General features: G+C 38.4%; 2 protein-coding genes and 1 long non-coding RNA gene across 3 annotated transcripts; 1 reads left to right on the top strand and 2 right to left on the bottom strand.

Annotated features, from left to right (window-relative positions):
* Positions 1 to 8,821: 8,821 nt before the first annotated feature.
* LOC307179982 (melanoma-associated antigen B4-like) lies at positions 8,822 to 12,051 on the bottom strand. The gene is made up of 2 exons (XM_079909883.1): positions 12,013 to 12,051; positions 8,822 to 10,512 (listed from the first exon to the last, which is right to left on the bottom strand). The coding sequence occupies exon 2, from the start codon at positions 10,449 to 10,451 to the stop codon at positions 9,300 to 9,302; it is 1,152 nt and encodes a 383-aa protein (XP_079766009.1). The 5' UTR covers positions 10,452 to 10,512; positions 12,013 to 12,051; the 3' UTR covers positions 8,822 to 9,299.
* Positions 12,052 to 49,697: 37,646 nt separating this feature from the next.
* LOC307179986 lies at positions 49,698 to 109,955 on the top strand. The gene is made up of 3 exons (XR_013825632.1): positions 49,698 to 50,094; positions 100,632 to 100,899; positions 109,842 to 109,955. It is a non-coding gene; the product is annotated as an uncharacterized lncRNA (long non-coding RNA).
* Positions 109,956 to 142,385: 32,430 nt separating this feature from the next.
* Positions 142,386 to 143,983, bottom strand: LOC307180126 (lysosomal dipeptide transporter MFSD1-like). Its single transcript, XM_079910261.1, is given in 2 exon segments — positions 142,386 to 142,828; positions 142,830 to 143,983. Coding segments are annotated over 2 exon segments (1,389 nt in total). The 5' UTR covers positions 143,918 to 143,983; the 3' UTR covers positions 142,386 to 142,527.
* Between the last annotated feature and the right edge of the window lie 196 nt (positions 143,984 to 144,179).

Below are 144,179 nucleotides of genomic sequence, written 5' to 3'. Positions count from 1 at the left end.
AAAGAATTAGTAGAAGTAGAAAGAAAGAAAGGAAGAAAGAAAGAAGGAAAGAAAGAAAGAAATAAGGGAGGGAGGGAGGAAGGAGGGAAGGAAGGAAAGAAAGAAAGAGAAGATAAAGTAAAATAAAATAAAGTAAGATAAAATATAATAAAGTTATTAAAATAAAAAAATTATTAAAAAAATAAAAAAAAGACGGATTGATAGAACCCTAGGACAAATGGTGGAAGCAAAGCTGTACAAACTCTCACACAGAAGCATACACATACACACACACAAATAGAGGAAAAGGCGAAAAAAATCATAAATCTTGCTCTCAAAATCCACCTCCTCAATTTGGGATGATTAGTTGTCTAAAGGAGGGAAGGAAGGAAAGAAAGAAAAAAGATAAAGTAAAATAAAATAAAGTTTTTAAAATAAATTATAATTATTAAGAAAAAAATTTAAAAAAATAATAAAAATCAAACAAAAAAAACCGGACGGATAGAACCCTAGGACAAATGGTGGAAGCAAAGCTATACAGACAAAATCTCACACAGAAGCGTACACATACACACTCACAAAAAGAGGAAAAGGGGAAAAAAATCATAAATCTTGCTCTCAAATTCCACCTCCTTAATTTGGGATGATTTGTTGTCTATTCTTGTATTCCACAGATGCAGGGTACATCAAGTTGATTGTGGAGCTTTAATCCGCTGCTTCTGAGGCTGCTGGGAGAGATTTCCCTTTCTCTTCTTTGTTCTCACAGCTCCCAGGGGCTCAGCTTTGGATTTGGCCCCGCCTCTGCGTGTAGGTCGCCAGTGGGCATCTGTTCTTCGCTCACACAGGACGGGGTTAAAGGAGCTGCTGATTCGGGAGCTCTGGCTCACTCAGGCTGGGGGGAGGGAGGGGCATGGAGGGCGGGGCGAGCCTGCGGCGGCAGAGGCCGGCGTGACGTTGCACCAGCCTGAGGCGCGCCGTGCGTTCCCCCCGGGGAAGTTGTCCCTGGATCCCGGGCCTCTGGCAGTGGCAGGCTGCACAGGCTCCCAGGAGGGGGGTGTGGTAGTGACCTGTGCTCGCACACAGGCTTCTTGGTGGCGGCAGCAGCAGCCTTAGCGTCTCATGCCCGTTTCTGGGGTCCGCGCTTTTAGCCGCGGCTCGTGCCCGTTTCTGGAACTCTTTTAAGCAGCGCTCTTAATCCCCTCTCCTCGCGCACCAGGAAACAAAGAAGGAAGAAAAAATCTCTTGCCTCTTTGGCAGGTCCAGACTTTTCCCCGGACTCCCTCCCGGCTAGCCGTGGTGCGCTAACCCCATGCAGGCTGTGTTCACGCCGCCAACCCCAGTCGTCTCCCTGCACTCCGACCAAAGCCCGAGCCTCTGCTCCCAGCCCCGCCCATCCCGGAGGGTGAGCAGACAAGCTTCTCGGGCTGGTGAGTGCCGGTCGGCACCGAGCCTCTGTGCTAGAATCTCACCGCTTTGCCCTCCGCACCCCTGTTGCTGTGCTCTCCTCCGCGGCTCCGAAGCTTCCCCCCTCCGCCACCTGCAGTCTCCGCCCGCGAAGGGGCTTCCTAGTGTGTGGAAACCTTTACTCCTTCACAGCTCCCTCCCACTGGTGCAGGTCCCGTCCATATCCTTTTGTCTCTGTTTATTCTTTTTTCTTTTGCCCTTCCCAGGTACATGGGGAGTTTCTTGCCTTTTGGAGGTCTGAGGTCTTCTGCCAGCATTCAGTAGGTGTTCTGTAGGAGTTGTTCCATGTGTAGATGTATTTCTGGTGTATCTGTGGGGAGGAAGGTGATCTCCGCATCTTACTCTTCCCCCATCTTCCCAATTCCTTCTCTCTGCTTACAAAACCTCTTACTCTTCAAAAAGTTACTTCTCATTCATACCTCTCCCTAGCCCTGGGCAACCATCAATCTGCTTTCTGTCTCTGTGAATTTGCTTATCCTGGACAATTCATGTAAATGGTGTCATATAATATGTGACCTTTTGTTTCTGACTCCTTTCGTTTATCATTTATCATAATGTCTGCAAGGTTCATCCATGGTCTCTCAGTTATCCGTACTTCATTCCTGTTTATGACTGAATAATATTCCATTGTAAGAATATACCACATTTTGTTTGTCCGTTCATTCAGTGATCGGAATTTTGGGTTGTTTGCATTTTTTGGCTTTTGTGAATAATGCTTCTTTGAATATTTGGGTACAGAGATTTGTTTGAATACAGTTTTTAAGTTATTTTGGTTATATACCTAGGAATGGAATTGCTGGGTCATACGGTAATTCTTGGTTTAAATTTGAGGACCTACCAAACTGTTTTCCAAAGAGGCTGAACCATTTGACATTCTTACCAGCAATGTATGAGGGATCCAATTTCTTCATATCCTCGCAAACACTTGTTATTTTCCATTTTTATAACCAACCTAGTGAAATGGTATCCCACTGTGTGTTTTTTGTATACATTTCCCTAGTGACTAATGATATTGAGCATCTTTTCATGTACTGTTTGGCCACTGGTATATCCTCTTTGTAGAAATGTCTATTCAGGTCCTCATCTCCAACTTATGAGGGAGGCTTTGGATATTGACCTCCTAGGTAAGCTCACTCATTGGTGTATTTATTCAGAGGCCAGTCTCAACACACCATTAACAGATTCCAGAGTTGGACTTGAGGGCACACTGGGGAAGTCTCAGGAGAAAGGAGCTCTAACGTGGGAAAGTGCTGGAGCTGAACACACGTGCTGGGACCAGGGCAGTGAGCTTTCAGGGAACCCTGGCGCGAGGAGCAGGAGGACTCTAGATAAATGAAGCCCACAGACAATCCCCAAATTACGGTTTATTCTTGTATTAACCTTCCTTCATCAGGACTGTTTATAGTCCTTTGGCTACAGGGTTTTTTGTTTGCTTGCTTGCTTTTTATTTTTTAAATTGCCTGAAATACAGTTTGAAGTAGTGAGGAGACAAGTGAATTAAAGGATACTAGGTCTGCCTCAGGCCGGGAAGAGTGGAGCAGTGTGGCCTCTAGACGAATTCAGACCAAGGGTCTATTCCCAGCTCTGTCACAAGTCTTGTGAACTTGAGAAAATTGCAAGTTCATCATCTGCAAAGTGAGTCTGATAAGCCCTATCTTGTAGAGCTGTTGTAATATACGTGATGTTTGTAAAGCACTTGCAACAATGGTCTTTCAAGAATGGCATTTATTACTACGATAACTATGACCCCAGACCATAATACCAACTCTTTGGGATTTTTTTCTTTAATCTCATGAGATGTCAGAAAATACGATACGCAGCACCTTTGGAACGAACAAAACTGCTTAGACCGTGAAACTATGTAAAACTTCCCCATTTGTAAATATGTCATTTGAGTGTAGAGGGACCTCTCCCAGCTGGATGCTACTCAGAGGTTCTAGAATTTGTGCCAAGGACCAACAACTTCCCTCCCAGGTGCCTTTTCATCCAAACCACCCCTATTTTCATTATAATTTCACCACCACCAAAAATTGTAGCCTTCCTTTGGAGTTCCCCAGATTACACTTAAGGTAAGTAGTAGAACATCCCTTTAAGGGAGTGGCCTCTGGCCCTTTGACCCCAGTGCAAAGAGTGCTATCACAGTGGCTTCTTGACATCTCACTTCAAGGAAGTGTCATCCTTGTTTCTCAGAAACTCCCTGGAGGCGATGGGATTAAAACACCTAGTTTGTGCACTGTGTTCACCTGCACTGGGACAGGAACACGGAAGCCATTTTATTCCTGCCCCGGGTGGAGATTCTCTCTGTCTGACCCACAGTCGCAAAGTAAAAATTCAGGGTAAGCTTCCATTCCAGTCTTGAGTCTGTCAACTCTGAGGCCCACCATCTAAGGGTCCCACCCTCCCCCACCACAATTCACTCAGCCTCATTTAGCCCACCATCCCGCCTAACTTAAAGTCACCTCCTCAAGGGAACTGCAGTGTCCCAAAGCTCCAGACTTCCTTGCTTCAGAGCATTTACACTTGACTGCTCTCGTCTGGAACCTCCTCTCTTTCTCACCCCTTGTTGTAACTTGCCATTTATTTAGGTCTCAGAGTGTGTCTCACCATCTTGACGTGGCAGCAGCTCCTAGGCTCCGAAGGTCTATGGACAGTGGCTCAGTCTTCTTTTTCTTCCCATCCCCAGTTGTGCCACGGAGCCTTCCAAAGAGTAGCTGCTCAATTAATGGTTGGGAATAAGAGTGGCAACGATAAGGATGTCTACTGTATTATTGTTTAATTTCTCTCACAATCTTGAATAATCTAAGAAAACATCTTTCAGGTTTACAAAAAGAAGCACTAAAAGAATAAAACAAACCAAAAATGTACCACCATGTACGCTTTTTCTTTCCTTTTTTTACTTGACCCGCATGATTTTACTGCCGAGTCTATTCACAGTTCCGTGGAAATCCCTCTTCCATTGCTGTGTTTTCTTGTTCTAGGTCATAAAAAAAAAATGGAAGGTTTCTAAATTTGTTTTATGAAATATGAAAACTTTAACTTGTACCTGATAAAAGTAATGAATATGCGATCCATACTGTCACCGGCAGAATGGCGATTTCCTGGGCTCTTGCCCTCCCAAAGAGGAAGAGTTCAGTCGAGAGGCGTAGAGCAGTTTTAAGCAGCAAGAGTTCAGTTAAGCAGAGCAAAGGTACGCTCCCGAGAAAGCAGGAGAGCGGGCTGTCTGGAAACCAGAAGCAGCCCCGCGATGGGGTAGGGCTGTGTTTTGTAGAGTGGTGGTCCCTCCCTGTGTCCTGTGTTATTTGACTGACAAATCGATCGACAGCTTTAGGCTATATAACTTTCCTGCTAGTATGCAGGCACTTACCCATAAGCACCCAAGCAGAACCCATGGGGTGGGGCGGGGAAGCAAAAGCCGCGATGCTAAGTTATTACAAGTGAGGCGTAATGAACCCTGGGGTACCTTGAGTCACCTTGTAGGTCTTGGTGCGCCTGCGTCAACCTGTGCTGGCAGCTTTGTCTTGCTTGGTCCTGGTACGGCTGGAAACCTAGCAGTGGTCCTTGACCACGAGAGGGAGGATCTCTGGGCATGCTGCAACCACCAGTGTCCAGGTAGGGGAGGGAAAGGCGAACCGTCCAGGATGGGGCAGGCCCGCACATCTGTGACTCGCTATCCTCATCTTGGCTCTGGGCACCCTCTTCAGATCCTGGGCATGAAACCCCTGCATCACGAGAGCTCGTGGCTGGGGCTCCCGGAGGCTCCTGGCGAGTGCCAGCAGCAGGGGAGCTCGGGGGCGGTACCCCGAGAAACAGAAGCGGGGGAGAAGGGCGACTCTTCTATCTCTTCTGCCGCCACCACCGCCTCAGTGGCCTGGGCACTCTTGAGACTCTGAGTCTCCCCCCGGGCCTGGTGGCGTTTCTCGCGGGCACGGCGCTTGCTCTTCCGGCCCCGAGGCATGATGACACAGGTCAGGGCCAGCAGGCGGGAGTGTGCGCAGGAAGGCAGGCAACGAGGGCACCTGGGGGAGGGACAAGGAGATGCTGTGAGCACCTTCAGCGGGGAGATTCCTCCCTGGCTTTAACCAAGGCCGCCTCTGCAGGGTCCTGGAGGGCACTGCCCGAGGACCCACAGGGCTCCTGTTCTGCTCAGCCTGTCCCCTGAGACCCCTGTGGCGGACGGTAGAGTGAGCCTTGGGCTACAGGCTGCCAGCCTACCTGAGTGTCACTGGGGTGACAGAAGGGGCTGCCAGTGGGACCTTCCGTGCTCTAGGGCGGGGAGTCTGCTCAGTTCATCTTCAGGATCTTTAGGTGGACGGCAGCCAGGGCCTGGGCTTCCTCCCCTCCGTTGCTCTGCAGTTGACACCTCAGTGGTCCCGGGGACCCATGAGGAGGAAGTGAGTGGTGGCCCAGCTCACCGGCCTGACAGGGGGAGCACAGTGCTGACAGCTCTGTGGAGTCCTTTCTATCCTGGGATCACTGGGTCCTCAGTCCCTATTCAGTGCTCTCAGCTGGCTTCACGTAGGGCCTGGGACCCACCCTTCTGCCCTCTGATGGCTTTACCTTCAGGCTAAGGGTCTCACCTCCCTTAGACCTGATGTAAAGGAGCCTCGGCCCGACTGCCCTGTCCTGAGCCTTCAAGTGCTGAAAGCAGGGGCAAGGCTAGACTCTTTGTCGTCCCCACAGCTCGGCGGGTGGGGCATGTTCCCCTTAGTCGTCACTCAGGGTTCTCAGTTTGACTCCTGGGAAGGCCTGTGGCTCCTGTCTCTTTACCTGAGGACATGTGCTCATAGAAAGGCCCACCGCTCTCTGAGAGCCAACAGAAGAAAGTGAGGGTAGCCTGATGTCTCACGTCTACCTGTGGTCTCTGAAGGCAGGAAGCCGGGGCCGGCAGATCCAGGCCTTATTATGCTTGGCCGCGCTGGTCCTCACTCAGGCCCTTCCTCAGTTTGACTCCTGGGAAGACCTGTAATTTCTCCCTCTCTTCACCTATTACTGTCCTCACTTCTCTGTCACCCTGGGAGGAGTTAAGGGTTGCCTCTGCTCGGCCTGACATCTCTCGAGGCGTCTCCCAGGACTGACAGCAGGGGAGAGATGATGTGCTGCCCCCATTGTTATGGTTTTCATGCTCCACTCCAGCCTTAGGTCCTCACGCCAACTCCTAGCACAACCTGGAAATTTCCCCTGTGCTGAGTCACCAGCCTCGGAGCAAAGTCCTCACCACCCTGAGTCCCCAGAAGCAGAAGTCAGAGTAGGCCACGTGCAGCCACAGCTATTTCTGAGGGGCTTCTGAGGACTAACACAGAGGGCAAGATTCCCCGGGCTCCGCTCTTCTGGGGTTTGTGACCTCAATAGTCCTCACTCTGTCAGGATCTGGGACTCTCCCCTCTACCGACCTGAGTCCTCCAGAGCCGGAGGCAAGTGGGTGACACATGGAACTACCCCTGCCTGGGGCTTCCCTGGGCCGAAAGGGTGGTGGGGCTATGCGTTTGTTCCTGTCTCTTTTCGGTTGTGTTCCCCTTGGTCCTCACTCGGAGTCCTTACGCTGGCTCTTCCCGTGACCTAGAGAGGCCTGTGCTCTCATACTACAGCCTTTACTTCCCCGAGACCACCTAGGAGGATGTGAGGGTTGCCTCATGTGGGCATGACTGCCTGTGGTCACTCATGGCCGACAGTAAGGGAGGGATTCTGTGGCGTCCCCGCTTTTATGACTTGGGTGGTTCCCTCAGTCCTCATGGTCCTCTGCTCGACTCTTGGCATGACCTGGAATTCCTCCCTGTGCTCCCCTGAGGCTGGCCCCTGGGACCAAGTGCCTCATCTACCTGAGACGCTCTAAAAGGAAAGGCGTGGGGCGCACCATGCCAACATTCCTGGATTTGCCAAGGGGAGGTATCCAGTGGCAGGGCTCTGCTCTAGGTGGAGTCCCTTTATCCTCATTTAGAGTCACTAGATTTCCAGTCTCTACTGAGTGAGGCTGTTCCCCATAGACCAAGGCCCTCGCCTCCCCGAGACCACCCCCAGTGGAAAGAGGGGGCAGGTCAGCCAGAAAGCTTTGTCCTGGGCCTCCTGGGGCTGACCTCAGGGGCGGGACTCTGCATTCTCCTCTGTTCTGGAGTGAGTGGTCCTCTTGCTCCTCATTCAGGGTCCTCATCGTGATGCCTGACCAGACCCAGGACTCCAGCCTCCACTCCCCTGAAGCTGTGCTCCTCAGCACAAAGGCATTACCTTCTTGGGAATTCTGAATTGGAAGTCAGGATGAACCAGATCTGTCCAAAGCTGTTGGGGTCTTCTGAGGAGCAGGACTTTACAAGGCCCCACTCTTCTGGAGTCAGTGGCCCCTCAGTCCTAACTCAGGTTTCTTACCTTGACTTCAGGTAGCATATGGGACTCTACCCTCCCTACTGTCTGTCTGCCAGCCTCAGGCCAAGGCTTTCACCTTCCTGAGACACCAGAAGGGGAGATAAGAGACCTATTCCCTGGCTACCCCTGCCGGGGGCCTCTGTGTGGTCCCCTTTGTTTTGGGGAGTCCACTCATCGGCACCCAGTGTCCTCACCCTGAAGCAAATTAAGGCCTGTTAGGATCTCCTACTTGGGCAGAATTGGAGATGCTGCCACAAGACCAAGGAACTCACCTCCCTGAGAACCTCTCCACCCTTGCCCCGGAGGAAAAGAAGGGGTACCTTCAGACAGGCAGCTCTGCGCATGGCCACACAAGGGAGAAAGGGTAGACTTTGTGGGGCCCCCTTCTGTTCTAAGGTCCTCACCTTGAGTAACTATCAGAGGCTGGGACTCCTCCCTCCACTGACCTGAGGACACAGCTCTTAAACCAAGGCTTTTATGTCCCTGAGAAACTTGAAGAGTGAATGAGGAGATGCTGATCTTTTCAGGGTATCTGACATTGCATATGTAGAAGACCCCATTGTCACCGAAAATTTTTCTTTTTATTCATACCATTCACTTATTCAGCGTTACTGTATTCCAAAACAGTGCTTTGGGAACAGGGCCCCTTTTATCCCATGAGATACATTTTGGAGTGGTGAGAAGAAAAATGAATTAAAAGATGTAAGGTCTGGCTTAGGCTGGGAGGAGTGGAAGAGTGTAGGCTCTAGACTATTCCAGACCAGGGGACTAGACCCAGCAAGGTCACTTAATCAGTCTTGTGAACTTGAGACACCTGCAAGTTACTCACCTGTAAAGGGAGTCTGCTAAATCCTCTCCTGCGTGAATGTTGGAATGTTATGTACTACATGTAAAGCAGTGGCATACTCATTAAGCAATATTGGGTTTTTGATGAATGGCAGTTATGATATGATTATTATGAACCCCAAAGTACCACCCTCCCATCAGAGTTTATTTTTAATCCAGTAGGTAGCAGAGAATATGCAGTGCACCAGGGCAAAAGAAACAAATACTCACAAATGAGCTAAATCAGTCAAAGTATCTTTTATTTCTACCAAATGAAAGTTTAAACGAAGTAAGGCAAACCACGAGTTAAATGGCTTTTACTCTCTGTTTTCTCCATTTTTTGTTTCTAAATATTTTCTGTGGTTGCCTTTCACATTTCCATGAAAATCTCTATTGCAGTGCCCTGTTTTCTACTTCTGGATCATACAGAAAATATAGATGGTTCGTGAATTCCTTTTACATGTACCAAAACTGTAACTTTAGAACTCTTTAAACAGCAATAAATATGCAAGCAATGTCATTCACGAATTCATATTCTTAAGAAAACACACTATTACAAGAAAAAAACATTAGAAAAAATATAAATAAATCTATCAATAATATATAGAAGTTACTAGTTTAAAACAGGAAGATAAATAAGATCTATACTTTGTTCCCTCCACCCTTACTACTCTGCACTATTTAGGAGCCTGACTGCTCTCTTCCAAAACAAAGTGAGCAAACTGCCCGCGGCCTCCCCCGCTACATGTGGGAGGAGCTGCGGGCCTTGGCCCTGGAAGGGGTCTGCCCGCAGCAACAGCTGCAGCCCTGGCCGCGGCTCTCACTCCTGCTCTCTCTTCCTCATCTTTCAGAACCTCCTCATAGAGATCTGGGAAGGCACTGGGGACTGTATCACTGATCTTGGCCACAAACTCCAGCACTTTCATCTTGCTGGTTTCAGCGTGGGCTCTCGGGCCCCACAGGAACTCATAGCATGGAGGATCCCTGTTGGGCACCTGGTGGTACGTCAGGTACTTCTGCTGCACGAAATCTTTGCTGATGAGCCTCGTAGGCTCCCCAAAGATGGAGTGCCTTATCCGAGCATACAAACCCAACTCATTGAGGAATTCCCAGATCTCCTCCTCGGTGGCACGGTTGCCCTTCGTGAAGATCTCGCCCAGGAGAATCATCAGGAGACCAGACGTGGGCAGTCCCGACTCATCACTTGGACTTCCCTCGCTGGGGAGGGCCAGCTTGCTGATGAAGGCATAGGAGTGACTGCTGGGGTCGACTTCCTTCAGCTCGAGGCCAAAGACCACCTCCATGATCTCAGAGGCTCTGCTGAGGATCTCAGGGAAGTGCTTCTCGTACTTGCTTTTGACAGCCTTCAGCAGTGCTGCCTGCGGGATGGGCTCGTTCGCCTTGTACTTCTCCAGCAGGAACAGCACCAACGTCCCGGCCTTCCTGTTCAGAGGATCTCTGCATATGCTGTGAGTGCAAGGTGCTGCCTGGGAGGGACTTTCACTTTTCTCATCTTGGCTCTGGGCACCCTCTTCAGATCCTGGGCATGAAACCCCTGCATCACGAGAGCTAGTGGCCGGGGTTCCCTGAGGCTCCTGGCGAGTGCCAGCAGCAGGGGAGATCGGGGGAGTACCCCAAGAAACAGAAGTTGGGGAGGTGGGCGACTCTTGTATCTCTTCTGCCGGCGCCGCTGCTGGCGCCGCCGCCGCCGCCGCCTCCTCCTCCTCCGCCGCCTCAGTGGCCTGGGCACCCTTGAGACTCTGAGTCTCCCCCCGGGCCTGGTGGCGTTTCTCGCGGGCACGGCGCTTGCTCTTCCGGCCCCGAGGCATGATGACACAGGTCAGGGCCAGCAGGCGGGAGTGTGCGCAGGAAGGCAGGCAACGAGGGCACCTGGGGGAGGGACAAGGAGATGCTGTGAGCACCTTCAGCGGGGAGATTCCTCCCTGGCTTTAACCAAGGCCGCCTCTGCAGGGTCCTGGAGGGCACTGCCCGAGGACCCACAGGGCTCCTGTTCTCCTGCTCAGCCTGTCCCCTGAGACCCCTGTGGCGGACGGTAGAGTGAGCCTTGGGCCACAGCCAGCCAGCCCTGCCTGGGCGGTACGGGGGTGACAGTGGGGGCTGGCAGGGGAGGTAGGTCCCCACGGTTCCCATTCAGAGTCAGGATGACAGTTGTTGCCAAGACCCCCACCCCCAACCCCTCCCCTCTGCTGCTCTGAAGTTGACACCACCATCTTCCACGACACCCAGGAGGAGGAAAGGCGGGAGCGTTCAGCCCACCACCGAAGGGTCCTGGGACCCTCCGTTCTGCTGCCTGGTGGCTGCCCCTTCAGAACAACGCTCTAACCTCCCTCGGAACTGGCAGAGGAAATTACGGGCGGTCTCAGCCTGAACCTGGCAGAGGAAAGTACGGGCAGTCTCAGCCTGACAGTCCTTTCTTGGGAGTCTAAGGGTTGACAGGAGGGGACGGGCCATATTCTCTCTTGTCCCTTCTCTTCGGGGTGGGTGACTCCCTCAGTCCTCACTCGGGGTCCTCCCTGGACGGCCGGTGCAGCCTGGAGCTCCTCTCTTGCCCCGAGGGCCATCTGCTCGCACCAGTGCCGGCACCTCCTTGAGTCTCATTCGGAGGCAGTGAGGGTGACCACGTGGCCACACGTGGCAGAGTTTTACCAGGCCTGCAGCGTGCGGCAGACAGGTCGAGGCCCTGCGGCTGGCGGCCCCACTGGCCCTCACTCAAGGGCTTGGGCTGACTCTTGGGAGTGCTTAGGGACGCGCCTTCTGCTGGCCTGCACCTCCCCTCTCAGACAGCAGCCCTCCCTCCTCCGTGTGTGGCCAGAAGGAAGCGGCTGACAACAGGGGAGGGGTTCTGAGGTGCCCTTGCGACGGGGAGGACGGTCCTCGCCCTGACTCCTCCCGTGCCCTGGAAATCCTCCCTCTGCTGACCTGCGGCCAGCCCCTCAGGACAAGCCCCCTCCTCCCTGGGCCTCCCGCGTCTGTCCGTCCGTCCGCGTTTGCACTGAGGGAGCCCCTCAGTCTTTAGACCTGCCCGGAGGCTCCCAGGCCGACGTCAGGGGCGGGGTCCGCGTGGCCGCCATTCTGGGGTGTGGAGCCCCTCGGTCCCCACGAGGGTCCCGTCCTTCACTCCACAGGGCCTGGGGCGCTCCCTCTACTGAGCTGAGCCAGGGTCCACCAGCCTCAGAGCGAGGCCTTCCTTGCCCGAGACCCCGCTGGGGAAGCGGATGGACTTTGGGCCTAACAGCCAGGCCCGAGCCTCTGGGGCCGAGAGCAGGGGCGGGGTGGGCGGGGCCTGTGTGGCCGCCTCTTTTCGGAGGGAATGGGGATTGGGGGTGTCCGGGGCGTGTCCCCGCACTTCTAACTGGGGTCATCTCACACCTTGACACCTGACAAGGTGTGACACTCCTCCCGCGGCTCACCCTCGGTGAACGGCAGCTCTCAAAAATGGCGCGGCCCCTGCGCGGTTAGGAGGACGTCACATCCGGTCCTGCGCATCTGGGGTCCAGGAGGACAGCAGGGGCAGGGGCGGGGCCGGGGCAGGGCGGGACGGAGGCGGGGAGGGGGGTGTTTCTGGGGGAGCTTCCCGCAGGCCTGGCACGAGGGCCTTTCATTGACTCTTGGCAGGTCCTGGGACTTTTCCCTCTGCTGAGCTGAGTCAGCAGGCGTCACACCTTGGCTCTCATTTCTGTGGGCGCCCCCAGCCGGAAGTATCTGGGGCCCTGAGCCTCACAGCCATGCCTGGGTCCCCCGAGACTGACAGTGAGGGCTCTTTGGGGCGCCCTCTTCTGTGGTGGATGCTGCTCTCAGTCCTCTCTCAGTGTCTTCTCTTGACTCCCTGTAGGTGCTGGGCTACCTCCCGTCTGCTGATCTGAGGCCAAGGCCTCACATCAAAGACATCAGCTCCCTGAGACTGCTGGTGTGAAGTGCAGGCACATCTCATCTGGACTCTTCTGCCTGGAGCCTCCCAGAGATGGCTGCTGCAGGTAAGATGAGCTGAGGGGAAAGGAGGCGAGACTCTCTTCTGTGGTTTGGAGCCCGTCAGGTCTCGCTCAAGGTCCTCACATTGACTGCTGGCGGGGCCTGCGATTCCTTCCTTCTCTGGTATGAATCCATCCCTGTCCCCAGCCATGCCCCACAGAATCCCAGAGGAGTTAGTGAAGGGGCGCCTTAGCCTGACAGTTCCCACTGTGGTCTCTCTTTGTTGACATCAGGGGCATTGCCCAAAAGTTCAGAAATGAATTTCTGTCCTTTTGTACAACTACTGTGTTACTTGCTTTTCTCTTTTAGTCCGTGTGCGATGGTCTATTAAGATGATCACTTAAAAAGGCCAGTTGTCATGCACTAAGAAAGTTTCAGATGGTTATTTCACAGCCTGTGGACCATACTGCCACATCCAGCCCAATCTTTGGTGTCCCATGCTCCTGGCATGCGGGCTCTGAAATGCTGCCTCAGATTCCTTCAGTGAAGCAGTAGAGATTCATGGTCCCAGAGCACAGTGGAAGAATCAAGGGCTCAACATTATAGGCTTTCCTCCAGTCAACCCTGTCATCTGCCTCTCTTGCAGGCTACAGACCTGTCTCGAATTCAGGGCATCCCCCTACCTGCCCACACTCAGGTTCTAGTTCAGTGGAGACTTATTGTCCCTCAGGGATTATTTAGTTTTGTGTTTTTGCTTTTGTTAATGTTTTTTCTTTGTTCTTTCTGTAATGTTTCCATGGTTGATTTTGGGTACAGGAAACAGTAGCCCATGTTTGACTGTAATCAGCTGCTGTGGATAAGGTACTAAGTGTGTAAATGAATTAAGGAAAGTAGATATTCTTACAGTATCTGTGTCTCACGAATACACATAACATACTATTCTGGTTGAGACATCTTTTTCTAAGTCAATCAGGAAATTCTTATTGTTGCCTCCATGTAGATTATATACATTTTTGTATGGTTTCTTTCTAGGTATATTTTTTATATGGTTGCTTTTGTCTATGGTGTATTTTCTTTTTTTTTTTGATTTTTTTTAACATCTTTTTTGGAGTATAATTGCTTTACAGTGGTGTGTTAGTTTCTGCTTTATAACAAAGTGAATCAGGTATACATATACATATGTCCCCATATCTCTTCCCTCTTGCATCTCCCTCCCTTCCTCCCTCGCTATCCCACCACTCTAGGTGGTCACAAAGCACCAAGCTGATCTCCCTGTGCTTTGCGGCTGCTTCCCACTAGCTATCGATATTACATTTGGTAGTGTATATATGTCCATGTATATGTCCACTTTGTCCCAGCTTACCCTTGCTCCTCCCCATATCCTCAAGTCTATTCTCTAGTAGGTCTGCATTTTTATTCCCGAGTTGCCCCTAGTTTTTTCATGACCATTTTTTTTTTTAGATTCCTTATATATGTGTTAGCGTATGGTATTTGTTTTTCTCTTTCTGACTTACTTCACTCTGTATGACAGTCTCTAGGTCCATCCACCTTGTTTCAGATACCTCAGTTGCGTTCCTTTATATGGCTGAGTAATATTCCATTGTATATATGTGCCACATCTTCTTTATCCATTCATCTGTTGATGGACACTTAGGTTGCTTCCATGTCCTGGCTATTGTAAACAGAGCTGCAATGAACATTTTGCTACATGCCTCTTTTTGAATTATGGCTTTCTCAGGGTATATGCCCAGTAGTGGGATTGCTGGCTCTTATGGTAGTTCTATTTTCAGTATTTTAAGGAACGTCCATCCTGTTCTCCATAGTGGCTGTATCAATTTACATTCCCACCAACAGCGCACCCACACCCTCTCCAGCATTTACTGTTTGTAGACTTTTTGATGATGGCCATTCTGACCAGTGTGAGATGATACCGCATTGTAGTTTTGATTTGCATTTCTCTAATGATTAATGATGTTGAGCATTCTTTCATGTGTCTGTTGGCAATCTGTATTAGTTCTTTGGAGAAATGTCTATTTAGGTCTTCTGCCCATTTTTGGATAGCGTTGTTTGTTTTTTTCATATTGAGCTGCATGAGTTGCTTGTATGTTCTGGAGATTAATCCTTTGTCAGTTGCTTCATTTGCAAATAATTCCTCCCATTCTCAGGGTTGTCTTTTCGTCTTGTTTATCATTTCCTTTGCTGTGCAAAAGCTTTTAAGTTTCATTAGGTCCCATTTGTTTATTTCTGTGTTTACATCCATTTCTCTAGGAGGTGGGTGAAAAAGGATCTTGCTGTGATTTATGTTATAGAGTGTTCTGCCTGTGTTTTCCTCTAAGAGTTTGATGGTGTCTGGCCTTACATTTAGGTCTTTAATCCATTTTGAGTTTATTTTTGTGTATGGTGTTAGGGAGTGTTCTGATTTCATTCTTTTACATGTAGCTGTCCAGTTTTCCCAGCACCACTTATTGAAGAGGCTGTCTTTTCTCCACTGTATATTCTTGCCTCCTTTATCAAAGATAAGGTGACCATATGTGTGTGTGTTTATCTCTGGATTTTCTATCCTGTTTCATTGATCTATATTTGTGCTTGTGTGCCAGTACCATACTGTTTTGATCACTCTAGCTTTGTTGTATAGTCTAAATCAGGGAGCCTGACTCCTCCAGCTCCAGTTTTCTTTCTCAAGACTACTTTGGCTATTCGGGGTCTTTTGTGTTTCCATAGAACTTGTGAAATTTTTTGTTCTAGTTCTGTGAAAAATGCCAGTGGTAGTTTGATAGGGATTGCATTGAATCTGTAGATTGCTTTGGGTAGTAGCATCATTTTCACAATGTTGATTCTTCTTATCCAAGGACATGGTATATCTCTCCATCTATTTGTATCATCTTTAATTTCTTTCATCAGTGTCTTATAATTTTCTGCATACAGGTCTTATGTCTCCATAGGTAGGTTTATTCCAAGATATTTTATTCTTTTTGTTGCAATGGTGAGTGGGAGTGTTTTCTTAACTTCACTTTCAGATTTTTCATCATTAGTGTATAGGAATGCAAGAGATTTCTGTGCATTAATTTTGTATCCTGCTACTTTATCAAATTCATTTATTAGCTCTAGTAGTTTTCTCGTAGCATCTTTAGGATTCTCTATGTAGAGCATCATGTCATATCCAAACAGTGACAGTTTTACTTCTTCTTCTCTAATTTGGAGTCCTTTTATTTCTTCTCTGACTACTGTGGCTAAAACTTCTAAGACTATGTTGAATAATAGTGGTGAGAGTAGGCAACTTTGTCTTGTTCCTGATCTTAGTGGAAATGGTTCCATTTTTTCACAATTGAGGTTGATGTTGGCTGTGGGTTTGTCATATATGGCCTTTATTATGTTGAGGTAAGTTCCCTCTATGCCTACTTTCTGGAGGGTTTTTATCATAAATGGGTTGAATTTTGTCAGAAGCTTTTCTGCATCTATTGAGATGATCATATGGTTTTTATCCTTCAATTTGTTAATATGGTTTTTTACATTGATTTGCATATATTGAAGAATCCTTGCATTCCTGGGGTAAACCCCACTTGATCATGGTGTGTGATCCTTTTAATGTGCTGTTGGATTCTGTTTGCTAGTATTTTGTTGAGGATTTTTGCATCTATGTTCATCAGTGATATTGGCCTATAATTTTCTTTTTTTGTGACATGTTGCTCTGGTTTTGTATCTGGGTGATGGTGGCCTTTTAGAATAAGTTTGGGAAATTTCTTCCCCCTGCTCTATTTTGGAAGAGTTTGAGAAGGATGGGTGTTAGCTCTTCTCTAAATGTTTCATAGAGTTCACCTGTGAAGGCATCTGGTCCTGGGCTCTTGTTTGTTGGAAGATTTTTAATCACAGTTTCAATTTCAGTGTTTGCGGTTGGTCTTATATTTTCTATTTCTTCCTGGTTCAGTCTGGAAGGTTGTGCTTTTCTAAGAATTTCTCCATTTCTTCCAGGTTGTCCATTTTATTGGCATATAGTTGCTTCTAGTAATGTCACATGATACTTTGTATTTCTGCCGTGTCAGTTGGTATTTCTCCTTTCTCATTTCTAATTCTGCTGATTTGAGTCTTTTCCCTTTTTTTCTTGATAAGTCTGGCTAATGGTTTATCAATTTTGTTTATCTTCTCAAAGAACCAGCTTTTGGTTTCATCTATCTTTTCTATTGTTTTCTTCATCTCATTTCATTTATTTCTGCTCTGATCTTTATGAATTCTTTCCTCCTACTAACTTTGAGTTTTGTTTGTTTTTCTTTCTCTAGTTGCTTTAGGTGTAAGGTTAGGTTGTTTGAGATTTTTCTTTGTTTCCTGAGGTAAGATCGATTGCTATAATCTTTCCTCTTAGAACTAGTTTTCCTGCATCCCATAGGTTTTGGATCATCGTCCTTTCATTTTCATTTGTCTCTAGGTATTGTTTGATTTCTTCAGTGATGATCCATTGGCTGTTTAGTAGCATATTGTTTATCCTCCAGGTGTTTGTGTTTTTTACCATTTTTTTCTTGTAGTTACTTTCAAATCTCATAGCATTGTGATCAGAAAAGATGCTTGATGTGATTTCAATTTTCTTAAATTTACCAAGGCTCGCTTGTGGCTCAGCATGTGATCAGTCCTGGAGAATGTTCCGTGTGCACTTGAGAAAATGTGTGTTCTGCTGCTTTTGGATGGAATGCTCTATAAATATCAATTAAATCCATCTGGTCTAATGTGTCATTTAAGGCCTGTGTGTCCTTACTGATTTTCTTTATGGATGATCTGCCCATTGATGAAACTGAGGTGTTAAAGTCCCCCACTATTATTGTATTACTGTTGTTTTCTCCTTTTTTTGGCTGTTAGTATTTGCCTTATATATTGAGGTGCTCCTATGTTGGCTGCATATATAATTGCAATTGTTATAGTTTCTTCTTGGATTGATACCTTGATCATTATGTAGTGTCCTTCTTTGTCTTTTGTAATATTCTTTTTATTTTAAAGTTTATTTTGTCTGATATGAGTGTTGCTCCTTCAGCTTTCCTTTGATTTCCATTTGCATGGAATACCTTTTTCCATCCCCTCACTTTCAGTCTGTATGTGTCTCTAGATCTGAAGTGGGTCTCTTGTAGACAGCATATATACAGGTCATATTTATGTATCCATTCAGCCAGTCTATGTCTTTTGGTTGGAGCATTTAATCTGTTTACGTTTAAGGTAATTATGGATATGTATGTCCTTATTGCCATTTTGTTTATTGTTTTGGATTTGTTTTTGCAGGTGTTTTTTCTTCCCTTCCTCTTTTGTTCTCTTCTGCTGTGATTTGATGACTAACTTTAGTGTTGTGTTTGGATTCCTTTTTCTTTTTTGTGTGTGTATGTATTGTAAATTTTCTGTTTGCAGTTACCATGAGGTTTTGATATAGCAGACTGTATATAAACAAGATTGTTTTAAGTTGCTGGTCTTTGAATTTCAAATGCATTTCCAATATCCTACATTTGTGCTCTTCTCTTCTCACATTTGCTAGTTTTGATATCATATTGTATGCAGATGATTTCCTATCTTTACTGTATGCTTGCCTTTACTGGTGAGCTTCCTCATTCATAATTTTCTTATTTCTAGTTGTGGCCTTTTCTTGTCTGCTAAAGAGAAGTTCCTTTAGCATTTGTTGCAAAGCTGGTGGACTCCTAGAGGGCTCATGCAAATGCGTACTCCCCAGAACTACCACCACCAGTGTCCTTGTCCCCACAGTGAGCCACACCCACGCCCCCGCCTCCACAGGAGACCCTCCAATACTAGCAGGTAAGTCTGGCCCAGACTCTTATGAGGTCATCGCTTTTTTCCCTGGGTCCTGGTCTGCATGAGGCCCTATGTGCACCCTCCAAGAGTGGAGTTTCTGTTTCCCCGTCCTGTGGAATTCCTTCGATCAAACTCCGCTGGGCTTCAAAGCCAGATTCTCTGGGAGCTTCTCCTCCTGTTGCCAGACTCCCAGGCTGGGGAGCCTGACATGGGGCTCAGAACTTTGGCCCCATGTGGGAGGACTTCTTTGGTATAATTATTTTCCAGTTTGTGGGTCGCCTAGCAGCGTGTATGGGATCTGATTTTATCGTGCTTGTGCCCCTCCTCCCATCTTGTTGTGGCTTCTTCTCTTTGGATGTAGGGTATCTTTTTTGGTAGGTTCCAGAATTTTTTTTCGATGGTTGTTCAGCAGTTAGTTGTTATTTTCATGTTTCTGTAAGAAGAGGTAAGCTCACATCCTTCTACTCTGCCATCTTATCTCTGGACCAGAACTAATGGAACTTGAATTAACTGCTGATAGGAATGTAAGATAGTACAACCACTTTGGAAAATGGTTTGGAAGTTTTTTAGAAAGTTAAAAATACACATACCATAGGATCCAGCCATTCCACTTCTAGAAGAGAAATTGAATATGCATATAAAGACTTACACATGAATGTTCACAACAGCTTTATTTGTATCACTCTCAGACTGGAAATAATCCAAATTTCCATTAACAGGTGAATGAATAAACAAATTGTGGTATACCAGTCAATAGAATACTACTCAGCAATAAAAAGCAATAAACATTCAGAAACACTGATGACTCTCAAAATAATTACGATGAGTTAGAAAAAGTAGACAAGAAGAATGTGTACTCTGTTTCCATTTATAGAAAAATTCTAGAAAAGGCAAACTAATCTACAGTGACAGAAAGCAGGTCAGTACTTGCCTGGGAATGAGGGCATAGAAAGTGAGGGGCAGAAGAAAGGAAGTACAAAGGAACATTAAGTAACTTTTAGAGGTGATGTTCATTATCTTATTTATGGTGATGGTTTTATAGGTATATACTTATATCAGAACTCATTCAAACTTTATCATTTAAATATGTAATGTTTATTGTATGTTAAGCATACCACAGTAAAGTTATTAAAACTGCAGATTTAGTCATCAAAGCCACTGGTGAGATAGGTGGTTTCGAAAGCCAACAACAAATGAATTTACTTCATACATTTGATTACAGAAACATAAGAATGTGTACATCTGACAATACGCCAGCAAAAGAGCTGAAGGTTATTGGCAGTGTGATCAAAAGTATTTGCCATATTTATGTCACACAATGTGTTAATGTCTTTAATGTATGAAAAGAGTTTAAAGTATGAACATGAAGTAGAAAATTAATTAAAAGGCATAAATGTGCCAAATCAGCAGAAATAAAACAGAAATCATCACTAAGCATATTTTAGAAACTGTACCTCAATAGTTGTAGAAATTCATATTTTAAAATAAACCATTTCTCATATTGTCAAATACGTAAAAAAAAAAATAAATAATGTTAATACTGAGTCTTGTCTCCACAAAGAATATTTGGTTGTTCCCACATACTGTGGGGAAATTAGTACAAACTCCTAGAGTTTCAACTGTCAGTATATTCAAAATCCTTAAAACAGGCCCTGATCAGCAACTCCACTTCCATAAAATTACTCCAAAAAAATCATTATGGATATGTCCATGTACAAAGATTTACTAACAAATACATGCTGTTAATATTAGGAAAGAACTTAAGGACCCAAAAGTAAAAGATTGATTGAGAAAACTGTGCTGCGCCCTTAAGACGGAATACATTGCTGCCTCGCGTTTCTTGATATTCAAATAACATAGCAAAATGTTTGGAGTGCAGGTTTTGAATACAGACAACCTGTGACACCACTAACTGCTTTCACACCTTCCTTATGAGGCATAAGTTGTTTAGGGTACCCAAGTCTCAGTTGCTCGTTGTTTAAAGATGGTGATAATTATAGCCATCTACAGGCTATAGCCTTATCTACAGGCTTCTACTGAATATTATACAAGGTAATGGGTGGAACATTTGTAGTCCAGTGCCTGGCCCTGGTAGGGTTCATGAATGTCAGCTATTATCATTAAATGAAAATGTTTAAAACAGTATTTTTTATTTTTGTAAAAAAGTATACACATATGTTAATAGTAGTTAACTCTGAGTCTTGGACTTATACATAATTTTTAGATTCTTCTTTCGTCTGTTACTTAATTTTACAATAAACAAGTGTATGTCATTTAAAAATTAATGAAGACAGATTTTTATAAAATTACTAAAATAATTTCAAGGAAGATTAATAATGTTTAATTTGGAGTATTTGGGACTATGAGTCATTTTTAACATCTTTATATTTTCAAATTTGCTACATTTATAAATAGAAAAAGACAGTAAATAGATTTCTTGATACTTTAAACATTTAACTTGAAAATGTACTTAATTGAAAAAATTATGCTTTTATTTTATTAAAGAGGTGCATTTGTTAAGTGTAGTAAAATAAAAAGCTATATTTATTAAGTTCTCCAAGAGAGTAAGGCACCTTCTTAAAATTGTGAATTTTCATTCAATATAGTATTGTGAATTGACTTTAATATATAGTGATCAAACTGTATTTCCTCTGAACTTGTATAGTTTCCTGAGATAATTTGGAAAGATCAAGGTCCACTTGCCAATGACCTTGTTTCCTTGTTTGTGAAATAGGGAAAATGAATCATCTTAACTGCTGCCACAGGATTGTTGTGACTCTCATATAATAGAATATGGAGAAGGGTCCTGATAAAAGAAATATCTTGTGGAAATACAAAATATTTTTATTATGAAAATCATCAAGTATTTGTTGCATATTCTTTTAATAAGTTGAAAGCATACTAAAAATTATTAATCAAGAACAAATATAACCCTATCTGGTAAATATTAGCTTCAATAACAAAGATAAAAACATACAATGACTAAAAATGGATGGAAGTATATTTCTTTCTCATGCAAGTTCGACATCCAGACTGGAGGTGTGGCTTAATGACAACAAGATATTCAGTGGTAACAGTGCTGTCCATGTTGGTGCTTCGCTATCCCCTAGCATACGGCCTTCCTCTGCAGGGTCATAGTTGTCCCCTGCCTTGTTTGGCTTCTAGCTTGTGTGAAGAGGAAATAGAGAAATCCAGATCAAGCAAAAATTGCTTGTGCTCATATTTTATTAGCAAGAATTTAGTTGAGTGACCATACGTAGCTACAAAGGAGGCTGGGCACTGTGGTCTCAGTTGGGTTGCGCTGTATAACCAGGAAGAAAGGTACAACAGATTTAGAGGGCACAAGTAACAGTCAAATGTATCACCCTACACAGCACATCTGGCCACTTGAAACCAATGAATCTAGCAATAATACTTGAAGTAATTTCCTGGAATTCATGATTAAATTTGCTTTACGCCTAAGTCATGCTGTTTATCTTCTTCTGTGTGTGGATGTTCTTTATTCTGCAAGCTATATTTTAGTATAAGACAAAAAGAACAATTTTGACAAGTCTTCTGCATTTTACAGGGATTTCACCTCTTCTAGTCGCAAAAGAACTCTGCCCCATCATCACATTTCTTGCTTGTCAATAGCTCCCTGTGTGAAACTGCACAAGAGCTAAAAAAGAAATTAATGTTCTAAGTTGGGTAACTTTGATGGCGTGTGTAAGGAATAGAGAAAAAAAAAAAGCGAGAGAGAAGAGAGTGTTTGAGCTATTTCAGAGAAAAACACATTTTATACAAAAAGCCTGTAATGCAGCTTAAAGATTTGGCAAAATGCCCACAAGGTAGCTTAACATGCTTTAGTATTGGGAGGTTGCTTTAATACTGCTCATGAGGAAGCAATTCCTTTGTTAAAGGGCTTTCCAAGTGAATGAGTCTGCCCTGTGCTTACCTTAGGAGGCCTTCCATTCCTAGGAACTCATGTTAATTGCTTAATGCATGCCTGGAGACAGACCTAACCTTGATTTCTCAAGGAAAGAAAAAAAAAATTTAACCTTTGATTTGAAAAATGAACTTAATAGATCAACCCATTAAGCCTTTCGTTATTCTTAGGTATTATTGCCAGGATTAGGAATAACCTCACACTATTTAAAATTCCGGCCGTTTCAAGAAGCATGTGGTTTGGGACAGAAGGTCTCCAATCTATCAAAATTTCCATGGCTGCTGTAAGGCTGCTGTAAATTACTTTGGGCAGAAAGGTGGTAGCCGACAAAGTTCCTGTGAAATACATCATTTTAAATGTCATGGAGAGAATCAGTAATCCAGGTTTGTGACGTAAAGTTTCTTTTAGCAGATAGAAGAATGAAAAGAGGCTCTATAAATTCCCTAAGGTCTCCTGTCTGATCCCCACAAAAGGATTAAAAGTAAGTGAACTGGATGAGGGACCTGAAAAGATTACAATAATTCCTTCATGATTTGAAGCATGAAAAATAATGGGAAGTTATAAGAATGTGTCAGGGTCATTAAGCAACTGTTTCAGAAATTGTCAAAAATAAGGGTGACAGGAAGTCATCATATTGAGAGATCAGATGTGCTTTCTAAAAGTGAATGTTTTGCAAAAATATAACACTCAAAAAACAAAAAAGACACAAGAAAACTCTGGGAGGTGTTGGATAGGTCTATTATCTTGATTGTGCTGATGGTATCACAAGTGTTTGCCTATGTCCAAATTTACCAAATTATAAACATTAAGTATGTGCAGTTTGTATATCAATTATACTTCAATACGCTATCGAAAATGTAACATGCAGAAAAGTACACAAACCTTAATGGTACAGCATGGTACGATTGCACTAAGTAAACACCTCCATATAACACCACTCAGATCAAAAAGTACAACATTACCAACACCTTTGAGGCCCCACTCATGCCCGCTTCTACTAAGTGCCATTATGAAAGTAAACATCCTGATTTCTAGCACCTTAGTGTCGCCTTGTCTTGACCTCTACATAATTACAATTATATGGTGTACACTCTTTGCCCAGCTTCTTTTGCTAAATATTATGTTGATGCTCATGCATGTTATGGAACATGGCAGTAATTTAATTCTTCTCACTGCCATATAGAGTTCAGTTGTGAATATTCCTCAATTTGTTTATTCTTTCTAGAGTTGATGTGCATTTAGATTGCTTCCAATTTAGAGATCATATGAATAATACTGCTCTGAACACCTTTGTATACATACATACATTCCTTTGGGTTATGTACTTAGGAGTTGAATTCCTGTGTCATAGAGTATACATGTGTTCAGATCTAGAAGATAGTGCCAAGGAGATCTGCAAAGCAATTGTACCAATATAAACTCCGAGCCGCAGGATATGAATGCTCCGGTTACTCTACAGCCTCAACAGTCGTTGAAATTGTCAGGCATCTTAGTTTTCTGCATTCTGATTGGCATATGGTTATAACTCTTTTTTGCCTTTGAAGTTGCATTTAAAGATATAGTAAAAGATACTATATTTATAAATATATATATTTAAATTTGCATTTAAACATTTAAGGACATAAGAATAGGTTAATCTATATATGAGTTAGGGGCAGTAAATTAATTATATAAAATAATCAGTCATTGTAAATCGCATGCATTCATATATATAGAGAGAGAGAGAGAGAAAGAGTGAGAGAGAGATCTATATATACACATATATTTTTCCCCCTCTCTTTTGATATATATGAAGAGATTGATTTTAGTTGGTGGCTTACTTACATGCTTTATCATAATAGCAATTTATTCATTTTAGTAACTGTTTTATGACCTTCATTATCCTTTTTTTTTTTTTTTTTTTATGGTACGTGGGCCTCTCACTGTTGTGGCCTCTCCCATTGCGGAGTACAGGCTCCGGACGCGCAGGCTCAGCGGCCATGGCTCACGGGCCCAGCCGCTCTGCGGCATGTGGGATCTTCCCGGACCGGGGCACGAACCCGTGTCCCCTGCATTGGCAGGCGGACTCCCAACCACTGCGCCACCAGGGAAGCCCCCCTGCATTATTTTTAATTATTAAATATTATGGTTGATTTCCTTCAATGCTGATCTATGCAACAAGGGTTTAATTTTAAATAGATGTAAATCATTAAAGCACAAGGAAAATTCAGCTTATTCCTAAAAATTGTTCAGAAATTAAAGTCTGTAATTTAAGACTCGTAGATATACTGCTAAAGAAGTAGTTGATATAAAAATTAAAATATCCTTGCATTTCACTATATTGAGAGAAGGGAGGTAGACATTAATTATCACTGTTAGCATATGTCTAGAAAAGAATCTTAGAAATAATAACAAGGGCTTCTTGAATTGTTTTTATCCTATGTTATAATGTAGTCTGATAATAAGGTGGACTAGTATATGCAGCCCTCAAATGATCTAAGGTTAGAATATCACTGAATATGGAAAATGGACCCACAGATTAGTACTCAATAGTATTCGTTTATCCTTTGAACAAATGGAGCAATTAGCCAGCAGTGCAATATTTTATCTGCTTTGTTAAGAACTAACCTCCAAACCTCTTGGTGTAGACTTAAGTTTGGTCACAATGCTTTTCTCCTTGTATCATCTTTTCCCCTGTGACTCTGCAATTCCTGCCACTAGAGACAGAGTTTACTTTCTCTCTCTCTGACTTTGGGCTCAACCACGTGACTTGTTTTGGTCAGTATGTTTTAGAAGTGATGTAAACAGAGGCATGTAATCTATACTTCTTTGGTAGGGCTTACCTTCCTGCAATTCTGCCATCATAATGAGAAGAGACTGGATCTCAGAATAAACATACATTGAGTAAAATGGAGCAAGGAACCATATCCAGCAGAATTTGCAATTTGAAGCAGTCAGGAGAGAGCATCCAATTAGCAATCAACCTTTGTACCCATGAGTATGAAAATAAATGCCTGTGGTTGCATGCCACCAAGTTGGTTATGAAGCATTGTTGCAGCAACAGATAATTGATATAGTTCCTAAAGGCAGATACCATGTTGAATTCAAGTCTGTCCATAGCACCTATCCAAGTACATGTAGTAAGTAGTCTACAAATGATTATGAAATGAATATATGAAAAGATCTATTTTCAAAGCCTAAGCTTTGAGTACTTTTCTTCTCAGTATTTTATTATGAAAAGTTAAAGACAGGTAAATTGAAAGAACTGTATGGGGAACATCCATATACCCATGACCTGAATTTGCAAGCTGAACATGAACTTTCAGATGCCATTTATAATAACTAAATGAAACTAGCTAAACTAAAGAATCTAGCAGTACATTCATGTACTTTCCCCCCATAAATTATGGTTATCATATTGTCTCATCATTTCTTTGTTATATTTCTTAAGTAACTCAGAAAAGAAACAGATCAAGGCTAATGTGCTAAAGGCTGGCTGCTCCATGTATTAATTGAAATGCCTAAGACAAACTACACACGTATATCTCACGTACATGATACAACTAAGTGTACAGATTGGTAAGGATAGTTTCTGTTGTTCACTATCTGTCCCTAGCATAGTTCTCCTAAGAAATGCCCAAATTAATAATTTTAATGCAAGGAAGAGGGGATTCTCTTCAATGGAGTGTAATCGGGCTAGTTCAGCCATTTCTGGGCTTCCCACTAGATTTCGGGTCTCTTTCAGACCTGCACTAGAATTTAGGGGTGTTATGATGAAGGGAAAGAAGAAATTTACATTTCAGAGCTTACCACTGCATCCAAACGATGAAGTAAATACTTGTTTAGTAGTATATACCTTCATGTGTATAAAGCAAATTAAATGGATTATGAAGTTGAGGCAGTACAATTGGTCTGGATGAATCCCTCAGCACGCTGTGCATCTATTCCATGCTATGTGTATTTGTCCTTATGCTGTTGGAGCACAACAAACATGCATTTAAATCGTACTAATTCAAGTATGTACACTCAGGACAACTGAGAGGAATTGAGGGATGAGAGAGAGAGAAAGATAGTGCCAGTGATTCTTTTAGTAATTCTATTCATCCAAATGTGCCACAGAATAAAGGTGTAGTAGGAGTTATAAATCTGCTCTTCCTTTAATCCACCTCACCCCATCTCTGAATTCCTTTACTTGTGTAAACTTCTGTTATGAGAGTGATTCCAGTGTTTAAAAATACATATTTTTCATACAGTATGACTTTTAAATATAAGGCAACTGCTTAATCCGTTGCCGAACTGAGGAAAGAGAGATCTTCTAAAACTGGATGAAAAACTGTCAATGAGATGGAGTGTTTAGACAAAACCAACCCTTACAATCTTGAGATTGATCACAGGTAATTTTGACTTCAAATGATATCATGTTCACAGACTTTAAAATCTAACCCTCATGTTAGATTGATTTTAGTCCGCTGAGATGAGAATAAAACCTCTATCTCCCAAATGAATTACGGAATCTCCAATCTGTCATGGAAATAAGATTTTCTAAATTTTAGAATAAATTAATATTTATCAAGTACTGCTATTAATACACATATCATAGCTTTACTGTTTATCATCTGTAAAATAATTTCAGTAGTTATTTGCCTAATATTCTTATCTCTTCTACTAGATAGTAAGATTCTGGACATTTTTCTCTCTTTTCATCCCTCTTAGTATTAGCACATTTCAGTGCATGATCTTATAAATGAATGAATATATTCATTCAAACACCATCCACGACTACTTCCCTACTGGATCATATTGACATCCAAAAGGACACTACATGTAAACAGATACCTAACATTTGTCAATATGAATACTTTTACGTTATTCCAAATAAATGTAAAGTCAAAGTAACTATCCTGCCTTAAAAACAAAACAGGGAAAGTAATGTGATATAACAACCATGACACAGAGGAGATCTAATCTGATGAGAAATAAATCTTTTCCTACTTAATCCACTGAATTTTAAAGATTGACTTGGAAAAATGTAGAACCACAAGAAAATGCCACAGTACTATATAATGCTAACATGTATTGACTACTTAAAATAAGCCTATGAGGCAGGTACTATTGTTTTCCTGATCTTACAGATGAGAAAAATGTCATGAGAAAATAACTTTTCTAATGTGCTAGAATTTGAACCCAAGCAGGCTAGCTCCAGAGACTCTATATATAATCTATCATAGCACCTAGTGCCAGGTTTATGACACTGACAGGCTATATCTACACAAATGATTTTCCTTTTTTGCCCTGCTGGGAGTAAAAATTCTTACATGCACAAATAAGATTCTGAATATCAACTATCCTTTTGTGAAATATATTCCCAAAGCAATGTAACTGAACATGAAATAATAATGGAAAAAAAGAAAAACCTTTAAAAGCATTTTTTAATCTAACACTACATGAGAAAATAATGCACCAATCAGCAAAATATGTCCCCTGGATCGATTGTAGGCTGTAGAAGTAGCTTACCAAGAAAAGGAATAATTCCTTGGTACTAACAATTCATCAGTAAAGGTCTTATGAGTAAAAAAAGAAATACCCTTTATAGTATTGTACCCGTTTCATTGAAGTCCAGATAAAAATCTAAAAGTATAGATAGTCTTTCTAATCATGAATATTTCAAGCAGGCAATTGCTTCTTGAACCCATCTTCTAACTACAGTTTATCTGGAGGCATCACTGTCTCTTATGGTTTAGTATCCTTTGGACTGACAAAGACAGGCACCCCTGAAAATAATGAATACAGGGTGTATCTTGCCGATTACTTAGGAAAGGCCCAATCATTGTGTTTTCCTTAAATCTGGATGTGGTTCTACATTTTTCTGTGTGTTTTATTAAATTCATAGTACCCAGGGCTCATTCTAATGCAAAGACAGGGCTGGCTCTTCCCCATTTTCTCCCTTTCTCAGGTCTGTTTTTTAACTTTGCTCTGATGTCACCCCCTTACTATGTGAGCACCTATAGCTACTCAATAAATATTTATTGAATAATGAATAGTATCACAAAGAAACCCCCCCGCCCAGATCCCAAACTACTTTACATGCTGATTTTTTAGCTTTTGCACACTATCCATGATCACTTTCTGATGGGTCAAACTGACATCCAGAAGGACAATTTCAATACAGTTTATCTTCTGATTTTATTTGAGGCAATTTTAATGCAACCCAGAACTTTCCGTGGACTACACAGGTCCTTTACTACTACTACTTATAACTTAAAAACTATCACATGTAGCTGAAATCTGATTCAGGTTAACGTAGGTGATAAAGTTCTGTGGTAAACAAGTAGGGTGTGGTTTATTCCCCCATAAACTTACGTTGAATAAAGAATGTATTTTTTATTTTACTCCTAGCCCTTCTGTTGAGACCCCTGGTATTTGGGTTTTCATTTTTATAAACTTTAAAAAGTTTTTTTTTTAATTAAAAATAATGAAATGTTTGTTTTACCTTAATTACAATATACAGTTAGAATTCATAAATACAATTCAAATATTAGGTAAAGGTACCATTTTAAAATGTTGAATGTTATTTCCACCACTTGCTTTTCAAATCATCAGTGCCTGAAATAACCAATCACCTGTATCAGCAAAGATACGCTTACACTGTAAAAAAGTTTCCACCATTAAAATACTCGAGCTTCGAAACTTCCAGATGGATGGTTTCCAGTTAGAAAGAGGGAGTACACATTACTTTCACAGGTAGTAAGAAAAGTGCCTAAAAAAGGATTTTAGCTAAGCCTATGTGGGTAGAAATTTCAGTCAAGAGAAAAGAAATCTAGTAAGAAAGATATTAAAGAGAAAAGAACAAACTTTGTTAATGCTGCAGGAGGTAGAAATAGAGTAGTTTTCCAAAACTTGGCATAAACAAATGTGTGTCACCAGATTATAGGGTGAACAGGCCTATCAAAAAGTCAATAAGAAAACACTTTTTTAACAGCTCCCATTGATGTGACCTAAGTTAGTAAAATTCAGGCCTAAAGATAAGATGACATTGGTTTTTCAGATGTGAGAAAAACTTTGCAACAACATGAGATCATTACCATAAAAGAGATTAAAGGTGATCTGGGGCAAATATGCCAGCAAAGCATATTGGCTGAGGGTATAGAATCTTGTGTTGGACTATCTGGATGTGATCCTGATTTTTCTACACTTTGCCTTCATATCCATGAGTAAATGGTGCAGCCTTTCAGGCCTCATACCAAATTAATAGAATTTTCCAAAAGGAATAAAGAAGTTGTACGTAAAGCTCGTGGGACAGTGTCTGTGCTACAGGACAACTGGAGTTACAGGTTTGAGATGGCAACAAGACTTACAAGACAAAATAGGCTTCAAGCTGATGCTACATTTACTTAGCTTGTTAGACATTACCTGTTATTGTTCCAGTTAGCAAACAGGTAATATACTATGTGAATGAGTGCGTATCCTCACCACAAAGGAAGGTACTGTTGATAATACATGAAAGTGAAGACTGCCAAAAGGATTTAAATTGTCCATTGAGTACTGAGACAGTAACTATATGTTGAGACTACTAAGAATGCTGTTTTTGCCTGGTAAGTTATCCATTTCCCCCTTCTTCTAGTAAAAGTACTGTCCTACCCCTAGGTTCTTCAGAACCACTTTTGTTGCTGTTCTTTAGATTCCATATATATGTGTTAGCATATGGCATTTGTTTTTCTCTTTCTGACTTACTTCACTCCGTATGACAGACTCTAGGTCCATCCACCTCACTACAAATAACTCAATTTTGTTTCTTTTTATGACTAATATTACATTGTATATATGTGACACATCTTCTTTATCCATGCATCTGTCAATGGACACTTAGGTTGCTTCCATGTCCTGGCTATTGTAAATAGAGCTGCAGTGAGCACTGTGGTACATTACCCTTTTTGAATTATGGTTTTCTCATGGTATATGCCCAGTAGTGAGTTTGCTGGGTCATACGGTAGTTCTTTTGTTAATTTTTTTTTTTTGGCGGTACGTGGGCCTCCCACCGCCACAGCCCCTCCTGCCGCGGAGCACAGGCTCTGGACGCGCAGGCCCAGCGGCCACGGCCCACGGGCCCAGCCGCTCCGTGGCACGTGGGACCCTCCCGGACCGGGGCACGAACCCGCGTCCCCTGCATCGGCAGGCAGACCCTCAACCACTGCGCCACCAGGGAAGCCCTCTTTTGTTAATTTTTAAAGGAACCTCCATACTGTTCTCCATAGGGGCTGTATCAATTTACATTCCCACCAACAGTGCAGGAGGGTTCCCTTTTCCCCAGTCCCTCTCCAGCATTTATTGTTTGCAGACTTTTTGATGATGGGCATTGTGACCACTGTGAGGTGATACCCCATTGTAGTTTTGATTTGCATGTCTCTAATGATTAGTGATGTTGAGTATTCTTTCATGTGTTTGTTGACAATCTGTATATATTCTTTGGAGAAATGTTTATTTAGGTCTTCTGCCCATTTTTGGATTGGATTGTTTGTTTTGATCATACTGAGCTGCATGAATTGTTTGTATATTTGGGAGATTAATGCTTTGTCAGTTGCTTCGTTTGCAAATATTTTCTCCCATTCTGAGGGCTGTCTTTTCATCTTGTTTATGGTTTCCTTTGCTGTGCAAAAGCTTTTAAGTTTCATTAGGTTCCATTTGTTTATTTTTGGTTTTACTTCCATTTCTCGAGGAGGTGGGTCAAAAAGGAACTTGCTGTGATGTATGTCATAGAGTGTTCTGCCTATGTTTTCCTTTAAGAGTTTAATAGTGTCTGGCCTTACACTTAGGTCTTTAAGCCATTTTGAGTTTATTTTTGTGTATGGTGTTAGGGAGTGTTCTAACTTCATTCTTTTACATGTAGCTGTCCAGCTTTCCCAGCACCACTTATTGAAGAGGCTGTCTTTTCTCCATTGTATATTCTTGCCTCATTTATCAAATATAAGGTGACTATATGTGCGTGGGTTTATCTCTGGACTGTCTATCTTGTTCCATTGATTTATATTTCTGTTTTTGTGCCAGTACCATACTGTCTTAATTACTGTAGCTTGGTAGTATAGTCTGAAGTCAGGGAGCCTGATTCCTCCAGCTCCGTTTTGCTTTCTCATTATTGCTTTGGCTATTCGGAGTCTTTCGTGTTTCCATACAAATTGTGGAATTTTTTGTTCTACTTCTGTGAAAAATGCCATTGGTAGTTTGATACGAATTGCATTGAATCTGTAGATTGCTTTGGGTAGTACAGTCATTTTCACAATGTTGATTCTTCCAATCCAAGAACATGGTATAACTCTCCATGTGTTTGTATCATCTTTAATTTCTTTCATCAGTGTCTTATATTTTTCTGCATAGAGGTCTTTTGCCTCTGTAGATAGGTTTATTCCTAGGTATTTTATTCTTTTTGTTGCAGTGGTAAATGGGAGTGTTTCCTTAATTTCTCTTTCAGATTTTTCATCATTAGTGTATAGGAATGCCAGAGATTTCTGTGCATTAATTTTGTATCCTGCTACTTTACCAAATTCATTGATTACCTCTAGTAGTTTTCTGGTAGCACCTTTAGGATTCTCTATGTATAGTATCGTGTCATCTGCAAACAGTGACAGTTTTACTTCTTCTTTTCCAATTTAGATTCCTTTTATTTCTTTTTCTTCTCTGCTGTGGCTAAAACTTCTGAAACTATGTTGAATAATAGTGGTGAGAGTGGGCAACCTTGTCTTGTTCCTGATCTTAGTGGAAATAGTTTCAGTTTTTCACCATTGAGGACAATGTTGGCTGTGGGTTTGTCATATATGGCCTTTATTATGTTGAGGTAAGTTCCCTCTATGCCTACTTTCTGGAGGGTTGTTGTCATAAATGGGTGTTGAATTTTGTTGAAAGCTTTTTCTGCATCTATTTAGATGATCATATGGTTTTTATCCTTCAGTTTGTTAATATGGTTTATCACATGGATTGATTAGTGTATACTGAAGAATCCTTGCATTCCAACCCCACTTGACCATGGTGTGTGATCCTTTTAATGTGCTGTTGGATTCTCTTTGCTAGTATTTTGTTGAGGATATTTGCATCTATGTTCATCAGTGATATTGGCCTATAGTTTTCTTTTTTTGTGACATCTTTTCTGGTTTTGGTATCTGGGTGATGGCAGCCTCATAGAATGGGTTTGGGAGTGTTCCTCCCTCTGCTATATTTTGGAGGAGTTTGAGAAGGGTACGTGTTAGGTCTTCTCTAAATGTTTGACAGAATTCGCCTATGAAGCCATCTGACCCTGGGCTTTTGTTTGTTGGAAGATTTTTAATCACAGTTTCAATTTCAGTGCTTGTGATTGGTCTGTTTATATTTTCTATTTCTTTCTGGTTCAGTCTTGGAAGGTTGTGCTTTTCTAAGAATTTGTCCATTTCTTCTGGGTTGTCCATTTTAGTGGCATATAGTTGCTTGTAGTTTCTCATGATCCTTTGTATTTCTGCAGTGTCAGTTGTTACTTCTCCTGTTTCATTTCTAATTCTATTGATTTGAGTCTTCTCCCTTTTTTTCTTGATGAATCTGGCTAATGGTTTATCCATTTTGTTTATCTTCTCAAAGAACCAGCTTTTAGTTTTCTTGATCTTTGCTATCGTTTCCTTCATTTCTTTTTCATTTATTTCTGATCTGATCTGTATGATTTCTTTCCTTCTGCTGACTTCAGGGTTTTTTTTTGTTCTTCTTTCTCTAATTGCTTTAGGTGTAAGGTTAGGTTGTTTGAGATTTCTCTTGTTTCTTGAGGTAGGATTCTATTGCTGTAAATTTCCCTCTTAGAACTGCTTTTGCCTCTTCCCATAGGTTTTGGGTCATTGTGTTTCATTGTCATTTGTGTCTAGGTATTTTTTGATTTCCTCTTTGATCTCCTCAGTGATCTGTTAGCTATTTAGTAATGTATTGTTTAGCCTCCATGCGTTTTTATTTTTTACATTTTTTTTCCTGTAATTGATATCTAGTCTTACAGTGTTCTGGTTGGAAAAGATACTTGATATGATTTCAATTTTCTTAAATTTCCCAAGGCTTGATTTGTGACCCAAGATATGATCTATCCTGGAGAATGTTCCATGAGCACTTGAGAAGAAAGTGTATTCTGTTTTTTTTGGATGGAATGTCCTATAAATATCAATTAAGTCCATCTTGTTTAATGTGTCATTTAAAGCTTGTGTTTCCTTATTTATTTTCACTTTGGATGATCTGCCATTTGGTGAAAGTGGGGTGGTAAATTCCCCTACTATGATTGTGTTACTGTCAATTTCCCTTTTTATGGCTGTTAGCATTTGCCTTATGTATTGAGGTGCTCCTGTGTTGGGTGCATAAATATTTACAGTTGCTATAGCTTCTTCTTGGATTGATCCCTTGATCATTATATAGTGTTCTTCTTTGTGTCTTGTAATAGTGTTTAAAGACTATTTTGTCTGATATGTGAATTGCTATTCCAGCTTTCTTTTGATTTCCATTTGCATGGAATATCTTTTTCCATCCCCTCACTTTCAGTCTGTATGTGTCCCTAGGTCTGTAGTGGGTCTCTTATAGACAGCATATATATGCATCTTGTTTCTGTATCCATTCAGCCAGTTTATGTCTTTTGGCTGGAGCATTTAATCCATATACAATTAAGGTAATTATTGATATGTATGTTCCTATTATCATTTTCTTAATTGTTTTGGGTTTGTTATTATAGGTCTTTTCCTTCTCTTGTGTTTCCTGCCTAGAGACGTTCCTTTAGCATTTGTTGTAAAGCTCATTTGGTGGTGCTGAAATCTCCTAGCTTTTGCTCGTCTGTAAAGGTTTTAATTTCTCTGTCGAATCTGAATGAGATCCTTGCTGGGTAGAGTGAGCTTGGTTGTAGGTTTTTCCCTTTCATCACTTTAATATGGCCTGCCACACCCTTCTGGCTTGCAGAGTTTCTGCTGAAAGATCAGCTGTTAACCTTATGGGGATTCCCTTATGTGTTATTTGTTGCTTTTACCTTGCTGCTTTTAATATTTTTTCTTTGTATTTAATTTTTGATAGTTTTATTAATATGTGTCTTGGCCTGTTTCTCCTTGGATTTATCCTGTATGGGACTCTCTGTGCTTCCTGGACTTTATTGACTATTTCCTTTACCATATTGGGGAAGTCTTCAACTATAATCTCTTGAAATATTTTCTCAGTCCCTTTCTTTTTCTCTTCTTCTTCTGGGACCCCTATAATTCAAATGTTGGTGCGTTTAATGTTGTCCCAGAGGTCTGTGAGACTGTTGTCAATTCTTTTCATTCTTTTTTCTTTATTCTGCTCTGTGGTAGTTATTTCCACTATTTTATCTTCCAGGTCACTTGTCAATTTTTCTGCCTCAGTTATTCTGCTATTGATTCCTTCTAGAGGATTTTTAATTTCATGTATTGTGTTGTTCTTCATTCTTTGTTTGCTCTTTAGTTCTTCTAGGTCCCTGTTAAACGTTTCTTGTGTTTTCTCCATTCTATTTCCAAGATTTTGGATCATCTTTACTATCAGTATTCTGAATTCTTTTCAGGTAGACTGCTTATTTCCTCTTCATTTGTTTGGTCTGGTGGGTTTTTACCTTGCTCCTTCATCTGCTGTGTATTTCTCTGTCTTCTCATTTTGCTTAACTTACTGTGTTTGGGGTCTCCTTTTCACAGGCTGCAGGTTCATAGTTCCCATTGCTTTTGGTGTCTGCCCCCAGTGGGTAAGGTTGGTTCAGTGGGTTGTGTCAGCTTCCTGGTGGAGGAGACTGGTGCCTATGTTCTGGTGGATGAGGTTGGATCTTGTCTTTCTGATGGTCACGACTGCGTGCATCTGGTGGTGTGTTTGGGATGTCTGTGTCCTTATTATGATTTTAGGCAGCCTTTCTGCTAATGGGTGGGGTTGTGTTCTTGTCTTGCTTGTTGTTTGGCATGGGGTGTCCAGCACTGGTGCTTGCTGGTCATTGAGTGGAGCTGAGACTTAGCGTTGAGTCGGAGATCTCTGGGAGAGCTTTTGTCATTTGATATTATGAGGGGCCCGGAGATCTCTGGTGGACCAGTGTTCTGAACTTGGCTCTCCCAACTCAGAGGCTCAGACCTGACACCCAACCAGAGCATCTAGACCCTGTCTGCCACACGGCTCAGAAGAAAAGGGAGAAAAGAAAAAAAGAACGAAAGAAAGAAAAAATAATAAAGTTATTAAAATAAGAAATTATTAAAATAAAACATAAAAAAGTAATTTAAAAATAAAAACTGAGCAACCAAACCAATAAACATATCTACCAATGATAATAAGCTCTCAATACTAAACTAAGATAAATATAAAACTAGAAACAAATCAGATGCAGAAAGCAAACCCCAAGTCTACAGTTGCTCCCAAAGTCCACCACCTCAGTTTTGGGATGATTCGTTGTCTATTCAGGTATTCCACAGATGCAGGGCACATCAAGTTGATTGTGGACATTTAATCTGCTGCTCCTGAGGCTGCTGGAAGAGATTTCCCTTTCTCTTCTTTGTTCGCACAGCTCCTGGGGTTCAGCTTTGGATTTGGCCCCACCTCTGCATGTCGGTTGCCCTCTGGCATCTCTTCTTCACCCAGACAGGAGGGAGTTAAAGGAGCGGCTGACTCGGGGGCTCTGGCTCATCCAGGCCGGGGGTAGGGAGGGGTACGGAATGCGGGGCGAGCCTGTGGTGGCAGAGGCCGGCGTGACATTGCCCCAGCCTGAGGCGCGCTGTGCATTCTCCCGGGTAAGTTGTCCCCGGATCACAGGACCCTGGCCATGGCGGGCTGCACAGATTCCTGGGAGGGGAGCTGTGGATAGTGACCTGTGATTGCACACAGGATTCTTGGTAGCTGTAGCAGCTGCCGTAGCGTTTCATTCCTGTCTCTGGTGTCCTCACTGATAGCTGCGGCTCGTGCCCATCTCTGGAGCTTATTTAGGCAGTATTCTTAATCCCCACGCCTCGTGCACCCCAAAACAATGGTCTCTTGCCTCTTAGGCAGTTCCAGACTTTTTCCAGGACTCCCTCCTGCCTAGCTGTGGTGCACTAGCCTCCTTCAGGCTAGTGTTCACGCAGCCAACCCCAGTCCTCTCCCTGGGGTCTGACCTCCGAAGCCTGAGCCTCAGCTCCCAGCCCCCACCCACCCCAGCAGGTGAGCAGACAAGCCTCTCAGGCTGGTGAGTGCTGGTCAGCACCGATCCTCTGTGTGGGAATCTCTCTGCTTTGCCCTCTGCACCCTTGTTGCTGTGCTCTTCTCCATGGCTTCAAAGCTTCCCCCCTGCCAACACCCCATTTCCAGCAGTGAAGGGGCTTCCTAGTGTGTGGAAACTTTTCCTCTTTCACAGCTCCCTACCAGAGGTGCAGGTCCCGTCCGTATTCTTTTGCCTCTGTTTTTTCTTTTTTCTTTTGCCCTACCCAGGTACGTGGGGAGTTTCTTGCCTTTTGGGAGGTCTGAGGTCTTCTGCCAGTGTTCAGTAGGTGTTCTGTAGGAGTTGTTCCACATGCAGATGTGTTACTGATGTATTTGTGGGGAGGTAGGTGATCTCCACGTCTTACTCCTCTGCCATCTTGAAGGTCGGGCAGTTGAGGTCATTCAGTTTAGCTATTTCTACTCTAAATATATTAAACTAAAAATTCTTAGTTTACGATGCTGTTAGACTGTGGTGGCCCTAATGCCTTGGTAGTCTGTGTAAGCTAACCTAAACCTAAGTGAGAGCCAACGCACTCTAAAATGCGTTGAAATGAAACTGCAGAACAACCGATCACAAATAGCCACTAGGCTTTTTGAAATAAGGAAGCCACTTAAGCTATACCCAGTCAAGTAATTGCTTTGCTTTGCTTTGTTTCCTCCTCTTCCTTATAAAATTCTTGCCCTAGCTCCTGTATGTGGAGTGCTCTTAACCACTTCTGTTTTGGTGCTGCCTGATTGAAATTGATGTTTGCTCAAGTAAACACTTGAAAGTTTAATATACCTTAGTTTATTTTCTGAAACTTGTAACCAATTTGGCAGTTGTTGTCAGGCCCTGCCTGGTACCACAGGCTTATATTCCGCTCTTCCAACATATGACAATTTGCCTCCTATCTTATGCTTCAAATTTTAGGACATAGTTTATGTGGTCAGAGTTCCTCAAGGAATGGTCCTTGACCAGCTGTATTAAAATCACGTAGGCTTCTTTCCCCCAAAATGCTACTCCTTGGCCTATCAGAGACCTATAGAAACAGAATATTTGGTGTGTAGAACCTATGAATCTGCATTTGTATAGGCTATCCAAACACCATAGTTTGAAATCTACTCCTCTGGTGACTTTTAAACCTGGTGCTTCCTAAAATCAAGAAGTTGGATGCTGAGCAAGAGCTGTAAACTGCCAGCCCGATTACAGATTGGATACCAATGTCCTCAAGTCTATCTGCATGGCTCCAGGTATCACATCCTCACTGGACACAAGTTTCCCCTGATCCTGCTGACCACTTTTTGGTCCCTTCCCAGTATCACGGTCACGATCTCAGACTCCCATGTGCTTTGGCTGTCAGTAATCCCTCTGCTTAATCCTGATCCCAAATCTCAGTGATTCCTATAGTCTCTACTAGCTCATTATGAACTTCTGTACATTCTTCCTTTGTGGTCTGGGGTAGTAAAATGATGAAATATTTCTAGGTTTGTGTGTGTGTGTGTGTGTGTGTGTGTGTGTGTGTGTGTGTGTGTGATTGAACTCTCAGCTTTATGGTCTGACAGTAGTGAGACAGAGAAGATTAAGAAGAGCCAGCATCTAAAACTAGACATACCCATTCCAACAGGGATATTCTAGAGGATATTCTAATCTCAAGTGTTAGCTTAGATAGCAAATCCAAGCCCAGGGGAAAAAGGGGAACCAAAATGGAAATGCAGGGATGGTACTCCCTAGGAGAATTCTTTATTGAGGGATCCAACATCAAACTGTGCCGATTTCCTAGTGAATGGCAATCTTAATGGAGGAAACAACAGTCAATACTGGGAAATCAGGATTGACAGATTTGGGTATCATGAAATCTTATAAGTAGATAACAGTGCTCCAAGTATTAGTCTTTGGTTTAAGGGCAGAATTTCACCCAGCTGGAATAAACGTGGTATTTTTCTTTTTCTTTTTCTTTTTCTTTTTTAGCAAAGTTACCAAATCAGGAACTCACAAACAGGGAACCTCACCTTGGCTTATGATGTGGGGGCATATGTTAGAACCTACTGGAAGAAAGGATGACTTGATGGGCTGGAGCCTCCTAAATCCCTCCTGCTTCTAGTTAAGCCGGGTCTCACTGAGGCTGCCTGTCAGAATTATCTTCGGAGTATCTCTGTTGTTGTTATAGATCCAAGAACTATCTAATGAGAATCCCGTGTTTTGGCCTGGACAACTATGCATTTTAAAACTGCACAAGCAATTCATATGAACCACCAGGGTAAAAGCTACAGTCCTAGGAATCAGAGTTAGGCTGAACCTGAAAGGGGGTGGGGCAGCAGGTAGTGGGGGACAAAAGTGGCAAGTGGATGGAGGTACTGGTCCAATCAAAACAGGCTTCTGGTGTCCATACGTTTGTTCTCTACATCTGTGTCTCTGTTTCTGCCTTGCAAACCAGTTCATCTGTACCATTTTTCTAGATTCCACATATATGCGTTAGTATACGATATTTGTTTTTCTGACTTCACAAGGAACTCTACTTCACTTTGCTGTACAGTAGAAACTAACACCACACTGTCAAACAACTATACCCCAATTAAAAAAAGAAAAAACAGGCTTCTGGCAAAGTGCTGTGTGGAAAGTTAACCCTTAGAAAGCATGAGCATTTCCTCTTTTCTAGTCCACGTACGTCTTAGGATTATAAAGTATGAATCAAAAGAGCTCTGCATTACATTCCAAAATTATGGGAACCACTGCTATCCCAGGAAGGGGGAGCCTTTTCTGCACCTTTGCCTTTTTCCTTCTCCACCAAATACAGATTACCTTGACATGCAGAAGATTTTATTTATAACATATGGACCACTAGGCATTTAGGTCCAGTATTCAAAAGAATTTCCTACTATGAGAAATCCCTGAAACATCTAAAGAAAGTAATTTTGGCACTTTTCTATCATTCAAAAATTGTTAAGTGATTTGCTTCTCACCTCTCAGGTATATTACTTTAGATAAAGGAATTTCAATGGCAGCAATTCTTTCATAGCTGTCCAGAAAACCCATTATAAACAACCACAGGAAGGCAACCGTTATCTCTCTAAAAGTGAGAGTAAACACGAGGCTTAATTAGTTCATGCGCAGTAAACAGTTTAGTTTTGAAGGCAGAATCTAAAGTGAAGATTTGATTTCTCTCTGGTCATTTTGATCTCCCTGGTTGAAAGATATTACTGAGATAAGGAAGCATCAAAACGTACTGCCAGGTAATCAGAGTTGAAGGGATATAACTTTGTTGGGGAATTATTGTCTTAAATCTTCTCTGGCTCAAGATAGTAAAGCTGGGACCCCTTACAGGCTTTCTTCTGAGGAGGCTTAAACTAAGAATCAAGCCTGTAGGGACTTAGGAGCCAAATGGTCAAAAGCAAAGATTCAGTTGGTAATTAGGTGCTTGGGATTCAGATCTGTCCACCAAGTGAGGATAAGAAGGCAGAATTTGTTATACTGCTTCTAAGTTTCAAAGGTTATGTCACTTTGTGATGATGTTTGTGACATACCCAAGATCATTATCATGGTAGAAAAAGACAACCAGTTCTGAAACAGGTTTGAGCAGCAGAAGCACCCACCACGGATTTGGGACTAGAGAGGACATTACATCCCTGATGCCAGGGTAGCTTAGGGTGAGAGCTTAGAAGCGCTAATTGGCTCACTGTTTACTGAGAGATGTGCCCCTTGTTGGAATCTACACTGGGACTAGTAGAGCACTTGAAGGCACAGCCTTTTTGTTTTGTTCAATGTAAGTAATTCTGAGAAAGATGATTTCAGGACAGGTGTAAATATCTAAAGCTGCAGTTTTTTCCTAACACCAAGGAATCCATACTGCTTTGGGATTAAGTTGAAAGTCAGCTGTCTTGTACCAGTACCTTATTCAGTTATCTCTTTAAATAACCAAGACAGACATCATTTTTCTTCACTCACCCTTTTCCAAACCTGAATAGACAGCCTCCATAAGAAATGATACCTCCCTAGAAAATATTAACCTCAAGGTGCAATATTTTGTCCTTGGAAACAGTAAAAATATACACAAGGAAGGAACAGGCCTATAACAAGAGAGCTAACTATCATTTCAAATCTGCAGACTAACGCTTTCACCTCTTCTCCTTATTCCAGACAACTGCTGCATACAGGCAAGTATAGGAAGTGAAAAAAGTAAAATTTCCACAGAAACTTTGTTTCTAGTGAACCTGGAAGGGGAAGATGATCAGCCCTGGGTACACTACTGACCCAGCTTGGCTCAATCAGGGTCTCTTCCTTGGGAGTTTGGAAGTCAGGCTGAGAAAAGGAATGGATTCACTTGCTAAACCACAAAGTCAGGAACTATGAGTTGTTTACAGCAAATCATCCACCACGTTTCTTTTTCTCTAGGAAAAAAAAGGGAAAGCCTATCTCAGAGGGAAAAACAAAACAAAACAAGCAGACAAGCAAAGAGTAACAAACAAGATGTGCAGAAGGAATCAGGAATCCCAGGAGAATTTGTTTATAATTCATTCCTGAGTCCTGAAAAAACCCTTGCCTTTAAAGTTCACTGAGATACCTCCGAATCCTGCCATTAAATATGACTTCCACCTTTTGTAGGTGTAGACTAACTGGAGTAAGTTTCCCTGACTAGCAATAGGAACCTTTACTAATATAACAAGTTAGAAAAAAGAAACTGCTAATAACCAAAAATACAAAATTCCTGGTAATAATAAACTTAATGAAATATTTTAAATGATATGGGATTTTATATCTAAAAATATAAATAATTACTAAAAGATAAGAGATACGACACTTCCCTGGTGGTGCAGTGGTTAAGAATCCGCCTGCCAATGCAGGGGGCATGGATTCGAGCCCTGGTCTGAGAAGATCCCACATGCCGCGGAGCAACTAAGCCCATGCGCCACAACTACTGAGCCTGTGCTCCAGAGCCTGTGAGCCACAACTACTGAGCCTGCATGCCACAACTAATGAAACCCTTGCACCTAGAGCCCATGCTCTGCAACAAGAGAAGGCACCGCAATGAGAAGCCCATGAACTGCAATGAAGAGTAGCCCCCACTTGCCACAACTAGAGAAAGCCCGTGCACAGCAACGAAGACCCAACACAGCCAATAATAAATTAAATAATAATAAAAAAGATTGAACTCTAGGGAAAATAAACTATTTAAAAAAATTATAAACAAAAGAGATACGTGAGTGGAAAGAGAATCTCTTCCTAGATGTAAAAGAATCACATAAAGACATAAATTCTCCTTTGCTTAAATTATAAATGTATTTTGGATCCATTAGGATTTTTTTTTTAACTTGACAGGATGATTCCAAAGTTTTTTTTTGAAGAATGAACAAAAAAATTAAAAGGAAAGAATAAGGTACTTTCCAGTGCCTAGTATTGGAATGCATTTTAAAAATGACAATTTTTATAATACTGTGTATATGTGCAGGAATACAGACATCCTTAAAAAACTTAGACAATCCAAAAACAGACCAAGCTTTATCTAAGCACTTACTATTTGATCAAGAATGGTCATTTAATAAGTAAGTCTTGGATAAATTATTCTTTTTGGAAATATAAAATTAGTATATAGGTTCACCTGTACAACAGTATCAATCCCAAGTAGATTAAATACAGAAATGCAGTTGAAAACCACACACACTAAATAATTATAATAACGTGTGGGTAAATATTAATTTGATCCCTGGTCAATGAAGGCCCTTATAAATATATTTTTTAACTAGTATACGTGACTATGTAAAGACTTAAAATGTCTTTATCTTAAAAATAAACATGAGCAAAAATAGATACATTGGGAAAAATACTCTCCAATTATACAGCAAAGTAGGTCATAATATTGTTATATAAAAACACTTAAAACTAATAAAAGGACGTGAACTAGGAACTTTATAATGAAAAATAAATAAGAAACATTAATAAACATGCAAATTCACAAAGTGTCCAAGAAAAGTAAATTAAAGCAACAATGAAACGCCACTGACCAAAATTTTTTGTTCATTTATTTGTACTGTAATGACAGTGTGTTTGCACTTGTATATACCACCAAGAAAGAGTAAAGTACAACCTTTCCATCAAACTGCTTTCCAAAACATATCAAAACTGCTCAGAGCCTAACTCAGCTATTTAACTTTGGGAAGTTATCCTATGGAAATCATCAGAAATATTCTAAGGACGCCCCTGGTGGCACAGTGGTTAAGAATCCACCTGCCAAGGCAGGGGACATGTGCTCGATCCCTGGTGTAGGAAGATCCCACATGCCGCAGAGCAACTAAGCCCATGCACCACAACTACTGAGCCTGTGCTCTAGAGCCCACGAGCCACAACTACTGAGCCCGCATGCCACAACTACTGAAGCCCATGTGCTGTAGGGCCCGTGTGCCACAACTACTGAAGCCCATGCGCCTAGAGCCCTGCTGTGCCACAAGACAAGCCACCGCAATGAGAAGCCCACGCACGGCAAGGAAGAGTAGCCCCCACTCGCCGCAACTAGAGAAAGCCCACATGCAGCAATGAAGACCCAATGCAGCCAAAAAAAAAAAAAAAAGAAATGTTCTAAGATGTAACCGTAAGGATGATCATTGCAGAAAGTTTTACTACATGAGGTCAGTAAAATATACAATAATGGTAGGAAATTGATCAATTAAATTGTTAATTATAATTGCAATGAATACTGAGCAACAATTAGATTATCAAAGCATAATAGGAAAATCTTACAATATTATTAGAAGTGGTGAAATATAACATTCACAGTAATTTATAATGGTTTAAATTATGATGTTGTTTAATATAAATAACTAGAATTATATAGACCAAAATAAAAAGTTCTAGATATATTAGGTTGGTGAGATTTTTATTTTATTCTTTATAATTATCAAATTTTCCAGAAAGAAAAAAAACTGGAAAAAGTACAATCCATGCTAATAGGAAAAAAAGTAAAAAACAAAGTGATAATAATATCAACAATATAAAACAAAAATTAAAGAAGATAAAAGAAGGCAGAGAAAGTCATTCTAGACAGAAGACCCATGTGCAAAAGCACTAGAGTGGAAAAGAGTTTGAGATGTTCTTGGAACTCCCAAGTAATTCCGTGTGGCTAAGTCACAGGCTATATAAGGGCTCAATTCTTTTTTTTAAACTTTTTATTTTATATTGGAATATAGTTAACAATTTGTGTTAGTTTCAGATGTACAGCAAAGTGATTCAGTTATACATATACATGTATCTATTCTTTTTCAAGTTCTTTTCCCATTTAGGTTATTACAGAATATTGAGCAGAGTTCCCTGTGCTATACAGTAGGTCCTTGTTGGTTATCTATTTTAAATACAGCAGTGTGTACATGTCAATCCCAAACTCTCAATCTATCCCTCCCCCCACCCTTCCCCTCTGGTAACCATAAGTTCGTTCTCTAAGTCTGTGAGTCTGTTTCTGTTTTGTAAATAGTTCATTTGTATCAATTGTTTTTAGATTACGTATGTAGGCAATATCATAGGATATTTGTCTTTCTCTGTCTGACTTACTTCACTCAGTATGACAATCTCTAGGTCCATCCATGTTGCTGCAAATGGCATTATTTCATTCTTTTTAATGGCTGGGTAATATTCCGTTGTATATATGTACCACATCTTCTTTATTCCTGTTGATGGACATTTAGGTTGCTTCCATGTCTTGGCTATTGTAAACAGTGCTGAAATGAACTTTGGGGTGCATGTATCCTTTTGGACCATGTTTTTCTCTGGATATATGCCCGTGAGTGGGAGTACAGGATCATATGGTAGCTCTATTTTTAGTTTTATAAGGAGCCTCCATAGTGTTCTCCACAGTGGCTCTACCAATTTACATTCCCACCAACAGCGTAGGAGGGTTCCCTTTTCTGTACACCCTCTCCAGCATTTATTGTTTGTAGAGTTTTTGATGATGGCCACTCTGACTGGTGTGAGGGGATATATCATTGTAGTTTTGACTTGCATTTCTCTAATAATTTAGTGATGTTGAGCATCTTTTCATGTGCCTCTTGGCCATCTGTATATCTTCTTTGGAGACATGTCTATTTAGGTCGTCTTCCGATTTTTTGATTGGGTTGTTTGTTATGATATTAAGCTGCATGATGTAAATTTTGGAGACTAATCCCACGTTGCTCGCATCATTTGCAATATTTTCTCCCATTCTGCAGGTTGTCATTTCATTTTGTTAATGGTTTCCTTTGCTATGCAAAAAGGCTTTTGAGTTTAATTAGGTCCCATTTGTTTATTTTTGTTTTCCATTACTCTGGGAGAGGGGTCAAAAAATATTGGTGCGATTTATGTCAGTGTGTTCCGCCTATCTTTTCCTCTAACAGTTTTATAGTGTACGGTCTTAATTTAGGTCTTTAATCCATTTTGAGTCTATTTTTGTGTATGCTGTTAAAGAATGTTCTAATTTCATTTTTTTACATGTAGCTGTCCAGTTTTCCCAGCACCATTTATTGAAGAGACTGACTTTCCTCCACTGTATAGTCTTGCCTCCTTTGTCATAGATGAATTGACCATAGGTGTGTGGGTTGTTTTTTTTTTTAATTTTTTTGGCTGCACCTCATGGCATGTGGGATCTTAGTTCCCCGACCAGTGTTCGAACCCGCACCCTTTGCAGTGGAAGTGCGGAGTCTTAACCACCAGACCACCAGGGAAGTCCCCGTGGGTTTATTTCTGGGCTTTCTATCCTGTTCCATTGATCTGTATTTCCGTTTTTGTGCCAGTACTATACTGTCTTGATGACTATAGCTTTGTAGTATAGTCCGAAGTCAGGGAGCCTAATTTCTCCAGCTCCATTTTTCTCTCTCAATATTGCTTTGGCTATTCAGGGTCTTTTGTGTTTACTTAAAATTTTAAGATTTTTGTTCTAGTTCTGTGAAAAATGCAATTCTAAGGGATGTGGTTTGAAAAGGACCTTGTGAACAATGTGTTAGTTTCCTACTGCTGCTGTAACAAATTGCCACACTCTCAGGTGCTTGAAACAACAAATTTGTTATTTTACAGTTTTGGTGGTCAAAAGTCTGAAATGGATCTCATTAGCTAAAATCAAGGTAGGCAGGACTGTGCTCCTTTCTAGAGGTTCTAAGGGAGAATCCATTTTCTTGCCTTTTCCAGCTTCTAGTGGCAAGTCACATTCCTTGGCTTGTGGCTCCCTTACATCTTCAAAGCCAACAATGGCAAATCAAGACTTGCTCACAATGCCATCTCTCTGGTTCTGACTCTTCTGCCTCTTTCATCCCCATTTATAATGACACTTGTGGCTACCTGAGACCCACTCAGATGATCCTGAATGATCTCTTTATTTGAAGGACAGCCAATTAGCAACCTTAATTCCCCCTTGCCATGTAGTATAATAATTCATAGGTTGTGGGATTAAGATGTGAACATCTTTGGGGGGAAGGCCATTATTCTGTGTACTAAACCCTGTTTCCTCTGGAGATAGGTTGATGGTGGGGAGACCAGTTAAAGGCTACTTTATCAACATAATGACAAATATTTAACTGGCTGGGAGAAAATGTTGTCTTACTGAGACTTGCAGAGTATGAAAGAATGGGTGGGGGGGGGTGGGGGGTGGTAGACTAACCAGAGGTACTGTCGCCTCACTCCTGTTCACAGGTTCAAATTGTGTGTTTAGGGCAATGCTTTGCATGTAGTAGAGGCTCAAGAGATACTTGCTGAATCATTGATTGACCTAAGGAATAATTCATTCTTCTACTTCTCTTCTAAAGTTCAGTGATTTCTGCTCAAATTTCCTGGGTATCTACTGCCTGAACCCTTTACTTTAGCACTTGATCAAGCCTTAACATTATTTATTTATTTGTTTGTATTCTTCATTTCACCAAGAAAGTTGAAATATTATTCATTTATTGAGAACTAACTACAGTATTGCCCATGATCTAGTTTATTTGAGTGGTACTCTATGAACTACACTTTCAAAACCTGGTTTCATGAGCAAACTTTTACATGTAATGTGGATACTCCACGTTTACATAGCTGATTATTTTCTGCCATGTAAATAAGACTAAAATCTTTGTTCCCTTTTCTATTTTTATTGCCTCCAGGCCAATTCCCACATGATCATAAAGGCATTCATTGGGTGGGTTCTGAGTTTACTAGAATAAGAAAGGAAAGCATTCTCTGTATATTTCACATGAGTTGATCACCCCCTCCAATATCCTGTTATATTATTGGATTTTTTAAATAGTACAGTTTCTGCTCTGATAATTGCTACTGGATAGTTCCCTGCTATTTTCAGTAGAGGTGAACTCAACAAAGTATAAAAAGAGCAGAGCTCAGACTCTAAATCTTAGACACAGTATGTGAATATTAAAAATAAGTGGGCTATATGCCATTTGTTATCTTGGAAACTTTTGAATTTTTCCTTTAGTATCTTCTCATTGAGTACATATAATTTAATAATCAAACACATATAATCTTTTTTTAATTCATTTTTACGGGAGTATATTTGCTTTAGAATGTTGTGTTAGTATCTGCTGCTGTACGGCAAAGTGAATCAGCTATATGTATACATATACCCCCTTTTTTGGATTTCCTTCCCATTTAGGTCACCACAGAACACTGAGTAGAGTTCCCCGTGCTATACAGCAGGTTCTCATTAGTTATCTATTTTATACATAGTAGTGTATATATGTCAATCCCAATCTCCCAATTCATCCCACCCCACCCTTTCCCCCTTGGTATCCTTACCTTTGTTCTCTACATATGTGACTCTATTTCTCCTTTGCAAATAAGTTCGTCTGTACCATTTTTCTAGATTCCACATATAAGTGATATTATACGATACATGTTTTTCTCTTTCTGACTTCAGTCTTTATGACACTCTCTAGGTCCATCCACGTCTCTGCTAATGGCACAATTTCGCTCCTTTTTATGGCTGAGTAATATTCAATTGTATATATGTACCACATCTTCTTTATCCATTCCTCCATTGATGGACATTTAGGTTGTTTCCATGTCCTGGCAATCGTAAATAGTGCTGCTATGAACATAGGGGTGCACGTATCTTCTTGAATAATGGTTTTCTCCAGCTATATGCCCAGGAGTGGGATTGCTGGATCATATGATAACTCTATTTTTAGTTTTTTAATGAACCTCCATACTGTTCTCCATAGTGGCTGCACCAATTTACATTCCCACAACAATGTAGGAGGGTTCCCTTTTCTCCACACTCTCTCCAGCATTTATTATTTGTAGATTTTTTGATGATAGCCATTCTGACCACTGGGAGGTGATACCTCATTGTAGTTTTGATTTGCGTTTCTCCAAAAATTAGTGATGTTGAGCATCTTTTCATGAAACAAGAGTAATCTTAATGGATTGTACACTAAAGCTGTATCAGGATTAGATATATCCATGACAAAGAAACAGCAGAGTCAAATTTATGATATAGCATAGATCTGAGGGTATGCCAAAAGCCAAACATGGTGTATGTGATTTTCCCTGTCTATAAAATAAACAGCAACAATGGAAGAAGTTCTGACTACTAGTCAGGAATAAATGTGGGTCCATTTCTGATTCTGCCAAATATAGAAAGAGGGACTGAACTAGATCTTTATGTTTTATTTTTTATTGAAGTATAGTTGATTCATAATCTTAGTTTTAAGTGTCCAATATAGTGATTCAGTATTTTTATAGATTTAAAGTTATGACAAAATAATGGCTGTATTTCATCGTTTATACATGATAGTTTGTGTCTCTTAATTCCATACCCCTATTTTGCCCCTCGCCCCTACCCTCACCCCACTGGTAACCACTAGTTTGTTATCTATATCTGATCCAGTTTCTGTTATATACATTCATTTGTTTTATGTTTGAGTCCACATATAAGTCATAACATACAGTATTTGTCTTTCTCTGTCTGACTTATTTCACTAAGCACAATACTCTCTAGGTCCATTCATGTAGTGGCAGTTTTCAGAATTTCATTCTTTTTTTATGGCTGAGTAATTTCCTTTGTGTATATATGTGTGTGTGAGTGTGCATGCTTACATACATACACATACCACACCATCTTTATCCATTCTTCTGTTGGTGGTGATTTAGGCTGCTTACATATTCTGGCTATTGTAAATAATGCCGCTATGAATATTGGGGTGCATGTATCTTTTTGAATTCGTGTTTTTGTTTTCTTCAGCTATATAACCAGAGGTGAAATTGCTGGATCACATGATAGCTTTTTTAGTTTTTTGAGGAAACTCCATACTGTTTTCCATAGTGGCCACACCAATTTACAGTTCCACGAATAGTGTACTAGGGTTGCTTTTTCTCCACATCCTCAGCAATATTTGTTATTTATGTTCCTTTTGATGATAGCCATTCTGACAGATGTGAGGTGGTATCTCATTGTGGTTTTGATTTGCATTTCTCTGATGATTAGTGATGTTGAGAATTTTTTCATGTGCCTGACGAACATCTGTATATCTTCTGTTCATGTCTTCTGCCCAGTTTTTAATCGGGTTGTTTGTTTTTTTGATATTGGATTGTATGAGCTGTTTATATATTTTGGATGTTAACCTCTTATCAGTCATATCATTTGAAAATATTTTATCCTATTCAGTAGGCTGTCTTTTCATTTCGTCGGTGGTTTCCTTTGATGTGTAAAAGCTTTTAAGTTTAATTACATCCCATTTATTTATATTTGCTTTTCTTTCTTTTGCCTTAGGAGACAGATCCAAAAAAAATATTGCTATGATTTATGTCACAGAGTGTCATGTTCTCTTCTAGGAGTTTCATGGTTTCAGGTCTTACATTTAAGTCTTTAATCCATTTTGAGTTTATTTTGTATATTGTATATAGTGTGAGTAAATGTTTCTAATCATGTAGATGTCCAGTTTTCCCAGCACCACTTATTCAAGAGACTGTCTTTTCTCCATTGTATATTCTTGCCTTCTTTGTTGTACATTAATTGACCCTAAGTGCATGGGTTTATTTCTGGGCTCTCTATTCTGTTCCACGATCTATTTGTCTGTTTTTGTGCCAGTACCATGCTGTTATGATCACTGTGGCTTTGTAGTATAGTCTGAAGTCAGGGAGCTAGATACCTCCAGCTTTGTTCTTTTTTCTGGGCATTGGTTTGGCAATTCGGCATCTTTTGTGGTTCCATATAAATTTTAACATATTTTCTAGAACTGTGCAAAATGTCATGGGTATTTTGATAGTGGTTACATTAACCATGTAGAGTGCTTTTTAAGAGTATTAATTCTTCCAATCCAAGAGCATGAGATAGCTTTCCACTTCTTTGTATCATTTTCAGATTTCTTAATCAATGTTTTATAGTTTTCAGAGTATAGGTCTTTCACCTTCTTGGTTAAGTTTATTCCTAGGTATTTTATTCTTTTTGATGTGGTTTTAAACAGTATTGATTTTTTGCTTTCTTTTCTGTTACCTCATTGTTGAGTTTTGTCAAAAGCTTTTCCTGTGTGTATCAAGATGATCATGTGATTTTTTTTTTTTTTTTTTTTTTTTGCAGCACGCAGGCCTCTCACTGTGGTGGCCTCTCCCGTTGCGGAGCACAGGCTCCGGACGTGCAGGCCCAGTAGCCATGGCCCACAGGCCCAGCCACTCTGTGGCACATGGGATCCTCCTGGACCAGGGCACGAACCTGTGTCCCCTGCATTGGCAGGCGGACTCTCAACCACTGCGCCACCAGGTAAGCCCGATCATGTGATTTTTATACTTCCTTTTGTTAATGTAGTGCTTCACATTGACTGATTTGCGATACTGGATAATTCCACTTGATCATGGTGTGTGATCGTTTATATATATTATTGAGTTCCATTTACTAATATTTTGTTGAGGATTTTTGCATCTGTATTCATTAGAAATACAGGCCTGCAATTTTTTTGTAGTGTCTTTGTCTGGTTTTGATGTCAAGGTAATAATGGCCTCATAATATGAATTTGGGAGTGTTCCATCCTCTTTAATTTTTCAGAATAGTTTGAGAAGGACATGTATTAGCTATTATTTTGTCTGTTCTTTCCTAATTTAGTCTTGGCAGGTTGTATGTTTCTAGAAATTTGTCCATTTCTTCCAGGTTTTTGGCATATAACTGGTCATAGTATTCTCTTAGGATTTTTCGACTCTCTGTGGTATTGGTTGTTATTTCTCCTCTTTCATTTCTTATCTTGTCTATTTGGGTCCTCTCTCTTTTCGTCTTGATGAGCCTGCCTAAAGGCTTATCCATTTTGTTTATCTTTTCGAAAAACCAGGTCTTGGTTGCACTGATCTTTTTTGTGTTGTTGTTTTTGGGTTTTTTTTTGCTCTCTATTTTATTTATTGCCTCTCTGATCTTTATTATTTCCTTCCTTCTGCTGACTTTGGGCTTTATTTGTTCTTTTCCTAATTCCTTTACATGGTAGATTAGCTTCATTATTTGAGATTTTTCTTGTTTCTTATGTAGGCCTATATTGCTGTAAACTCCCTCGTAGAACTGTTTTGCTGCACCCCATAAATTTTGGAAAGTTGTGTTTTCATGTTCATTTGTCTCTAGGTATTTTCCAATTTCCTCTTTGATTTCTTCACTGAACCATTGGTTTTATTATAAGCATATTGTTTAGTCTCCATGTGTTTGTGCTTTTCCTGTTTTTCTTCCTGTAATTGATTTTAGTTTCATACTGTTGTAGTCAGAAAAGGATGCTTAATATAATTGCTATCATCTTAAATTTATTGGGACTGGTTTTGTGGCCTAGCATATGATCTATCCTGGAAAACATTCCATGTGCACTTGAAAAGAATGTGTATTCTGCTGTTGTTGGATGGAATGTCCTGTAGATATCTGTTATGTCCAACTGGTCTGTCGTGTCATTTATGGCCACTGTTTACTTATTGATTTTCTGCCTGTATCTGTCCATTGATGTAAGTGGGGTATTAAAGTCCCCCACTATTACTGTGTTACTGTTGATTTGACCTGTTATGGCTGTTGGCGTTTGCCTTCTATATTGAGGTGCTCCTATGGTGGATGTATATATATTTACAATTGTTATATCTTCTTATTGGGTGATCATCATGTACTGTCTTTCTTTGTCTCTTGTAACAGTCTTTATTTTAAAGTCTATTTTGTCTGATACAAGTATTGCTACCCCAGCTTTCTTATTGTTTCCATATGCTTGAAATATCTTTTTCCATCCCCTCACTTTCAGTCTGTGTGTGTCTTTAGCACTGAAGTGAGTCTCTTGTAACCAGCATATATAGGTCTTGTTTTCTAATCCAATCAGCCAACCTGTGTCTTTTGATTGGAGCATTTAGTCCCTTGACATTTAAAGTAATTATTTATAGATATGTACTTATTGCTGTTTTATTACTTATTTTCTGGTTGTTTTTGTAGTTCTTCCCTGTTTTTTTCTTCTTTTAGTTTCCTCCCTAGTGATCTTTTTTTTCTCCCTAGTGATTTAATGATTTTCTTTAGTGATGTGTTTGTGTTCCTTTCTGTCTTGTTTCTGTGTATCTATTGTAGGTTTTTGATTTGTGGTTACCATGGAATTCATCATATATGTTGGCCTATACCTATTTGTTTTAAACAGGTGGTCCTTTAAGTTCAAATACATTCTAAAAGATCTATGTTTTTACTTCCTTCCTCCACATTTTGTGGGGTTTTTTTTGAATTTTATTTTTTTATACAGCAGGTTCTTATTAGTTATCCATTTTATACATATTAGTGTATGTATGTTTTTGATGTCATATTTTACATCTTTATGTTTATCTCTTTACTGATTACTTTAGTTATACTTGATTTTACAATTTTTTTTCTCTTTTAATCTTCATGCTAGCTTATTTAAGTGGTGGATCCTCAGCCTTTATTGCATATTTGCCTTTAACAGTAGGATTTTTCCTTTCCTAGAGATATTTACTTCTTGTTATAGCCTTTTCTTTTCCACTTAGAGAAGACATTTTAACTTTTCTTTTAGGTCAGTTTTGTGAGAGATGTATTTGAAGTGAACAGAAGTCATGTCTTTCCTAAGGGTGTGCTAGCAGCTGTCACCTTGTTAGGAGGTGGGGCAGGAGATGGAGGGGCTAGGACGTCCCCTCTGCTCAGTGGCTGTCACTGCCCTATCAGGGGTGGGGTCTGGCCCCACATTGCTTGAGCAGAAGCCCTGATGTTCAGGTCCAAGCTCGCTCAGTTCCCTTTATGCATGTGCTTTCCCCCTCCCAACATTGGCAGCCTCGCCCCAGAGGGGTTTAGTGCTGGAACAAGAGGAGTGGGTGTTAATGTTTGATGAGGGTCAGGTCTTGGGTTGTGGCAGTCTAGCTAACGTCAGGAATCTGGACTGCCTCTGATGGGCCACCTGTACAATTGCCAGTAGTGGCTGCCCTCTCCCTGCTCAGATGCAGCTTAGGGTTTAAGCTCACCTCAGCATCTCACAGCTGAGTTTTTTTCTCAGTTGTGGCAGCCCTGGCTCCAGTGTGGAGCAGCAACATGAGGCAAGTGTTGCTAAAGCGTTTGGTCAGTTCAGGCTGGGCTCCATGATGATATGGTTGTGGAAAACCAGTCAGCCAGCTGAATGGCTTCAGTCTACCTTTTCTGCCCTGCTTTGGGAGCAACTAAGTATTCATGTTCTCCTCACAAGTGGAGACCAGACTTCCTATAGCCCTCCTGGCAGCCCCACCAGCCCTCCGTCCAGCCAAGGGGGCTTGTCTTCCCTTTGTAGGACCCCAGGGTTGGAGTGCCTAATATGTGGCTCAAACCACTCACTACCCAGGGAGGGTTTCTGCCCATGTAACTCCCTTTTTCCTCTGAGTTTCCCTCCCAGGGGACAGGTCCCAACCTGATTACTTCTCTTCCTTTCCTACCCAATTCTGTGTGTATCTTTCTTACAGCCTTGGTTGTACAGGGGTCTTTCTGCTAATCTTCACTTAGTTCTCAGTGAGAATTGTGTGACATGTAGATGTATTTCTGATGTGTTCTTGGGCGGAGGCGAGTTCTGCATCCTCCTTCTCTGCTATCTTGATTCGAGTCTTTGAACTGGGTCTTTAGACTAAGAAATGAATGAGTTCCTCAAAGGAGGAGTGATACATTTTACAGAATAGAAGAGGGCATCTGCCGAAGTCAGGATTGAAATGGAGAAAAGAAAAACATGAAAAAGTCAGAAAATGTTGAGAGTACTAAGATGATTGATATAAAAAATAATTGCAAAATATGTTTCAGATGATCGTAAAATATTTCATTCTTCTCTGTTTTCTCTTTCCCTCTCTCCCTTTCTTCTTTGCTTATCGAGAGACTGAGTTCAGGCCAGCCCTTATGCTAATTGCTGAAGACATAAAGATTGGATCTTTGTGGCAATGTCATGATTGAATAAGTAAAAACAGGTCTTTTATTTTGAAGTACAAATTAAGTCTTCGAGTAACAATTTATGCATAATAGAAGTTTACCAGTGAAGTACTATAAAATCTACATTGATATAACATATCCTGGAGATGCCTTTTTTTAAAGCCATGTAAAATCGTCCTTGCCCTATATGGACTCATATTCTAATAAAGGACCCAGGCATAAAATCATTTACTGTATACTTTAACAATTTTTAAAGAAAGATCAAGAGATAAGCAAGTAGAGAAAGAGAGAAGTAGGGAGGAAAAGCGTTCCTGGTAGAGATTATTTCCTGGAACTATTTTTGTAAGAAATAAAATTATAAATGTATCAAAAGCCATGATTCATGGAAGGCCTTGTATCTATGGTCAAAGTTATAACTTCTCCTAGAATAGCAGAAACCTTCTATTAAAGTTTTGTTTGTTTGTTTTTTGTTTTTTTTAAGCAGGATAATGGCCTGCATGTTGGTACAGGGATGGCAAAATAAAACTGAAGCATTAACAAAGGCAAGATCTTGTTAAGAGCCACATCTTTAAACTTTTCATTTATTTATGTATCAATTCAACACATATTATTACGCACCCATTAGGTGCATAAGTTTATGTTAGGTTTTGAGGATGCAGCTCTGAGCAAATGAGAAACAATCCTGCCAAAATAGACCTTAGGATCTAGCAGGAAAACAATCATTGAATCGATACATCCATCATTTATTTGGTACGTCAAGCATTGTTGTGTGTGCTAAAAAATATACTGAAGAAGACATAAAAAGTCTTTACTTATGGTGGGGGAGGCAGAGTAAAAAATGAAATTGAAATTTCAGGCATGGATAAGTGTTAGGAAGAAAACAGTATTGTGATAGAGATCACTGGGTTAGCTAGGAACCCAGTGATCTGGGTTCTTCTTTCATAAACCATAATTGGCTTAGATAAGAATTCAAAACGAGAATGAATCAGCCATGGAATTTTCAGGAAATAGAAACTATAGAGGTTGTGCTGAGACATCAGAAGGTTAGCATGCTAGAGGAATGGAAACAAGGTGTGGCTGGAATGTGGGAAGCATTGGGGGAGTATGAAGAAATAATTTTAGAGAGATAGACAAGGACTGAATAATATAGAGCCTTATATGACTGGGCAAAGATTTTGGAATATATTCTAATTATATTGGGAAACACAGAGAATTTGATTCTGTGGTGTAACATAATGTTATTTGTATTTGCAAGAGGATTGATTTGGGTGCTATGTAGTTAATGGAAATTACCAGAGGCAAGAGTGAAACAATCAAGAGACTATCAATCATTCTATTCCAGGCTAGAGATGATAGTATATTTGAACTGAAAAGAAGATGGAGAAAACTGAAAAAATTGGGGATATATTTTGGAGGTGGAATGAATAAAACTTTCTAATGTGAGGGAATGAGAAGCACGAATAATTTCTAGATGTTGTCACTTGAGCAACTGGGTGGATGGTTGTACCTCTGGCTGAGTGATAAGGGGAGGGATTGTGCAGACAGCAGGTTGATCTTAGGGTATGCTCCAGTAATCAAGAATATGTTACAGTTAAGAGTTTTTGAAAATCAAAAAGAAAACCTTAAAAGTAGTAAACGGTAAATAGACAGTTTGATATACAAATGTTTTGTCCAGGGACAAGTCAGGGTTGTAGGCATGTATTTGGGGAAATGGTATTTAAAGTCTTGGGACTGAGTTAAATAATCTAAGAAGGGAGAGTAGGTAAGAATGAGAAGGGAGGTCAAGACCAAGTCATGGAGCAACCAAACCAACATTTGAAGATTCAGTAGCAGAATCAAAGAACCTGCCTGTTAGTGGGGAGGAAAGGCTCTTAGAAGCCAAAAGGAGAAAGTATTTCAGAAATGGAAGAGTTAATATTTTGGTGAAATGTCGCTTAGTGAGGACTAGGAACATGGAGATTGTTGTTGACCTTGATAACAACAGTTTCAGTGAAGTAGAAGAGACAGAAAAGCCTTGATGGAATGGATTTGGGGAAGAACAGAAGGTGAGGAGGTTGAGACAGCAACTATAGATAACTTTTGGTAAAGTTTTCTATACCTATATATTAGGGAAGAAATAACTGATGACACAGGAGAAAGAGTGTCTTCTTTCAAGAAGAAGATTGTTTAGAAAGCCAAGTGCGAATGGGTAAAGAGATCATGTGTAGGGTGTAGCATTTTGCCAAGCAAGTGCAGTAGAAGTACTGAGGAGCAAGTGAATTAGTGACGGTAAGGAATTTGTTATAATGAAGGACTCTGGAAACTATGCTGGATAAGAGGGGAAGTGCACTTACTTGAGGGATGAGTATGAGGGGTGTGATGGTGGGTACAGAAATATATAATATAAATAGAGTAGAGGTTTAGATGTAGTTAAGGAGTGATAGTGAGGGTACAGAGTGAGCTGGAAGGATTGGTGGTGGTGGTAGTCAGGGTTGTAATTACAGGATTATCACTGCACTGAGTGTTAAGAGGCATAAATAGAGGATATTGTAGGAGCATAAAGCCAGACAGACCTAGCCAGATTTGCAATGTCAGGAAGTCTTCCTAACATAAATATTGAAGCTGAGGCCATTAAGATGTGAAAGCGACAGTTACACGGAGTAAAGTGGAAAGTGTTCATTTAAAAAGAAGGCCCTGCCCTATTAAACTGATGGAGAACTGGAACAGTTAATTAATCGATGAATTTGTTCACACAACACACATTTGAGTACCTTCTATGTTCTAGGCACTATTTTGGGGGTGGGGGGAGATATTACAATTGATGATATAGTCCCTGCCTGTGTGGAGCTTGCATTCTAGTGGAAGGAGTTAAAAAGTAGTTCTGAAAGAGGAGTAAAACACAGGGGCAGAAAGTGGTACAGCCAAGGATGCAGAGATTGGGGTAGCAGCATCATGGTGGACCTTGGATAAGGAGTAAGGCCTTTATCTTATGGGCAAAGAAAATGCACTGAAGGGATTTGGACAACGAGGGAACAGATTTGCATTTTTCAGTTATAAAAACTCTACATGATCATTATAACAGAAATCAAAGCAAAGAAGGTTAAACTAAAAACAAAAAAAAGATCCCCTCCTTTTCTGGTCTTCAACCACAAAAATACTACTGTTGGTAATTCTTTTGTTTCTTTACAAGTAGACACATAGACATACACATATATGTGCATTAGTTTCCAAACCATGCATTATACACACACACACACACGTATACTTGATACATTTTGAGTATTTTGTCATATCAACACATATAGATCTACCTCAGTCTTAAAAGAATTTATTTACTTCCAGTATTGTATCTTAATTTAACTTGCCATCTACTATCAGACATCTAGGTTGCTCCTTTTATTAAACCAGGTGTTAAATAGATCTGCAAAATTGTAAATCAAATTGTAAAACACTCTTCTCACTAATTTTGTTTCAGAAAAGTTATTTTTCATAAAGTGAGTTATTTATGTTAACATGAATGGGTTGGAAGATATTTACCTATGGGTTTGTCATGTTTCTGCACTTTCTTGTGAGTGGAGGCACTCACTCCCTTTGCTCTGGACTACTTTTTCAAGGATGTTTATGTGGTAAACAGCCGGGGAGACAGAGAGAATGTCTTCCTCAATTGCAAAGAGCAGTTATGCTTACTGTCCATTATTAAAAAAACCCGGGCTCCTAAACTCAAGGTTCCTCTCCTGTAACATGACTCACATTGCATGTGCTCATGTCATCTGGCACTCTTCATGTTGCCCTGTGGGAAGTGGCGCTCAGAATTGGTAAAAGAAAATTACAGTACTCTGACCACTATTAATGTGAGTTATTTCCTTTCTCATTTCTCTTTTGCCAGCATCCACAAAACTGTGGCAGGCTAACTTGTAAAAGCTCAGAGGCATCACAGCTCTAAACAGTTTATTAAACTATATCTCAGTTTCAGTTTTAATACTGTACATATTGATAGATATAACACACATATAGGCTTTTTATTCTCTCAACAAGTGTAAGGCCTGATACTCTAATTTTTAAAAAAAATTATTTTATATTGGAGTATAGTTGATTAACAATGTTGTGTTAGTTTCAGGTATACAGCAAAGTGATTCAGTTATACATATACCTGTATCTATTCTTTTTCAAGTTCTTTTTCCATTTAGGTTATTGAGCAGAGTTCCCTGTGTTATACAGTAGGTCCTTGTTGATTATCTAATTTAAATATAGCAGTGTGTACATGTCAATCCCAAACTCCCAATTTGTCCCTCCCCCTTAACATTCCCTGCCAATAACCATAAGTTCATTACATAAGTCTGTGAGTCTGTTTCTGTTTTGTAAATAAGTGCATTTGTATCATTTTTTTAAGATTCTGCATATAAGCTATCTCATATGGTATTTGTCTTTCCTCTGTCTGACTTACTTCACTCAGCATGATAATCTCCAGGTCCATCTGTGTTGTTGCAAATGGCACTATTTCATTCTTTTTTACGGCTGAGTAATATTCCATTGTATATGTGTACCACATCTTCTTTATCCATTCTTCTGTTGATGGCCATGTAGGTTGCTTCCATGTCCTGGCTATTGTAAACAGCACTGCAGTGAACATTGGGGTGCTTGTATCCTTTCAAACCATGTTTTTCTCTGTATATATGCCCAGGAGTGGGATTGCTGGATCATATGGTAGCTCTATTTTTACTGTTTTAAGGAACCTCCATACTGTTCTCCATAGTGGCTGTACCAATTTACATTCCCACCAACAGTGTAGGAGGGGTCTGTTTCCTGCACACCCTCTCCAGCATTTATCGTTTGTAGACTTTTTGATGATGGCCATTCTGACCAGTGTGATGTGCTACCTCATTGTAGTTTTGATTTGCATTTCTTCAATAATTAGCCATGTTGAGCATCTGTATGTCTTCTTTGAAGAAATGTCTATTTAGCTCTTCTGCCCATTTTTTGATTGGGTTGTTTGTTCTTTTGGTATTGAGCTGCATGAGCTGTTTGTTTGTATATTTTGGAGCTTAATCCCTTGTCAGTTGTATCATTTGCAAATATTTTCTTCCATTCTGTGGGTTGTCTTTTCGTTTTGTCTGTGGTTTCCTTTGCTGTGCAAAAGCTTTTGAGTTTAATTAGGTCCCACTTGTTTATTTTTGTTTTTATTTCCATTACTCTAGGAGACAGATTGAGAAAGATATTGCTGCAGTTTATGTCAAAGAGTGTTCTGCCTATGCTTTCCTCTAAGAGTTTTATAGTGTCCAGTCTTACATTTAGATCTTTAATCCATTTTGAGTTTATTTTTGTGTACGGTGGTAAAGAATGTTCTAATTTCATATTTTTACATGTAGCTGTCCAGTTTTCCAAGAACCACTTATTGAAGAGACTGTCTTTTCTCCATGTATATTCTTGCCTCCTCTGTCATAGATTAGGTGACCATAGGTGCGTGGGTTTATCTCTGGGCTTTCTATCCTGTTGCATTGATCTATATTTCTGGTTTTATGCCAGTACCATGCTGCTTTAATGACTGTAGCTTTGTAGCATAGTCTGAAGTCAGTCAGGGAGCTGATTCTTCCAGCTCCATTTTTCTTTCTCAAGATTGCTTTTGCTATTCAGGACCTTTTGTGTCTACATACAAATTTTAAGATTTTTGTTCTAGTTCTGTGAAAGATGCCATTGGAATAAAGGCTTTTTAATATCATCAACCGTTTGTTAGAGTGCATGGGTTTCCTGATGTCAAAAAAGTATATCAACCACGGCTAAATAATACTTCATTATATTATTAATTTATTTACCCATTTTACTGATGGACATTGGATTGTTTCTTATTTTGGCAATTTTGAATAAACCTGCTATAAATATCCTAGTATGTTTTTCTGTTCACCTTTATTTTGAGAAGATATGTGGGGTTTATGCTATTATAAATGGTAATATTTTTTAACATTTCATGTTCCAGGTTTGCTGGTACATAGAAATATAATTGATTTTTATATGTTGACCTTACATATTATGATCTTGCTGATACCCTTCTAGTCTCTGTTGATTATTTTACATTTTCTAAATAGATGATGATGTCATAGGAGAATTAGTTTTATTTCTTCCTTTAAAAATCTATATACTTTTATTCATTTTTATTGCATGTTTGCACTGTTGGGAACTCACATTCAATGATGAATAGAAGTGATTATAGAATACATCTTTTTTATTTTTATCAATATTTTTTATTGAAGTATAGCTGATTTACAATGTTAATTTCTGCTGTACAGCAAAGTGACTCATTTACACACATATATACATTCTTTTTCATATTCTTTTCCATTATGGTTTATCACAGGATATTGAATATAGTTCCCTATGCTATACAGTATGACTGTGTTGTTTATCCATTGTACATATAAAATAGTTTACATGTGCTAACCCCGACCTCCCCCTCTATCCCTCCACCAACCCCTCCCCCTCAGCAACCACTAGTCTGTTCTCTGTGTCCTATGTCTGTGATTCTGTGTCTGTTTGTTTCACAGATAGGTTCATTTGTGTCATATTTTAGATTCCACATATAAGTGATCTCATATGGTATTTGTCTTTCTCTGTCTGACTTAGTGTGATAATCTCTAGGCCCATCCATGTTGCTGCAAATGGCATTATTTCATTCTTTTTCATGGCTGAGTAGTATTCCATTGTATATGTGTACCACATCTTCTTTATCCATTCATCTGTCAATGGACATTTAGGTTGTTTCCATGTCTTGGCTATTGTAAATAGTGCTGCTATGAACATAGGGTGCATGTATTTTTTTGAGTTATAGTTTTGTCTGGATATATGCCCGGGAGTGGGATTGCTGGATCATATAATTCTAATTTTAGTTTTCTGAGTAACCTTTGTACTTTTTTCCACCCTGGCTGCACCAACTCACATTCCCACCAACAGTGTAGAAGGGTTCCCTTTTCTTCACACTCTCTCCAGCATTTGTAGACTTTTTAGTGATGGCCATTCTGACCAGTGTGACCTGCTACCTCATTGTAGTTTTGATTTGCATTTCTTCAATAATTAGCCATGTTGAGCATCTTTTCATGTGCCTATTGGCCATCTGCAGAATACATCTTTCTATTTCTTATCATGGAAGGAAAGTTTTCAGCATTTTGCTGTTAAGTACAGTGTCTCTGATAGTTTTGTTTTGCTTTTGTAGAAAATCTTTATCATCAGATTAAGAAGGCTGTGCCAATTCCTAGTTTTCTAAGAGTTTTTTTTTTTTTTGGTAAGTCATATTTGGACATTGTATTTCATCAAATGCTTTTCCTACATCTACTGATATGATCATGTGATTTTATATTTCATTTGTTTGTTAGTGTGCAAAATGGCATTAATCGATTTTCAAACATGAATCCAATCCTTATCAAGCTACTTAACCATGATACATTTTATTGTATGTATTGCTGGATTTAATATGCTAATTTTTCATTTAGGATTTTTGTACCTATGTTTATGAGATTTGCCTGTAATTTTCCTTTTTCATAATATCTTCAAGTCTTCCAAGTTCAAGTTATGCTAAAGTCATAAAAAAGTTGGGAAGTCATTCCTCGTTTTTTTTTTGTTGTTGTTGTTCTCTGGTGGAATTTATATAAGCTTGATGTCTTTTTTCCTTAAATGTTTAGAAGAATTTATCTGTGAAGTAATGTATATCTGGAGTTTTCTTTGAGAGAAGCCTTTAGTCATTTAACTTAATCTTCCCAATAGATTATTCAAAGGACTATCTTTTGCCTTCATGTTCTCTATAATTTTCTGTTTTACTAATTTCTAGTATCTTTATAATTCCTTTTTATTTTACTTTATTTGTGCATAATAAATATGCTGTTCTTTTTCAAATGTCTTGACAAAGTTGTTTCCTCAGGCAGGATCCAGTCAGGAAAATAGCAATCACATTAAGCATTTAAAACAGATGGAATTTAACACAAAGAAAGAATTGTTTACATCCCATCCTCAGCCTCAGAAAACCACTGATGCTTTACAACTCTGTAATTTAGATTTGTCATTTCTAGAATTTCATATAAATAGAATCAATCATACAATACATTATCTCTTGTGCCTGGCCTTGTTCATTCAATTAAATGTCTTCAGATTCATCCATGTTATTACATGTTATCAGTAGTTCTTTCTTACTGCTAAGTAGTATTCCATTGTATAGACATACCACAATTTATGTATTCCACTGTTGATGGACATTTGGATTGTTTCCAGGTTTTCACTATTAAGTATAAAGAGTCTATGAACAGCTGAATAGACATATATTTTCTTTTCTCTCAGGTAAGTAACTAGATGTGGCTTTCTGGGTCATATGGAAATGATACTGAAATTTTAAAGAATTCTTAAGAATGTTTACTTAAGAATGTTTACTTAAGAATGTTTACTTAGTTGTAACTGCTCTTACATTGTTAATACATTAGTGCTTAACACTACTTTTCAGTACTAGGCACTTTTTTTTTCACTGTAACTTCATAGATATGTTTGTGGGCTATTAGGGAGATGCTGCATCTAAAACCCAGGCCTAATTAGTAAGTGCTAATATAGTTGAAGCAATATCATATGTATTTAATTAATAGTTTTTCATAGCAGTCTAAAAGAGTCTGCATATTATTCTCATTTTTCAGATGAGGTGTAAACTGAGGCAAAATTAGTGTCTTTGGGTAAGTTAATTAACATAAAGTTGCAGAGCTAGGATTTGAACCAAGTAAAGTTAGCTTCCCAACTCTGTTCGTAAATCTATCCCTTAAATATAGAATAAAACAGGAAATATATACTTGATAGTTGAAACAAGGAAGAAAAAAAGATACATGTGCTCTCAGCATAAACAGCAGTATCCATTTAAATGAAGTAGATTTCCAATGTGTGATTTTGGTCAATATATGCAAAATAGAGATTGATTAAAGTATACAAACAAAATGTAGAAAACAAGAAGGTTTAGATGTACTTTAAAACTAATTAGTTTTGAATATCATGTTAGAATCAGATAGTTCCCAAATTTAGTAAGCCTATTTATCCCATAACTCTACCTACCTACCTAGATATATACGCACCATATATTGCTAATGCATCCATGTGTTATTTTTGGTATTAATTATAATATCCTTAGCATACACTAACAGTATATAATTGATTAAAAGATGCATACCATATTGTTGGGTTTTCTGCTACTTTTTGCAGTTGAAGTTTGAGCTTCAGGTTGTACAGAATAAATGTCTGAACAGCTGTAACATCTTCACCTTATCTCTCAGCTACTGGCACCAAGGAAGGAATCAATGGAAAATCTATAATGTGTTACTGTACTAATCATGATGAGAGGACAAGTTCGATTATGTTTCTCAGAGAAAAAATAATGGTTAACATCAATTTTGCGATGACATGAATCTGTTTTTTTAAGGAAATTATTAGCAAGTTTTAAAATAAGACACCTTCAAGAGGCATATAAAAATAATATTTTTGGGCTTCCCTGGTGGCGCAGTGGTTGAGAGTCCGCCTGCCGATGCAGGGGACACGGGTTCGTGCCCCGGTCCGGGAAGATCCCACATGCCGCGGAGCGGCTGGGCCCGTGAGCCGTGGCCCCTGAGCCTGCGCTCCGCAACGGGAATGGCCACAACAGTGAGAAGCCCGCGTACCGCAAAAGAAATAATAATAATAAAAAATAATATTTTATATTCTAAAATACAGTAACTGCATTATAACCTCTATTTAAACGGAAAGTATGTTACTTACGGTGCTTGACAATTTAACTATCACGGCTCCTGTTGATATAGAAGACTGCCACTGAGAGCATTAAAATAGCATCTTTATTAGACAAGTCAATAACAGTTGGATTAATTACAGAGACCTACCATACAAACATTTCAGAGAAGAAACATCCCACTCTCATGTACTACCTTAAAGAGGCTGCTTATAGAAAGCAGAGGAGGGATGTGCTTTGTAAAATAGGAATATGAACTACTTAATCAACAATCAAAAATCAAATCTCTGTCCACATATTTTAGCGACTCAGTACTTAGAATAATAAAAAAAATTTACATACTTTTCTTTATCCAAGGACAGAATTCCCTCATATTGGTCATCTTTGATTTTATAAACCATACTAGAGAAAAAACATGAAAACGATAGCTAACGTGGTTAAAAAAAAAAGACACATACTAGGTTTTAGCACTGATATTTACTTATTACAAACTGCACAAATTCTCAGAAATATTAACTGCCTTAAAAATACTCTTCTTTCAGACCAATTATAAAAAGGTACATTAGTTGCACATTTACAACTCACAGAAACCCTGATTTCAGGTTGAAAGAAACCCAGGCAAAAGCTATATGGGATGCCATTTACAGACTGTAATAAAAGTGAAATGTAGCTAATGAGCCCTTCCCAATGGTTTGTATCATACTAATTTCTGACTCTGCCTTTATGGCAGCTACTGTTCAGAAAAAGTCCATCCATTCCATATAAATCTGGCCGCTCCCTGCTCCAGTACCAGTGTTAGAAAACTCAATTTAAATCAAACCTAATCACTTCTGCTGGCCACAATGCACTTCCAAACACTCCTCACCCTCCCATACATTCTCGTGTGACTTTGTTTCTTGCATCTTTCAGTCAACCACACTCTAATTGGCTGGCGGGGGATTCCACTGTCACTCAAGCTAAACCCCAGGCTCACTGAGGACACTGGAAGCTGAGTTTGCATTTTGAGTTTGGTTCCAAGGATACATATTTCCTGGCCTATTTTTTTTAACCCCCTATAAGTAGCCAGGTAGAAGGTAAGACAGTGCATGAAACCGTACCTTAAAATACAGCAGATCATTTTTCTGACACGTTTAAATTATTTACTTCCATGCCTGTGGTCAAGAATGGAACTGAAGGCTTGTCTCCACATTTTACCCCAAGTAAGTGAGCCATGCATCATCTGGAAGCCCCTTTCAACAACCAGTGGGTTACCACTTTTTAAATGACTTCATGTGACCTAAAGGGTTTTTGGTTTCTGGAGGAAATTTAGCAAAGTTTTCTATGGGTACCAATCCAGACAATTCAAGATGGTTTTCTGCTTCTAGATGTGGGGTGTTAACATCAAATTATTGACGTTTTTTAAAATTCACAAAATACAAAATATTTCTGGATTGTTACTAATGTACCTGATGCTAGATAACAGAAGAGAAAAATTTCCAGCTTGTGATGTACAAATAAAAGGGAGATGATATTAGCTCTGTGTCACCAAGTATGGATTTCACTGAGAGTAAACAAAGGACCAGCTTGTGGGATCTCTGGCTGTGTGATGAGTGTGGGAGGGTTACAAAATAACTGACACAAAGTCCTTGCCTTCAAGTAGTTTCCATCTTATGAAGGAGACATTTACATAGAAAATGCATAATGTTTTTCTAAAGTAAGTACCAAATTTGTAACACAGACAACAACTGGTAAAGAATTTTAGAGGTGGGGAGAGATGACTGAGACAGGTATTTGTCCCAGTTATAGTTTCACTAGCCATCATCCTCTTCTCTGCCTCTCCGGTCAAAGGTAGGGTGGAAAAGGAAGCAAAAACCCCAATAATTGCTTAGCTTCAACTGTCAAATAACTTGGAGTGGCTTTGTTCTCATTCATCATAAACACACAGGATGGAGAGGAGATGAAGATGGTGGAGCAACAGGACATGGAACTCACCTCCCCCCATGAACAAATCAAAAATACATCTACATGTGGAATAGTTCTCACTACAAACTAACTGAAAACTGGCAGAAAGATTCCTATACAACCAAGGCTGAAAGAAAGATCCACATGGAATCAGACAGAAAGGGAAGAGAAGCGATCAGGTTGGGACCTGTGCCCCAGAGAGTGGACTCAGAGGAAAGGGGAGATTACACAGGTGGACACCCTCCCTGGGGAGTGAGTGCTTCAAGTCACATATTGGGCACCCCCGCCCTGGGATACAACACAGGGAAGACGAGCCACCTTGGCCGCTTGGAGGGCCAGTGGGACTAACAGGAGGGCTCTGGGAAGTCTGGACTCTGCTCAGGAACAAGCACATGTGTGCATGCGATAGAGAGGGCAGATTGAAACCACGGGGGCAGCTGACTTGTCACCCACAACTGCACCAGTGCACACCAAAGCATAAGCCAAGCGAACACTCTGGCCCCATGAACTTCATGTCACAGCTCCATGCTGGAGTGAGCACTGCCGTGAATGAGGAAAGAACTCGGTTACGAAACACAGCAGTGACTCAGACCTGAAACACCATCTGAGAAGAGTGGCGGCAGCCATTACTGCTGAAAGAGGAGAAACAACCACCAATACCACAGAGAATCGAAAAATCCTAAGAGAATACTATGACCAGTTATATACGCCAACAACCTGGAAGAAATGGACAAATTTCTAGAAACGTACAACCTGCCAAGACTGAATTAGGAAAGAACAGACAATCTGAACGACAGATCACTAGTAGTGAAACTGAATTTGTAATTTAAAAAAACAAAAATTACTGCCAGCAAACAAAAGTTCAGGATTGGATGGCTTCACAGGGGAATTCTACCAAACATATAAAGAAGAGCTAATACGTGTCCTTCACAAACTATTCTAGAAAATTAAAGAGAAAGGAACACTCCCAAATTCATATTATGAGGCCACCATTACCTTGACGTCAAAACCAAAGACACTACAAAAAAAGAAAACTGCAGGCCTGTATTTGTGATGAATATAGATGCAAAAATCCTCAACAAAATATTAGTAAATTGAATTCAATAATATATATAAAGGATCATACACCATGATCAAGTGGGATTTACTTCAGGGATGCGAGGACCATTCAATATTGCAAATCAATCAGTGTGAAACACTACATTAACAAAAATATCACAAGGTCATGTTGATACACACAGAAAAAGCATGTGACAAAATTCAAGATCCATTCATGATAAAAACTCTCATCAAAGTTGGCATTGATGGGGCTTCCCTGGTGGCGCAGCGGTTGAGAATCCGCCTGCCGGTGCAGGGGACACGGGTTCGTGCCCCGGTCCGGGAGGATCCCACATGCCACGGAGCGGCTGGGCCCGTGAGCCACGGCTGCTGAGCCCACGTGTCTGGAGCCTGTGTTTCACAACGGGAGGGGCCACATCAGTGAGAGGCCCACGTACCACAAAAAAAAAAAAAAAAAGTTGGCATTGATGGAACATATAAACGTAATGAAAAGCCCATTTATGATAAATCCACAGGTAACATCCTATTCAACAGTGAAAAGCTGAAAGCTTTTCCTCTAAAATCAGGAAAAAGACAGGATGCCCACTCTCGCTGCTTCTATTTAACATAGTGTTGGAAGTCCTAGCCATAGCAGTCAGACAAGGAAAAGAAATAAAAGCATCCAAAGTGGAAGGAAAGAAGTAAAACTGTCACTATTTGCAGATGACATTATACTATATACATATAACCCTAAATTCTCCATCAGAAATTACTGGAATAAATGAATTCAATAAAGTTTCAGGATACAAGATTTATACAGAAATCTGTTGCTTTTCTAAGACTAAAAATGAACTATCAGAAAGAAAAAGCAAAAAAATACAAAACCAAAAACCCAATCCGGTTTAAAATTGCATCAAAAAGAATAAAATACCTAGGAATAAACTTAACCAAGGAGGTGGAAGACCTATACTCTGAGAACTATTAAACAATGATGAAGGAATTTGAAAATGATAAAAAAGAAAAAGGAAAGCTGTCTCGTGCTCTTGGATTAGAAGAATTAGTATTGTTAAAAAGCACTCTACATAGTTAATGCAATCTCTATCTCTAAAATACCTCTAAAATACCCACGACATTTTTCACAGTTCTAGAAAAAAAAATCCTAAAATTTATATGGAACCACGAAAGACCCCGAATTGCCAAAGCAATGCTCAGAACATTGAACAAAGCTGGAGGTATCTAGCTCCCTGACTTCAGACTATACTACAAAGCCACAGTAATCATTAACAGCATGGTACTGGCACAAAAACAGACACATAGATCAATGGAACAGAATAGAGAGCCCAGAAATAAATTAATGTACAACAAAGGAGGCAAGAATATACAATGGAGAAAAGATAGTCTCTTCAATAAGTGGTGCTGGGAAAACTGGACATCTACATGTAAAAGAATGACATTAGAACATTCTGTAACACCATATACAAAAATAAACCCAAAATGGATTAAAGACTTAGATGTAAGACTTGAAACCATACAACTCCTAGAAGAGAACATAGGCAGAACACTCTATGACATAAATCATAGGAATATTTTTTTGGATCTAAGGCAAAAGAAATATAAACAAATGGAACCTAATTAAACTTAAAAGCATTTGTACATCAAAGGAAACCAATGACGAAATGAAAAGACAGCCTACTGAATGGGAGAAAATGTTTGCAAATGATATGACCGATAAGGGGTTAATATCCAAAATATATAAACAGCTCATACATCTCAATATCAAAAAAACAAACAACCCAGTTAAAAACTGGGCAGAAGACCTGAATAGACATTTTTCCAAAGAAGATACACAGATGTTCATCAGGCACATGAAAAAATGCTCAACATTACTAATCATCAGAGAAATGCAAATCAAAACCACAATGAAATATCACCTCACATCTGTCAGAATGGCTGTCATCAAAAAGAATACAAATAACAAATATTGCCGAGGTTGTGGAGAAAAAGCAACCCTAGTACACTGTTGGTGGGATTGTAAATTGGTGTGGACGCTGTGGAAAACAGTGTGGAGTTTCCTCAGAAAACTAAGAAAAGAACTTTCATGTGATCCAGCAATTTCAATGCTGGGTATATATCTGAAGAAAATGAAAATACTCATTTGAAAAGATTGATGCACCCCAATGTTCACAGCAGTATTATTTACAATAGCCACAATACAGAAGCAACCTAAATCCCCATTAACAGATGAATGGATAAAGATGACATGGTGCATATATGCATACAATGGAATGTTACTCAGCCATTAAAAAGAATAAAATTCTGCCACTTACAACAGTGTGGATGGACCTGAACTGTATTATGCTTAGTGAAGTAAGTCAGACAGAGAAAGACAAACACTGTATGTTATCACTTTTATGTGGAATCTAAAAAGTAAAACAAAGGAATGTATATAACAAAACAGAAACAGACTCACAGATATGGAGAACAACAATCTAGTGGCTGCCAGTGGGGAGAGGAAAGGGGGAAGCATCAAGAAAGAGGTATGCAATTAAGAGATGCAATCTACGATGTATAAAGTAGATAAGCAGCAAGGATATATTGTACAGCACAGGGAAATATAGCAAATGTTTTGTATTAAGTGGAGTATAATGTATAAAAATTTTGTATCACAATGTTGTTACACCTGAAAGTAATATAATATTGTAAATCAACTCTACTTCAATTTAAAAAAAGTTTTTAAATAAACACACAGTATGTCCATTTCCATAACCCATTTCCATAATGAGTGAAATGCAAGCCTGGCTTATCCTAAAACCACAAGCTTGCCAAACTGATTTAAACAATGAAAAGAAAGCCACTGTCCATGGCATATTTATTATTTGTGTCTAAATGTGGTTGAAGTACAGATAAAATAACTTTTACCCCGAATTTAAATTTACCTTAACCAGAACCAGACTAGAGTTTTTTCCTGGGGAACTGAAGTGGGTTTTTTCTGTCTTATTTTTATTTTTCTTTCTTTATTGTTTGTTTGTTTCTGCATTTACTTTCCTCCATTAAAGAGTAAAGATGCTAAGTGTATGCATACATATGTGTCTTTCTTTTTGGTCATTCAAATATTCTTTAACTAAGCAGTACCTGCTATCTATTTTAAATGCCTTTCTTTAAGTTTCCTATCACATATTCTCCCTATGCTCACTTTTTATTTCCAGTCTTGGTCAATTTTTTATTATATATTTTCTAACTGTTGCCTAGCTTTCCCCTTTTCAAAATTACCATATTTAACTTTATCATATTCTTGACCTGTTTTGATTCTAGTAGACCAAATTCAGGCAACCTTTCTTAATAAAAGAGTGTTGTTGCTCAGAGAAGAATACTTAAACGACCATGAACCTTATCTAGTATGTTCTCACTTCTGAGGAGCTGTCACTGAATTAGCTTTTATTCACACTACAAATACAAATTAGTTATCCCTTTAAAATGGATATCCATCCAAACAGTGGTACAAGGTACCTACCCTACTCCTAGGTTCATATAAACCTAGTAATTGGAATAGGCACTCATAAGGACACAAGAGTGGGTCTCATTCTCTCATCTCCCATTACAGAAAATCATATTCTATCCTTTTACATTTTTTTCATTTTAGAAAAAAATTCCTAAGAATCTTTGTCTGAAACAAGACATCTTATGAAATACCCTAAAAAATTTTCCTATACTTTCATTCCTAAATGATAATAATGATGATGATAATGTTGGATTTGGGGGCCATCTAGTCCCCAATAATACGTCTAAGCATGTTACAGGATAGAGGTCTATATAAGATTTGAATATCGTTTTCAGGTTTGTCCCAATCTCAGAAAGCTGCTCTCTTCCCTTACAGTTATCTTTCTGAATGATAGTCACTAAAACACTATAGCATAGATGGAAAAAAAAAATCAGTTCTTGAGGAATGCAAATTTAATTAACTAGTAATTGTTGGCAGGCTTCTTAAATTCCATAAACCTCAATTTACTCATCTCTAAAGTGAAAAAGTTGAACCACATATTTTTAAAGATATATATACTGGGAATATCATGGAAAGAGCTGCCATTACTTAGAAGCAAACGTTTTCTTCTTTTTCTTTGATGATTAAGGTCACATATAACCCAGGCCATTAATTTACTTCATTCCCCCAAGTCTCTTCCTCTTGTCCTTATGAATCCCCATCAGATTGGACCATCCAGTGGTCTCATTCCCTCCACTTTATTCCATCATATTTCCTTGTGTCTTCTCAGATCCCTTCCATCCTCACAAGCCCAGCTTCCTTTTCTTGTTAAACTCTTGGTTCAATCTCATTGCCCAACTGGGGTAAGGGGTTTCAGAATGTGAATGAGGAGGCAGGGATGAATAAAATGGTATAATGAAAAAAATCACAAATATTTTTCTTGGTAAAACTGATAATTTAATAATATAACACCAATATGTTTCTATTCTAGTAGTGTCTGCCTCTTTTTCCCATCTTACCAGTTTACTATTGTCCTATCTTCGTTTTGATCAGGACCTAAGAAGGGCTACAGCAACATATGTTAATATCCCATTTCAGGAAATAGGTTAGAAGGTAAATAACATGCCCTACCACATATGATCCTGTGGCAGTCTCTGCATTATTTGTCATTCCATTCAAATCCATAAGCATTGATACCAGCATGTCCTGGGAAAATCTGTGTTCCATATCTTTCTTGCTATTCTCAGTGACTAGCAAACCCTACAGTAGTAGGATATTCAAGCTTTTATTTACTGGGGGAGCAGCACTTTATGAAATTGTTTTTTACTGATTTCCAGCCCTAATCAAAAGGATGTTTGTCCTCTGCCTTGACTATTCAGGTCTCTATAGAGATAATGACTAATTTTTTTTTAGATAATATGCTAAAGATTATTCATTACTATGCTGTCCATACTAGTAACAATTTAATTTTAAACAGTCTTCAATGACTATACTAAAAGAATACAAGTACACAACCATGTAAAAAAATCATAGATTCACCTGAAGGACTGGGAGGGAGGAAATATTTGGGGCTTAAGGAAATTTTCAGGATCCCTCCATTCACATTTCAGAATCCCTCCATTCACATCAATAAGGGGCATGCTTATGAATAAGATTAGCTTCAAGAGTGTTCTTCCCAGAATTAGGACAAAAAATTTTACGATTTGTATGGAAACACAAAAGACCCTGAATAGCCAAAGCAATCCTGAGAAAGAAAAACAAAGCTGGAGGAATCAGGCTCCCTGACTTTGGACTATACAACAAAGCTACAGTGATCAAGACAGTATGGTACTGGCACAGAAACACAAATATAGATCAATGAAACAGGATAGAAAGTCCAGAGAGAAACCCACACACATACGGTCACCTTATCTTTGATAAAGGAGGCAAGAATATACAGTGGAGAAAAGACAGCCTCTTCAATAAGTGGTGCTGGGAAAACTGGACAGCTACATGTAAAAGAGTGAAATCAGAACACTCCCTAACACCATACACAAAAATAAACTCAAAATGGATTAAAGACCTAAACGTAAGGCCAGACACTATAAAACTCTTAGAGGAAAACATAGGCAGAACACACTCCCTGACGTAAATTGCAGCAAGATCTTTTTTGAACCATCTCCTAGAGTAATGAAAATAAAAACAAAAATAAACAAATCGGACCTAAGAAAACTCAAAAGATTTTTCGCACAGCAAAGGAAACGATAAACAAGACGAAAAGACAACCCACAGAATGGAAGAAAATTTTGCAAATGAAGTGACCGACAGGGAATTAATCTCCAAAATATACAAAAAGCTCCTGCAATTCTATCAAAAAAACAAAACCCAATCAAAAAATGGGCGGAAGATCTAAATAGACACTTCTCCAAAGAAGACATACAGATGGCCAAGAGGCACATGTAAAGATGCTCAACAACACTAATTATCAGAGAAATACAAATCAAAACTACAATGAGGTATCACCTCACACCAGTCAGAATGGCCGTCATCAAAAAATCTACAAACAATAAATGCTGGAGAGGGTGTGAAGAAAAGGGATGCCTCCTACACTGTTGGTGGGAATGTAAATTGGTACAGCCACTATGGAGAAGAGTATGGAGGTTCCTTAAAAACCTAAAAATAGAGCTACCATATCATCCAGCAATCCCACTCCTGGGCATATATCCAGAGAAAACCATAATTCAAAAAGATACATGTACCCCTATGTTCATAGCAGCACTATATACAATAGCCAGGACATGGAAACAACCTAAATGTCCATCAACAGAGGAATAGGATAAAGAAGATGTGGTACGTATATACAGTGCAATATAATTCAGTCATAAAACAATGAATACCATTTGCAGAGATATGGATGGACCTAGAGATTGTCATACTGAGTGAAGTAAGTCAGATAGAGGCAGATAAATATCATATGATATCACTCATATGTGGAATCTAATTTTTAAAAATGATACAGATGAAAGTGATTGAGATAATGTTATCAAATAGACAAAAGTTAGAAATTAGAGTTGATTTATAGAGGATATTAATATATCAAATATATGATATCACTTATATGTGGAATCTAAAAAAATGTTACAAATGAACCTATTTACAAAACAGAGAGTCACAGATGTAGAAAACAAACTTATGGTTATCAAGGGGGGGGCGAGGGATAAACTGGGGGATTGGGATTGACATATACACACTACTATATATAAAATAGATAACTAAGAAGAACCTACTGTATAGCACAGGGAACTCTACTCAATACTCTGTAATGACCTATATGGGAATAGAATCTAAAAAAGAGTAGATATATGTATATGTATAACTGATTCACTTTGCTGTACAGCAGAAACTAACATAACATTGAAAATCAACTATACTCCAATAAAAATTTTTAAAAAGTTTTACTCCAACAGAATGATCAATTAAGTGTTTACTAAGGATGTAGACAGAGAAGATTTAATGACTACATACATAGAATTTCTTCAATATGAATGTGTGTGTACATACCAATTCAAATAGAACGTTCACCTGTACCCTATGCCTCTAAAAGTTTTCATCTACTTTGCAAAGTTTTGTTTTTCTATTCTTCAGTAAACAAAACGAATGCCAGTGTAACAAGATACCATAAGGCCAGATTTGCTCTTTGAAGAATTTTACTATCACAGAATCCCTAGTTTATTTCCCCCCTCCTTTACTGGTACCTCTTTCACATTTAGAGTACTTAATCAGTGGTTGAAACTAAACATTAAGTAGGTCTTGCTTCAGTTCTCTACCTTGGAATAAGTTATGTAAATTGACATCCAAAGTGCTTGAAGACTTTGTGAAGAAAAGATCAGGACACACTGAAGACAAACCATATGAGATATAAAGGAAGAGTAGCTATAACTAAGAGAGATACTTGAAATTCTTGACATTTAATGAATAAGTAATGTTTATGTAGATGTACACAATTTTTTCATTGAATCAGTAACTCTGGTACTCTGAATCTGATACCATTAGCACTTAGTTTAAACAGAAATATTTTGAGTTATTCAATAACAATTCAGCTACTTGAATATGTTATGCAGGAAGCAGAGGAGTTGGTATAATATACCAATATCCATAAGTTAACAATACACATCTGAATTTCTTAAGCAGATTATGATGATGTGGTAGTTCCAGCAATACAAAACAATTGAAATACAAGATATTTGAACTGGATACTTCCCTCCATTATTGTTTTCTGATATTATTTAAATGATATTTCATTGTTCTTATTCCAGCCCGATTAATGCTCCCCCTTCAACTTTGGTGTATAAAGGCATCACAGCCATCAAAAGAGCAAAATATAATTGTTGATTCTTGCTGCTCCCACCCATAATAATAAAGCCTACTCCACATCAAATCATACTTAGTTTGACCAACCCTCCCAATTTGCCTAGGACTGAGGAGCCTCCCAGGACACAGAACTTTCAGTGTTAAAACCGAGAAAGTGCCAGGCATACCAGGCACCTTAAACCGTCATCCATGTAATTGTTGAAATTACTACCTAGGAGTCAACCTTGAGTCTTCCTTACCCTTAATTCTCCAACTCTAAATTATCAGTACATCTTGAAGCCTCTACCATGAACACATCTCCTGGACTCACCACTTTTTAGCTCTTACCTGTAGCCATAACAAGCCAAGCCAGCATGGCCCCTCACCTAGGTTACTGTAATGGCTACTGAAGTGTTCCCTTTCCACCACTGCTCATTTACAAAACTCCCTAGCTCTGAATAAAGGCCTATAAAGGCCATGTGTGATCTCGTTTCCACCTACTTCTCCAATCTCATCTCCTGCTTCTCTTGAACCTTCCACTATGATTCAGCCACACTGGCTTTTCTCCTTTTCCTTAAACATGCCAAGCTTAGTTCTGTCAGGAGGTCTGTGCACTGATGTTTCCATTGCTTCCAGTGATTTTTCCTTGCTCTTTATGCAACTGATTATAGTACCTGCCATATATTCTGAGGTTTCATATCACCTCCCCAAAGAGCCTTCCTTGACCACCCCATCTAAAATTCCATTCAGATAAGTCAGACAGAGAAAGATAAATACTGTGTGATATCACTTATATGTGGAATCTTAAAAATACAACAAACTAGTGAATGTAACAAAAAGCAGCAGACCCACAGATATAGAGAACAAACTAGTGGTTACCAGTGGGGGTGGGGGGGTGGCTATGTAGGGGAGTGGGAGGTGCAAACTGTGGGGTGTAAGATAGACTCAAAGATGTATTGTACACCATGGGGAATATAGCCAATGATTTTGTAGTAAGTGTAAATGCAAAGTAACCTTTAAAAATTGTATAAAAATTAAAAATAAACCTCAAAATAAAATTCCATTCAGTGACTTTCAGTCATATCACCATGATCTAATTTTCTACATAAACAGTACTATCTGATATTTTCTTGTTTGTACTTATTTTATATTTTAAAGTTAAATTTTAAAAATTATTCAAAATTATGTATACACAATAAGCACAAAACTATTTAAAATATATGCAAAAATATGCAAAGAAATATTTGAAACTAATACTAATATGTGGCTTTAGGTGGTAAAATCATGGGTTATTTATATTTTCTTATGTTTTCTGCATCTTCCAGATTCGATTATATACTGTGCTTTCATAATTTTGGAATCAAACAAAATCAAAATCATATTTATCATGAAAGAGTTCTAGCCTAGGGCCTGGCCTCTGCCTGGACGCCTCGCTACCTCACCTGTCATGGTTCTGGAGGGCATATACCCCCAGCTCCCTTTGTTTTCCTTGTGAGCTTCTATCATGGCACTTCTTGGATCATTTACAAGTTCTTCTTTTTCTGTTGGTCTCTCCCTCTCGATTTTGAACTCCACTGAGGAATAGAAAGCAAGGTCTGCGTCTTTGAGGTTGTATTCCTGATACCTACAGCACATATAAATAAACACGCTCTGCCTTTAAACATTTCCATTCATACCTATGCTGTGCTACTCTCTAACCATAATGAAAAAAGGTTTCACCTGTCCACTTCCTATCTACACGTTTGGTTGCACTGTTTTTCTCAGAAAAAGAATATGAATGTATGTCAATAAATTGTCTACACAAGTCATTTGTAACTGCTGAACCTACGGATTCATTCCTCTCTTAAATTAGAAAAATCATACACAGCAAACTGCCTGGGAAGGTTTGGTTTTCCTATATTCTGTTGCATTATCCACATAAAGAGATCCTGAGTGGATTGATTATGTGTTTCCAAATCTGCCTTCTTTAAATTTTGAGGGTGTCCTATTTAACCACTAAATTGAATGACTTCAAATGACATTCACAAATTATCTCTGACAAGTGCATTAACAGAGAAAAGAATGTTATCCAGGTATCAGACTTCAGAATAGCTTTTGATGATGCGCTAGAGTCTTTTGGGTTTAGAGAAGTAATTGGAATTACAAGGGTCTTATAGACCTTAAAAGTTATGCATAACTCTCCTAAGAGTTAAAAGTGCAAGAGAAAGGAAGCTCCTTAGGGAACAATTTCAAATTGTAAAGCACTCAGATACAAAATAGGTAATAAATGGAGAGGTTGGTCAGCATCATTCTTAGGATGGGTTCTGGTTGCTTGTGGAAAAATCAAAATGAGATAAAAGACGCCATATATGTTTACAAGGAATTTGATCTATAGAAGAGTAAAAATAGAATCTGATAGTTTCAAGGAGTCTATTAACAGAGACAACAAAAACCCACTTGCTTTCTGACACCCAAAATTCTTCTAAAAGGATCAAAGCCTTTAATTACATATTAAGAGGTAAAGCTCTCTGCTCCTAAAGATTGTTACAAGTTGATATAAATTCACACTAACATCCAAATAACTGATATTATAGTCTTTCTTGTGAGCAGTTTATTTTTTAAAAATCCACTGGCTTCCTGCTAAGATTTTTTTAAAAATGACGTCCATAGAAGAAAATTTAGAAAAAAAAGGAAAGAAAATGATTTCTAATCCTATCACACAAGATTAAAACTTTGAAATCTTGGTATTAATACTTCTGAAATTAATATGTCTTTCTGTCTCTTAATTTGTCTTTCTCTTCACTGAGCATGCACAGGAAACAACACAAAAACTTATGAATATCTAGTGATGTGGACAGATATAAATCTATCACAAGACAATATTGCAAATCCTGTGACTGCTATGTAAATCATTTGCCACTGACTACCATATAGGAAATGCTAAAAATATTAGCAATTCTATCTAGTGCCATGAATGTAAAAGAGAGGTGGATAACTAAACTTTTCTTGGAAAATAAGGCAAGGTGATGTATCGTTGGGGCATACAAATGAGTAGGAGGTTCCTGAGTAAAGAGTGGGATAAAGGCAATTCAAAAGAAGCAACAGGATTATGAAATGTAGAAACTTGGGGCGAAGTTAAAACATAGCGTTTTTAGGGGAAAATGATAGTAGAGAGGGTTGCAGATAGAGATAGGAGAGAATTACACTGCAAAGAAATGTGTTTCTGTATGGAACTGGAGGAGTGTATGTTTATTCACCAGGAAACTGACAGCAATTTGAAGATAAGAAGTTTTTAGATAATTAATCTGGTAGAAAACTAGAAGATGAACTTAAATAAAGGGACTTAATGTTAAGAAGACCAGATAAGTATCTTAAAATATAACTATAAAAATTAGTGCTTCTGAGATAGCTTTGAATTCTTTTTCTTTAACATAATTTATATTTATGAAGCCTTTTATTATCAGACCATTTCTTTCTCATTTCATTTTGCATTTGTTTTTCCTTATACAAAATCATGAAATCAATATTTTTTCCAATCAAGCATGCATATAAGGAATTAACTAAAAATCATCTTTTAAGACAATACAAAATATCCATTTAGTAGGAAAGAATACTGAGGAAAATACTAATATTAAAAAAAGACTGATAGCAAATAAAAAGCCCTCTAAATTTATCCATGCTATGCAATTTTGATTACCATACTAAAATGGCTCTAATTTAACGTTTGTGTAAGCTAGTTTCAAATGGTGTTTTTTTCACAATAGTAATTTTAATTTCCACTGACATAAGAAGGATGAATATTTTGAGAACTCACTCAAGATCTGATATTACCCCTTAACTTGCTATATTATTCTTTAGAACTTTGAGTGAAAGTAAATATGAGACATAAATACCATTTCCTTTATCTCTATATGAGGTTTTTAATCTTACTTGCAAAATAGGAAGTATGCTTATCCCTGAGGGTAATTAACTGTATTATTTTAGAACAACTATAATAAACATAGGGAAGGAAACACATCTCTAGGTCTCTGCTTGAAGACATCAGAGAAATACCAAGGCAGTGAGGACCTCAAGGGTTAAGACACCAGAGAGAAGGAAATCCAGAGTAGGAAGCCTCAAATCCCATGCTGCATTTCCTAACTGAGAAGCCAAGCAGGAAGCAGTGACTGAGAGGCTGGGAAGGTGAGCAGAGCTTCTAGTGGTTTTATATAGCTAACAGGGCAAAAACTGAGGTTGCGGCCCACAAAGGATGAGGGTCCCTGACAATAACTCCAGACATACAGCTGTGATGGCCAAAGAACTAAGAGTGACATAGAAATAGAGTAGCCTGTACAAATACTAAAGATCTGTTATGAATCAGCAGGATTTAAGATTGTTCGTTTACTTGCCCCAAACATCACATGTGCTGGAACCTAAAGCAAGTTCTCTCAGGAGGAAATCATTCACTGATTCAAATTATTTCTACTGCATTTTCTATATAATGTCCTGCAATCCATAAAAATAAACAGGCATATGAAAATTAGGCCAAATGAACAAAAAAGCAAGAGGACAAATGAAGCAGAACCCAGGAGATCCAGATATTGAGGTTGTAAGAGGTTTACTTTAAAATGACTGTAATTAATATGTTCAAGAAAATAGTTGACAGAGAGTTTCAGCAAAGAACAGCACACTATGAAAAAAATCTCTAGAACTAGAAAAGGCAAAAAATGAAATCAAGAACTCCATGAACATGTTTAACAGCACATTAGATACAGTTGATAAAAAAGGTTTGGCAAACAGGAAGATAGATCAGTGGGAAAAAATGCATGCAGAAGAATGGAGAGAGACGAGGGGTAGGAAATACAGATGAAATCATAAGAATCATAAAGGACACGGGGGAAACGGTCTAACATATGAGTAACAGAAATCTCAGAAAGAGACAGAAAGGGACAAGAGCAATATATGAATAAATAATGACTAAGCATTTCCCCAAATTCATGGACATCAAGCCACAGATTCAAGAAACACCCCAAACACCAAGAAGGAAAAATACAAAGAAAATCACTCCAAGTTTTATCATAGTAAAAATTCCAAAAAATAGTAAAATCATAAAAGCAACAAGAGGGTCAAAGACACAGTGCCTTTAAAGGGGCAAAACTAGGACTAACAGCTAACATCTCAACATTAACAGTCAAAGCCAGAAGACAGTGCAATGAGTCTTCAAAATGTGAAAGAAAAAACTGCAAGCAGAGAACTTTATACCCAGAAAAAACTGTCCTTCAAATAGTAAGGTAAGATAAAGACATTCTCAGAGATACAAAAAGTGAGTGGAATCATCTCTACAGGATATGCAACAATAAAAATATTAAGGGAAATACTTAAGCAGATCAAAATGAACTCATATGGAAGCAGGAAGAAATAAAGTGTTACCAAAAAATTAAATCAATAGTGGCCATTTAAAAAATAAAATTTAAATACTGTGGTGTGTGGTCTAAAATATATATAAATTATAAAATTACATAAAAATGGTAACAAAATATGAGAGGATAGTGAAAGGAGTTAAAGTATTCTATGGTCTTTGTGTCGTTCTGGAAGTGATTAAAGTACTAATTTGTGATAGACTCCAATGAATCAGTGATCGATATTGTAATCGCTAAAATTAATACTCAGCGAAGTTTAAAATATGTATAAGCTGATACAGGGGAAACGGGCTATGTTTAAAAAACCAAAAGGAGGAGAAAGGAATGAAGAAAAGGTGGGGGAAATTAGAAAGTAGATGGTTTGATAGTTGATTCAAACCCAAATATATCAGTAATTACATTAAGTACAGTGAGTGGTTAAATGTGGATTGGGTTTGAACCAAGTTTGGAAGCAAGGAGCAACTGTGGTGATATATATAGAAAGAGATAGAATACCACAATGTCAGAAAATATTAAGGAAGGGACAGTTCTGAGATGCAAAGCAGAAAACAAACCAGTTACGCAAATGAAGATTTGTATGGCAGGTTGGGGAGAGGATGGCAAGAACATAAAGTAGATATGAGACCTTGAAACTACTCTAAGATTGTGTATTAGTTTGCTTGGGCTGCCATAATCAAGTACCACAGAGTGGGTGGCTTAAACAACTGAAATTTATTATCTCACAGTTCTGGAGGCTGGAAGTTGAAATCAAGGAATCAGCAGGGTTGGTTCCTTCTGCGGGATGTGAGGGAAGGATTTGTTCCAGGCCCTCTCCTGGGTTTTTAGATGGCCATCTTCTGCCTGTCTCTCTTCACATCATCTTCCCTCTATACATGTCTGTGTCCAAATTTCCTCTTACTATAAGAACACCAGTCATCTTTGACCACAGCCTACCCTAATATCCTCATTTTAATTTGCTTATCTTTGTAAAGACCATATCTCCAAATAAGGTCACATTATGAGGCACTAGAGGTTAGGACTTCAACATATAAATTTGTGGTGGGACACAATTCAATCCATAACAGAATGTTTATCATTGATGTAGTGGTTAGAAAATAAAATGTGTTTGGAATGCTATACAAGCCAATAGAGAATGTTAGTAGAAACATAAAAATGTTACTAGAGATATTTAATTCCTGTGTACTTGGGTAGGAGCAGAATCTGCCATCAGCAGCAGTGAATCAGCTTAAGGACCTTTTATTTGTATACAATTCTGGGTTCCACACAGAGGAAAGATTTCAAAACCTTACGGAGGGTCAGTGCAGAGCCCCTAAGTATTAGTGGACATCTGTTACTCTCATTTCCGAAGAACAAAAGATATGAATTAGTTCAACTGATGAAAAGATATTTACTGTTCCCTTCCCCATGCCCAGAATATAATTCATACCCACCTCAAAAGTGTTCACTAGATTTCCACAATTCCATCCAGACATCTTACTCTTCATGGCATTTTAATGACACAACAATTAGGCTGATATACACTAACTTCTTTAAAGTTTTATTTATGTTAGGTAACTGTTCAAATATCTATTGATCCACTTGGACTTTAACACAACACCTTAATACAACCACATTAAATGATACTTTTGTTCTCCAAAGTGGATTGTGTGTAATCCAACAGGCTTGCAAGATATTCACTTTGTGAAAATGCAGTTTATATTGCTATTTATTTTAATTCTAAAAATAAGAAATTAAGCTTTATTGATATTTTTAGATTAATTTGAGTAATTCTGTCACCCTATATTGGTCACATGTCACAGCTGGTATGTGAACTACTTTGAGGGCAATGGTAGAGTTCCATAATGAGAGGGATTATAGTAGCCATGCCCTCCCACCTCTGTTCATCTAAAGCATCTTGAGACACTCTGTAGCTTTTGTGTGCCTAGTTAAGATTCATTGATTATTTTGTCTAGTTTTAACCAATCTAACCCTTTGAAAATGGATGTGACCTAGTAAGACATCTGAAAAGTAACATTAGAGTGAAGATACGAAAAATTCAAGCACAAGCAAAGAACAATAAAGTGGCAGAGCTGGCACCTCTAGCAAGGGTTTCTCGTCTGAGATAGGAAGGAAAACAACGTCAATTGTTTCTGATCAAAGTTTTAAAAAACACAAATCCTGGAGAATACTATTAGAAGAATGAATTTACGTTCATTACTGTTCACAGTGACCTCTGACCTGAAGGTATAATTTGCCTTGAGATATTAACTAATAAATCTTTCAAGCCATAAAAAATTATAAGACACTAAAATACTAAGCATCTAGAACATGAAAACAAACCTCTATAATTGGTGATAAAAAGCTTTTTATGTACATTAGTGACAACATTATTTAAAATAATGTTAAGTTGATGATTACCTTCTTTTCCATTTCTTTTTTGGTGTTTTTCCAAAAATGCGTATACTATTATATTACATGTGTATATAAAGCATAATTAAATAGCTGCACGTATACTGAGATGCTGTAAAACTGTTTTGCTGGCATTAGGGTCTGATAAAACAGTTGGGAGATGTATACTCTACGTATTTTTTATTTTTATTTGAAAGTAGATATATCAAGTGAATATCCAACTGGGTTTTCTCCTTTGTAAAAAAAAATCACACTTATTTTGACAAAGTGAAGCTAGGGAGTACTGACTAATAAGTTTCTGAAATTCCAAGATCACTTCAGAAGCAAATTCTATACAAGTATAACTAGCTCATTAAATGGATGTGGGACACAATAGTGCTTAGTGAAAAATAAATAACATAGTTGAATATACTTTTCACTTATTCAACAGTATTTATTGAATGTTTATTATATGTCAGGGACTCCTTGGACTCCATGTAGAAGAGTGAATAGGAATGATATAGTCCCCGTCCTCCCAGAGTTTACATTCCAGTGGAAATGAAAGAAAAATAAATAAATATGCAATGTGTCAAATGTGATAAGTGCTAGGGAGAAATAGGCATTAGGATGCACTGGCTAGAGAATGCTGGTGAAGGAAACTGTTACTTCATAGAAGGTTATTGGCAAACCCTTCACCGATCACGCGAATTGAGCAGTGACCTGCAGGAAGTGCAGCAGAGAGCCAAGAGGATCACTGGCTGTTCCATGCATCGGGAGGTGAGGTACAAAACCCCTGTGTGATGTGTTCCAATAAGAGCAAGGATGCCAATGGGGGAGAAGTGGAGGCAGCAAGGTTGGTAGTAGTAGGACAATAACAGAGAGCAGAAGACTAGATCAAGAGCAAGCCCTAGGCCACTGTATGAGATTTGTATTAGCTCTGAATGAAATGGAAAAGCCATTGGACGACAAAGAGAAAATGAGTGACATAATTGAAAAGGATTGACATGTTTCAAAAGTATCACTCCGGCCTCTTGAGTCATAAATAAGTCGATTGTGGACAGGCGGCTTAGCAGGGAGTCCATTTCTTTTTTTTTTTTAATTTATTTATTTTATTTATTTATTTTTGGCTGTGTTAGGTCTTCATTGCTGTGCGCGGGCTTTCTCTAGTTGTGGCGAGCGGGGGCTACTTTTTGTTGCAGTGCGCGGGCTTCTCATTGCAGTGGCTTCTCTTGTTGCAGAGCACGGGCTCTAGGTGCACGGGCTTCAGTAGTTGTGGCACGCAGGCTCAGTAGTTGTGGCTCACGGGCTCTAGAGCACAGGCTCAGTAGTTGTGGTGCATGGGCTTAGTTGCTCCGCGGCATGTGGGATCTTCCCGGACCAGGGCTTGAACCCGTGTCCCCTGCATTGGCAGGCAGATTCTTAACCAGGGAAGCCCCGAGACCATTTCTGAAAGTGTAATAATCCGTGTGAGAGATGGTGATGACTGGACTAGGGTGGCAGCAGTGGAAGTGGTGGGAAAAGGTTGAATTCTGGACATATTTTGAAAATAGAACCAACAGTATCTGCTGAGGAGTTGAGAGAGAAAGAGTGAAAATCAAAACTCCCTCTAAGGTTTGGGGCCAAAGCAACTCAACTTGAGATTGGGAGGAGCACATGTGGGGGGAGGGGGAAAGTTGTCAGGGAGGATGGTGGAGGGGTACTTTGGAAGCACCAGTGAGGAACAAGGAGGGTACCCATCTCTAGGACCATGGTACAAGCATGGGGTTTGTGAAATAACAGAGCAGTAAAGAAGGAAGTTGCAGAGGAAGTATGTTCTCAGGGAAAAGTCAGGCTTGGGATAGAGTAAGAAGATGAAAGGACAGTTTTAGAAAGAGACTTAGTATCTGTATAACTGATTCACCTTGCTGCATAGCGGAAACTAACACAACATTGTAAATCAACTATACTCCAATAAAAGTTAAAAATAAAAAGGGAATTAGGGGCTTCCCTGGTGGCGCAGTGGTTGAGAGTCCGCCTGCCGATGCAGGGGACACGGGTTCATGCCCCTGTCTGGGAAGATCCCACATGCCACGGAGCGGCTGGGCCCGTGAGCCATGGCCGCTGAGCCTGTGCGTCCGTAGCCTGTGCTCTGCAACAGGAGAGGCCACAACAGTGAGAGGCCTGCGTACTGCAAAAAAAAAAAAAAAAAAAAAAAGGGGGGGGGGAATTAGGGTATACAGAGTTATGACATATGGAATTTTTTTCTGATGCAGAAATAACATGAGCTCCAGAGACCAGTGGAAAGGATTGGGGGAGGTGGGCTTGAGGATATGAGGATAGCCTAGGGGATGTACAGAGTCACGTGGGGATGAGAGTCAGGGTAATGAGGGGTAACCTTGTTTCTTCTATCACTGATATAAGGAAATTAAAGGGCATCATTTAGTAATTCTAGTGATCTAATATTTTGGTAAGTGATATTATGATGTCATTCGATTGAAATATAATGTGTACCATGGTTTTTGAAATATAAATTTCCAAAGAACCCTTGAGGATGAACCATGTGAAGGAGTTGGATAAGAATAACAAAACACAGACCCTCACCTACAGTGAAATAATAATTTAGTTGGGGGTTTAAGCCAAATAAATGAGAATTTCTATAATGGACTATTTTATAAAAATGAAAAATAATACGATTCACTTAAGGCTGTATTTATTTAAACAAGTACCACATGGGTGGTATATTTAAGAAGCTACAAGCTCAGAGGAGAGATACATAACTGTGGTCTGGGGATTCCTGAAGAGTTGTCTTGAAAATAGTGACAAATAAGCAATGAAAAGGGGTAGAACAAATCTAGGCAGAGAGAAAGATAAAAATTTAAGGAACTTTTCTGAGTTTCTAGGTAGATGTTCTTCCTTCTATCTAAAGCATAAATTCTCCATAACTATCAAAATATTTCACCAGTATGATTATTAACTACTGGATGATTATATTCCTTTTCTAGTATATTAACCAGCTTGTCTCTACTGTCATAACCATACATTTTTATTTTTAATTATGCTACTGACATAAAAAAAAATCAGAAAGCAAAGAGAGCAGATGTGTATTCCATGGGATTTAAAGATTAATCTATCCTCCACTGCACCCACTTAGTTTCAAGCAGGAAGAAACACTTGCTAATGAGTCAGATGATTACCAGCATTGAGTTTATTTAGAGGAATTCTGTGTGTGAGGGTGGGCTTGGAGTGAGTACACCCAGAAATAGAAATGTGAATGCCACCCTTTCAACATTATTAAAATAAAGATACGCTGACACTGCTTCGTACAACTGAAGTTTATCAATTGTTACTGTTCTAAGCTGCAGCTTCAATCTAGATGCTCTCCTAATAGAGACTAATCTTATAGGTGAGGTGTTGTTCGGCTGCCCACACGGCATAGGTAGATACTATGAAAAGCTGAAACTGAAATAATGCCATGCACTTGGCAAGTCGATGACAAGAATTCTACTGCCATCAAGAGCATCTTTCCTTCGTAGCAGGTCAAATGTGACTCTAATTCAATCTGTGAAATGCTAAAATCTTTGTTGGAGAAATAACCATACCAGCTTCCCCAAAGCGCTAGGAAATACTCTCTCTTCACCAAGTTGCAATGTATTTCACAATAATTATTTGATTTTAGACATAAACTGAACAATTCATTGCACGATTGATGCTATTATCATTAACTGGCTGTGTTAGGAGGATACACACACACTAATCATCTGCCACAAAAATAAAGAAAACCGGGCTTCCCTGGTGGCGCGGTGGTTGAGAGTCCGCCTGCCGATGCAGAGGACACGGGTTCGTGCCCCGGTCCGGGAAGATCCCACATGCCGCGGAGCGGCTGGGCCCGTGAGCCGTGGCCGCTGAGCCTGCGCGTCCGGAGCCTGTGCTCCGCAACGGGAGAGGCCACCACAGTGAGAGGCCCACATACCGCAAAAAATAAAATAAAACAAAGAAAACCGTCCTTCTTTTGTCTTCAAACTGTAATATTTGCTTAATTCTTTTGTTTCAGTGAAACATTTAGTACAAAGTTAATGCGTCTGTTTTCAAAATATGTGGGTTTTTTTACTCTGAATTTTTTTAAACTACATCTTAAAATGCTGTTTTAATTTCTGTCTTTTCTCCAAATGATTGTCTTGTCCCTCATGAGGAAACCTGCTGATTTCAAATCATGTTTGAGATACTTAATAATCTGCAAGGGATTTCAAAGCTCCATTTCTGTCAGCATTTAATTATAGCCAAACTTAGGTAATACTCACTCTCGTACAGTTATAGTGGAAAAATCATTAACCTTCCCGGAGCAAATCAAACATATCCCCAAATAAAAGCTTTACTTGGGCATCATCTCCTTAAAGATTGTCTCATCGCAGAGCTCAAAGTAAAGTTACTCCATGGGTTATACCACTAGGTGATTCTAAGCATAATTACAGATATTGACATTGGTCTGAGGACATAGATTATTTAAAAATTTTTAGGTTAATGACTGTGTGTCTCTCTCGTAATTATGCCAACAGTTGAATCCATTAACAAACAAAAGAGTTGCCTACAAGGTTTCTTGTCAAAACCTATAAATAAGCTATGTGCTCAAATGGAAAGAGGGTGGACAGTGGAATCCAAATACCTGGGTTTGAATCCTATTTGTCTTTAGGAAAGCTAACTAACCTCTCTGAGTTGCTTTTCTCTTCTTTTGTTCTTGTTTGTTTGTTAATCTTTACAACAGTGATCTCCTGTTTATGGTTGTTGAAAGAATTAAATAATTGCCTGTCACATATATGACACATAGTGACTAAAACTAACCAAAATTATTTAAATCTATCACATGGTTACAAGAGACAAGGGAAGGGAAATATTTAGTACGAGGTAATATCCAGTATGTGGGAAAATAATTATGTTTACCAGCACCGAATCAATATTGTATGCTCTCCATCCTCCCATCCTCTACTCTTCCATGTACCGCCATGGCCTCCACACCATCAGAAGGCATGAGGCTCCCACTTAAAGGCAACACCAGTATCCTCAAAAGAGAAATGAAATTAGGATTTGGATGGAGGGGAGACAGATCTAGGCAAAGATCTAAAACTAGATAGCATGACAGTCAAGAGATAAGACTGGGAAAGGAGAACATGAGGGCAGTGACTAACCAAACTAAGATTCTGTCTTTAGCAATTTGTGGAGCCTTCGGAAGAGGCAAAGCAAGTAGACAGGGGCTATAGGTACCTGGAGCTCAGAAATGAATTCTAGGTTAGAAGATTCATTAGGAATTCAACAGCATTTACAAATGAGCTGAAGCCATGGGTAAGGGGGAGGTTACCCTGGCAGAATACACAGGATGAATACATAGGATTTAGGCAGTATCTAAAAGATAGGATTTTGCCTTAGGTACAATTAAAATTGAGCTTAGAGGAAGAGAAACTCACATTGGGAAATAAAATCACTGGCAGATAGATATAAAGAAAACAAAGATGAGTAGTCTCACAGAAATCTGAGAAAGAAACATTTTTAAGGGAAATAAGAACAGAAAAGTCACTGGATTAAGTGATTTGTTGGACATTTTTCTAAGAAAGGTGAGAACAAAAGCCACCTTTATTGCCAAGACGATAAATATAACCTATCTCATTGGGAAGCCTGGTTGAAAAGGAAGGAGAGAAGTTGGGACACTGCTTATTATGGGACATGTGCTCTAGATGTGACAGTTTCTGAATATGTTTTAAGCAGAGGAAGCATTCAGTATATAGAGAGAAAGTAGACAAGGGAGAGGAGAGCAGATCTAACAGGGGAATGGAGATGATTCCTGAAGAGAAGGAATGGACTAAAATCTAATACTTATTGTATTAGATTAACCTCCAAGTGGGAACAAAGACAGTCTCTCATTAATGCACATTTTAAAACTGTCAGAGAGACACAACATAGCAGCATCTGGTCATCTGCCAGAAGTCACGTTCTGTTAAGTGCAGATTATACAATAAATTTGTGACTTTCAGTGCTGATAATTCCATTACTCTGCCAACTGAAGAGACGGCATGCAAACACGCTCATTTCCACCCACTAGAAAATTGAGGATGAAGTAGAAGAGCTAAAACTCTGGGAGAAAGTGACGGGTCAGATGAAAATTTCCGACGGAAATTAAGGGAATGTACCGAGCCCGAAATGGGCTATACACCACAAGAAAACAGCTTCTAGAAAATTCAGGGTAAAAGCCACTGCATTGTACTGGCTGGAGATTACAAACAGAAGGTACATACTAAAGGATAAAAGCTATCTGGGAAAGTTAAAGCTCAAAATTTGTTCAACTTATAATATTAGGGGCAAGAAAGAGGACTCTATGAATCCACAAAAAAGCATGGTGTCTGGAAGCAGGCAGTTTTATCTGAGAATGCAGAACCTCTCAACATTTATTTTGATTGAATCTTTGCTATCAAGGATCATGATCTTCAAGCTAAAAAGAATAAAACAAACATGGTCCAGAGATACTTGAAGTCCATGAGAGGTGACCAGAGAGAACAAATTCAACTCACACAGGATACATAAACAATTCCCAGAGCATAGAAAGAACTAGCAAACCCAGCAAATGTAACTTTTGAGACTTTTTTTTTTAATAGAAAAATAGGAAAGGTGCCAGGAAACATAAGAAAAAGAAAATCACCTTAATTTTCGGGAAAAAAGAAAGATCATAGAATCTAGGAACCATAATGCCAAAGGCAAAAATACTAGGATTTGTCATTATATAGACATACAGATAATTTGTACATATGAGAGATCAAAGCAGGAAAAAGTGAACATACACAGCTTGTGGAGACATCCACAAAGGCTCTTTAGAAGAGATGGCTTTTGAAGATTGGGGACATTTTAACAGATGGAAAGGAGGAGGGAGGGGGACAGTGGGTAGGGCATGCCAGACAAATGGCAGTGGCACTGCAGAGAAGGAAGCAAGACTGTACTTGTTAGGTTTGGAAAAAATAAATGGTATAAATATGGTAGAATAGAAAGTAAATCTGGAGCTAAAAAGTAGTAAGTGCGTATATTACGCTTTTCCTGCTAAGGATAGTGTTAGCAAATGACAGGTGAACTTGAATGCCCAGCTAAAGCGTATTTCATAGTGACCTTTGTTTTTTATGTAGAGACAGCATTGGTAATTTTTCTTTAAAAAAGTCTGTCTCTGTCTACCTTAAACTTACAACCGATCCAAGAGGGAAGAAGATATGCCACTATCAAGACATTTTTGCAAATTCTAACACTTTATGGATCCTTTAACTTAAAGGAAGCTTCACACCTCTATACTGTATCTGCCCCTCCAGGTCAGTGATCCAAAACTTCCCACGCTCTTTAAAGGTTTTCGTTACTCATTTCTTAATATGCCGCAGGTCTTCTGTGACGGATCCCTTCATAGTGTAGGGGTTCCGATATGGCTTTTGCTCTGTCTTAACAGATGTCAGCCTGGCAGGCAGAGTTGTGAAAACTCTGACGGGAATCTATGGTATTTGGAGTTCATAAGACCTAATTATCAATTTTTAATGGTATGCATTTGTTGTTTTTAAATAAAAAATTCAGTGAAACTCTCAGTATTTCAAAGACTGTCACCCATTAATAGTAATTCCTTTACTGTCAAGATGCTGTTACCTGCCAGCCTTCTTAAGTCCAAATGCAGAATGCAGTATGGCAATTTTATTTACGTGTAAATAAACTCACTCCATTGCCTTAAGGTTCCATAGTAAAGCAAACAATATATTTTTCTGGGCAGTTGGAAAAAATACTAGTACATTCCAATGGCAACATTCCAGCAGATGTCCTAGTAGATATTTTACCAACTCTAGCAGTACATTAAGCTATGACAGTGATCATAGAGACGGAGAGTTCAATCAAAGCTGCACACAGACCTCAAATTTTAAAGCATATAAATTGGATTTAGGATACTAGCAAAGGTTGCATGTTAAAGACTAACATAAATGTGGACGAACGATATCTGGTTTTGATATTAAAGACGGTACCTGGGGGTTGAACTAGGGATTCCTAAATTTGAATCAGATTCTGCTTCCGGGTTAATCATTTCCAGAATGGGAAGAACTTGCATGATTGGGATAGTATCAGAATTTTCATAGAATGTAAAAATGCCTGGCACATGCATAGAAGGTGAGCATTAAATTAGTTTTATTGTAACACTTGTATCTTCATCCATTAATAAGGATATTTCTTGATCCACATTTGTCACAGGCCTATTGTCTAAGTGATTATTTAAAAGATTTGAAGTTTTTGAAAAGCATATTAAATATAAACTTCAAGTCTGTTAATACCATTTTCTTATGAAATACTGATTTTTCTTAAGCAAATAATATTAATTATCTCACAAGGGCTTCTGTTCTGTCTTTAGTACAGCCCATTTCTTCACAAGTAACTCAGCTGCTACCTGCAGGGAATTTTTCACCTAATCAAGTATTGACATAGAAAATGTATTCCTGTCCTAACCCAAGCAATAAACAGCTGACACAAAGAGGTTCAATATTTGTGCACCAAGTGTTATACAGATGACTTGTGATGACACAAAAGTGTAGTTTTCTTCTTTCTGAAAGCATTTCCTTGGCTTTCTGCTGAAAGAGGGGAAAAATCTGCCCTCATTCCTTTCTATTTAGACACCTGGATTTCATTGAGAAGGAGACTTGGTGACAGAGTGACATGATTACACGCTGCTTAGTGCCTTGATGATGAGATAGGGGAGAATGTGAGAAATGAGGAGTGAGTTCACGCATTTGATGTTTGTTTTTTCTCTTAATCCAAATGATTATATTTAGTTAGAAAAGACACGTTACTTTTTAATGCATCTTTTATACAGCCATATTTTAACCCCCAATTAGCTGAAATTTCCTTGTTTTTCCCTAGTGCCCAGCCAGCTGGCTTCAGAGCATAACATGGGCCTGATGCCAAACCCTGGAGTATCTGGCACCTACAGGCTACCTACAGCCACCAGGCAGGAGTGGCAATTTGATTTTTGTATCTCTTGTCATTACAATGAAACAGACCCACAGCGCTTACGGCATCCATTTCCTGTCATTAGGAGAAAGAACTGGTGACTTTTTTTTTTTAAACCATGTCAGTTTACTTGCCAATGAAAACAGGTTTTCCTGAAGGCGCCAGTAACCTCAAGGCCCCTGTATGGGACAAATTCCTTCAAAATATGGACGTAATTTCTTCTCAAGCTGTTGAATCAGTGCAGCCTTAGGCCAGAGGAAACTTGGAATGCAAGCCAATCAACAAAGAGAGACTCAGGGCTAAACCCTCAAGTACAGAGAGCTCATTTTACAATACAGATTTCTCCCAATTCTTTTAGGTACACGGAACAGCTACAGTTTTGCCTGGTCCATACATATCGCCTCCTTTCCTGTATATTCCTCTGTTTTCCTTAAGAAATCGATAAAAGGGGAATACCCCGCCCAACAAAATGCTCCTGGCAGTCCACAGTACGGAAGGAATGGACAGCAAAATACAGTCATCTATCAATAACAGCCGCCACTGAGCAACTTTTAGCGTCTTTGGAAGCCAGCAGCTAGTCCCACTCAGAACTCCCACGTGCATACCCAGGCTCCTACCTACACAGTAAAATCGAGAAGCTTTTTCTTCTTGGCTGATTATTTAACATCTCTAAAGTCTTTTGAAGCATATCAATAAGTTGAATAAGTAACATGTTCATTAATGTCCTTGATCTCCTACAACTCTAAACACAGACACTGAATTAATCAAACCCCAAAGCCCTTTAGCACCAAAGTAATGTTTTTTATTTGAAATATCTTACTCTTCTTTGAAAATGGAAATACTCCTTCAAATGAAACATAGATCTAAACTGTTAAGGGATACAAGAACTAAGAGATGGAGACAGAGATATATGTGCTATTTCCTCAGGGGAATATATTTCAATTTATTTCTGTAATCTAAAGAAAAATGTTAAGTTTGTTTTTGGTTTTGTTTTCCTTTTCAATGGTTCTTTAATCAATATCTAACTTTAGGAATAAGGGACTTTAATATTACGTAGTTATTCTGCTTCCCCCCAAGACAATAGAACTTTAAGCAAGTTCAACGTTAAAAGGGCATCAATCCCAACCTAAGAGGGTCATTCTATGTTTAACGTATAAAAAAACTCCAGTGTGAAGGGAGGCAAATGTCTGTTCTCTCCATTTTGACTGGTGAGGTGTATGCAGTTCCTGTTTCTGTTTCTCTGTGTCTTTACTCTCTTATATATTATAGAACTTAGCTCCCTGGAGATAATTTTAACAGACACAACTCAGACCCTGCAAAGAGTGACCCAATGCCTTGGGGATCGGCATCAGGCCAGGCTGACAGATGGTTATCAGTTTGACAAGAAATATGCTATAGGCTATGTTAGGTTAGAGCATTACCAGCCAAATTCTCCTTTGAAACCACTCAAAGGGAAGCCTGCGAACACATGCATGCTTTTATATATAAAGAGATTTTCCAATTAGGCTATTCCAGTGTTAACTTAAATAGAGGACTTGGAAGTAAATTTAGTTGCCTGTTTTTGTTGACTTACTTGTTTCTTGGATTTTGAATTTATGTGGTTATTCATACGCAGCAGGAAATGTTTTTTATATTCCTGAAATTCATGGAAGGCACTCAAATTGCATCCAGAAGGCTTTTGTCCTCCTGTGTAGGCCTCTAGCCAAAGCAGGAAAACAATTGCTCAGGATTGTTTTTTCTAGATGCTGAAGCTTGCTAAGGAACTGCTCGTGTATTTTTACCCCATCTTACACTTGATTGAATCTGCTATACAAACTAAATGAAGATGACATATCACCTTCTCTGATTATCAGTAAATAGCTCACAAATTAACCCTAAACTACAAATGAGGGAATAATGTGTCTTTTTGAGAAAACCAGATGCTTTCTGTTCTGAAGTACGTGCGATAACAGGGTGGAATGGTTAATGTACAATGTATGCCATCTGCTGACTAATACAGAGTATTTACAAGGGTAAATTCTCCCAATAACTGTGTTTGGTAAATGATTATCTAAATAATACAACTACATTTGAACCACAAATTGGATCTTGCCAATTCTGTTTAACTTTACTAGTCATGATTTGGCATTCCCTCTAATTAGAAAAAATGATAATAAAAGGCAGCCGCTCTGAGGTTAAATTCGATGGTAAGTTTTCAAATGCCTCTCAGATATGCAATAAATAATGAATAAATCTGAATGCTTCTCCCTTTATCCATGTCAATTAAAGGAATAAAGTATATTTCTTAAAACCCTATAGTAGAGCCATGAATCTCTGAGCTTTCCCTCTTCCTGATGTATGCTTTGTGCTACCTTACAAATCAGTTTGAATTATATGTAAACCACACAACTGGAGACATGTAATTCGTTGTACTTTTGTTTAGACACAGCAAGTACCGCAGATAATTATTAGCTATCTTGTACAATTTATATTCAGTAGAAACAGTTCAAAAGAATGATAAAGATCACCTGTTTTGTTAATTTAATAGTACCTCTGTACAACTGAAATGTGTTCAAATGTAAATCCATTCGCAGGTAGTAATTTCATGGGCGTAATAATTTCTGTCCCTAAGTATAAATAGAATAATAGAATATTAATTTTGGTTTTTCTAACCTAAAATTTCACCTGTAATGATAGCCTCTGACTGACTGCCACAGATAATTCACACTTTGATTTTCTAAGTTCAAATATCATTTTCAGCGTCATGGAAACTTAATCACAAACTTCATTTGATTAGCATATATGTTAACAGATACTAATCTCACCACCTCTGTTTAGATATTTTTTTTCATTGGCATTGTGAATATTCCCTTTTAAAGACTCATAGAGAAGGCAAGTATGCAGGAGGCAGAAACTGATAGTAATTTCCATCTTGAAATAAGGGAATCTCACTTTGTGAACAATTAAACACCGTTTTACCTGAGGGCACTTTTCAGTCTTCATAATGCAAAATAGTCTTAACTGGTTTGAGGAATCAGAAGACAAAGTTTTAGGCTACTTGGGTGGCTGGAAATTAAAGAGGGAATTTCCAGAAAAGAAAGCCAAAGAGAAGGGAGCGCCAAAATCTGCACAGAAACTCCATTCAAATACTTGGCTGACCTTCAGACTATGCATGTGCACAGGAGACTCCAGGAGCAACATATGGAAGGCTAAACTAATTGAACAGAGATTTCAGCTGCTTCCCATTTCTGGGAAGACAGAGTTTGAGTCCAGCAAAGGTAACTGCCTGCTAGAACAAAATCAGCACTGTTCAGGGAAAGAAAACAGCCTCTAGAGTCTCTAACATATAACCCAAAATGTCTACTAAAGAACCAAAAAAACAGTGAAATGTGACTCATGTTCAAGAAGACAAGCAGTCAATAGAAATCAACCCTGAAATGACCCAGGTAACGGAATTACCAAGCAAAGATCAGCTATTAGAAATATATTCAAATACTTAAAGAAAAACTATGGTCATAATGAGTATACTGATGAGAAATGTCAGGAGAGAAACTGAAGTTTGTTTTTTAAAGGACCAAATAGAAAGTCTGGAAGTGAAAAGAACAATATCTGAAATGAAAAATTCAGTGGATGGGCTTAATAAGAGATTCGGAAAGGAAAGAAAGATTTCAGTAAACTTAAAGTTAGATCAATAGCAATTACCTAATCAGGAAAACAGGACGAAAATATACTGAAAAACCGAAAGAGACTCAGTGACTTGTGGGATAATAGTAAGTGGTCTAAGACACATGTAATTGGTATCTTAGAAAAGAATGTTGTAAGAGAGCGGATATATTTCTATGTATAACTGATTCACTTTGCTGTATACCTGAAACTAACACAACATTGTAAATCAACTATACTCCAATAAAAGTTAAAAAAAAAAAAAAAAACACTAGGGAAAAAAATATTCACTTATAGACTCAAGAGGCCCAGAAAACCCAAAGCAGGTAATACAAAGAAAAAAAAAGCCGAAACATTATACATACAGGGGAATAATTGATATGAATGATGACTAAGTCCTCATCAATAAAGGCTAGATGTCATACTTAAATTGCTGAAAGGAAAAAAAATCTTTTATCCCAGAGTTTTATATCCAGTGAAAATACCATTTAAAATGAAGCTGAAATAAAGGCATTCTTTAAAAAAAAAAAAAAAAAAAAAAAAGACCTGAATTAGAAAAAAAAATGCTTAAAGTATTTCTTCAACTTAAAGGGAAATTATACCATAAAAACCCAGATGCTAAGGATGAAATCAAGAGCATCAGAGAAGGTTAATATCTGGGTAAATGTAAAGGATAACTTTTTAGTGCCATATATTTTATTTTTTTCAATTTATTTAATAGACCCATGAGTGTTTAAATCAAAATAGAAAAAGTAATTGTGAGTTTCATAGAAATATCAGAAAAATATAAGACAACAAAAACAGTAGTAGGTGTAAATGGAGTTACAAAGGTGTAAGGTCCTTATGCTTCTTGTGAAGTAGTAAAATATTATTTGAAATTTGCCTGTGATAACTTAAAGATGTATACTGTAATCTCTAGATCAGCCACTAAAATAGCAAAAGAAATACTGTATAGCTAAATACCTAAAGGTTAGATACAGCTAAAATGTCAATACTGGAAGCAAAATGAAATCTTAAAAATAGGCTATCCACCCTGTGAAGACAACAAAGGGGGAAAATAAATACAAGCAAGGAAAATGATATATTATGAAAACATTGGCCTTAAGATACTTGGTATGGCCATATTACTGTAAGACAATGTAGACTTCAATAGAATTGAAAAACACATGGAATAGTTGTATAACAAAATCAACCAACCTTACTCAAGTGGAATATATAGAACATTATACCCACAAACTGTAGAATACACGTTCATTCAAGTGTGCACAGAACAGAACATTGATCAAGACACATCAGACTTTCAAAAGACTGAAATCTTAGGAGTATGTGCTCTGACCACAATGGAATTAAATTAGAAATCAATGAAAATTATATATCTGGAAAAGTTACAAATATTTGGAAATTATCAATTTACTTCTAAATAGCCATGGGTCAAAGAACTCAGCATCATTTTTCTTCAGGGAAATTCAAATTAAAACCTAATGTGATACTATTTCACAAACACTAGAATGGCTATAACGAAAACAAAAAGATTTGACAGCACCAGTGTTGGAAAGTATGTGGCACAACTGAACTCTTACACATTGCTGGTGACACATAAAATGGTACCACCATATTACACAAGATTTTAGCATTTTCTTATGAAGTTAAGCATACTCCTACTCTATGACTCAAGATGTCCACTAGATACTTATCTAAGAGAAAAGAAAACACATACTGACCAAAATATTTGAACAAGAATGTCTATACCACCTTATCCGTGATAGCTAAAATTCAGATACAACCCAAATGTCCATCAACAAGAAAAATTAACTATGGCTTATCTATGAATTGGAAGCACACACTGACAAAACAATGAACTAGGGATACACAATAACAATAATGAATCTCAAGTAGGGTATGTTAAGTCAAAGAAGTCAGACACAACAGAGTATATTCTGAATGATTCCAGTTCTATGATGTTCAAGGAATAAGTAAAAGTAATGTATGGTGATAGGATTCAAAAAGAGGTTGACAATGAGGGGTGTGGGTTGACTGTAAGTGGGCAAGAGGAAACTTTCTGGGATCAAGGAAATGTCCTGTTTATTGTATAGGGAAATCATTATAGAATTGTATACCTTCATCAACATTTATCAAACTATACCCTTCATAACTGAGCATTTCACTGTGTGTCAACGCTGCCTCAATGAAGAACGATAAACAAATATTGAACTCTAGTTAGTAGGTTTTCTTTTTGTAGGGGCATGGGTTAACAATTCTGAAACTAATTTTGTATCCCAGGTGTGAACAAATAATTATATTAAAGATAACAGGTAAAAGTTTTTTCACTGTTGAGAACAGAGATACAAAGATGGAAAGAGAAGACTAGAATAAAGTCTTTAGTGTAGCAATTAGAGTTGTCAGGTAAATAAATGTGTGTGTGTGTGTGTGCGCGTGCGTATGTGTGTGTGTGTGTGTCTTTCCTAGTTCAGGCCACTGAAAGAGACAAGAGCTCTCCAGCAACGTGACATATCTAGCACCTAGATCTTGGTTTCTGAGTTCTGTTTTCCACTGAAAGGAAATGTAACTCCTTAGAAAAATGGCTGACACCAGCACTGAGACTATGCCAGGAAATAATTAAGTGCTCAAAGAATCACGAGAACACATCAAAGCACAGAAGGGCCAGCTAGAAGGGACTCACACAGGTCAAATCTGGGGAAATTTGAGCATCAAAATAAATAATAATAATAAAAGATTATAACCCATTGAACAAAATAAGAATCCATGTTTCCAAATTAAATAAATAAATGAGCAACTAAACAAATGAAGAAGGAAAAGCTCTTCCTCATAGTAGAATGCCAACTAATAGATGTAAACAAATAATGTAGTTAGAATGTCACCAATGAGAAATAAAATTAATGGATGAAATGTGATGTGAGAGAGGATATTTCTGTAGCCTCAGTGCATCACTCCACAAATTACTTATGCATTACAAAGAAAAATATAGTTACTTTATATTCATGAATTCTGGGAGACAGCACTTTAAGTTCAGAAAATATATGCATACATACACATATACACACACACAGAGAGAGGGAATGATAAAGGAAAAGGGGCAAAATACATAAATAATTGGTGACCTTGATAAAGGATTATGGAAGATCTGAACTACTTCTGTATCTTTCATTTTTGAATTCACATTAAAAGTTAAAAATTAAAGCAGCAGCACGGTTCTGGTTCCACTATAGAAGTATAAGCCCACTGCAGCCCATTTCTCCACTGGTTACAAGATCTCTGGACAAAGCATAAAAAACAGCTACCTACTGCCAATCTGTTTGTCTTCGTTGGAAAACTATTCAGGTCCTCTGCCCATGTTTTTATTAGATTTTTTTTATATTGAGTTGTATGAGTTCTTTAAATATTTTGGATATTAACCCCTTATCAGATATATCATTTGCAAATATCTTCTTCCATTCAGTAGGTTGCCTTTTTGTTTTATTGATGGTTTCCTTCCCTGTGCAAAAGCCTTTTAGCTTAATGTAGCCCCATTTATTTATTTTTGTTTTTGTTTCCTTTCCCTGAGGAGACAGATCAAAGAAATATATATTACTAAGACTGATGTCAAAGAGTTTACTGCTTATGTTTTCTTCTAGGAGTTTTATGGTTTCAGGTCTTACATTTAAGTCTCTAATCCATTTTGAGTTTATTTTTGTATATGGTGTAAGAAAGTAATCAAGTTTCATTCTTTTGCATGTATGTGTGCAGTTTCCCCATCACCATTTATGCTAAGTGAAATAAGTCAGACAGAGAAAGACAAATACCTTATGATTTCAATCATATGTGGAATCTAAAAAAACAACTAACCAAAACAAACAAAAACAGAAACAGACTCACAGATACAAACTGGTGGTTGCCAGAGCAGAGGGGTGTGGGGACAAAAATAGGTGAAGGGGATTAAGAAGTACAAACTTCCAGGTATAAAATAAATAACTCATGGGAATGTAATATACAGTATAAGGAATACAGTCAATAATACTGTAATAACTTTGTACAGTGACAGATGGTTACTAGACTTAACACGGTGATCATTTTGTAATCTATTTAAATGTCCAATCACTATGTTGTGCACCTGAAACTAACATAATATTGTATGTCAACTATACTTCAATTGAAAAAAAAAAAAGCAACTACCTGAGGGCTCTGGTAAGTAAACAACAGCAAGAAGATTGTGGAGGGGAAGTCAAAACATGGTAAAGCATCCTGTTAGGAGGATTCTGTATTCAGCTTGTTTCACAAGTGTCCTTAGAATCTTGCTTTATTTTTATATAAACAAAACTGGAAATTATACACAATCTATCATGGTTGTAGTTTATGGGAAAAAAAAAAACAAAGGCAAACTTCCTGTGGTGGGATTAAACTCAAAGGTTGGTGAGTAGATGCATATCTCTTATCATTTAAGTAAATACATTTTTTAAGGTTATGGTTTGTACTTTTTAAATTATTTCTCATTTTAACAACTTTTTCAGTTAACCAAAAACTTTCGTGTGATATGAAATAGTTCCTACTCTATTAATAAATTCATCCAGCAGCAAAGATAATTTAAAAATTTGGTGTTCAGTTGGCTTAAGAATATGCACAGGGCTTCCCTGGTGGCGCAGTGGTTGAGAGTCCGCCTGCCGATGCAGGGGACACGGGTTCGTGCCCTGGTCCGGGAAGATCCCACATGCCGAGGAGCGGCTGGGCCCGTGAGCCATGGCCGCTGGGCCTGCGTGTCCGGAGCCTGTGCTCTGCAACGGGAGAGGCCACAACAGTGAGAGGCCCGCGTACCGCAAAAAAAAAAAAAAGAATAAGCATATTTGCAGAATTTCCTGAAGATTATACTTGAAGAGTGTATTGTGCTTTCTAACTTTAACAAAAGGAATTGCTTAAATATTTTACTGCATGTCAAAATCTGTTAGATTAAAATAAAATTAACTGGAAAATGTCATATTACAGAGGATTAAAAATGCTAAAAAGCCCAAGTACATGCTAGCCCTTTTGGTTTTGAATGTCTACTCTTTGTAATACTTGGAGAAACGTTGGCTCTTTAACAGAATGGTGAGTTACTACTATATCAGAATCCCTGGAAATACCAAAGTATAATTTTTAAATAACAGCATAGGAAAAACAGAAGTAAATTTAAAAATCAAATATAAAGTATTTAAATTTCACTGTAGGTATTATCATTATAATTGCTTTTTACTAAGCATCATGACCATAATTTTCATCTGACTACAGCACTAAAAATCACTCTTACTGAGAGGAGATCTTGAAAATGTGCTGTTTTCTTTGGAAACATATCAACGTGTTGGGTCTGGAGAAAGCAATTGCCTTGATTTCCTGTACATTAATAGAGAACAACATGAAGATGCACTTCATTGTAAGAACTGATCATAAATTGTAACCAAAAGTCCCACATGGCTGTGGGAAGAGAAGACTAAGAATTGAGTGAGTCTTCTCATGACAAGATGGAAGGCAGGTTAGAGCAGGTTAAATTCTAAAGTGATGTTTCAAAATGCCTACGCATTTTAACTATTCGTCATTATAAAATGTAACATGAGGAGCTAGTCTATATTTAATTTAGATATTCTCTACTCTCTGAAAATTGCATGATGTTTGGACACTATATATTAGATGACTGTGATGAAGACTATGTAAGGCTATCTAACATTTTTTCATTGTTTCCGATCTGTGATGTATTGAAAAACACTCCAGCTTCTCTATCAAACCTGATTAACTTATTTTGTATTACTAAAAATAGTAGGGCTTTTGCTTTTTAAAATCTAATTTTTACATAATTCAAAGCCACCTTTCTTTTATATATCCTTATAAACTTAGAATGTGCTTTCAAGGAACAGTAATCAGTCATGAGTTGTTTCAAATTCATTATTCTTCATTCCTTTCTGCAACATCTCCAAAATCCTCTGAGATCCAATACCTCTAGGTTTGCATTTAAAAACCTCAGTAGCCCAAGCCTCAACCTCTGTAACTTTTATTTCTTCACAACCCTCATTTATTCTGCTTTCCCTGGTGTATTTTTCAGATGCTGGTGCTTCATGTCTTTAAAGTGCAACTAGCTCATCCTTCCAGAGCTTCCCTCAACAAAGACTTACAGAGCCTCCTGGGATCAGTACGGAAGACATTCTCATAAAACAGAACAAGCTCAAGACTTTTCACTGGGGCTGCATTTGAAGAAGGCCTGTCAACCCTTATCAGAGAGATCGTGGTGAGGAAAATGGAGTTAGAGTTCTATGAAAAAAGGGGAAAAAATTGAGCCCCCCAAGTCAAGGAAATAGAAGATATTCAAAAAGGTAACACATGTAACTTACATTTGAACAAAATACATAAATTAGATTTGAACATAAAAGATGACAGAAAATTTTTTTTTAGATTTCTATGCAATGCTTAAGTAAGGTTGAAAACATTCAGTGAAAACATTTACTTGGCCCATATGAGAAAAAATATATATATATATACATACATATATATACCTCAATTAACCTTTATATATAGTTAGGCTTTAATGAGGCATAAAATATTTCCATATAAAATATAGACTAGTTAGCCACAAAGAGTGCCAAAACAGAAGCATTTCACAATTATGAGACTTTGATATAATCGTATCCAAGGATACGCCTACAGAGCCTGCTAAATTTCAAAAAACCCTTAAACTAATCCTTAAATTGAAAGCTGACAATCAAATTGTATTCTAGTGATTGAGTGCTTTATTTTTATATAAACTTTAAATTTTTTAAAATTTTCTGTATGTATGTTATTTTTACACCCAGGACGCACTCAAAAACTTAGACGTTTAAAAAAAAATCTTCTGCAGCATTTAAAGTAAATCTCTCTCCATCCTAATATAAACAATGACTATATATATGCTAAAATAAATATTTTCCTAAATGAAATAAATTATTCATTCACTGTAAAAGATACCTTGCTCGTGATAAAAAAAAAAACCCACAACAATATCAAGCTACCAATCTGTTAGGGCAATGCATCACCATAATGATAAACAAATTACTGTCCTTGGTAAATTCAGTGAATACCATTTAAAAGGAGGACTGAAGCCAAATAGAAAGTACTAATAAAGATAAAGCAGGGAGCTAGCAATGTCCTCTGAACTTGAACATATGCATTTTATCAGCCTTCCATGTTTTAAAGAATCATACATTAGGCACCACTCAATACTCCAAGGGAAAACCTTTAGGGAGTTTATAAAGGATGACTTGGCATACCTAGTTTTAAAGTGAATATTTATAGCAAAGTGTTAACATTATGCTTTAAAACAATCACAGCAACAGAATAAAGCACATTGGTCCATCAACACTTTATTCAGCAACTACATATAATGTGTAAGGCACTGTCAAAGTCTGTTCTAGATCTCAAGTCTAAAATTTGTCTTGTTTTCCTCCGAACAGGAAGTTCTTCGTAATGTTTTAGGACATCAAAAACTCTTAAGCTGGTGATCAAGAGACTTTCTCCTTATTAAAATTTGTTACTGAAGTATATTATAATACGTAAAAGGACATATTTCGTAAGTTTACACCCAGATAAATCTTCACCAAGTATACAACTATATAACCGACACTCAGATTAAGAAACAGAGTATTACATACATCCCAGAAGCTCCTTATTCCCCCTGCTAGTCACCCCACCTCCATGGGTAACTACTATCCTTCCTCTAACAGAATGGATAAGCTTTACCCTCATGTTGTACTTTATGTAACAGATTCACGCATCATGGGCTCTTTGGTTACTAGCTTCTTCCAATATTATGCATGTGAGATTCAGCCACATGGCTACATGTAGTTATAGATTGTTCATTTTCATTGCTATATAGTATTCCATAGAGAGGAACAGAGAGTATACACATTCATAATGTATTGTATATTCGTCTTTTTTGGAAATGTGAGTAGTTTGGGTTTGGGGCTATTACAAGTGGTGATGTTTGGGGCTATTACAAGTAGTGATGCTAGGAACATTCCAACGCGTACCTTTTGGTGAATATGTAAGTATACAACTAGGAATGGAATTGCTAGGTCATATATCCTTATTAATTTGTAAATACATTTTCCATATTGAAAAATGGAAAAAAAAAAAGCAATGTAGTGCCAAACAAATCACTTAAAAGCTCACCATTTAAAAAGATATACAAAGTAAGAACTTAAGGGACCTGACTCTAACCTATTTCTTACCACAGGTCAGATACCACATTTAGCAATCTGATATGACTCATCCAGACTTTTTCTGTGCTATGTGGAATTAATAAAGGCAGAACAATTATTAAAAGTGACAGTCAGGAGTGAAATTCTACCATGTGTTGAGTGAGAATGTTAATTCACGTTTCAAAAAACCTCATCACCAAAGTACAGGCAATGTTTCTGACCACATCATAGTAACTGAGCTAAGAAGCATACACCGTAAGATTGGGAGGCTATTACTGTCTTCACCAGTAGATAGCCAACAGCTCAAGAAATGAGTTCACTACATTTTAAAGTGCTTTCAATGATCTCATAATTTGAATTGCACTCAACTGTGATCTCTGACAGCTATAGCAAAGGTTTACAGTTTTATGGGTATTTATCATACAAGCATCTGAATGAAAGCACTTCTGATTCAAATTCTAGAAGACACACATCACCAGAAAAAATAAACTTAAATTCATCATCTTTAATTCTGTCAGTCTGAGCTCATTTTAAAAGTTTTTTTTAAAAAGTATTTAAATCCAAATATTTGGCACTACCTCTTCATAGAAAGAAATATATCCATTTCAACAATGAAATCCTTAACCAACCCCCCCCCCGCAAAAACCCACTTTCTTTTCTGATAGACAAGTATTTTAAAGTATTCCTACCACTTTAAATTTGCAATGACCTCATCATCCTCATCCTGGTTTCTTGCTTACAGAAAAAGCAGTTCCGTTTTCTCACACTACTTAAATCTTGAGTAAACAACAGATCATTGTTGAACCTCACTTGGTTCTCTTATTCCTCTCTATTCCTGTTTCTCTCTATTTTGAAATTTTCTAAACATTTTGAAATATCACAAGAAAACAGAAGATACTATCTTACTTTTTAATTTTAGACTAAACTGCAGATATTTGAAGCATCTTTGTGCTTTCAGATAAATTATTGTACAGCTGACCCTTGAACAATGTGGGTTTGAACTGCCTGGGGTCCACTTATACGTGACTATATTTCAATAGTAAATACTACAGTATTACACGGTCCACAGTTGGTCGAATCATGGATGCTGAGGAACCCCAATGTGGAAGGCCGACTATAAATTATACATGGATTATACATTGTTCAAGGGTCAACTGTATTGTGCAAATGGTTAATTCCTCCAGAGTACCCTTAGAAGTGTCTCAGTGTCTAAGATAAGATCCCCTGTCTCTTTCTCCTGAAGTTACCTATACACGTAACTCTTACTTTAACGTAAAATTGACATCTCAGAGTTTTAAAAATAATTCCCACTGAAACCTAATTATACAATATTTTTAAGAAAAGTATATTTTCCTTTATACCCAAAATTTATTGAGTGCTTACATATACCATTATCTGACCCAAGTGGTTTGTATGTATAATCTCATTTACCTCTCACCCCCCAAAAAGGAAGAAAGGCTATAAGATAAATTATATTATTATTATGGTTGAAATTCTTGTTTAATAAATAAAATAAGGTATAGCGAGATTAAGTAACTTTCCTAAGACCATGCACTATCAAATGTTGGGGCCAAGATCTGATCCCAGGCAGAGGGACAACGAAGTTCACCTACTTAACTACCATGCCCTATTGTTTCCCAGATTCGTACATATGCCTGTATATTCAAAATACTTCTAATTTATTCACTGCTCCCACACAGGACTCTCAAGAACAATAAGAACTATCTTCAACACCCACAACCTAGAATAATTACTTATAGGAAGCTCCAATTTCCCTAAAGACTGGTTTGTCAAAAAACTAAGTTGACACCATTGACACCAACTGAACATCTTAAGACCAATGGCCCCTACAGGCATATTCCAAAGGAAGATAGAACAGTTTAGGCATCCAAAGTCCAAAGAAAAGATCAGGAACTTGGAGATGTGTAGTAGTTAAAAGGGAAGAACAAAATGTGTCTAAGATTCAGGGAAAGCAGGTACAAGAATGCTAGAAATTAGAGCAAGGGAAGCAAATAAGGTAAAGAGAAGATCATCAGTACTTAAAGCTCAGAAAGGATGTTTCTGAACCTATAAGGCACCTACCTTTCCTGTTCAGGTCCCCAGAGTCAATGCCAAATAAGCCTGTGTGAAGGCTTGTGGGAGGTAATCACATACTCATGGTATGCGTGGGCAGGAGGCCAAACCCATTTAAGAAGTTTTCCTCATGGCAGGCTAGCATGGGAGCCCTGGAAAACAGGCAGTGACAAATCAAACATTATAATACACTTTCAGTGGGGAGAAGGTGCAAAATCAGGTAGCAGAGCCACTCCAGGTAAACTTCCCCTACTTACCAGTTTTACATTGGGCTGGCCCTGGGGAATACTCAGTATTAATGGGATCACAATATTAATAGGATTTCATAAAGTTTAGGGATGCATATCTTTAAATTACTTGCTTATCCCCTCCTCCCCACTGCTTTTTCCCTCTCCTTTTCCAATCAGAAATCAACAGAGGAAGGTAAGAAAAGAGGTGTAAAGGTGGAGAGACTGAATTCCTTGGCAAGTCTAGAATAGCCTTAACCAAATGGCGGAATGGAAGAAGACTAGGGTACGGAGATTAGACACGTCCACTGAACAAAAGGGGTCTATTCAGATGAGCTGAGCACTGTGGCCAAGCTGTGCAATGTTCTAGGGCAAATTACCTCATAATTGTGTGCCTCAATTTCCTTAGTTGGAAAAATAGGTGTGACAATGCTTTCTTCACAGGGTTATGAGGAATTGAAATAAGACATGTGACAGTATCTGGTATATCTTAGGCATTCAAAGATGTCAGCTGACTCAATTCTTTCTCTGAACACTCACAAAAATGTTTATGTCTCTCTTAAGGCATAATTTACTTCCTACTTGCACTATAGTTATTTCTACATGCATCCTATCTCCTGCATTAGTGTGTAAGCTCACTGACAGCAGGATATATGTCTGATCCATGAGTATCTTTCTTAGTTGGAATTTAGTAAATGTTTATTTGGATGGATATGTTTAAAACCGAAAAGACCACTGAAAGACAATGGAATGCATAATAATCAGCCAAGTAAAGATTGGGAATGGACCCTGTCAAATTACCCATGACCTTTTTCACAGAACTAGAACAAATAATCCTAAAATTCATAAGGAACCATAAAAGACCCAGAATTGCCAAAGCAATCCTGAAGAACAAAGCAGGAAGCATAACCATCCCAGACTTCAGACAATACTACAAAGCTACAGTAATCAAAACAGTGTGGTATTGGCACAAAAACAGACATACAGATCAATGGAACAGAATAGAGAGCCCAGAAATAAACCCACACACCTATGGTCAATTAATCTTTGACAAAGGAGGCAAGAATATACAATGGGAAAAAGTCTCTTCTGCAAGTGGTGTTGAGAAAACTGGACAGCTGCATGTTAATCAATGAAGTTAGAACACACCCTCTCAGCATACACAAAAATAAACTCAAACTGGCTTAAAGACTTAAACGTAAGACATGACACCATAAAACTCCTAGAAGAGAACATAGGCAAAACATTCTCTGACATAAATCCTACCAATGTTTTCTTAGGTCAGTCTCCCAAGGCAATGGAAATAAAAGTGAAAATAAACAAATGGGACCTAATTAAATTTACCAGCTTTTGCACAGCAAAGGCAACCATAAACAAAATGAAAAGGCAACCTACAGACTGGGAGAAAATATTTGCCAACAGTGCGACCAACAAGGGCTTAATTTCCAAAATGTACAGAGAGCTCATACAACTCAACAACAAAAAAACAAACAACCCAATCGAAAAATGGGCAGAAGACCTAAACAGACATTTCTCCAGAGAAGAAATACAGATGGCCACTAGGCACATGAAAAGATGCTCAACATCACTAATTATTAGAGAAATGCAAGTCAAAACTACAATGAGATACCACCTCACACTAGTCAGAATGGCCATCATTAAAAAGTCTACAAATAACAAATGCTGGGGAGGATGTGGAGAAAAGAGAACCCTCCTACACGGTGGGAATGTAAGTTTCTACGGCCACTGTGGAAAACAGTATGGAGGTTCCTCAGAAAACTAAAAATAGAATTACAATACGATCCAGCATTCCCACTCCTGGGCATATATCCAGACAAAACTATAATTCAAAAAGATACATGCACCCCAACGTTCACAGAAGCACTATTCACAACAGCCAAGACATGGAAACAACCTAAATGTCCATCGATAGATGAATGGATATAGAAGATGTGGTACATATATACAATGGAATATTACTCGGCCATAAAAAAGAATGAAATAATGCCATTTGCAGCAACATGGATGCAAATAGAGATTATCATACTAAGTGAAATAAGTCAGAAACAGAAAGACAAATAGCATATGATATCACTTATAGGTAGAATCTAAAATATGACACAAATGAACCTATTTATGAAACAGAAATAGAATCAGGGACATAGAGAACATACTTGTGGTTGCCAAGGGGGAGGTGGATGGGGGAGGGTTGGATTGGGAGTTTGGGATTAGCAGATGCAAAGTGGTATATATAGAATGGATAAACAACAAGGTCCTACTGTATAGCACAGGGAACTATGTTCAATATCTTGTGATAAATCATAATGGAAAAGAATATGAAAAAGAATGTATGTAAATGTATATATGTAAATAACTGAGTCACTTTGCTTTATAGCAGTAACACAACATTGTAGTTCAACTATACTTCAATTTAAAAAAAAAAAAAAGGATTGGGAATGGAGATGTTCAAGGCAGGAGATACCTGGACATTTGGTCCAGTGGAGAAAGAGCCAGAAAGTCCTTATAAGTGATAGAGGGACACAGCAAATGGACTGTGTTCATGGGAACCAAGCAAGATGGGACACCATCTTGGGTCTTATGTTTGCAACTTGGGTGTAGTTGAACTAGTAAAAATTTAAACAACAAAAAAATTTGAGCCAAAAAAATCAAGTTACTGGGGGACATGGGAGGAAATAAGTGAACATATACATAATTTTAATGTTAATAAAAATAAATACTTTCTAGAAGTAATGACTGTGGTTCTAGAGTTAGTAAATTCTAGGTTTGACTCTGGTTATTAGCTATTTAATTGTGGGCAAATTATATAATTTCTCATGTATCATATATGCAGAATAATAGTACCTACTTCAGGGAAATGATGAGGGGATTAAATAAGATAATTCATGCTAGGGCACTTAGCACAGTGGTGGCAATATAGTAAGTACCAAAAAAATGTCAGTTTTAACAATAATAATTATCATCATTATTGCTTTCATTTTACAACTGAAAAATACAGAATCTGGGAAGATGACATAATTTTTCCAAAGTCATATAGCTAATAAGTGTTGGAACCTGGAATTAAGCCCAGGTTAGACGGCCAGGGAAGCCCACACTGTTAAGACTTACAATAGAAGCAGGACGTTTGGACACATGAACAAAAGAGTACTTCTTAGAACGGCAGAGTTTGGACAGGACTGACCCTGTTGGTGGTGTGTATTGTCTTGACCCACTATGTCCTAACATAAAGATTAGTCTCATAGGCAGCAGAAGGTAGCTTAAACCTCAGGGCTCTGGTCCCTAACCCAACCATGGGGGCTGGAAAGAGGTATAAATGGGAGTTAGTTTGGTCACTTCGATCTCCCTTAAATGTTCCTGATAATCTGGCAATCCATCAGTTGGGAAAATATCAACATAAAAACTATTTATTGTTGGGAGGTGGAATAAGAACATGGTCCTTGCATTAATATAAACATGGTTTTAAGTTCTGGATCTTCCACTTACTAACTCAAACTACAGGTGAGTCATTTAACATCTTTAGGGTTCAGTTTTCTCATCTGTAAAATAGCAATATTAAAAGTAGATACAATATACGTTAGTCTTGAAAGTTAAATGTAATGTACATGCTGTATACTCAATAAGTGTTAGCTATTCTGGACATATTATTAGTACTCACCCATAACTGGTTCTCCTCTCCTTCTTTGACTCATGGGAGGCTGACTTCCCAGCTGTCTTGACGTAGGTGTGGCTGTAGGAACAGCTCCAGCTAATGAAGTGTAAAATGAAGTGACATAAGTTACTTAGTGAGAGAAAGTGTGAAAAGGCCCTGCCCAGCCTCCTCTGCTGTGGCAACCCTGGAAGACCATGTTGAGATGGTGTTGTGACAAGCTGGTGCCTCTTTCCAAGCCTGGGTCTCTTAGTGACTGTGTGGCACTGGGTGCCTCCTTGCCCTGTTCTGGACGTGTACTTTGAGTGAAAAAATAAAACGTTGTTGTATTGTCACTGAGATTTAGCAGTTACCGTGTTATTCTAGCATACTTAAGTCTATCCCATCTAATACAGGTATTATTATCGTCATCCATTATCATTATATTGTTCATCATCATTTTCATGGTATCCACCACTGTACTTAGTATATTTTATGTTATGAATTTTGCTCTACTTATATTCTGAAGCACATTAAATGTAAATTACAGTAAGTATAGTTTGGGTCAACAGTAAGTATGTTTAAATGTTTTGTCACCTTTAACTCACTATCTTATGGGACACTGAAATTCCACACTATGGACAATTTAAGAGGTGAGAGTTAATTTTTTAAAGATTTAAATACTTTTAAAAAGTATGAAAAGTGTACAATATGGCAAAAACTCAAATTCCAAATGGAGGAAAATTTTTTGAAATACTGATTTTACATAAGCCTAGGAATCTATTTCTAAGATACAGAATAAACTTACTTTATTTTTAAAGTAGCTACTGAAAACTTAACAATGAGTAGTGAATTGTGTTGGGTGCCAAATGATACAATAATTATAGGAAAGGCACAGATAAGTGCCTTTGCACCATTCTTGACAAGACAGTGAAGTCTGAAACCATGGGATGAGAAGAAATGAGACGCAAATAAGACTATGTTAGATTTTTAATTTTATCTAATACTATCAAATGTCAGCATTACACTAGATAGTATTGTATAATATCTGCATTATTTAAAGAACACCAGCTGCTTCAGGATATAACCCCCAAATCTCAGGAACTTACCCAATCAATGTGTATTTCTCTCTCATGCAGAGTCCTGGTCAGGAGGTTCTCCTCCACGTGGTGACTCATGAATCCAGTTTCCAACCATCTAATGGCTGTGCATTTGGCTGGCTGATAAACAATGAGAAAGAACATGCAGAATGGTAAGAAAAGCTTAAGAGCACAGGCCTAGAAATGTAGCCCAATATATTATCCAGAGGTAATCAAGAGTCTCCACCCATATGCAATTATGTTGAAACAAGAATATGCAGTAATATGCAATGAATATATATATGTATATATATGCAGAATTAAGGATTTTACATTATTAAATATTGAATTTAAACTCTAGAAAATTAGACTGCGAGTATCCAAAAATATAGAGCAAGCAATAATGTACTAAAAAGTATGGAAAAAATGCTGAGTAGAATGCAGAATGAATCCAGACACTTCAACGTCCATCTAATGGGACTTCCAAAAAGGCAACAAAGAAAGAATTGAGAGAGAAATTACAATGCTTAGAAATTTCTCCAAGCTGAAAATATTCACTATATTCTGGATTGAAACAACCAAAAACTATACTGCAAAGCAGGATGTATGTCTGGTACAGTAGAGTGTAATGTCAGACAAAAGATACAGGGAAAAGCGAGATTACTTATAATAGGTAAAAAATAGACATCAAGCTTCTAATCAGAAGTATCTGAAATAAAAAATCTGTGAAGAGAGCTTAAAATTAGAAGAGAGAAAGAGAGAAAAAGTTTGAACATAGAATTGTATATGTAAGTAAAGAGTGGGAGAAAGAAAAACATTTTCATACATTCAGGAACTCAAAACCTTAACCATTAAAGAAACACGTTCTGAAAGAGTGAGTAAAAGATGCGTTCCAACAAAAAAAGAAAAGAAAATTAGAAGTAAGGAATGGGATACAAGAAGTAATGGTAAACAAAGCAAAACAAAAAATCAGGAACTCGTTAAATCTAAGTATTTATTGCAAAATATCATGCTTATAAAAATCTGGAACTAAAATTCTAAATAGTAGCCGCATTAGAATTTGAAAGGATAAGGGGAAAGAGTGGACAGTAATGAAACCATGATGAGTTTTTTGTTTTGTTTGCTGTAGAGTTTTAATTACAGATTTACTGGAAAATTATAAGTAAAATATTTGAAAATTTAAGAGTAATTCATGGAATAATAAAAATTAGAATATTAGAAAATTAGAATAGAATGGAAAATTAAAATTTGAAAATAGGAGATGAAAAGAAATAAACAAATTCAGTAAATCCAACAAAAAGCCAAAAAGGGAGGAAGGAGAAAATATAGAAAGTATACCACTACACAGAATAACAGAAGTTGGCAAAATTAAATTAAAATCATAGTATATCTGAAAGGTTCAAAATCGCCCCTTAACTCCTCAGAATGCATTTAAATACTTGAGAGCTTTATCCTTATTTTCAATATACTCTATTAATCTTTAATTATTCAAGTCATTCATTTCTGAAGAGCTTTTGCAGTTGTTTTGAGTTGTGATTTCAGTTTATCTTTGCAATTCAGGGTCAGTTTTGATTTATCTCCTCATCATGGGTCTTATTTTCCTACCACTTTGCATACCTGGTAAATTCTGACATTATAGACATTTCGATTTTTACCTTGTTGGGTGCTGGATATTCTTGTATGCCTAAAACATTCTTCATCTTTGTTCTAGGATGCCATTAAGTTCTTGGAATACTTTGATTGTTTTCAGATTTTCCTTTAAAGACTTGTTTGGCAGGACCAGGGCAGTGCTCAGTCTAGGGCTTATTATTCCTCCCTATTAAAATAAGACTCTTCTGTGTGTTCTACCTAATTCCCCATGAGTCATAAGGTTTTCCAGTCTGTCTGGTGGAAACAGGCCCTATTCCCAACGCTGTGTGTATATTGAGCACTTTTACCTCTCATGTGAAATATATCAATTCACCTTTAATAACATAATTAGAAATTGTATCTGACCCTGTTGGTCCCTCCCTTCCCAGTTTTGATTCCTTTTTATCTTTTAGCCCTTTAACTTTCCTTTGCGTTTAAAAAAGATTTACTTCACTTGTATCATCCTGTCCCCTTCAGCCCTCCAGCTTATTTTCCCATCACTGGACATCTTTGAATCTACTGGGTATCTTTACAGAAAAATGCTGGTAACAATTGAAGAGTTTATTTTATTTAGCTTGCCTTTTCCCTAATCCATTAATAATTGCCTAGCAGGCCCATAAAATTGAAAAGTTAGAGACTGAATAGCACATTCTTATTTGTTTTATCCACAGAGAAATAAATCTACTTGTAAGATTTAATCCTAAAATCCATTAAAAACCATCCAAGTGTCATTGACTTCCAACTGAGAAGTCAATGCTTTCAATTTAGGAAGATAATGCACCATCTTTCATGACAAAAATTTTTTTCACTTTTGGGTTTTTAAGAGTATTATCAATAAATATCAAATTTAAAGCACACTTAATGTCAGATTCTACAGAACAACCAGGAAGAGTTATTCATCCCAGGTTCATACTATATAAGCTTTTAGATGCTGTGCATGCATGTGTGTATATGTATATGTGTGTTGGGTGTTATTTACAGAGGAAATAAAATGATTATAAGATCCTCTCTTTTTGATAGGTAGATGGATCAATGAATGGGTGGCACTGAGAAAGACCATAAATTTCCTGAGTACAAAAGGCAGTACACAGAAAAGTTTGTATAGATTTACATCAAGCTAGATAGGCAGCAAGTCTACTTTTTACCACAATCTTTACTATTGACTGAAGTGGCTAAACTCTCACTTTTGTGAGGCTAGAATAAGGGAGATAAGTGGCGAAGAAACAGGCCTGACAAACAGTAAATCTGTTAACAATGGTAGGTAAAAAGCACGGATTCTGGAAACAAAGAAAGAATTCTTTAAGACCTTGACTAGGTGTCAAAACAAGTTTGAAATGAGGGAAATGAGAAACCAAAAAAAGCCTAAAATCCCATGTTGGAGTCCTGTAATAGACAGAGAAGAATGAGAAGGAGACTTGAGGGCAATGTGGAAAATTCAATTCCCCAGAGAATCATGATGCGACCCTGGGAAAAAGAACAAATCCTTTCATGAAGATAGTATTTAAATCAGGGATATCCATGTACCTGAATTGATTTGAAAGCAGTTCTACCAAGAATCAAGAAAGATTAACTGGAAAACATTTACAATATTTTTATGTGCTTATCCTGCCTTTTTATTGAGGTATAAATTGACATACAGTATTATGTTACTTTCAGATGTACAACGTAATGATTCGATATTTGTAATATATTGCAGAATGATCACCACAATAACCCTAGTTAATATCTGTCACCATATAGTTACAAATTTTTATTTTTGTGATGAGAACTTTTAAGGTCTACTCTCTCAGCAACTTTCAAATATGCAATACAGTATTATTAACTATAAGCACCATGCTGTACAACACATCCCTTTAACTTATTTATTTTATAACTGGAAGTTTGTTATAATATTTTAAATCTTATAAGCCTAAATCAAAAGTCATAGGTGGGAAATTCATTTTACTCCATTTTTATTTTTTTCAACAAGAACTTCTTAATGATTTTAAGAGAGCCAATTTGCTCAGAAGAGAATATAAAAGGGAGGTGGCTCCTTTCCTTCATACATGCAGCACTGGATAAACAGCTGTATTTCATATGGGTTTAGGTTTAGGCCACGTAAAATGAGTTAATTCTATACCCTCTCCACTCCAAAGATGGCACTACGGGCACACCATCTCCAGGCACACGTATCTGTAAGACACACATCACACAAATGTCAAGACATACATACCCACACACCACTGTATGTTCCACCAAAACCCCTAGCAATAGTGGTGCTAGGTTTCCCTCTGAGTCGTTGTTTCAATGGTAAGGAACATTTACATGCGTAATGGAACCCAGTCCGTCTCTACTCTCTTGTAGATAATCCCCCTAGTGACCACAGCACACTGTTCTAAAGGCAATACCTGAATGTAGTCAGAAGCTATGAGAGAGCTGGATGAACTGGTTCACAAGGGCATTAAACTTACCCTTGGAATCATGAGGAACTCAACATGAAAGCTAGTGAAACAGAGAAAGAGGTCAAATTAAAGCCTTTAGAATTGGAATGGCTAAAGATTTTAATCATGATCAGTGAGGTGGTCTATTCTAAGATGCCTATTTAACCCTAATAGCTTAATCTCTCCGAAAGAGAAGATGATAATCTCTCAAAAACAGCACAGAAAAGAGGGTAAAATAGAATATAAGCCCTGGCTCTGTGTATGACTGTGTGACATTGTGTATGTGCAGCTTAGAAAGTAGACATGAGACATAAAGCTTACTTTAAGATTGCGATTTGATCGCCTAAGTTTTAGGCTGTAGGTTAGTTTCCATATATATTTAAATTATTCAATGGAAGTTCTTATGAAAAGGATTGTGTAGTCCAAAGGAATTCCTGCTGCTTATATTAAAATGCTTGCTATGCTCCTCTACGATATTTCCAGGGGCATTTTTTGTTTGTTTCTTGGTAGAATGTCTGTAAGAGGGTGACACACTATCACCACTGTACAAATATTTGTTTCACAGCTGTGAAGAAAGTATAATGAGAGAATAGGAAAGTAAAACAAACAATAAATAGGACTGCACATGAAACCCCGAAATGGGTTGCCACCATAAATGAAATATGTATTACCATGATTGAAAAGGTAATATACACAGAACGCTTTAAAAACCTATCGCATACTCTCCAGAATAAATAACTTAGCTAATACACAATTATTCATTTTCAATAGAAAATTGCGGGAAAATACTTTTTAGCAATATCATCTTTCTTCTTTGTTGTTATACATATACCTTGTCATAAATTGAAAAATTTGAAAGAGAGTAAGTTTCCCACTTAGAAGGAGCACTGTTAAAGTGGCATTAGCTACTTCATTTTTAATGAACTGTTCGTAAAATTAGTATCAGAGAAGGCTGGTAATACTGATAATTATAAAAAACAGAATGATACAGTGCCCACCCTCGAGACACACACAGCTACATACACTCTACCAAAACTCCTAGCAATAGTAGTGGTAGGTCTCCCAGCAAGACGGTGGCTGGCTCAGGTCATTTTGATTAACACACCTCCATTTCTAGCACACAGAAGTAAAGTTTCACATGTCCAATATTCTAGTCTATGCCTCAGTCTTCTGAGTAGATGCTCCCTAAGCTTCCTTTCTGGCCTATGTGGATTTCTCCCAACAAATTTGAAAAAGTACCTACTGTGATTCACCAAGTAAACATTCCCTGCATCTTGCCCTCCACTCTCTCACTTCCCATTTGCATTCAATAGTTCAGAGGTGGCTTGAACAGCAGTTATGGTCTGCCACTGGGAAATTTCTATAGAGCTAAATATTATTTATAACAATAATAATAGCTAATGTTGATTAGCAATTTCTATCTGCCAAAGACTTTGCTAAGTGTTTCACACATTTTATCAACCAAACTGAAGAAGAAACAGAGGATTAGAAAGATTGAATACTTTATTCCAAATCACCCAGATAATAAAGGTGGAGCTGGAATTTGAACTCTTTGCATGTCCTACTCAAGATAACAAGCACTTACTCACTCCTTCACTGCTTATTGTCCAAATGCAACTACAGATATACTGGTTGTAAGCCAATTCCTGATGACCTGAAGTGAAACAGAATATACTGAGGACAACTCAGAAAATTCTAGACTCACAGAATACCCTAGGACCTAATTGGTTACTAGAGACTTCAAGCAAGGGTTCTTAAACTAAGCTTCCATAGGTGGCACACGTAAGAAGTAAAAATTGCAGGTAAAGACATGTCAACAAGAGTAACACTCAAGGAGCCTTAACAGACAGCTTGTTCAGTACGTGGCTCATTGGACATATGATGATAGCATTTAGTTCCGGTCTCAATCGTGAGTTCAGTATATGTCTGTGTGAAGTCAGGCAGCGAAATATTCTTAGACCACTCGAGACATTCAGATCACGGATATCCCCTCTAATGTCTAAGTGCTTAGAGTATCTGTTATAGATACAAGTTCAAGACCCACATCATTCACTTGCCTAACTTTAAACTTTGTGAAATCTTTATAATGTATTGGCTACATTTTAAAAAATGTAAAAGATTCCATTTTTGTATATTACAATAAAATCCTTTCTTAGTTTACTTAGAAAAATATTTTCCTTGCAGGAGCACGAGTAAAACAGAATTTGATATGCTTCAAGAGCTTTCTTGAAGATGTGGGGATATGGAAGAAATTCCTCAATAACTTGTTTCCCACTTCTAAAGCTGCACTAAATGAAAGGAGCTGTTAGTAATCTTGCCGTCGCCACAGAGAGCAATGTGGCAATCAGGTGTGGCTAGTCAAAGTAGATTCAATTATGCACCTATAGAACTTTTCTTACTCAGAGCACAAAAATGTCACTTAATATAGATTTTGAGTTCTATACAGAATTGTAGTATATTAGAAAACGTTCTTCAAATTGAGCAACTCTGAAAGCTGTGAAAACCTTCCTACTCCACATGTCTCACAGAATATAAATGGAACAGAGATGTCAGTGAGAAAAGTCAATTTTATTTTTCTGCAGGTTCACCAGCGTATGTTTGCTCAAAGTCCATTGGCAAGATTAGAAGTTTGTTGCTATTCAAGTCATTTTCCATGTTCTGAAGAAGGACTTTATTCATAGTTCACATACTGCTAAAACTTAATCACTTAATCTTCTACCAGGTGCCGAGAAAGCACAAAGTAAATAATGTTTTACTAATGGTTCTCATGAACCTAGGGGCAGGACAGGAATAAAAACGCAGATGTAGAGAACGGACTTGAGGACATGGGGAGGAGGAAGGGGAAGCTGGGACAAAGTGAGAGAATAACATTGACATATATACACTACCAAATGTAAAATAGATAGCTATTGGGAAGCAGCTGCATAGCACAGGGAGATCAGCTCGGTGCTTTGCGACCACCTAGAGGGTGGGAGGGAGATGCAGGAGGGAGGGGATATGGGGATATATGATATGTATGCATATAGCTGATTCACTTTGTGATATAGCAGAAACTAACAGAACACTGTAAAGCAATTATACTCCAATACAGATGTTAAAAAAAAATAATGCTTTACTGAACAAGGGGAAAGTTAATGAAAAGGTGAGGGAGGGAAAAGGAAAAGAGCAGGACCCCACGAAGAAAAAAGAGTTGCATTTCTTACATTTAGTCCTGACACATCATGAAAACTAATGATGTAACTCCCATGAGCTGCATGCAAATCAGAGCATTAATCTCTAACAAAATGGTTTATGTTACAGGAACCAACAAACAGATCTCCTTCAACTGCAGTAAATCAAACATGGTGGGTCGTTTCCGTTTGACTGATGAGTACACATGTCACTGGCAGGAGGGCAGTGACATATGGAAGAGCAATAAATATTTGTTTCTGACACTCCAGCAGCCCTTGTTCAATGACACTAAAGGAAGATAGAAGACTTCAGGCCTGTCTCTGTTAGCTGTCGTGCCACTGCCGAGGCAGCAACTCCAAGGTGATTTGGTGTTCTGTGGTGTAGCTTACACATTTAGTCTTAAACAAATAAATAGCCTGAAAGCAAAGAATCAACAGTTCTCTCAGAACAGTGTCCACAGTGTTTCAGATTATGGCATTCTCCTAATAACTTAGATTTCCTTTAATGACAGTGATCTTGGGCATCTTCAGATTCTCTGACCTAGTGCTCAACCAAATCTTGTTAAAGATTTTCTTTGTCCTCCTCAACACTACAGTTTATGGGCTGTCTGCATAACCTCCCTTTTCCTAGTAGGAAGAAAATCAGGGACAAATGTGTTAGAATGTATTATGTTATAATCCATGTCCAAGAGATTTTGAGGTATTTGATTCCAAAACACCGTGTACTAATTTTTCAATTATCTCAGTATTTCCTCAAAGCTCCTCAAATGTTATGATTTTGGCCCCTACCAAGCATGGGTATTAACGGCTACTATGATTCCCTCTAATAGGCAAAATGCAATAGGTGTATTAAAATGTAAACCTGAGTTGTTTACAGCTTGACTTGTGTGGCCTCTAATTCCCTTTGAACACCTGCTGTCACCAGAGGACACCTGAATCTCAAGTGGTGAGGAGAACAGCACATGGTTCACATGGACCTCTGCCAACTCCGGTGCCAGAGTCGCAGTATAGTGGAGTGTAAAAACTTCGCATGGTTCAACCAGATTCTGTGGGGCAGGATTGGAAAGACAGAGTTCTGGGCCTGCCACAGAACAAAGATCCAACCAGAGAGATGGCCGTTTTCAGGGCTGCCAGGAAAATCACTCAAAGAGATGTGTGTGGCAAGTGAGCAAGAAGAGACAGGCAAGTTACCCATTTTGAGATCCAAGAAAAGGAAGTTTGTCAGATATGGATGCCACACCACGGTAAAAGGTAAGGCTCTTTGGTCCAGTTTCAGGGAGTTGTATTCTCTTGCTGAAAGCCTCTACTCCAGTCTCCTGATTGCACTGTAAGAGAAATGAACAAATCTGGCCTGGCCTCGTAATCACTCAAAATTTGATACTTAAAATATAGGAGAACAGTGGAGTACTGTCCAATATAAAAACAAGTCAAGAATTGGACTTAAAATATTCTTCTAGTACTAATTTGGGTAAATCGCTTACCATTTGTAAATATTTATTTTTTATTTTTTTTACATCTTTATTGGAGTATAATTGCTTTACAATGGTGTGTTAGTTTCTGCTTTATAACAAGGTGAATCAGTTATACATATACATATGTTCCCATATCTCTTCCGTCTTGCATCTCCCTCCCTCCCACCCTCCCTAACCCACCACTCTACGTGGTCACAAAGCACCGAGCTGATCTCCCTGTGCTATGCGGCTGCTTCCCACTAGCTATCTACCTCACGTTTGGTAGGGTATGTATGTCCATGCCTGTCTCTCGCTTTTTTTTTTTTTTTTAGTCTATTTCAGAGGTAGAATACTTCATTGTGATATATTACTTTTCTCATACAAAAATTGATGTGTCTTTAGCACATCCTCAAGATTATTCAGACTCTCACTATATCATTTCTCACATGGGAACCCATATTTTCCTGAAGACTACCCTCCCCAGCATGTATATAGTTGCCAACAAAGCCTCAGGAAATTACAGCATAGAACTGACTTCAAATCAGTCAACTCCATCATGTTTCTCTTCCCAAACCACTTACACTGAGCTCCCTTTTCAATACCTATACATGAAGGAGATACTATAAATTTGCTGACTATGGTGATAACAAAAATATAGTCCCACTTCCAGTTATGATACAGCAGCTTAGAGTTAGCCAACCAATCTCCTGCCAATACCCCCACCCAACTGTAGAGAAATATTGAAATCATAGCTGATTAAAGGTACAGGACATCAACCAAGGCAGGCAGAATTTTGAGTATCTGAGACATGCTCTGTTGATTTTCCAACAGACACTATGGAAGCCAGGAAACAATAAAAGGCTCTAACATGCGGACAGAAGATAACTGTTAAGCAAAATTTTATACACTACAAAAGTATCCAGCAACAGAAGTTAAAATTAAAATATTCTCAGACCAAAATAGAGAATTTTTTCATCAGCAAACACAAAAAGATTAATAACTTGACCTAACTGGCATGCAGTAGAAAACAACTGAATATACGTTATTTCCAAATCATATGCAGCATTTACCAAAATTGACTGTGTGCTGCACAAAAAACATGACTCATTTTAAAGTATTAAAACCACTGAGAATATGTTTTTAATTTTAAAACGAATTTGAAAAGGTACATGCACCCCAGTGATCACAGCAGCATCATTTATACTTGCCAAAATATGGAAGCAACCTAACCGTCCATCAACAGATGAACGGATAAAGAAGATGTGGTATACATACACACAATGGAATACTACTGAGCCACAAAAAAGAATGAAATTTTGCCGTTTGCAACAACACAAATGGGCTTGGAGGCCATTATGCTAAGTGAAATAAGCCAGACAGAGAAAGACAAACACCGTATGTAATCACCTATATGTGGAATCCAAAAAATACAACAAACTATGGAATATAACAAAAAAGAAGCAGACTCACAGATACAGAGAACAAACTAGTAGTTATCCGTGGGGGGGTGCAACATAGAGGTGAGGGAGTGGGAGGTACAAACTACCAGGTGTGCTCAAAGATAGGCTCAAGAATGTACTGCACAACACAGGGAATAGAGCTACTATTTTATAATACCTGTAAATGGAAAGTAACCTTTAAAAATTGTATAAAATTTTTGAAAATAAAAAAATTTTAATTAAAAATAAAAACTAGTAAATATCCAAATATTCAGAAATAAAGAACTTACTTTTCTGTATCCTCTACTTCTGCTCACTGCTTAAATGTTGAAATTCCCCCAAGATTTCTCATTACTTTGCTTTTTTGTTTGTTTGTTTCTGCTTTATAACAAAGTGAATCAACTATACATATACATATGTTCCCATATCTCTTCCCTCTTGCATCTCCCTCCCTCCCACCCTCCCGATCCCACCCCTCCAGGTGGTCACAAAGCACCGAGCTGATCTCCCTGTGCTATGCAGCTGCTTCCCACTAGCTATCTACCTTACGTTTGGTAGTGTATATATGTCCATGCCTGCCTCTCACTTTGTCACAGCTTACCCTTCCCCCTCCCCATATCCTCAAGTCCATTCTCTAGTAGGTCTGTGTCTTTATTCCTCTCTTACCCCTAGGTTCTTCATGACACTTTTTTCTTCTTAAATTCCATATATATGTGTTAGCATACGGTATTTGTCTTTCTCTTTCTGACTTGCTTCACTCTGTATGACAGACTCTAGGTCTATCCTCCTCATTACAAATAGCTCAATTTCATTTCTTTTTATGGCTGAGTAATATTCCATTGTATATATGTGCCACATTTTCTTTATCCATTCATCCAATGATGGACACTTAGGTTGTTTCCATCTCCAGGCTATTGTAAATAGAGCTGCAATGAACATTTTGGTACATGACTCTTTTTGAATTATGGTTTTCTCAGGGTATATACCCAGTAGTGGGATTGCTGGGTCATATGGTAGTTCTATTTGTGGTTTTGTACTGTTCTCCATAGTGGCTGGCTCCCTGACTTTAGACTATACTACAAAGCTACAGTAATCAAGACAGTATGGTACTGGCACAAAAACAGAAAGATAGATCAGTGGGACAGGACAGAAAGCCCAGAGATAAACCCACGCACATATGGTCACTTTATCTTTGATAAAGGAGGCAGGAATGTACAGGGGAGAAAGGACAGCCTCTTCAATAAGTGGTGCTGGGAAAACTGGACAGCTACATGTAAAAGTATGAGATTAGATCACTCCCTAACACCATACACAAAAATAAGCTCAAAATGGATTAAAGACCTAAATGTAAGACCAGAAACTATCAAACTCTTAGAGGAAAACATAGGCAGAACACTCTATGACATAAATCACAGCAAGATCCTTTTTGACCCACCTCCTAGAGAAATGGAAATAAAAACAAAAATAAACAAATGGGACCTAATGAAACTTCAAAGCTTTTGCACAGCAAACGAAACCATAAACAAGACCAAAAGACAACCCTCAGAATGGGAGAAAATATTTGCAAATGAAGCAACTGACAAAGGATTAATCTCCAAAATTTATAAGCAGCTCATGCAGCTCAATAACAAAAAAAACAACCAACCCAATCCAAAAATGGGCAGAAGACCTAAATAGACATTTCTCCAAAGAAGATATACAGACTGCCAACAAACACATGAAAGAATGCTCAACATCATTAATCATTAGAGAAATGCAAATCAAAACTACAATGAGATATCATCTCACACCAGTCAGAATGGCCATCATCAAAATATCTAGAAACAATAAATGCTGGAGAGGGTGTGGAGAAAAGGGAACCCTCTTGCACTGCTGGTGGGAATGTACGTATTTATTTTTAACATGTCTTGGTTGTGCTAAATTAAACCTATGGATGCTCCAGCTCTCAAATCCTGACTTTCTATTTCTACTAATTATTGAACATATATATTTACAACCATATCTTGCTATTGAGCTGCTGCGTTACAATCACGATTCATAATGAAGCATTCCAGCTTATAAATTATGTTATGCAGTCTCAGTTTTACAAAAGATACTCCAAGATTGAAATTTGACATGAATTGCAGTGTCTCTTTAACATACCTAATATACAAATATCAAAAAAACTAGAAAAATTTTAAAAACCTGCTATTTGAAACTTTTAAAACTTGACAGAACAAAGAGACAATTCTTCTGCATACTAAAAGTTAATGAGTTTCAGTCATATACCCATCCATTCATTCAAAAATCATTTATTGAATGAATACCATAAGGCAGATGCTATACAAAGGGGTCTAAGAATGGAGTAGTGAATAAAAAAGACAAGGGCATTACCTTCATGGATCCCACATTTTGGGGGAAATTGAAACCAGTTAGAGAACAGTAATATTGTCATTTATAAATGTCCTGTGTAGCACAGCCCTTTCCTCATGGAACCTTCAATCTAGCTGGGAGATGATGTTAAATAACCACATGAATACTTTCACTCACGACAACAGTTACAAAGAAGTGCAGGTAGCAGGGAGAACATAACACAGTGGAACGAAACCCACTCTGGGGATCAAAGGATGCTTTTCCAAAGAAGTGACTTTATCCTATGAGATGAAAGAGGAAAATTTGTTTCTTAAAAGTGAGAAAAGAGTGTGGAGGTGGAGAAGAATGTTTCGCATGGAGAGTATTTGCAAAAGCCTGAGGCAGAATGGTTTGCGGAGCTTCACAAGAAATCCAAGTAAGATTGGCAAAGAGTAAATGAGAGGTAGAATGGCAGGCATGTCAGTCAGTTTACTGGGGACAAGGGCATAGATCAGGTCGACAAGGGCCCGGTGGTCAATTTTCATAGTTCCTTAACTTTATAGGAACAAATACATTTTAAAGAGAATTCAACTAATTCAGAGTATTGAGTCAAAATATTTTTCACATGTATCTCTTTTGTATCTCACATGTGAAGTGAAGAAAAATAATATGAAAAGCTATAATTATCAAAATGATTGAAGTATTGATGTCAACTTGACCCAAATTGTATATACAGTATCACTTCAAGCGTGCCCACGCGCCGCACGTGTGTGTGAGTTCTATTACTGATGATTTCAGGATTGTATAAGTGCTTTCTCCACAGACTTCTCCTATAACTGTTCAAAATAAAATACTATTTTGTGGGAAAAACATTCTTTTTAATATTACGATTAGTTATGATCCTGATAGGGAAATGATATGGATAGTAAGAACATGACTTCAATGTTCTAGGGCAGTTCTAAACATGACATATACTTAGTTCACAGGCTAAACATCAAAAAAAAAAAAATTCTAAGGTTCCTAGCCCAGATTCTGACTCACATTTTATTTTTCCTCATGCAGGGGCTCAATCAGACCAACTGAACACAATAAGGAATTCAATCTTATCTTTTATATGAGTTATCTTGAATCATAATAAATTACTCATAGACATAAGGGAAATAAATTATCCTCCTCAGACATTTCACCATGAAGATATATACCCTTTCTATAAACAAACCACTTTCTATAACTTAAACTATTTTAGGTAGGATTCACCCTAAAATTGACTGAGATATTCCAAGGTTTAAGCTTTTAGAGAGGACACTAGCAAAGCTAGATTCATTGATGAAAGAAACCAATGCTCCATCAGAGTAGCAGGTAACCCTAGATCATTCTGTTTTCTAAGTTCTGAAAACTTAACAGTTATGACATGAATTTACACCCATTCTTTACATTAACTACAAGCTAGGAACACGTGATCATAAATTGATGAGGAAAGCAGTGCACTTTGAGTGTAAACACTTCTTTCTGAGGTTTTTAATCTTCCTATTCCAATTCCACTAAGTCTAGCTATATTTCCACTTCCTTTTTTTTCATAGTTTTTTTTCTGACTCATCCCTCTATCGTACATTGATAAATGGATGAAGTAAATAAATGTATTCGTTTATTTTTGTACAGTATAATGTCAAACTGTATAAACTGTGGGTTCTCATTCCAATTTTGCCTCGAACACTATTTTCATTCTTCATATTGTTTTTTCAGAATCTGTGGCAGAAAGTTCAGACTTCAAATGAATAACGGTTAAACTCAATCTAGTACATATTTTAGATTCAGCCTGTAAACATTGGGAATAAGGGTTTCTCCCGTGTTTTATTATCCTTATCTCAGAGACAAGATTAGAGAAGAAAAATAAAAGCTAATTTAGATCCCTTATATAGCAACATGTTAAAATTGAAGTTTAAACCAAGCCACCAATGCCCAATAAATGTGAAATTCCAAAGTGAGGTGTCAGATTACCATATGCAGAAATCATAAAGGAAAGAGAAGTGGTTTTCAATACATGGATGCACATTGGAATCACCTGAGGACCTTATGGAACCACTGATGCCTGGGTTCGAGCCCCAGGAGTTCTTCTTACATTCAGCTGGTGTATGGACTGGGCATTGGGATTTTTAAAAAGCTAAGAGATTCTAATGTTGAGAACCACTATTTTAGCTAATAGTAATGAGTTAGAGAACACTGAAGAGTCACACTTTACAGATAAACACTGCAATTGTTCAATGAATATTTGTTGAATTAAACCAATAACATGATGCTTCAAGTCTAGCGAAATATTAATGTAGGAATTATGTTTAAACTATTGAAATAGAGATTGAAGCATCCCTCAGCTGATACTGCTTATGGACTTGCTAGGAATAAAGTTAGATGTCTTCATGGAGTCTTTTTCCCATAGGGACTCTAAGACCATAGCTAATTCTTCTGTTACTTCTTGAATCATACATAGTGTAGGTTGATTAATGTCTAGATCAATTATAATTTGATCGTGTATACAAACTTTTTTTAAACTCTAAAAATACTATTTTTGAAGTAAATGTTATCTGGAAGTTCCATTTCTAAAATATATCCTATCTATTAAATCTATAGGTATTGTGATAGACAGAAGTAAGGGATATTTTTCTGACAGGGGTCACAAAATAAGTTTCAGGCCAGGATGTGGGAAAGAATTTAAGATTGCTAGAAATCCATACTATTTTAGTGGTTCTAGTAAAGTGAATTAAATTAAGTCCATTTCCCTGCAAGTCTTCCACGACTTGCTACGCTCCCTCAAATGTGTGTGCGTGTGCACGCACATGCGTGTGCACACATGCACGTGTGTGTTTTACTGGCATCTTTCACATTTTGGCACAACCAGATTTTTTTACTTAAATCCTATTTGCCTCTTTTGTACTTAATACCAGTCATTTTTATTTGCTTCTTATATTTCAGACAACTTCACAACTTTACTCTGAGGGATGCTCTATGGTAATGGGATGAAGGACAGATACAGCTGCAGCATATCAGCAAGAAAGCTGTGAACACACACATACACACACAATTCCCTCTGGGAGTTTAGAGAAGCACAGGGAATCAGTGAATGTTAATACCTCCCATGTAGCAGCTTTACTAGACAGATTTTGGATAGTTGGCCTTTTTCATAGCTAATAGCCATATAAGTTCTTTCAATGGTCCTTCTGCTTGCGGCATTAGAGCTGTCTCATTGATAGGCTCTCAATTCTCAGAGAATAGAGGACTTTTGAATCTTGTTTTTTTATTAGAAGGTACAGTTGATTTATGACATCATCAGTTAATTCTCGCCTCTCAATATTTAAAGTAAGAACTTTCTTAGCTGGTTGATATTTGACAAGACCACACATTCTTTAATGACACTGGTTGAAGACCAGTGAAAGACCTCAGTACTTCCTTCAGTCGAGATAGATGTATTATTACTTGTGTTAAGAAATTCCTCAAATTGCATCTCACAAAGTGATTATGTTTCTACTAAGGTGATAACCCTAGAAATACTGAAATATAATGGTGGGAAAGCACTATGTTGTAAATTGCTTGGTGCAAATATCACCATAACATTTTTAACAATTATTTAAAGTCACCTTTATAGTTCTGCTCACCATAGTTCTGCTTGTTCATAAATTCACCTCACCATAGTTCTGCTTGTTCGTAAATAAGGGCAAGAGCACAGGAGACAGCTAGTTAAAAAGATGTTTTCCTCCCCACCCCCAGAGGCCTCCTAGGATTCAGGAGGAGTGACATATTCTTAGAATTGAGCAGAACTAATAAGATTATGTGGAAAGGATTGAAGATGTGAGAGGGAACTTGCCTACTGATTCCATATGCTTCCATCCTGACTTGCCTGACAGATTTGATCAAGCAAAGTTCAGGAACTCCTGAAGCTAAACTAAAGAATGTCTCCAGGGATCTGTTAGTTAAGTTAAAGTGTAGTCAACCAATACAGGAACAGTCCCCTATAAGGAGGAAGCAATTACTCTGCCATTAAACGATCCTGATACCAAATGATAACTCTACTACTTACTAATAATTTAAGACATCTAAGCCTCAGATTATCATTAGAGAGGAGCTGCTGAGAAGACTGAGAGGTATTTCATCAGGTCAGAAGACCAAACTGTTTCTTCAACGAATAATTATAGGGCATTTACTGTACTTCATGGATGACACAAGGGCTGTGAAGATGCAGATAAAAGGGCAAAGCCTGCACTCAAGGGGACTATCGGGTGGTAGGGATACAGACTTATAAATCATTATAATAGAATGTGGTAATCAGTGTCATTATAATGTGTAGTGGGAAGACAGGGGGAAGAAGTCCAGAAATGCCTAGAAGAATCAAGGAACTCCTCACAAGGAAGATAACCTCGGGCTTGGGCTGAGACTTTAAGGATTCAAATAGGCATTTATTAGAGATGCTAACTTAAGGATCACATTCTAGGCAAAAAGAACAATGGTGTAAATGACAGGAAGGTGTAAGAGTGCTCTTGGGCAAGAGGTTTGTAAGAGGATATTAAAGAGCAGTTATAGAAAATTTGGTTGATCAGGTAGGCAAGGGCCAGAGGATGAAGAGACTGTATGTCATGCCAAGGAACTGTTGTTTGTTTGGTTTTTTCCCCTAAAGATGATGAGAAGCCAATGACATATTTTGAGCAAAGAGCTGACGTCATATTTGTTCTCAAAAGATCATTCTCAAGAGATGTTAGAGGATGGATTGGAGAAGGGTAAAATTAAGGAGGAGAGCACAGTGAACAGGACATTCAATACTGTGGGTAGGATGCGGTGAGAGCAGTGGCAGAAGGGATGGAGACAAATACATCAAGAATTTATTATGGAGCAGAGTGAATATGCAGAAAAATTGGGTATGGAAGATGAGGAGATCTAGAAGGAGATTTAGGATTGGGACTTGGACAACTGAATGGATGGTAGCTGTTCCTCACCAATATAAGAAATTTCAAAAGAAGCATATAGAAATGGGAAGATGGTGAGTTTGTTGATAGGCTTCCGGAATATGAGGGGTTCATAAGACATTCATTTAGAAACGTAAAACATCAAGAAAAGAGCCTGGCCTATAGTAGACGGTCAGTAAATTGTCGTTCACCTTCCTTTTGAACCAAGAAGAAGTCTCATTAAGCTACTGAATATATGCAGATAAAACCTAAAGAGAGGGACTTCCACAGAGGCGCAGTGGTTAAGAATCCGCCTGCCAATACAGGGGACATGGGTTCGAGCCCTGGTCCGGGAAGATCCCACATGCAGCAGAGCAACTAAGCCTGTGCGTCACAACTACTGAGCCTGTGCTCTAGAGCCCGCGAGCCGCAATTACTGAAGCCCGTGTGACACAACTACTGAAGTCCACGCACCTAGAGCCCATGCTCCGCAGCAAGAGAAGCCACTGCAATGAGGCCAGTGCACCGCAACAAAGAGTAGCCCCCGCTCGCCACAACTAGAGAAAGCCTGTGCGCAGCAACAAAGATACAACGCAGCCAAAAATAAATCTTAAAAATGTTTTAAAAACCTAAAGAGAAATATTTGATCTCCTTTCAGTTTCAAAATTGATTCTTCCTATATGTTTTGCACATGCTCTTCCCTTCACCTAGATGATCCTGCCTGCACAGTCCTCCTTCAGCCTCTTTTCATCCTTCCAGTCTTGGTTTGAAGATCTTCTAAGTCAGGCCTTCTGTAATCATGTTCAGAAACAGTTACCTCCCAACTGAGTACACATCACATCTTCCTACTGATGACCTTCACAGAAAATTTCTCAATTTTCAAATAAATGATTTGTATTAGTTTATTTGCTTATTAGTTTATCTGCCTTTCCCTTTAGGTTCTATTTTAAGGTGAAGAAAGAAAGAAAAAAAGAAAGGGAGGGAGGGAAGGAAGGAAGGAAGGAAGGAAGGACGAAGGGAGGGAGGAAGGAATCAGTAGACCCTGTTTAACTTTGAAATTAATTATCCAATCTGTGCATATAAAAACTCCATCACCTGTTCTTATTACAAATGTATGCAAAACCCACATTGTTTTCAGTTTTTGCATATTTCACTCCTTAACATCTCAGAGTAAGACAGGGAAGGAAGAGAAAGTATAAAACACAAATAAAATTGTGCAGGTCTCTTTCACAGATAATAATGATCTCCTGCGGTTGGTGCCCCACACCATGGCAAGTGTACTGATGATTAGAATTCTACCAAAAAGTATGATCCAGCAAGGAAATGGCTCCACAATACCATCAGCCAGCTGAATGTATCTACAGCAAAACAAGTCAAGAAAATCCTACTCAAGCATCTATTATAGGCAAACCAGTGTGCCATTTTTGGCAGGTGATAAAAAAATGATTTAAAGCACAGTATCTTCCTTAAATGAATTTACAAGTTAGTAATGAGGATGAGAAAATTACGAATAACTAAACCATATGGCAGAATGTGAAACAAGCCATGAGAGATGTTCAAACACAACACCGTCAGAAGCCATAAAATTCCTTTTCCAAGTCAGCAGTGTGCTTTCTTAAATGGCAGTGGCTTCATTTTTAATTCAAGAATAGAGGAGGGAACAAACCAGAGAGCAGGGGAGTAATGCAGGTGTTGGGAATTTGATATTCTTCTTGGAAATATAAACTACAGAATGGAATGCAATCACAGGATCAGAAACCATACAGTAGGTGCATGGCAGTTAGGACGTATTTGAAATCCATCTCTTCATCAAATTTTTGTGACTTTTTACAGCGTCTATATGCAAGTGGTTTTAATAAAATGTAACAGGGACTTAAGAACACATTTGTAAAGAATTTCATATTCTACCTATGTGGTGCTAAGTTACTGCATATGGTACAGAGCTCTGCTTGTTTTTCTTCCATGTCAGTTTTGACTCTCAAATACACATAAAAGACCCATAATGTCTGTAGCCTGAGATATTACATTTGAGATTTGTATACTCTGTACTCTTTTTACTGCTGACCTTATCACTTAAAGAAACAGAACCTGAAATCAATGGCCAATTCATTTTCCTTAAGGATGTAAGAGCAAATAAAATCCACACCAATTGTCCTGGTTCGTAAGCAATGGGAAATAGTTTTGTCAAAGTAAATAGGATGTGAATACATTGAATGATGAAATAAGATTCCAATAATATAGTCATCTTTCGGACTAATTTCACAGTATTAAATATCTCCCTTGAATTTTATCATGTTGAATTAATACACCAGAAAAAAATTGTAAAACCTAAGAAAGAAATTCTACAGTAAAATATTAAATCTTACTTCTTTAAAAACCTAGCAATTCTCAGGCCCAAAATTATTTTTCCACATCTTTATTGGAGTATAAATGCTTTACAATGTTGTGTTAGTTTCTACTGTACAACAAAGTGAATCAGCTATATGTATACATATATCCCCATATCACCTCCCTCTTGAGTCTGCCTTCCACCCTCCCTATCCCATCCCTCTAGGTGGTCACACAGCACCGAGCTGATCTCCCTGTGCTATGTGGCTGCTTCCCACTAGCCATCCATTTTACATTTGGTAGTGTATATATGTCAGTGCTACTCTCTCACTTCATCCCAGCTTACCCTTCCACCTCCCCATGTCCTCAAGTCTGTTCTCTATGTCTGCATCTTAATTCCTGTCCAGCCCCTAGGTTCTTCAGAACCTTTTATTTTTTTACATTCCATATATATGTGTTAGCATACGGTATTTGCTTTTCTCTTTCTGACTTACTTCACTCTGTAGAACAGACTCTAGGTCCATCCACCTCACTACAAATAACTCAATTTCACTTCTTTTTATGGCTGAGTAATATTCCATTGTATATATGTGCCACATCTTCTTTATCCATTCATCTGTTGATGGACACTTAGGTTGCCTCCATGTCCTGGCTATTGTAAATAGAGCTGCAATGAACATAGTGGAACATGACTCTGTTGTTTTTTTTGTTTGTTTCTTCTTTTTGCGGTATGCGGGCGTCTCACTGTCACAGCCTATCCCATCGTGGAGCACAGACTCCGGACGTGCAAGCCCAGCAGCCATGGCTCACGGGCCCAGCCGCTCCATGGCATGTTGGATCTTCCCGGACTAGGGCACAAACCCATGTCCCCTGCATCGGCAGGCGGACTCTCAACCACTGCACCACCAGGGAAGCCCCATGACTCTTTTTGAATTATGGTTGTCTCCAGGTATATGCCCAATAGTGGGACTGCTGGGTCGTATGGTAGTTCTATTTTTAGTTTTTTTAAGGAACCTCCATACTGTTCTCCATAGTGGCTGTACCAATTCACATTCCCACCAACAGTGCAAGAGGGTTCCCTTTTCTCCACACCCTCTCCAGCATTTATTGTTTCTAGATTTTTGATGATGGCCATGCTGACTGCTGTGAGGTGATACCTCACTGTAGTTTTGATTTGCATTTCTCTAATGATTAGTGATGTTGAGCATCCTTTCAAATGTTTCTTGGCAATTTGTATATCTTCTTTGGAGAAATGTCTATTTAGGTCTTCTGCCCATTTTAGGACTGGATTGTTTGTTTTTTTGATATTGAGCTGCATGAGCTGCTTGTAAATTTTGGAGATTAATGCTTTGTCAGTTGCTTCATTTGCAAATACTTTCTCCCATTCGGAGGGTTGTCTTTTCATCTTGTATAGGGTTTCCTTTGCTGTGCAAAAGCTTTGAAGTTTCATTAGGTCCCATTTGTTTATTTTTGTTTTTATTTCCATTTCTCTAGGAGGTGGGTCAAAAAGGAACTTGCTGTGATGTATGTCATAGAGTGTTCGGCCTATGTTTTCCTCTAAGAGTTTGATAGTGTCTGGCCTTACATGTAGGTCTCTAATCCATTTTGAGTTTATTTTTGTGTATGGTGTTAGGGAGTGTTCTAATTTCATTCTTTTACATGTAGCTGTCCAGCTTTCCTAGCACCACTTATTGAAGAGGCTGTCTTTTCTCCATTGTATATTCTTGCCTCCTTTATCAAAAATAAGATGTCCATATGTGCGTGGGTTTAACCCTGGGCTTTCTGTCCTGTTCCACTGATCTATATTTCTGTTTTTGTGCCAGTACTGTACTGCCTTGATTACTGTAGACTGATTCCTCCAGCTCCCTTTTTCTTTATCAAGATTGCGTTGGCTATTCGGGATCTTTTGTGTTTCCATACAAATTGTGAAGTTTTTTGTTCTACTTCTGTGAAAAATGCCATTGGTACTTTGATAGGGATTGCACTGAATCTGTAGATTGCTTTGGGTAGTAGAGTCATTTCCACAATGTTGATTCTTCCAATCCAAGAACATGGCATATCTTTCCATCTATTTGTATCATCTTTAATTTCTTTCATCAGTGTCTTATAATTTTCTGCATACAGGTCTTTTGTCTCCTTAGGTAGGTTTATTCCTAGGTATTTTATTCTTTTTGTTGCAATGGTGAATGGGAGTGTTTTCTTAACTTCACTTTCAGATTTTTCATCCTTAGTGTATAGGAATGCCAGAGATTTCTGTGCATTAATTTTGTATCCTGCTACTTTACCAAATTCATTGATTAGCTCTAGTAGTTTTCTGGTAGCATCTTTAAGATTCTCTATGTATAGTATCATGTCATCTGCAAACAGTGACAGCTTTACTTCTTCTTTTCTAATTTGGATTCCTTTTATTTCTTTTTCTTCTCTGATTTCTGTGGCTAAAACTTCCAATACTATGTTGAATAACAGTAGTGAGAGTAGACAACCTTGTCTTGTTCCTGATCTTAGTGGAAATGGTTTCAGTTTTTCACCATTGAGAACAATGTTGGCTGTGGGCTTGTCATATATGGCCTTTATTATGTTGAGATAATTCCCTCTATGCCTACTTTCTGGAGGGATTTTATCATAAATTGGTGTTGAATTTTGTCAAAAGTTTTTTCGGCATCTATTGAGATGAATATATGGTTTTTCTCCTCTAATTTGTTAATATGGTGTATCACATTGATTGATTTGCGTCTATTGAAGAATCCTTGCATTCCTGGGAAAAACCCCACTTGATCATGGTGTATGATCCTTCCAGTGTGCTGTTGGATTCTGTTTGCTAGTATTTTGTTGAGGATTTTTGCATCTATGTTCATCAGTGATACTGCCCTACAGTTTTCCTTTTTTGTGACATCTTTGTCTGGTTTTGGTATCAGGGTGATGGTGGCCTCGTAGAATGAGTTTGGGAGTGTTCCTCCCTTTGCTATATTTTGGAAGAGTTTGAGAAGGATATGTGTTAGCTCTTCTCTAAATGTTTGATAGAATTCATCTGTGAAGCCATCTGGTCCTGAGCTTTTGTTTGTTGGAAGAGTTTTCATCCCAGTCTCAATTTCAGTGCTTGTGATTGGTCTGTTTATATTTTCTATTTCTTCCAGGTTCAGTCTTGGAAGGTTGTGCGTTTCTGAGAATTTGTCCATTTCTTCCAGGCTGTCCATTTCATTGGCATATAGTTGCTTGTAGTAATTTCTCATGATCCTTTGTATTTCTGCAGTGTCAGTTGTTACTTCTCATTTTTCATATTCTGTTGATTTGAGTCTTCTCCCTTTTTTTCTTGATGAGTCTGGCTAATGGTTTATCAATTTTGTTCAACTTCTCAAAGAACCAGCTTTTAGTTTTATTGACCTTTGCTACTGTTTCCTTCATTTCTTTTTCATTTATTTCTGATCTGATCTTTATGATTTCTTTCCTTCTGCTAACTTTGGGGTTTTTTTTTTTCTTCTTTCTCTAATTGCTTTAGGTGTAAGGTTAGTTTGTTTATTTGAGATGTTTCTTCTTTCTTGAGATAGGGTTGTATTGCTATAAACTTCCCTCTTAGAACTGCTTGCTGCATCCCATAGAGGTTTTGGGTCGTCGTGTTTTCATTGTCATTTATTTCTAGGTATTTTTTTATTTCCTCTTTGATTTCTTCAGTGATCTCTTGATTATTCAGCAGCGCACTGTTTAGTCTCCATGCACTGTTTAGTCTCCATGTACTGTTTTTTTTTCCTGTAACTGGTTTCTCATCTCATAGTGTTGTGGTCGGAAAAGATGCTTGATATGATTTCAATGTTCTTAAATTTTCCAAGGCTTGATTTGTGACCCAAGATGTGATCTATTCTGGAGAACATTCCATGTGCACTTGAGAAGAAAGTGTATTCTTCCGCTTTCACGTGGAATGTCCTAAAATTATCAATTAAGTCTATCTGGTCTATTGTGTCATTTAAAGCTTGTGTTTCCTTAGTTATTTTTTGTCTGGATGATCTACTGGTGTAAGTGGGGTGTTAAAGTCCCCTACTATTATTGTTTACTGTCGATTTCTCCTTTTATGGCTGTTAGCATTTGCTTTATGTATTGAGGTGCTCCTATGGTGGGTACATAAATATTTATAATTGTTATGTTTTCTTCTTGGATTGATCCCTGATCATTATGTAGTGTCCTTCCTTATCTCTTGTAACTGTCTTTATTTTAAAGTCTATTTTATCTGATACGAGTATTGCTACTCCAGCTTCCTTGTGATTTCCACTTGCATGGAATATCTTTTTCCATCCCCTCACTTTCAGTCTGTATGTGTCCCTAGGTCTGAAGTGGGTTTCCTGTAGACAGCATATACAGGGGTCTTGTTTTTGTATCCATTCAGCCAGTCTTTGTCTTTTGGTTGGAGCATTTAATCCATTTACATTCAAGGTGATTATTGATATATATGTTCCTGTTACTATTTTCTTAATTGATTTGGGTTTGGTTTTGTGGGTCGTTTTCTTCTCTTGTGTTTCCTGCTTAGAGAAGTTCCTTTAGCATTTGTTGGAAAGCTGGTTTGGTGGTGCTGAATTCTCTTAACTTTTGCTTGTCTGTAAAGTTTTTAATTTCTCCATTGAATCTGAATGAGATCCCTGCTGGGTAGAGTAATCTTGGCTGTAGCTTTTTCCCTTTCATCATTTTTTTTAAATTTATTTTTTATTTTTGGCTGTGTTGAGTCTTCATTGCTGGGCACTGGCTTACTCTAGTTGTGGTGAGCAGGGGCTACTCTTCATTGTGGTGCACGGGCTTCTCATTGTGGTGGCTTCTCCTGTTGCAGAGCACAGGCTCTAGGCGCATGGGCTTCAGTAGTTGCAGCGTGCAAGCTTCAATAGCTGTGGCACAAGGGCTCGGTAGTTGTGGCTCATGGGCTCTAGAGCACAGGCTCAGTAGTTGTGGCACACGGGCTTAGTTGCTCCACGGAATGTGGGACCTCCCCGGACCAGGGCTCGAACCCATGTCCCCTGCATTGGCAGGCGGATTCTTAACCACTGCGCCACCACGGAAGCCCCCTTTCATCATTTTAAATATGTCCTCCCACTCCCTTCTGGCTTGCAGAGTTTCTGCTGAAAGATCAGCTGTTAACCTTATGGGGATTCCCTTGTATGTTATTTGTTGCTTTTCCCTAGCTGCTTTTAATATTTTTTTTGTATTTAATTTTTGATAGTTTGATTACTATGTGTCTCGGCATGTTTCTCCTTGGGTTTATGCTGTATGGGACTGTCTGCACTTCTTGGACTTGATTGGCTATTTCCTTTTCCATGTTAGGGAAGTTTTTGACTCTAATCTGTTCAAATTTTTCTCAGACCGTTTGTTTTTCTCTTCTTCTTCTGGGACCCCTATAATTCGAATGTTGGTGCATTTAATGTTGTCCCAGAGGTCTCTGAGACTGTCCTCAGTTCTTTTCATTCTTTTTTCTTTATTCTGCTCTGTGGCAGATATTTCCACTATTTTATCTTCCAGGTCACTGATCCGTTCTTCTGCCTCAGTTATTCTGCTATTGATTCCTTCTAGAGTATTTTTAATTTCAGTTATTGTGTTGGTCATCACTGTTTGTTTGCTCTTTAGTTCTTCTAGATCCTTGTTAATTGTTTCTTGTATTTTTTTCCATTCTGTTTCTGAGATTTTGGATCATGTTTACTATCATTACTCTGAATTGTTTTTCAGGTAGGTTGCCTATTTTGTCTTCATTTATTTGGTCTTGTAGGTTTTTACCTTGCTCCTTCGTCTGTAAGTAATTTTTTTTGTCATTTCTTTTTTGATGGGTGGTGGTGTATTCCTGTCTTACTGGTTGTTTGGCCTGAGGCGTCCAGCACTGGAGTTTGCAGGCAGTTGGCCCAAGAGGGCAGGGGAAACCTGGCCACTCTCCCTTTTGATCCTCTGCCCTCCCAGTGGCCCCCCAGTTTTCCCCTTCAGTCATGGGATCCCTTCCCCTCCCCCAGCCTCCCCTCAGGGGCGCCAGTCCCATCCTGCTTCCGCTTCTCCTCCCCCCTCACTCCTCCCCATGCCCCACATCCTACCTGGTCACTGGGGGTTCCTCCTATCCCCTTAGGTGTTTGTGGTCCCCCACCGGTGCCTGATAGGTGCCCTAGTTGTGTGGAGACACGAATTCCGCCTCCTCCTAGTCTGCCATCTTGACCTTCTCCTCCCAAAATTTTAATAATGCTTGTAACTCCCATAACCATTACTTTTAAATTAAGTTCAATGTCTGCATTCTTCCACATCTGCTAATTTCTGACTTAACCATTTAGTGCTGTCATTTGATCACAAAACAATTTCATTTGTACAATATTAATTGTACTTACTATTTATATCAATAATATTTCTTTATTTCTATGATCTTATTACTATTTTATATTAACTGGAAGCACTTACTGGTACCAGTGTCTCCATTCTGTCAGTAGATAGTAGCAATCTATCTAGAAATCTAGATAGTGTTTAGAAGTCCACTCACCAGTTTTCTTCACACTATTATTAGTGCATATAGTCCTCAAAAATCGTACATCACTGATGTAGGATATAATAGTTGCCAATGAAAGGAAATTGCCTATTCATTTGTAAAATATACAGCATAAAGAAATAATTTACCTAATAAAACTGAATACTATACTACACTGAGTTAAGATAATGAAACAGATTGAAGATACAGCAATGAGTTTTGTAGACGTGTCAATTTTTAAATAACTTTGCTCTTTAATATCACTTCTTTCCCCTCAATTCATTTTATGTCATTAAAATAATCTTTATAAATTTTAGGGGTTTTCCAGATAACATTGATTTATAATTGTATAATAAATGACTTAAAAATTGTCCTGTCTAAAGTTACAAATTTTGGAGCTTTCAACAGACTGCAATTTACCAGTTCTTTTCCACTAATGATTACACATTAGTTCTGACTTCTGTTGGACCCTAATGGATATTATTTTCTAAATTTGGGGAAAGTATCAGTTTGCTGGTATTTAAAGTCATTTCCTTTTGTTCCCATACCAGCTCTAGATTCTCCTTAATAGAAAATGGGAAACTTTTTTCAATGTATTTTAGTTTTTCTTGTCTTCATTCCAAACATAGAGGCGGAGCATCAAAGGTGTTTCATTTGTGAAACAAAATTTAAGGTGAAACAGAATTAAAGGCAAAGCTAGCTCCTACCTTGGGCAAGTTCTGTGTAGAAATGTGGACCCCCTGCTCCCCAGATTTGTGCCTCTTTGAAAATAAAATTTAAAAGTCCAAATATGCCAGGGAAAATTCTATCTTTAAAAAAAAATGGCTTGCTTCAAATGGGTTGGCCTTCATTTAAGTCAATAAGTATGTTAATTTCTTGTTCACTGCTGACAAATGCTCCATAATACTCATTGGTCCTACAACTAAGCAAAAATACCAGTAGCCTATTAAGAAAGGTAGGCGAGGGCTTCCCTGGTGATGCAGTGGTTAAGAACCTGCCTGCCAATGCAGGGGACATGGGTTTGAGCCCTGGTCCTGGAAGATCCCACATGCCGTGGAGCAAATAAGCCCATGAGCCACAACTACCGAGCCTGTGCTCTAGAGCCCACGAGCCACAACTGCTGAGCCCGTGTGCCACAACTACTGAAGCCCACGTGCCTAGAGCCCATGCTCTGCATGCAACGAGAAGCCACCCCAATGAGAAGCCCGTGCACCACAACAAAGAGTAGCCCCCCACTCGCCGCAACTAGAGAAAGCCCGTGCACAGCAATAAAGACCCAACACAGCCAAAAATAAATAAATTTATATTAAAAAAAAAAAGGTAGGCAGAAGATGTGAACAAGCAGTTCAGAGAAAAAGAAATGCAAATGGATATTCAATATATAAAGTATGCTGAACGTCACTCAAAATAGAAGAAATACAAATTTAAATGACACTAAAATACCATTTTTCATCTTTCAAATGGCAAAAATCCAAAATTTTGTTAAGCCTCTCTGTTTTGAAGATATAGTAAAATGGGCATTCTCACACACTGTGAGTAAGAATTTCAACTGGGAGAACCCCTATGCAGGGCAATTCGGCAATACCTATCTAATTGAGAAATACATAGGCCACTTTACTGAACATTTCCACCTCTGGGCATTGATCCTACACATATACGTGTGCTCAGGCAAAATGAGATACAAACCAGATATTTCAGATCATCACTCATCCCAACCCTTGTTGCAGTTAGGTATGACCATGCCACTAAATTCTTCCCAGTGAGATATGGACAGAAGTCATAGGAACTTGTACCAAAGAAGATATAAGTTTGCTCTATTCGTTCATCCTCCCTCCTCACTGGAATGGCCATGACCAGAGCTACCTCGGAAGCCATACTCCTTGATTCTGTTAATGTATTTTATGAGTTTTGAAATTTTTTTAAATCAGAATCAACCCATAGCATGAAGCACTTAACCAGAAGGTACATATTATATACCTTGACAATATAAAAGTAATATTATGACTGACAAAGTGAGAGGTGAAAGAGGGAAGTAGAGCTGGAGGGAAACAGAGGGTCTAAGTTCCTTGTTTTACGTGGTGGGAAGTCAAGAGATACTTTCTCAAGTTGATGAAGAAGGAGACATATGCTTATGGAGATTAGTAAAAGTATAATATCAGTAATCAAAAAATTGATTTTTAACAAACCCAAACACAGCAGAGTGATATATGGCATAAGGAAGCTAATCCTCTTTCATAACTTTGAGCCAATGCATATTGCCTAATGATAATAAACCCCAAAGCAAAGAGATAAGCAAATGCATCCTTTAGAGTTAGTAGGCAGTATCCTGAAGTATTAAAAACAGTCAAGAGTCATTACCTCTGGTTTGGAACAACATGGATGGACCTTTAGGGCATTATGCTAAGTGAAATAAGTCAGACAGAGAAAGACAAATACCGTATGATATCACTTATATGTGGAATCTAAGAAAGCCGAACTCATAGAAACAGAGTAGATTGGTGATTACCAGGGGTGGGGTGGGGGAAATGAAGAGATGTTGGTCAAAGGGGTACAAACTTCCAGTTATAAGATGAATAAGTTCTCGGGATCTAATATTACAACAGGGTGATTACAGTTAATAATACTGTAGTATGTACTTGAAAGTTGCTAATCTCATAAATCTTAAATGTTCTAACCTTAAAAAATAAACGGTAATTATGTGACATCATGCAGGTGTTAGATAACCTATCATGGTAATCATTTTGCAATACACAAGTGCATCAAATCAACATGTTGTACATCCTAAACTTACACAATGTTATATGTCAATTATATCTAAATAAAGTTGGTGAGGGGAAGTCATTACCTCTGAGGAATGAAGTTTAGCAAACACCTGCACCTCTCTTATTCCTCCTGTTGAATTCAAATAAAATTTAATGATTTTATTTGAAATTTGCACGCAGAGTATAATCCTATTTTTATAAGAATTTTCTCTATTCTTCCAGATACCCTTCTCTACATATCTATTAATAAGATATTTGGAATGAAAAAATTAATTATACTATAGTTTTATTCCATTTATTAAGAAAATTTTTATTTCTTCTTTGTATTTTGGATGACTTCATTTCTTTTTTGTACTTCTCTAATTTTGACCATATATAATTTATTAAAAAATTAACATCATTAACATAAAAGGCACAGACATTTTATTTTAAACAATTATTTTCATGCTTGAACATTTATTTCAATGAGGTTTTGTTTTTGCTCTTCTGCATGTTTTAAGGGAGTTTTACTTTGTTGTTACTTTTCTACATTTACTTTTCATTGTACACCATTAATTTAAAAAGAAAGTGATTATTGTTAAAAAGGGAGATGTATAATATTATGTGTAGTACAGAAAATATTTTCATTCTTGAAATTGATGAGGAATCTAATGGTGCCTAAACATTTCTAAATATAACTTCCATTTTATCATATAATACTATAATTTTCTAATAGCTACTAATTTCTTTGCAAAAGTAATCTAGGTTATTGGTCACAATGACTATTTTAATTCACTGGGATACTTATGATTTGTGAAGGAAATATCTTAATATTCCTTAGAACACTGACAGGATATACATTTATTATTTAAAAATAAGAATAAGATAAAATCAGAAGAAAATGGAAAATCCTGAAGTTAAAACAAGATGAAACAGACTTTGACATCTGAAAGTGATCAGTGCGAGAGAAATAAAGTAAAATAGATATTCTTTTCACTGTCATCCATACTGTTATGTGAGAAAGACCAGAGAGTGTACAGATTTTTTAAAAAGAAAAGTAGAAGAAAATTCCCCTTCTACTGACTTCTGAGTAGCTCTGTGAGCTTCAGGCTAACCAGTGAATCCAAATCTAAACAGCATGGCAGGAGAAGATGGCTGGTTCCTGAACTATAGATGAATGGGACAGTGGGCAAGCCTACTGCTCATCCACTCCTGTGGCCCAGCAAAGACCACTTGCCCTATGACTATATTCTCAGACAACAAAATATCCCTTCCTGGGTCAAACGAAGCTATTAAGACATCAGCAGTATGGTTTTTGAAGATGAACAGCATGTTAAAAGGGTAAAAATCTATTACGATTGCAAAATTGCCTGGAGCAAAGTGAGAATAGAACTTTCGAACTCCCTAACCTCATGCAGTGACCATCTTGCCAAATGGTAGTTCTCTTTCTAGTTAGATGGCCCAGCAGCTATCCCAGAAATAAAAAGCCCTTAAGAAACCTGATAAAACATTCAGCTGCCATTTCAAATTTCTGAGGGAAAAATAAGCACAACTGACAGGCAAACCTAAATTTTGCAAAGACAAAAACCATTAGACTTTATCAAATTAATGAATCAGCTCTTTGGCAACATCACTGAACTCCATCTCACGAAAGCTGAGACATAGCTACAAAAATCTATTTTGATGTTAGGAGATCTTCATATAAGCACAGAATTAACATCATCAGATTTACTCATGTACTTCTAAATCATTAATAAACAAAATCTTAGACTATGAATAGACAAATAAAACTCTTCTAGAGAGAATGTTTAAATCTTCACAATTTTCCCACTCGTCCCTTGCCAAGACACAATGATGAGAAAAAGAGGCACAGTGTAATTGTGAGACAAAAATGCAGGAAAACACACTAATTAGGACTAGGGCAAAGATGATTCTGGCTGTGAAAATATGAATTGAAGAATATTCTCAAAACTTTGCTCATTTTTAAAATGAGTGTAATAAAAAAATGCAAGTCAAGCTAATAGAGTTCACTCGTTCTGCTGTCTAGCTGGTGTTCGGGGTAGGAGTGATTTATGAGAAGCATACCAACTGCACATAAATGTATCCTTCCAAAAATGCTTCGGAAAGCTATGAAGGACTTTGAACATGGTCCTCCAGATTTTCAAAATCTCAACCACAAGTACAGAATCTGCTAAACAAATCCAGTTGGATTTCCTGAGACTTTTACTGTGTTAGCCTCAGGCACCTGTGGAAGAAAGCAGTCAGACTCTAAGTGCCCTCAGCCCAAGCCTGTGCTTGCATATTTTTTTTGCTTTTGAGTTCAGTGCCCATAGTAGACATTTAGTAAATCTTTGTCAAAGGAAGGACAAAATAAGGAAGTAAAGATGGAAAGTAGAGAGGGAGAGATGGAGGAAGGAAGAAAAGAAGAATGGAAGGGAAAGAAGGAATCTCTTAAGGAATCTGAAGAGCAAAGCCATGTTCAATTCCCTGAGAACTGCTCAGAAATGACGTGTCATTTACATACATCTAAATACAAACTGATGAAATGCGAGGAAAGGAGGATGAAACACATCAATTAAATGGCTCTATAAAGTGGGAAGCTGATACTGCCACCAGAGGAATCGTAAGTGTACGATTTCTGGGGCATGCTACTTCTCCAAGTTGTGTCATCCCAATAGGAAGCCTCAATACTGGCAATGAAGACCCTGAAACATATGTTTGACTAGGTCTCCATATTGAAAAATAAATCAAGTCCAAAATAAAAATATATTCATCCAGTCATCCAAAAGCCAATGGCAATTTGTAAACAACCGTGGAGACTCAATCTTGTCTTTCTGGTTCCAGGCTGTAGCAATGTCTAAGGAATCTGTATGTAGAAGGAGACATCTTAATTGTGAGAAGTTTTTATTTGTCAAAAATCACAAATATTAATTTAAATAGAATATTTTAAAAACTTAATTCCTAGGGGCAGGCAGAATATACAAGGAAATAAAACTACAGCGTTTTACTAAAAGAAACAGGAAAGAGGAACTAAATTTTTGGGCATGGAGATGGCAGACTAGATTTCTGCAAACTTTTTTTTTTTCCTCCTCTTGCAGTGTTTTTATTTAACCTTGTAGATATGCAATTATCATAATTTACAGGACGTTTTTTAGTAATTAATTGGACTATAAGAAAAACCATACAGAAAGTTTGTACCACAAAATTATGTCCCTAAGGGATTAGGGTCCTCATTAACAGAAATAAAGAAGCTCAAAAGGGTCACTGCTCAGCAACCTCTAGTAACTAAAGAGAGCAGAACACAATCTGCTATTTGTGGAAATGAGACTTCATAAAAATATCTTTCAAATATTCCCTATTACAAAAGGGAATGCCTATTAAAATGCTATTGTTTATTCTATATAAAATATCCTTTCTAATCCCTCAAAAGCTTTTTTTTTTGCTTTAAGATTAAAGGCCATATCCCTAAGATACACTTTGTGAAAATTATCTCAATACAAGATCTATAGATTTCCATTATTTACTGTCCTTACTCAAAATCACCTGCATGTAGCAGATGCAATTTTCTAAACTTCATCATTGATGAGCCTATTCCAAAGCAGAATTCTTCAGCAATACAAAAGACACAGGCTAAAACAGTCCTCACAGTTATACTTTAAAATAGATATATTCAAAATATAAATATAATAATTCTCCAGACCATTATTTTTCCTAACGACTAAACTCTAAATTAAAAGAAAAAAAATTGGAGGTTTTCAAACCAATGATGTGTGCAGCCCATTCTCATGACACAGTCATTTAAACTTCTCACTCTGTACGAGAAAGTTTTATTTCTTCCCTTTATCTTGCAGAATAATTTAGGTTCCCACCTTGGCCACGATTCACCAAGTAGAGTAAGACCACAGATAAAAGTGAGAAAGAAACACAGGCAATGAAGAAAACTTCTAAAAACAGATATCCCCAAGTATCCAATATCATGCCAGCAATGATGGAAATGACTGCCAACCCAAGATTCTGAATGGACTGCATGAAGCCATATGCAGTTCCCAGTTGATGTTCGGGAACTACAAACGCCACCATTGGCCACAATGCACAGGCAAGCAATGAGTAGGAGAGTCCCAGGAGGTACACAGCAACCCACCACTGCACACAGAACCCAGATGATGTTCCCTCCTGTTTTATCCACCAGAAGCCCAAATATGGGGGACACGGGAGCTGATATTACATATACAATACTGTTAACAGCACTCGCTGCCTGGGAGGAAAAGCCAAATTTCTCTGTAAAGAAAACTTTCCCAAGTCCAGTGAACGGGAACACAGCAACATAATAGCCGACACAGATGATGAATATGAGCCACAGGGGGAAGGAGAGGTCCTTCACATCAGTTAACTTGATAACTTCACCCGTTTTTCCTTGCTCTTTACGAAGGATTCGTTCTGCTCTCTGATCCAAGTAAGCAAGGGCCAAGGCACAGACTAGTGAAAGAAGACATGTTATACCCCCGATCGTAAGTGTGACCCCAGGGGTTGTGTGACCAGCAGAACCCAACGAAGCTTCAACCTTATAATACAGCCACCCCATGAGGTTCATGTTTACTGTACTTCCAGTTCTAGCCATGCTTAGCTGGAGTCCAAACACCAAGTTTAATTCTTTGCCTTTAAACCAACTCACAGCATATGTATTCTGGGCAACTGCTAAGGACTCCCCACCAATCCCAAACACAAACCTTCCAAATTCCATCAGCCAAAAAGCACGAAATATTCCACCCAGAGCAAAAACAACCTGTCCAACGCAAACAAAGCAACTAAAAATAATGGTGCCCCATCGTATTCCAAATACGCGGTCTACCAAAAAGCCACCAAAGAAACACAAAGCTACATTGGGCCAAGAATACCAGGCATACAGCAGCATGAATTTCGTGGTATTCACCTGCATATCCCGTTTAACCTGAGTCTGAAGGGCAGCAGGATTATCATAGCAAAAATAGCCGCCGAAACCAAGGAAGCATATCAGCAACTGTGCCAAAAGCCGGTGCGCCAGGCGACTGGTGTCGCAGAGGGCCGGCAGTGCCCCGGGGGCAGGGGGTGTAACGGGGGCGCCTCTGCCGGCCTCGTTGGCGCCGCCAGGCAGCGGCGCCCTCGCTTCCTCCTCCTCCTCCTCCTCCATCGGGCCGACAGGAGACCGAGAGATGACAGTCTGCAAACTTTTATATGCTCTTAGAAATGCCATTCTCCATTTCAATTCCTCAGTTTCTTAATAATCATTTTATATTCGCCAAGCATATACCATCTGATAACTTGGAAGAGGAAGGTTACAACTTTGATAACAAAAAGAAGTCAACCTAAAATGAAACACCACTTAAAACACAACACAATGAAGTGGAAAATTCTCATTGAGACATATTAGCTTACAGACCCCTTTTTCCTCAATATATTTGGAAAAGAATATTCAATGTCCACCTTGTTGATTTCCCTCTCTGCTAGGAATTAGC

The sequence above is a fragment of the Stenella coeruleoalba genome (genome assembly GCF_951394435.1).
Source record: "Stenella coeruleoalba genome assembly, chromosome: X".
NCBI lineage: Eukaryota > Metazoa > Chordata > Mammalia > Artiodactyla > Delphinidae > Stenella > Stenella coeruleoalba.
This window is presented reverse-complemented; position numbering and strand designations above follow the sequence as displayed.

Bases quoted from the DNA above. Each gene is read 5' to 3' on its own strand.
- LOC307179982 (XM_079909883.1), bottom strand. From the start codon at position 10,451: ATGCCTCGGGGCCGGAAGAGCAAGCGCCGTGCCCGCGAGAAACGCCAC.